Here is a 143,549-nt window from a genome sequence, read left to right on the forward strand (position 1 = left end):
CCTTTCTCCAGGAAAGGGAAGGGAAGGAAAGACAGTGACCTCACTCTTTGCCACTCCTCTTGATACCTAATAGTATGGGGCCCTCTATGCCTTTTTACAGAAGCAATCTCCTCCTAGCCTCTGGTGCAAAATGTTACTTGTCCTGTCCATAAATTGAGGTGCACGTGGTATGACCTTAATCAACTCCTAATCAGCACATAATTTCTGGGCTTCAACACCTATCTGGTGCTGGGGATTTGAAACCACCACACCATATGTAAAATTTTCTAAAAACCAACAATCTATGAGAGCCTGTAATGGTCAGCTAGCTTTTCTTCGTTCCATATTTCTAGAGAAAATACACCTTCTGACCTGATGAGCCGTCTCCCCATCGTGTAATGCTAGTCTTCAAGTGACTCTCAAGGGATGGGCACATCTGTGTTGACCCTCCCCCAAATAAAGAAAAATAAACTTGAAACCATAGATTTTAAGCCCTTTGCTTGGGTAAGAGGAACATTGAGTTTATTTTCACAAGTAGTTTTCATCATCTCGATTTTTCAAAGAAAGAAATGGAAGAGCAGAGAAGAGCACTCTTCCCAGATTGAACTCCAGAGCGGTGACCCACATCACATGCTCAGTTTGATGAGGAAAGGAGTGCGTTAACCCTTATCAAGTGTCTCATACGTACTACCCATAACACAGACCCTATCTCAGGTATTTGCATTCTCATTCCACTGTTGAAGAAACAAACTCAGTGGGGTTAAGTCCTTGCCTGGGATCTTCTACTAGGGTAGCAGGCAAAGCCAGGACTCAAATCCAGGTACCTCTTCTCCTATAACGTCTTATGAGGACTCTGTTGCTTATTATTATTTATTAGATTGTGTATACATTCCTAACTTTAGACTAAGTCTCATTTTCTTGGGTTCAGGATGACCTAATCTCACTAGGTTTAGTTTTGGAAAAGTGCTCTGCAAAAGGGTACCTATTGCTTCTAGAATCATTAAACCATGTGTGTTGCCTCATACACATCTGGGTATTGAAACAGAGCTGTGTTACCAAGCACATTTGGGCGAGTTTGAGACACAAGCCTGGTCCCAGTGGAGTCTGTGGAAGATGCTATGGCAGTAGGGGCATTTCAGAAGTCGCCTAGGCTGTTCCTCTGCCTTTAGGAGCATTTAAGTTCCACTGGTATTTACTCTTCTCCTTTAGGGTGCCAGCAACTTATTCAATACTCTATCTGAGCAGATCCAAACCAGCAAACAAAGCAAGGTCTCTGCTCTCAGGGAGCTTACGGTCCAGGACAGGAAAGCCATGGGCTAATGTTTGTGCTTGAGGGAATAACAAACTGCTATGGGAGGCCCAAAGAAGATTAAATCAGCCTAGCCTAGGTGGGAGGGAAAGCGTCATGGCAGACAGGCATTTGACATCAAAAGCAGGAAGGAGAGAAGGGGATTCTAGGTGAGGGGAAATGTCTCTATTCAAACATAGCTCAGAAAAGTGCACGTCTTCTGCAGAGAGCTTTGAGCAGCCTGTGTGGCTGAATTTTAGAGAGCCTGGAGCAGGCAGAGAGCAGTCAAAATGAGAATGGAAATGGTTTATGGTGATACGATTGCCTCTAAGTCAAGTTTGGACCGTATTTTGAGACCAATGTGGTTTTTGAGCAGGATGGTATAGTCAGCTCTGTGCGGTATCGAAAGTTCCCCGGCATTAGCGTGTTGGGATGCACTGCAGAAAGTCAAAAGGGGGATGGGGAAAGAATGACTGGGACACCAGTTAGGAGACCTGTGTGATTGTCCAGTGAGAGGTGCTGGGGGCCTGATATTGGGAAATGCATGCAGGTGGGAAGTCCCTACAATGGGCAGAATCAGCAAAACTTGGCAGTGGATTTCATGTGGATTTGGTTACCAAGGGAGAGAGATTTGTAAGATTTTAAAGCCTAAATAATTAATAGCTTGGTACTACTGTCAGCAGAAATACAGGGCCAGGACAAAGAGCAGCTATGGAGTGGAGGTTATGCACTTAATTTTGTTAGCATAGCTGTGCAAAGCTATCCACTTCTCCAGTGGAGAGGCAAATGCTAGAGAAAGTGGCAGCACTGCCTGCCTACTAATTCGTGAAGCATTGTCTGAGTTGCCAAATAATGTTGTCATGGGCTCACAGATGAGTTTTCCACTAAAATTATGAATATATAGAAACATATACATCCACTTGCTGACACATATATACGTTTTACACACGATTTGAGATTGCTAACTTTTTTCACAGAACAAAAAAATAAATATTTCGAGAATTCCAATTTGAGTCTTTAACTGTACTGACTATATTCAAAGACTATATTGATTTGATTTTAAAGTTCAATTTTAAACTCCTTGAAAATGAGAACATAACTATGCAATTCTTTTTGTACACTGTCTTTCATGAAAAAAACACCCCATAGACATTTTCTGGAAGTGAAAATGTTTTCTCTTCCACAGATCACTACTCAAAGGTACTACTTAATAGATGAGTACATATAGAAAGTTTCAATCTCCCCACTTTGTGTGTGGAGAACAGGTTTTGTCTTACCAAGAACTAATTTATGTTCCCCTGTAAGTCAATGCTTAAAAAAAAAATCAGTCCAAGTCCACTAAGGGTTTCTTTAGAATTGTCATGTTTTGGGATTCATGCCATATAAGCAAGTGGTTTTATTGGGCTTTACCAAGATCATGTTGACTGGAAGATCTCCCTTAAGCTCCTGAAGTATCAGTGTGGTACCAGCAATTGTGCATACTCAGAAAGCCTTTGCCAAATAAATAAAGGTATGGCTCTATATTGAAACCAGATATAAAGTTGAAAACTCAGATCATTATTCAAATGGATTATTTCCAAGTGTCCAGATATTTAGTGGCATTATCATTAGCATTTTTTCAGTATTCTCTGGATGGTAGGTATCATATGGATCTAGCCACAGGCACCATTAATAATAAACATAAATATTTATTGAGCACTTCCTTTATGTCATACACCTTTTATTCATTTATTATTTCTTTCAATATTCACAAATAATCCAAGAGGTTGGTGCCAGATGAAGATTAACTGATGAAGAGGTTAGTGGACTTGCCTTGGAAAGTCACCATTTGGAAAATGGTGGAGCCCCGGACTGGAACCAAAAGCTGTTTGACTCTAAAGTTTACCCTCCTGATCCCTGTCTAATATTGTTTCTGTGTTCAGATGATGTGCACACTTTCTGTTGCTCATAAAGAGTCTATGCTCCCTCCAAAATAAACTCTTGCATTTTGAAATGACTGTTTTGCCAGAAAAAACATGCAATCACCTTCTCACAGAACCTCTGTAGTGGTCCACTGATGGAGACTAGGACCAGCTCAAGAAACTGGACACATTTTTATCCACTTAAAAAGTCTTTGATGTCCATGACGTGGGCGGGGAGTGGGAAACCAATGATTTGCCCAGCCGAACTGAGTTCAAAATAGAACTATTTATCTCGTGAACGTATCTTACGGAACAATGCAGAGAAAAAGCTCTCTTGCTTTCTTTCTTTAGATAAAATGTTTAAAGTCTTGCTTCACAAGGAGATCTACCTTGCTGTCTCCTTCTTGTTTACTTAAATAACTATACAGGAAGCAGGCATTATTGTCTTTGTAAAAGCAATTGTAAAACTTGGCGAAGCTAATGATCCCAAGACAGTGCGTGGCCAAGGAACGAGAACACGATGTTCCATCAGCGCCCACTGAGGGGCATCAGGCCCACTTTGAACTTCAACTGGCTGCTTGCACCTGGTCACTAAATCTGCCATCAATAACTTTGGATGATTTTCAATTTGATGGGCTCAATAGTCTCAGGGGAACCTCTCTCCCCTGACTTATTTCTTGCTATTTATTTTCGAAGTTAAACTTAGTTTGGAAAACTCTCTTTACAGTGCTGATACAACTTGATCTTTTTTTTTTCCGGGATCACAGGGTAAGGTTTTGGATCGCTTCCACAACAAAATTAACATTTCTGATTCTCCACTCTGGTTGTGCAATGAAAACAGCCATGAACTGAAAGTCAGGAAACTTGGGTTTGAATCTTCTTTCCTCTGTGTGGCCTTGGGCACAAGCAATCCACCCTCTCAGAGACCCATCCATCAGATCTCAGGGGCCTGTCTGTAGGTCCTTTACTATTCTTTCCTTATATTCTATTTTTAAAAATCCTATTTGTGCTCATGGTGTCAGAAAACTTAGACAACTTGGGGAAATAGCTAACACTACTACCCAAGCTAGCGGGACAGCTGTAGGAAGACTCTTTTTTAAAAAAAATTATTCCCTGGTGCAGCATCTGTCAGTAAAGCCATTGACCTCTCACTGTGGACATTCATCTATTTCCCTGTGAAGGGAGTCACAGGTGTCTGGCTCAGAGACTGACTACACGCAAAGGTTTTCTTCAGTTCTCATCAGAAATTCTACGTTTGCAGTGTTTGCACAAGAATTTCCACCTTGCTGATCCAAAGCCAATGCAATAAGGAGTGTGGCTGTCGGAGGAGATCAATAATATAACATATAGTACGTTGAATTTGGAAGTCAAGCAGCAGGGGCCAGAATTCCCACTTGTGGAGCCTTACTCTGCTGTGACTGACATGACATGATGCAAGCTGGAGACCTCAGTTCACAGTTTTATGTGACAGGACACAGGAGCAGCCAACTTTAGGGCAGACTGATAGGAAAGCCCAAGGGTGAGTCTCTCTGGGAACAGGAAGCAGGTACCGCTGTACCAACAAGGCTTCTGGATAGAGAATTTTGACAGGTTTTGTAGAAGCAGTTGGGCTCCCCAGAGGCTGCCGAGAGGGTGTGCTCTTGTCACACGGAACGTGCATTTCCTTAGTGCTTCTCTGCTCCCAGGCCACAGAATAGAGAAAGGAGCAGCTATGCTGCTGTGTGACCTGCAGTAACACAATGGATTCCTTTATCAGCACCCGGTTCTGATTCTCACGTCATGGATTAGAGCAGAGAAGTGATTAAGAATATATATATTCCTCTCTGTCAAAAATTCCTTTTTACTTTTTCTTTGGTGGGATCACAATCTTCCCACTGTCAAACAGAGTCTGTGCACCAGTGAGGATTTGGACTACCTGCATCAGAATTGCACAGGGGGCTTGTAGACAACACAGGTTTCTGGGGTCCACTCCAGACCTACTGCATTACAGCATCAAGATTTTTGGTGTGTGAGTGTGTGCGTGTGTGCGTGTGTTGGAAGATCAGGAATCTGTGTTTTTCTAATCTGCATCCCAAATGAAGATTGCGATCTTCTGCTCAATACTAATATAGCAAGCTATCAAGTATGGAAGCCTAGCCATACCACTCTTCTGATTAAAACCCATCAGTGGTTCCCCTTTATTGAAGGTCTGGAACCTCAGCATGACACACAAGGCCCCCAAGAGTGGCCTCTCCCTTCCTCTCCAGCCTCAGCTCCAGCTTAGATCAAATTACAAGTTACAAATACAACATACTATTTCATGTTCCTCATGCCTTGTTGGTTCCTACTCTTGGATATCCAAGATGACGTCTATTCATCTTTCCTGACTACCTGGAGCATCGCTACTTCCCTGACAAGTCCTCCTCCATCTTCAGACCTTCAGGCTTGAGTTCCCTTCTGCTGAGCCCCATACTGCTCTGTGCCAGGGTTTCTTAACCTGGGTACTTTTGACATTAGGGGCTGGATGATTCTTTTTCTTTTATTGAGATATAATTGGCATACAATATTATATTAGTTTCAGGTGTACAACATAATGATTCGATATTTGTATATATTGTGAAAAGAACACCACAATAAGTTTAGTTAACATCCATCACCATACATAGTTACAAAATTCTTTTTCTTGGGATAAGAACTTTGAAGATCTACTGTCTTAGCAACTTTCAAATATACAACACAGTACTACTAACTATAGTCACCACGCTGTGCATTACATCCCCAGGATTTATTTATTTTACAACTAAAAGTTTGTACCTTTTGACTGCCTTCACCCATTTCGCCCACCTCCTACCCCCAGCCTCTGGCAACCACCAATCTGTTCATCTGTTCTCTGTATCTATGAATTCCTCTTCTTTTCTTTTTAGATTCCACATATAAGTAAGATCATGTGATATTTATTTGTCTCTTTGACTTATTTCACTTAGCCTAATGTCCTCAAGGACCATCCATGGTGTTGCAAGTGGCAGAACTGCCTTCCTTTTTATGGCTGAATAATATTCCACCAATATGAAATTTCTTTGCTGTGGGGAGCTGGCCCATTCATTGAAGGATGTTTAGCAGCATCCCTGACCTCGAGTCACTAGATGTCAGTAGCAACTCCCCAGTTATAAGGACCAAAAGTGTTTTCAGACATTGCCAAACGTCCCCTGGGGGCAGAATTATACCCAGTTGAGACCATTCCTCTATGCTCACATATATCATAGCCCTCACCAAGTAATGTAGAAATTAGCTGTTGCTTGTTTATCTCCTCTAAGATTCTGAGAGTTTCTCAAGACTAGGGGCATACAAAATTTATCCTCGTGTCCTCTGTGTCAAAGCATAGCAGCCAGTGCATAGTAGGCGTATAATTCACATTTCCTTAACAAAACTTTATTGAAGTCAGAAGACCTAAATTTTAGCTTATCTCAGTTGGCCCTGCTGCTTAAAATGTTGTGACTGTGGACAAATCAGGTAGCATCTCTGTGCCTCAGTTTCCCTTATTTGGAAGATGGGGATAATAACACCTGACTCCTTCAGGTTGTTTCATGGATGGAACGAGAGTGGGTATGTGAAAGCAAAAAGAGCAGAAAGAAGCCTGTTTAAGGCAACACATCCTAGGGGAAGCTGCTGTCATTGCTTGCCTTCTCTGGGCACAAAGTCTGAACAGCACTGAAAGGTTAGGTCTACTCAAAACGATATAATCCTCTATAACAACACTGAGAGGATTTCTTTAATGCAGAACATTATAAACACAAGAAACTTTGTTGAAATGATTGTACCTGCAACATGGAATGAGATCGACACGATTACTCACAGTTGTCTTAAGCATAATGCTGTCCAACACACTATGGATACCCTAAAGGAAAAAGGCTCTACTCCCCAATCTCAGTTATGCCTCCAGGGGCCTGATAAAGACTAGCCGGGCCTAAGGGAGTCTTCTCCGCTCTAGGCCTAATGTTCTGGGGCCCCGAGGGGCTGCCAATCCCATTCTTTGGACCCTACTCTGTTCTGGTTCATTTCTGCTCTGCGCTGGGCTGGCTGCTTTCTCATTTCCTGACCTTTAATATCAGTGGTAGGAAATAAGCAGGTTTTGTATCTGCAACTGCTCAGAATTCGTCATGAATCCACTCTTTGTAAAGAAGAATTTCTCCTCTAATACGCTCTATGGAATGCCTCCCCAGCTATTTATTACCTTCAAGAAGGATTTCTGTCTCTCTCTCTTCCTCTCTCTGTTTACCTACTTTATGACTTCCTTTGACACTCTGGGCATTCCAACACTGCTGCCTCTGCGTTCCCCCAGCACTGTGGTGGGCTGGGCTGTACGTCTCCCTCCCTCCTCTGAGCAGAATGAATTAGTTTCCAGATTGAGTTCAGCTGAGAAGGACCCCTGTTGCATGGAAATGTGGACTCTCACACTCCATGTGTGCCACCATCAGCTCCCCTCCAGCTGCAGCTGGCCAGAGCTTTCTCGTTAACCATTTCATGCCCGGAACATGTAGACGGCAAAAGCACTTACAAATTGTAAAATTCTATACAAAGGAGTGAAAAAGTCCTGGATACATATACTTTTAATGCTGCAGAAAGGTTTGCAAACCATTGATCTAGTCTTGCTCTTTCATTTTAAACTTGAGAATATTGAAGCCTGAACAGGCTGTCACTCACTCACTACCATTTTTGTTTTGCAGTTTCTGACCATCTCAAAAAGCCAGTCTGAATCATTCTTTACATTTTTAATGCATCACAGCTGAGCTCTATTCCCCAACTTGTCCTATACTTCGTGATCCTCTCTTGAAGCTTAAAATAATAATTTCCTTTCAATACGGTGTTTGGGAATGTCTCATCTGAAAGAGGTGACAGATGTTTTAAAATAGAGTTCTATGTATCTATTTTTTACTGTTGCATGTAGTTTACAGTGATCAACAGAGTTTTATGTTTTTTACCCCCGAGACAATTTTTTTCATGCAAATTGAAAATATTCTGTCCCATAATTTTTTTTTTTTTACAATTTCTTTTAAAAACTTCTCAGGCAGATTACCAGGGTTGGTTTGTAAAAAAAGACTGCTGTTTGAGAAAATTTACACCACTCATTAGCCACTAACACTTTTCTATTTGAGAATTTTGGAGAACCTGCAATATGGACGCACCTGTTGACTACACTAGTCTCCCTGAAGAGCTCATCGAGGGCTTTACTGCAAAGTGCTCGGCAGCCTGCTGTAGCCTGAGAGTCTTAGACTGCTCATTGCTCATCAAAAACAGTATTTCCTTGGGGCCTCAGATCAGTAAAAGAGTAAAATGGGTGGTGGGAGACTGACATAGGATTTCAAATCTTTGTTTTGCTAAACGATTATTTAAAAAAAAAAAAAGACCACCATCATCCACAGCCAGGACTGTTTCTTAGAAGAGAGAGTACTTTAGGATAAAAACAAAAAAACAGGATATAATCTCACCACATTGCTTTTTTTTAACATTTGAGCGCATGACTCCAAATTTTGGAAACCACCAAATCTAGATTAATTAATCCAGGAACTAGAGATGTGAATTACCATGTCAAATCCTGTAAAAAAATAAATAAATAAAATAAAAGGACGACCCAAATTCTTTGATTTGTATTGGTGTTAACCATTGCTCATATCGTGTGGCTTTTTAGTGTAGCCAACGTGTTATTTCTGTCTGGAGATTTCTAGATTATTAGAGAAACAAAGTTGTGAAATCAGTGTGCCCAGACCACCGGCCCAGAGGATAGAATCTCTCACTTCGCCACACTCTGTAAACCACTTAGCCTATTTCTTCATCTTTAAAAGAAGGATATAGTTCACAAGCTGTTGTATGAAATGAAATAATAAGTCTGAAAGCGTTTAATAAACTAGAAAGTGGTCTGTAGCTGTGAGATTGTGTCAGTATCTCTAAACTTTGTGGACTTTTCTTCAACCAAATCCTTATCAAGGCTGTGTTAATCTGTCTATAATGTCTGATGAAACGTAAGAGACTACAGTATATAAAGTGTATGTCAGTGCCTGGCATAAAATAGGCACTTGATTGTTTTTAATTCCCTTTACCCACTAAAAGTACGTTTTGACTCTCCAGATAACGTAAGGCCAAGCATTTTGCAACGTAAGTGATGGCCCACTACAATTATCATCTATGACCTTTTTGAAATTTTCTTGGATAAATGAGCGAAAAGGAAATCAAAATAACCCTTATGTTGTGAAACCGTTCAACCCAGCCACGCACGGACTTTTTCACCTCACCTCCTCCGAGTGCTCCCCTGCGCCCTCTGCCGACCACAAGTTTGTATTGAATTAGCAAAAGATCACAGTTTTCCCTAGCCTGTGACTGAAAGTTATAACCCACAAATTACTACCTTAAAGAATCATGGCATCTTCTTTTTTTCTTTTAAAAGACACCATGAAAACCTAGTCATAATATAAAAATGAGATATTATGGATAAATATAAGTAGGAATAAAAATCAAATGTTAACTCTACTTTCAATAGAGCTGTCAACATTTTGCTGTAGCTTCATTCTATTTTCGCTACATAACATATATGTTTTGTTCTTACAAAAATAGGATCATGCTGCATATAATTTTTGCAAACTTGCTTTTAGCACTATTCATATATGGCAAACAAGTTCCCATGTCAAGAAACCACTAGAAATAGCTACGTCGTGTTCCACTGCAAGGATGTCCCATAATACATTTATATATTTATACAGCGTACATTTGGTCTGCTTTCAGTTTTTCTCATTGCTGTTTTTTAAAAATTTTCGTCTTATGTCCCATATTCTCCCTGAAGATATGTCAGAAACTAGCACCAACATTGATGACACTCTGGAATTAATATTGGGGGCTAGAAATGATACACCAGTTGTTGAGATCTCAAAATACTGTGTTGTCAAATATTTCTGCTGCTCCTTTCCATTCCCTTTGCTACTAAATCGCATTAAAATATGTTTATCATAGGGAAAGAGAGAGCACTTTAAAAGCATTTGAAATCTTTTTCTAGGAAAGATTCAAGAAGGTATTTCACCTCCAAAATGAGAGTTGACAGTCATGAAGAAGGAAAAATCTGAGATCTCAAAAGACTGGGTGAAAATTAGAAATACACTTGCCATGTTCGACTCCCAATGAAGGAATGAATGTCCTATATTATACTGAAAAAATCCCATTAGTGAAGCTGAGGATAAACTTGAGAGTTTTCTCACGACTCGAGGGAATATAATAAATAATTGAAAATAATGAGAGAAAAAGATAAGAAATAAGGAGTCCGAAAGATGTAGTCTATGCAAAGTAGGAATTCCAGAGCAGGAAACAGAAGCAAGAGAAGACAAGCAAAAAACAGAAGCAACAGAAGGAGGCATTTTTGAGCTAAGGAATATTTGACCTTGAAACTTTAAAAACATTCACTGAAAATTAATGAAACACGTGTCTAGGTAGGTCCAGGCAAAATTCTTGAATATCAAAGAGAAATTAAACTTACTGTAAGAATTGCTGCTTTTAAAAGAAAACAAATATGTATTCTAAAGGGGAACACAAGTCGAGCTATTCTCCTTAAAGCGAAATGCCCATCCTCAACGTTTACGGAACTTTGAGGATGAATCAGAACCAAGAAAGCAAGGATAATGAAGACATCGTTTAAAATTACTAAAAATGTGCAATAAAATCATGCTTTCAAAACATTTTGCAAATGTAAAAATATAACTCTTTAAACAGAAGATGTATGCTGTAAATCACAATAATAGCAATCTAGGTTTCATTCTAAAATAATATAAGCAAAATCAGAAAATAGCAGAGGTTCATGAGAGGCAGATTAAAATCACTGTATTTTTTATTTTACACAGGGAAAGTCAGTAATAATTGTTTTGTTCTCGATACTAAGACATGTGATATGTGTATTCAAAAACGTAACCATTAGTAGCGTTTTCTTTTCCTTTTTTCATTTCTATTCTTCTTTTATAAGACAGGTCTAAAGGATGTCTTCCATTTTAGTTATTTATTGCTGTGTAACAAACCACCACAAATCTTAGTGGCTTAAAACAACCACCATTATTTATTTTGCTTGTGAATCTACAATTTAAGCAGGGCTCCGTGAGACAGCTCATCTCTGCTGCATGCAGTGCTATCTGGGGCAGCTAAATAGGGTGTGCAAAGGAGACGCTGGAGGACTGACTTTCAAGATAACTTACTTGTATGGCGGGCAAGTTAGCGCTAACTGCCCGCTGGGAGCTCAGCCAGGGCTGTGGGCCAGGGACTTTGAACCCCCTCCAAGGGAGCCTCTTCATAGGCTGCTTGGGCTTCCTCATGTCATGGTGCCTGGGTACTGAGAGAGAGTTCCAAGAGAAACAGGAGGCCATATTGTCTTCTATGACCTGGTCTTGGAAGTCACAGGACATCACTTCTGATACGGTCAGAAGCCCACCCTGATTCAGAGCAAGAGGACATAGACTTTACCTCTTGGTGGGATTAGTGTCAAAGTCACATCCTACGAGATTATGTGGGATGAGAGATATTATTGTGGCCATTTTTTGGAAAATACAATTTATCTAGATTCAAACTACTAAGGGAGAAGAAAGTATTTGAAAATCTCCAAATATATGGTCTTTTTTTACCTTAGCCATTATGAGAAATGGGTAGGATTAGAAAGATCTGGCTCTGAATCCTGTTTGTAATATTCCCTGTCTTCGCATCTATGGACATGTCATTTAGCTCTTTTTAAACTATTCGTGAAATGAAAATATTGATACACAACTCATAGAGTCTGTAGTGAGAAAACGTACTTTGAAGTACTGAGCATAGTCTCTGACTCATATTAGTCAATAAATGATAGTTTTAAAAAAGACAAGGCTAACTGTGATACCACTGTTTATATTGTTCCGGAAGTTCTAGCCCAGCGATTTTCAAGTTTATTTTTAGGAGTAGAACTCTTTTCCCCTCATAAATTCTTTCGCAGAGCCCCAATGTAGAAAACCAACAAAAGCTTAGCTCTGAACTGTGAAGCAAGGATGGGGCGCCTGAGCTCTACTTGCTGGTTTACCCTACCTCCCACGATGAGACAGAGGCTCACCTCAGATATTTTCAAAACCACTGGTGCAGTCCACATAATAACACGGAAAAGGAAAAGAATTGGAATAGCTATTGGAAAAGCTATGGTGAATTTATCTTCCCTATCTCTGACAGTATGATGTCTATGTAGAAAAGTGAGAACAACTTAAAAATGAATGGAACTGAGAAAAGAACTCAGTATGGTGGCCAGTATATATATATAAATATGCATACACACACACACGTATATATGCATGTATATATACACATATACCTATATGTATACATATATATATACATACAATTCATATATATATATACGAAGATCAACAAAATTCTTTTTTCTTTTTTTTGCGGGGAAAGATTTTCCCTTAGCTAACATCTGTTGCCAATCTCCTTTTTTTTCTCTCCCCAAAGCTCCCCAGTGCATGGTTGTATATCCTAGTTGTAAGTCCTTCTAGTTCATCAATGTGAGTCGCCACCACAGCATGGCAGCTGACAGATGGGTGGTGTGGTTCCAAGACCGAAAACAAACCTGGCTGCGGAAGCAGTGAGAGCACTGAACTTTAACCACTAGACCATCAGGGCTGGCTCAACAAAATTCTTATATTAATTCATTCAATAGATATTTATGTTTCATCTGTGTGCTAATAACTGGGGATCCAATGGTGAGAGGGATGGACAGATCCCCACTGTTGAACTTATGCTCTGAGGGAGGAAACAGATGCTTGACTAATTACCGATCAAAATCAGTGCTGGAAAGCAAATGGCATTTATTTGTTTACTTTTTATTGTTTTCCTCCTGCCCCCACTGTCTTGCAGGTCCAATCACAAGTGGCAATAAATTTTACACAAGAAATAAAGCATAAGGCTGAGATAGCAAATTAAAGAAGCTGGAGGAGGAAAGTCTATGGAAGAAAGATTCAGGCTGATGCTTGAAGGACAGAAATGGGTGAAGAGTGTGCAGAGACAGTTGAGGCAGAGAAAACATGGGCCACATTTATGAGGTGAGGAGACCCTTGGCATGACCAGAAACCAAGGAACAGAAGTCTGGAGACTAGGAAGTGAGGAGAGAGTGGACAAGATGGGGATGGAGATGCAGGAAGGGCCAGTCAGATCGTAGAGGATTCTGGAGGCTAGGGTGAAAAGTTTGAATGTTATTTAATGTGACGGGAAGCCAATGAACCAAGGAGGGAAGTGACAGGAGCAACTCAGCATTTTAATACAGCTCTCTCTGTCTCTCTGTGTGGAGTGGACTCCAGCAGGGGACCCACTAGAAGGTCACTAGGCCGTCAGGGGAACAGTGATGGTGGCTTTGGCTAGGGTGGGCAGTGCAGATAGAAAGCAGTGAATGAATCCAAGCTATGTGGGAAGGGGCAATAGCAAAAACTGTGGACAAATTGCATATGGGGTTTCAAGGAAAGTGCAGTATCATCGTAAGCTTTTTGGACGTCCAAACAAATCTGATGGACACACAGCCCTAGTGAGATAGGGAGTAAAGGAGAACGAGTGAGTCTTTTCTTCTGACCCAAACTTGAGACCTCCACTCTCAGGGAGGATTCCAGGTGTACAGAAAAAGGGCACTGATATTTACGTACAATAATATGAGAATGCAGCTCTGCACCTGGGGATCATAGTTCAAGCGAAACCCTAGACTCTTGGTCTGAAACAGCCTAGTGCTAAACTTGGATCCCCTGTGGTGTTCAGTCAGGGCAGCGGAAGGGACGTCGTAATACAATACAGCTTGACCTGGCATCCCCTTACTGGAAGGAAGATGGTTGATGGCTTTATTCTCTCATCCCTCCCAGGATCCAAAAAAACTTAGTTTCCTAAACTGTCAATTTCATTAATAAAATTCACATAAAGTACTTGTCTTAACAAGCAAAACTATAAACTCTTCTTTCCTAACACCTGATTTGCACGTTTTCTTGTATTTATATTAGCAGGTGAAATATAGTAGGGACCCTCAGTCTTTCCAGATCTGTGACAGTATGTTTTGACTAAATGAATAATCAAGTTATTATTCAAGGTTTTTGCCTCAATTCTCTCATCTATAAAAGTGATGGACTGGATAATATATAACGTATACATAAAATAATTTCTCTACTTCATTATGTTCATGTGGTTGGCAAGCTAAGGATGAGAATTTGCATCTTGCGTATCTTTGTACCCAACGAGAGCTGTGATGGTCATAAAAGCATAAAATCTTGTACTTGAGGAGAATTTAGTTACTGCCTTTAATTTATTCTTTATCTATTAATATAGTCATTTGTTTGATAGATATTGATCAAGGATCAATAAATATTTATCAAACAAATGAGTATATGAATAAATAAATAGGAGGATAAACTAAAGGTGATATCAAAATCATTTTTCAGCATTAAATTTTATAGTTTTATGGCTATAATGGTTCATAAAATCTTTTAGGAGTGGAAACCTTTACAGACATAATTGGGTTAGAAGCTGTGTTCATGCTTCACGTCCATAGATCTTACATCAGTCATAGTTGACCTAGACACGAGGAAGTAGGCTCTAGAATCTGACAGAACTGGCTCCAAGCCTCAGCTTCACCTTTGACCTATGCGTGTGACCTTGGACAAGTTACTTTATTTCTCTAAACTTCAGTTTCTTCATGTAAAACATGGAGATTATAATAGAATTGATTTCAGAGTGTTATTGTGGGGATTAAATGAAAACATAGCATAGTTTCTCGTTCATAATGAATATCTGGTGAGTTTAAAACATTATTAAATGACTTACAGGTTATTATTTTATAAGCTTTGGAGCCCAGTAACAGCATCATCACCTATGTCCCCATCCCTCTAGCAAAATAACAATGTTGAGCATTTAAATAGGAGCAGGCATTCAACAGTCCAAGTTGGCCAGAACAGAACTAAACTGGTTTGGATGGTCATTGAAACAGATTAAAATCAGCTTAGCCACAGAACTTAGAGATACCTATTGAGATGATACATTCTGTAAATGTTCACTTTCACTTTACAGAGTGCTTTTTCTTTTTTTAAATCATAGCAGAGAATTTCTCTCTCTCTCTCTTTTTTTTAAAGCTTTGCTTTTTTTTGGTGAGGAAGATTGGCCCTGAGCTAACATCTGTTGCCAATCTTATTCTTTTTTTTCCTCCCCAAAGCCCCAGCACGTAGTTGTATATCCTAGTTGTAAGTCCTACTGGTTCTTCCATGTGGGATGCCACCACAGCATGGCTTGATGAGCAGTATGTAGGCCCGCACCCAGGATCTGAACCTGCAAACCCTAGGCTGCCAAGGCAGAGTGCACGAATTTAACCACTAGGCAACTGGGCCAGCCTCTACAGAATGTTTTTCTTTGTGTTATCTGTGTAATTTGCTCAGCAAATTCTTGAGATAGGTATTAACATTTTTATATCACTGTTGAATAAGCAGTTTTTAAAAATTAAAGTGATTTGTCCAGTTTTTAAAGTAACTAGAACCCAGAACTTTTGAGGGCAAAGCTAGTTTTTGCGACCACAGCTCTATCTTGGGAATCCACAACCATATTAGTTCTGTGCTGTGAAACACATCCCTCAGGAAAGTGAGAAGTTCTGATCTTTACCCAGATGTTTTATCTAGGATACCATATATTCCATTCACTTCTCATTTGCTTGGTGCCTAAGACCTTTTACTAGTAAATAACAGAATATGTTTAGTCCCCCAATTTAAAAAAATAAAACACTGACCGATCACAACAGGTAATCCGTGTGTGTTCTCTGTGCAAAGTTAGGCACTTGAGAACATTCATTTATTCATTCACTCATGCATTTTTCATCGTATTCCAGAATGGTGTTTTTCTTTTTCTTCTGCTATTTCGCGTGGCAATTAGAGTATTATACTTTTTTAGAATTACTTTTTTCATTTGTTTAAATTACACAAATTAAAATATAAAGAAAAGTCAGAGAATAATATAACATTCATGAACCCACTACCCAGCATGATCATTAATATTGTGCCTTATATGTTTGATAATTTTTTAAAGAAATAAAATGTTACAGCTACTGTTGAAGTTAATGGGAATCCTTCCCATGCACATTTTTAAGTTTCCAGAGCATGTTTACTCCATAAACACTATAAAGTCTCTTACTCTGTGCATCCTTCTGCAACTTGCTTTCTTCATTCAACAGTGTTTTCAAGATTTACCCATGATATACAAATAGATTGTTTTGTAATTTCAAAAGATATGTAATGAATATACCACTATTTATTTGTTCATTCTCTGGTTGGTGGATATTTACATTGTTTCCAATTTTTTGCCACTAAAACAATCCTTAGGCAATAGCAGCCATTCTCTCAGGTATGCTCCGAGAAGTGGAATTCTGGGCCAGACAGTGTGTGTATCCTCAAATGCAATAGGTCTTTTCAAGTTGCATTTCAAACTATTGTTTGCACTTTAACCAGAACATTTTACATCAGAGGTTTCATTGCCCTGTCTATTCACCGACACCTAATTTTTTAGTTTTTGTCAATTTTATGTAAATCAAATGGCATAATTTATCCTGTATTTCCCCAATTACTAAGGAAGTTGAACAACTTTTTATGTGTTTATATGTCATTTGGGTTTTTGCACTGTTCATACGTTCAATTGCATTACTTGGGTCTTTCTTGTTGATTTCTAGGAGTTCTATGCATATCTTCAATATCGATCCTTTGTTGGCTTTGTGAGTAACAAATGTCTTCCACCATTTGTGTTGGGTTTTCACTTATTTGTAGTATGTAGTTGAACAGGAGTTCTTGCTTTTTAATGTAGACAACAATTAATCTTTTCTTATATGGTTTGTGCTGTTTTATTTCTACAAGAAATCTTTTTTTTAACTCTTAGGTCATAAAAGCTTACTCCTCTATTATTTTCTAAAAATTTCAACATTTTGCCTTATGCAATTAGTTCTTTTATGCATCTGGAATTTGTTTGTGTCTGATATGATATAGGAATCTTATTTTTGTAAAAGGATACTCAATCATTCCAACATCATTTTTAAATTGTCCATTCTCTCTCACATGCTAAGTTTCAATATACATGTTGATTTGGTTATGGTTAGGGTTAGAGGGATAGGGTTAGAGAGTTAGGGTTAGGGTTAGGGTTAGACTGTGAGGGTTAGGGTTAGGGTTAGAGGGATAGGGTTAGACAGTTAGGGTTAGGTTTAGTGTTAGGATTAGGGTTAGGGTTGTGGTTAGAAAGGATAGGGTTAGAAAGTTAGGGTTAGGATTAGATTGTTAGGGTTAGGCAAAAGTTCTTTCATTGTTTTACTATTTTTTTCCTTAGACTTGGGTCCATATCACACTATTTTCTTTATTATAAATTCTAATATCTGATAGAACAGGTTTCCTCTTTTTTTCTCCCTACTTTTATAAATTGCTTTCTACTTTTTCAGATTCCTTGTTTCTTACACTTTTCCTGTGAATTTTAGACTTGGTGTTTGAAGTTCCTCAAGCACTCTTACTGGACTTTGTTAAAATCTCATTGGATTTATTGTTTGAATTACCATCTTTAAAATATTAAATATTCCAGAATTTGAATATGGTATCAGTCAGATGTAAGTGCAGAAAATTACAACCCTGTAGGTATTTTAAGCAGAAAGGAATTTGATACAGAGCGTTAATCGATGGCTAGTTTCCTGGAGCAAGTGTGCATTTGTTTTATTTTGTTTTGTAGTTTTCCAATCTGTGGTGGCATGGGTATTGGCTATTTTTGTTTCTTTTTTATTTCTGTTTATTTTCTGCATTGTTATCAGAGAATGATATTGATTCTTTCGTGTTCATTGAAAACATCTTTGTTGCTTACAGGATCATCAATTTTAATGAATGCTTTATGAGAGTTTCCAAATAAGTGTGTCCTATTTATTGTGTATAGGGTCCTATGAATGCTCTTTCGATCAAGCATATGAATTATACCCTTAAGTGCTCCATATCTTTACCAATTTTTTGTCTGTTTGACCAATCCATTTCTTAGAAAAGAGCCTTAAAGTGTTCTAATATGATTGTGAATTTGCTGGTTTCTCCTTGTACGTACTGATGACAATTTTTGCCATACTATTTGAGATTATGTTGTGAAATGAATATAAATTTAAGCATTCAGAATTCCTGAAGAGTTCTGTTCTTTATCATTAACTCATGAACTTCTTTCTATTAATTTTTTTCTTGCCTAAAAGTCTCTTTTGTCTGATATTTTTAGAGCCACACCAGCTTCCTTTCGTTTAGGGTTTGCTTGTGTATATTTTCCATACCTTTACCTCTACATTTTCTGAGTAATTATACTTCAGTTATGTCTCCTATAAACATATATAACTGGGTTTTCTCAAAATTTCTATTTTGAATAATTTCAACTATGCAGAAAATTTGAAGCAATAGAATAAAAATATGCCTACCCTTCACTTAAATTCATCAATTGTTTATATTTTGTTACTTTTGCTTTTTCTATCCATATATCAATTACACAAATTTTTTTTACCAAACTATTTGAACATAAATTGCAAGTATCATGCTATTTCACTCCTAAATTGAATTATTTATGCTAACTTGCACACATTCCATAATGCAAATTATACAACATAATTATATATTATATAATACACACACTCATGTACACATTTTAATCATTTAAAATTTTATTGCTGAGTAGTACTTCATTGACAGATATGTCACAATTTCTTTTATCAATTCACCCATTGACAAACTGTTTGTACCATTTACATTCCTACCAGCAATGTATGAGAGTTCTGTTTCTTTCACATACTTGCCAACACCTGCTTTGATCAATCTTTTTAATTTTAGCCATTCTAATAAGTGCATAGCAGTACCTCACTGTGATTTTAATTTACATCATCCTAATAACAAACGATGTTGAGTATCTTTTCACATTCTTATTTGCCACCAGTATATCTTCTTTGGTGAAACGTCTGTTTAAATATTTTGCCCATTTTTACTGGTTTGTTTTCCTATTATTGCATTTTGAAAGTTCATTCCACTGAATTTTAACATGCACAGGAGACCAAAACAATCAGTGTCTCTTATCTACCTCCTAAACAAAACTCTAACCTTACCCTCCCCAGTTTTAGGATTTCGTTGTTTAGAATTTTAGTTCCACTTTGTTTTTATACGTCTATTTGTCTATTTCCTCCCCACCTATCCACTCCATCTCCTAATCTCTCCATTCTCTTCTTTTGGAAATCCAGTAGAAACATTTGACCTTTTCGATGTATATTTCATGTCCCTTAATTAAACTTTCATGTTTTCCACATTTTTATATCTGTCTGCTGCTTTCTGGGGAATTTCCTCATAAGCCACTTTCTTATTCTCTTATTTCTCTTGAACTGTGACAGGACAACTATTTACCTCTCTTTAAGTTTCTAATTTTAATGACGATGTTTTTCATTGGTAGAAGCTCTATTTGGCTCTTTTCAAATTCATTTATCTTTTTCTTAGTGTTTTGTTCTTTTATTATGGTTTCTAGATCCTCTTTTCTTTCTTTAATTATCATAAATACATATTAAATAAATGACTCATATTAGTCTGTTACCTGTAATTCTTTGGTTCTGATTGTCCTGTTTGCACATCTGCTAACTCTTTCACACAGAGAGTTGTTTCCTTAGGCCTCCATAACTCACTTTTGTACATGCATCTTCTGTGGGTGTTCTTGCTTGGGTAATTCCTCGTGTCCTAGTTGTGAAAGTGTCCCTGGTCTTGATTCTGGCAGAGTCCCAGGGGTTTCTATGGTCCCGAATCAGATTTTGCGTTAATTTATCTCCTTGTGGCTCCCATACAGTGCGGGTAACACAAATTTAGATCCCATCTCTGGCATTGGCTTGGGGTCTGGTTTCTTCCAGTTACATTTTTCTTGTTTCTACCTAGTGCTTCAGGAAAAGTATGAACCTCCTGGAGGGCTCCATGGTCTACAGATGGGATTTCCTGGTTTCCTTGGAATGGAAGGGATAACTTTTTGAGGATCCAGGCTTTATGAAGGAGTCCCCGCTTCAACTTCTCACCAGTTGTGGCCCAGTGCCATTCTTCAGTCCATGTGTGAGTATTAGAACCCCAGCCCTTATAGCATCTGTCTGTTGAGATTTTAGGAAGCCCCAAATATATTCCTCTCTTCCCTACCTGTGTTCTGAATCAATTTAGAGACTGATGCTAAAGGCAGACAAGGGAGATTAGCATGTCACCTTTATTACAATAATGCAGTTTCTAGAATAGAACTTGGGTCCTTGGCAACAACAGAACTACAGCACTCTGCCTATAACCAAACTTGCTCCTCAGGCACAGGCAGCATTGAAAAATCTCAATTCTGGTGGCAGAGCATGACCTCTTGAATTTACTATATAACCGAGGGCAGACGAGAATGCGTATTTTTGACAAGTAGACAGGTGCCAAAAAGGAGGAGCCAGATGGGATTAATCTAGACACACCTAGCAGTCCCTTCTCCCAAACTTACCAACCATTTAAATCACCCCTCCTCTCCTGAGAAAGAGTGAGTGAACGAGTGAGGCCAGAAGCATTACTCTAAAGGAAGGAAGTTCCTCCACACAGAAACATGGGGTGGAGGGGGTGGGGTGGGAAGTAGTCGTCCCTTCTAATGACATCTGGGGGCTTGTGTTCCCAGCTTTGATTCTCTCTTCCCCTTCTGAAATCTGGAGTGTACCTTTTCTTTATTTTCAGCTAAAGATTTAAGACTATCTTTGGTATATTTTCTCTAGCATTTCTATGTTTGAGGCCAGGAGCTTCAGCTGTCATGCTGCTGGAAGTTCCTCTAGAGAGTGTCTCTTACAAAGGAAACAGGCAGGCCTATTACAATAGGCAGGTGCTGAGGGAGAACACGCCTTTCTAGACCTCATTCCAAGCCTTTTCTAGACCTCTGAGATTGCACAAAATAACTATTTCCTAATATGATCCTTTCTTCATTAACTGTAATAAAGTAAACACAGGTATAAATCTCAACATACCTAAATATATATTTATTTACCTTCTGAATTTAGTAGGTAAACACTTTTAAACACATGTAATAAATACAATTTAAATTTCCCGCTTTATATCTTATATCTTGCATAACGTCATTTATACTCTTATCTTCATTAATCTATTGCCATATAGTGATAAAGGTGTAGCTTCATCAAAGCTCACCTTCATAATGGGATTCCTTGAAGATATTGGAAAATACTTCATAACTAATGGTATTTGATGAAATTGCTTTTTTTAAGCAATTGAATTTTAGTTTAAATATAACATAGTTGTTATAAAGAAGAGAGAACTTAAAGGGCATTATAAAAACATTAGGAAAGTATGTCTCTGATCTCTTGTGCATTTAGTCCAGGGAAAAACCACCTCCCTCCTCCCATCCTCACAAAACAAGACCGAACCAGCATTTGATTGGATAAAGACGTAACTTATCTATGCTGCCATGTCTGATCTTATTTCTCTTCTTGGAAATTGGTAGAAACATAGAGTTTGCCACCAACTTCAGGGCTTTCTTTCAAGTACAGAAGGAGAAACATTTCAACATAGTGATGTAAAACAAGTGGAAATTTTTAGTGAACATTTACTTTGATAGGCATTGTGCAAACATGTTCCACGTTCATTTTAGGTAGTCACCTCCTCCATTCTAACTGGTGGCACAATTCATACCCCATTTTACAGATCAGGAAACAGGGGTTTCCAGAGTTTATTGGCATCCATGTGCTGATACGTTGTTTTGAAGTTTACACTACCTACATTATTCAAAGCCAAGTACAGTCTGCTGGTAGGAAATACAGTAATACCCAAGGGGCCTGAGGGAACAGAAAGATGCTTGAGTTGTGCAAAGATCTGAATTATGCAAGCTGCAGAAATCCTGGGTGGAAACCATGATATCTTTTAGATCATGTTTCACCCTCTAGGGTGGTAACTTACCCTGTAGATCCATTATGCGTTAGGTTCCTTAACTGTGTTTGTGCCATGGACCCCCTTGGGCTTCTGGTGCATTCCACGGACCCCCTTCTCAGAATAATGTTTTTAATGCATAACAGAACGAATAGAAATTATAGCGAAATATGCCCCTGAGAGTTTCAAGCATTTCTGTCCATCTCACCTCCTAAGTCTGCCAAAGCGCTCAGAGAACTTCCTTACTTGCTTCAGAGAAGGGAAAAAAGACACCCAAGCAGGTTTGGAAGGTATGCGGGTGGGGAGGAGTATGAGATGGGCAACTGAGGTGTTTCTGAGAACACATTAGTGTTTTCTTTTTCCCGTCGGTCTAAAAGCCTTCCCACTTCCCTAGCTCCTCCATCTTCTCCCAGATCAAGTCCAATTTTTCACTAGTTTTACTTCTTTTCCATCCACCCCGTGTCTTGCTCAGCCCCGCCCACTTTTCTAGACCCGCCCCTCCCCGGCTCTGCCTCCCTCTAGGCTCCTCTTTCCCCATAAAGTCCCGCCACCTCTCCTATCACTCCTCCGTTCCCTGCCAATCACGCTGGCCCCTCTCGCCCGGGCCCCGGACCTGTACCGAGCCTGTCGGCGGCCTAGCCTGCTGGCCGAGGAGCTGCGGCTGCGGAAGGATGGCCGGGGCGGTCAGCGGGTTCTCGGAGGAGCAGTTCTGGGAGGCCTGCGCCGAGCTCAAGCAGCCCGTGCTGGCCGGCGCCGACTGGGAGCTGCTGATGGAGGCCTTGGGCCTTCGCTTCTACCGGCTGCGGGACCAGGTAGCGGCCTGCCCGGCTGAGGCCCACAGGGCTGCCGTCAGCCGGGCCAGCCTCCCCGCCGGGAGGGTGGAGCTGCAGCCGCGGAAGTCAGGCCCGGGGCGGGCCTTCTGCTGCGGGGAGGAGCGAGCGCAGGGGCGAAGCCTCCGTCTGACTTAGCCCTGGGCAGATCGCGGGGGGCTGAGAGGGCTTCAGAAATCAGCCTCAGGTCTGAGGCCCGACGGGGAAGTGGTTTTTCAGAAGTTAATGATAAAATTAGAAAGTGGGTCTGCTGATTCTTAGCCCCACGCGCTTGCCCGTGGGAGACATGGATCAGCCTCCCGGGTGGGTGCCAATGGTGTGTGTGTTGGGGGCGGGGGCAGTATCCTCGGGTTTGAACACAGGTGGGAAAGAGGCTGGACTTCTCAGAGACTGGATGAACAGGGTGGCAAGTGTGTGTGGACAGGCGTGTGGCGAGAGGGACCTACTATTATCTCTAGTCGTTTTGGTGACTGGCTGCTTTTGGCTGCTGCCCCTTCCTTGTAAGCTGCGCTTGATAACTTTAGTCCGAAGCTTCAGGGAGAAAGCAGAGGAGGAATGGAGTTGGTTATTAAGCAAGACCCGGGGTGTTCTCGGAGTCCTTTGGAACCGGATAGCCATCTAGGTGGAAGGATCGCATTGCACCTGAGCCCTGTCATCAGTTGCTCTGTGTGGTAGTAGTTGTATGGCAAATAGGTTAAAAGTGACCTTTAGGCGAGGTAAGTGCAGTTGAGGTTTCCTGGCAGAGGACCAGAGTATTACAGGGTTAGAGCAGGGAGGAGCTCTGAATGTCCAGGGCCATTGGGTATCACAAGATGAACAAGAGGCTCACGGTGTGGAGCAAGCAGAATTAATTTCCTCGTGTAATTGCAACGGTTACCTTGGTGCAAAAAATGCACTTGTTTTCAGACAAAATCGTTTTATCTTCTCTCCGTCCATTTCATTTTCCTTATCTGCCGCCTCCAGGCACTTGCCTAGTTTTGTCAGTTGGACCGCTCAGACATGTCTGCCATCTGGCTGCTTCCCTTCCCCTTCTTTCCTTTATGTTTGTCACTTTAGGTGTCACCTCTCACCAGAATTGCAGTGACCTCTTAACTAGTGTCCCGTCCCCCTCTCTGATCCCTTCCATCCTACACATTACAGATCAAGCACCTGAAAGAGAGGCTGTGATCTTACTGCTCTCCTTTCAGTGCACTGTTGATTGCAGAACTAATAATAATAACCTTTGTAACAGCGAACTCATTTTGTGCTTTCTTATGTTCCAGACACAGTGCTTTGCAGGTGCTGACTTACTCAACCCTCACATGAACCCTCACGTAAGGTACTACGATATGATTACTACCTTTGTACCTATGTGGAAAGGAATATATGGAAAGGTTACGTTGATAGCTCAAGATTCAAACTGGGATCGGGACTCAGCTGACCAGCGCCAGACCTGTGCCGTAAACACGCTCCTGCATTGTCTCTCTGAAAGAAGGCAAATGCTGCCAGGTGGGCTCCACAGAACTAGTTTGGTCCCAACTCACATTTCCAGCTTTAGCTCCCATGACTCATCCATACATCTCCTTACAACATCATCCATACAACCCAGACCACTCCACCTCCCTCCCTGCATTGGCCTGTGCTGTTTTGCTTTTGTGCCTTTTGTCCCACAACATCCACTGCCTGTGTGCCAACACAGAGTGACCTGCTTTGTATTGTGCGTTGTGTGTTGTTTCCATTGTGTATTGTTCTGTAGCAGGGCCCACCTCCCTCTTGTGGGGAGGATGTGAGTGGTATTCTGAATAGTTCTTCTCCCTGTGAACCCTACTGTAAGACAGGACTCATTTCGACCTGTTCTGGGAATGAAGGTAGGCATGGTACACTGATGTAAGTTACAAGTGCTCCCAGAGAACTTTGATAAATTTGGAGGGCCATAAGATTCCCGTAGGTGTGCCCTGGAGCCTCAGCAGCTGGGATGGAGTGTCATTGCCCCATAGTCACTTTGGTCTTCATTTTACTAAAATGTTAAGAGCCCTGTTGAATCCAAGTAAAAGCCCTTTCCTAGAACCCTCAGTGGGTTCTAGCATTATCCAGCATTTTGCTAAAACCTCATTTTCTGACCCACTTTGCTAAAACCTCATTTTCTTTCCAGGTTGACTCCCATCCTTTACTTTCTCCCTGGAAGAGAATTCCATCTAATCTCGTTAGTCAATCTTTTCTTCTGAACACTGCTCTACATCACAAGTGAATTCAGCTTGTTCCACACTATGCCTATTCCAGTCCACCAGGCTGGCTGCTCCCTGAGAAATAACCTACTATGTGTCTGGATCATGTGTAGTCATCTATGATTGGCTAAGAAGCCATAGTGAGCTGTGATCATGATCTAAATGATGATATAACAAAGTTACTATTACAGGTTTTGAAACCACTGAAATAAGTGTAGAGGCACTTGAAAGAGTTTTCATTGTAACAAGTAAATTATATTTTAAAATAAAAAAAATATTGTGGCTGCTTCTTAGTAAACACAATTCTGATCTTGTTCTTGGACAAATTGCTACTTTTGATATATAATGTTTTGATACTTTTTCATTTTCTCTCTTTTTATTAAATGATAGAAATTTAAACTTAGAAAGGTTCATCAAAACCATTCTGTCCAACACCATCATTTTTTCCTTTGTTTTCTTTATTCTACTTTCTTTGCCTACTCTGTTTCCTTCTCTTCTTCTCTTTTTCCCTCCCCAGGTTGTAACGGTAATAACTTAGCTTTACATGGTGTGTTAATTTACAAAATGCTGTCGCATACAAGTTTTCATTTATCCCTCTCAACAAATCTGGAAGATAGGCAGGTGCAGGATTATTTCCTATTTTACAGATGGAAATAAGACTCCGAGTTGTTAAGTGAGTCACATAAGATCTCATAACTAGTAACTAGACATCAACCAGTCTACTACTTTGATAAACTCAATACCAAATATACAGCTTGTTTCAAGGCAAGAACTGTATTCTCTCTTTTTTTTTTTTTTTTTTGAGGAAGATTAGCCCTGAGCTAACTACTGCCAATCCTCCTCTTTTTGCCAAGGAAGACTGGCCCTGAGCTAACATCCATTCCCATCTTCCTCCACTTTATATGTGGGACACCTACCACAGCATGGCTTTTGCCAAGCGGTGCCATGTCCGCACCCGGGATCCGAACCAGCAAACCCAGGGCCACCAAGAAGCAGAACATGCCCACTTAATCACTGCGCCACCAGGCCAGCCCCTGTTCTCTTTCTGGAAGCTAAGCAAAACTAGTCCAGAGCTGCCATGTGGTATTGTGGGAAGAGCATGGGTTTTTGAGGTGAATAGTCCTGGGTTAAAATCTAAGCTCAGCACTGCTATCATTCATTTATTCCTTCAGGAAATATTGATCAAGTGCCTCCCATGTGTTAATGCCCTCGCAGGCAATGGGATGAGCAGGGAACAGAGGATGGAGCTGCTGCCTCAGTGAGTGAGCTCCTTGAAGAATGAACCATATTCACTGATGAGAATAAACCCATAGTATATAAGAAAATGCCAGGTGAAAAATGCTGTGAAGAAAGTAAAGTGCAATAAAGTCACAGAGATGGTGTGGCAGGGGTAGCCAGGGGCGATGTGGTGTCTTTTAGATAAGGGAGTTTGGAAAGCCCCTCCATGGAGGTCACATGTAAGTGGAGATAGAAGTGAGGAGAGGTTGAGTCATGCGGGTATCTGGAGGAGAAATGCACCAGAGAGTGTTTCTCAAAGCTCAAGGACATGAGCATCACCAAGCCCTACCCCAAGTCTCAGATTTACGTGGTCTGTGGTGGGGATTAGATAGTCTTTCTGAAAAGCTCTCCTTTCATATAGAAGCTGACTATTCTGTTCTCTACATTTGTGTATGTTTGAAGTGCTTCAAAATAGAATGGATTTTGTTGTTGTCGGTTTGTTTGTTTGGCCTTGTAAGTAATTTATTTATTTATTTTTAAAAATTATTTAAGTATTTAAGTATTTTGAGATCATATTGGCTTGTAACATTGTATAATTTCAGGTGTACATTATTGTTTATCAATTTCTGCATATACTGTGTCATGCTCACCACCAGTAGTCTAGTTTTTATCTGTTGCCATACATATGTGCCCCTTTACCCCTTTTGCCCACCCCCCAAGCCTCTTCCCCTCTGGTAACCACTAATCTGTTCTCTTTGTCCATGAGTTTGTTTATCTTCCACATGTGAGTGAAATCACGTGGTCTTTGTCTTTCTCTGTCTGGCTTATTTCACTCAGCATAATACCTCAAGGTCCATTTGTGTTTTTGCAAATGTCACAATTTTGTCTTTTTTATGGCTGAGTAGTATTCCATTGTGTGTATATACCTCATCTTTTTTATCCATTCATTCAGTGATGGGTACTTAGGTTGCTTCCACATTTTGGTTATTGTGAACAATGCTGTGATGAACAGAGGGATGCAAAAATCTCTTTGAATTGTTGATTTCATGTCCTTTGGTTAAATACCCAGTGGTGGGATAGCTGAGTCATATGGTATTTCTATTTTTAATTTTTTGAGGAATCTCCATACTGTTTTCCATAGTGGCTACACTCATTTGCATTCCCACCAGCAAGATATGAGGATTCACTTTTCTCCATATCCTCTCCAACATTTGTTATTTTTTGTCTCGTTAATTATAGCCATTCTGATGGGTGTGAGGTGATATCTCATTGTGGTTTTGATTTGCATTTCCCTAATAATTAGTGATATTAAACATCTTTTCACATGTGATGGCCGTCTGTATATCTTCTTTGGAAAAATGTCTGTTCATATCCTCTGCCCATTTTTTAGTTGGGTTGTTTTTGTTGTTGAGTTATATGAGTTCTGTATATACTTTGGAAATTAATCCCTTCTTGGATACATGATTTGCAAATATTTTCTTCCACTTGGTGGGTTGTCTTTTCATTTTGTTCATGATTTCCTTTGCCTTGCAGAAGCTTTTTAGTCTGATATAGTCCCATTTGTTTATTTTCTCTTTTATTTCCCATTCCTGAGTAGACATGGCATGTGAAAAGATACTCCTAAGACTGCTGTCAAAGAGTGTACTGCCTATATTTTCTTCTAGGAGTTTTAGGGTTTCAGGTCTTACATTCAAGTCTTTAATCCATTTTGAGTTAATTTTTGTCTATGAGACAAGACAATGGTCTGCTTTCATTCCATGGCACATGCCTCTCCAGTTTCCCCAACACTGTTTATTGAAAAGACTTTCCTTTCTCCATTGTATATTCTTGGTGCGTTTGTCGAAGATTAGCTGTCCATAGATGTGTGGTCTTATTTCTGGGCTTTCAGTTCTGTTCCATTGATCTGTGTGTCCGTATTTGTGCCAGTAACATGCTTTTTTGATTACTATAGTTTTGTAATATGTTTTGAAGTCAGGGATTGTGATACCTCCAGCTTTGTTCGTTTTTCTCAGGGATGCTTTGGCTCTTCAGAGTCTTTTGTTGTTACATATAAATTTTAGGATTCTTTGTTCTCTTTCTGTGAAGAATCATTGGGATTCTGATTGGCATTGCACTGAATCTGTCAATTGCTTTAGGTAATATGGACATTTTAGCTCTTTTAATTCATCCAATCCATGAGCATAGAATATCTTTCCATTTCTTTGTGTTTTCTTGTATTTCTTTAATAATGTCTTATAGTTTTTTTTTTTAGGAAGATTAGCCCTGAGCTAACTGCTGCCAATCCTCCTCTTTTTGCTGAGGAAGATTGGCCCTGAGCTAACATCCATGCCCATCTTCCTCTACTTTATACGTGGGACGCCTGACACAGCATGGCATGCCAAGTGGTGCCATGTCCGCGCCCGGTATCCAAACCGGTGAACCCCAGGCCACCAAAGCGCAACGTGTGAACTTAACTGCTGCGCCACCAGGCCGGCCCCACAATGCCTTATAGTTTTCGATGTATAGGTTTTCACCTCCTTGGTTAAATTTATTCCTGGATATTTTATTCTTGTGATTGTAAATGGGACTGTATTCTTGACTTCTCTTTCTGCCAGTTCATTATTAATGTATAGAAATGCAACTGATTTTTATGTTGATTTGGTCCCTGAAACTTTGTTGTATTTGTTAATTATTTCTATAGTTTTCTGGTGTATTCCTTAGGGTTTTTTATGTATAGAATCATGTCATCTGCAAACGGTGAGAGTTTTACTCCTTCCTTTGCAATTTGGATCCCTTTTATTTCTTTTTTTGCCTAATTGCTCTGGTAAAACTTCCAGTACTGTTTTGAATAGGAGTGGCAAGAGTGGGCACCCTTGTCTTGTTCCTGTTCTCAGGGCTTTCAGATTTTCACCATTGAGTATGATGTTGGCTGTGGGTTTGTCATATATGGCCTTTATTAAGTTGAGGTGCTTTCCTTCTCTACCCATTTTATTGAGAGTTTTTGTCATAAATCGATGTTGGATCTTGCCAAATGCTTTCTCTGCATCTATTGAGATGATTGTGTGATATTTATTCCTCATTTTGTTAATGTGGTGTATCACATTGATTGATTTGCAGATGTTGAACCATCCCTGCATCCTTGGTATAAATCCCACTTAGTCATGGTGTATGATCCTTTTAATATATTGCTGTATTCGATTTGCCAACATTTTGTTGAGGATTTCTGTATCTATGTTCATCACCAATATTGCCCTGTAATTATCCTTCTTTGTGTTGTCCTTCTCTGGTTTTGGTATCAGGGTAATGTTGGCCTTATAGAGTGAGTTAGGAAGCATTCTGTCTTCTTTAATTTTTTTGGAATAGTTTGAGAAGGATAGGTATTAACTCTTCTTTGGATGATTGGTAGAATTCTCTAGAGAAGCCATTTGATCCTGGACTTTTGTTTTTGGGAGATTTTTGATTGCTGTTTCTATCTCTTTACTTGTGGTTGGTCTATTCAGATTCTCTATTTCTTCTTGATTCAGTTTTGGGAGGTTGTATGACACTAAGAATTTATCCATTTCTTCTAGTTTATGCAATTTGATGGCCTATAATTTTTCATAGTATTCTCCTAAAATCCTTTGTATTTCTGTCATATCTGTTGTAATTTCTCCTCTTTCATTTTTAATTTTATTTATTTGTGCCGTCTCTTTTTGTCTTAGTGAGTCTGGCCAAGGGTTTGTCAATTTTGTTTATCTTCTCAAAGAACCAGGTCTTAATTTCAATGATTTTTTTTGTCTCTATTTCATTTATTTCTGCTCTAATTTTTATTATTTTCCTCCTTCTGCTGACTTTGGGCTTTGTTTGTTCGTCTTTTTCTGGTTCTGTTGTGTGTAGTTTAAGATTACTTATTTGAGATTTTTCTTGTTTGTTGAGGTAGGCCTGTATTGCTGTAAATTTCCTTCTTAGTACTACTTTTGCTGCATCTCATAAGAGTTGGTATGTTGTGTTTTCATTTTCATTTGTCTCCAGGCATTTTTTGAGGTTTCCTTTTATTTCTTCATTGATCCAATTGTTGTTCAGTAGCACGTATTTTAGACTCCACATATTTGTGACTTTCCCAGCTTTTTTCTTGTAGTTGATTTCCAGTTTCATAGCATTGTGGTCAGAAAAGATGCTTGATATGATTTCAGTCTTCTTAAATTTATCAAGGCTTGCCTTGCTTCCCAACATATGGTCTATCTTTGAGAATGTTCCATGTGCACTTGAGAAGAATGTATATTCTGCTCTTTTTGGATGGAGTGTTATATATATCTATTAAGTCCATCTGGTCTAGTGTTATTTAAGGCCACTGTTTCCCTGTTGACTTTCTGTCTGGATGATCTATACATTGATGTAAGTGGGGTGTTGGTGTTCCCAACTATTTTTGTGTTGCTGTTAATTTCTCCTTTTAGATCTCTTAATACTTGGTTTATAAACTGGTGCTCCTGTGTTAGATGCATATATATTAATAAGTGTTATGTCCTCTTGCTGGAGTGTCCTTTTTACCATTGTATACTACCCCTCTTTGTCTCTCATTATATTTTTTTTTATCTTGCAGTATGCTTTGTCTGATATAAGTATGGCTACTCCTCCTTTCTTTTGCATGTCATTTGTTTGCAGTATCATCTTCCATCCCTTCACTCTTGAGCCCATGTTTGTCTTTAGAGCTGAGATGTGTTCCTGGAGGCAGCATATTGTTGAGTCTTGTTTTTTAATCCATCCAGCCATTCTGTGTCTTTTGATTGGTGAATTCAATCCATTTACATTTACAGTGATTATTGATATATGAGAGCTTATTACTGCCATTTTATCTCTTGTTTTCCAGTTGTTCTGTATTTCCATTGTTTCTTTTCCCCTTTCTTTATTTCTTTTTCTTTGAGGAAGATTAGCCCTGAGCTAACATCTGCCCCCAGTCCTCCTCTTTTTGCTGAGGAAGGCTGGCCCTGAGCTCACACCCGTGCCCATCTTCCTCTACTTTATATGTGGGATGCCTGCCACAGCATGGCTTGCCAAGCTGTGCCATGTCTGCACCAGGGATCTGAACCGGCAAACCCCGGGCTGCCAAAGCAGAACATGCGCACTTAACCACTACACCACTGGGCCGGCCCCTCCTCTTTATTTCTGATTGCCATTTCAGTTTGGTGGTTTTCTGTGATGATGTTCTCAGTTTTCTCTTTATTGATGATTTGTAACTCTGCTCAGGTTTTTTGCTTAATGGTTACCATGAGGTTTGTGTTAAATATTTCATATATGAGATAGTCTATTTTCTGATAGCCTCTTATCTCCATTATCCTAAGCAGGTTCCATCCCTTCCCTGTTCCCCTTCTGTGTAACTGTTGTCACAGATTATTCTTTTTTGTGTTGTGAGTTTGTGACTAAGTTCAAGTGTTTATAGTTATTTTTGATGCTTTCTTTCCCTTTATCTTTTATGTTATAATTGTTTGTTACCCTATTCTGTTAGAGAGCTGCAATTTTCTGACCTTGTCTATCTCCTTGCTCAAAGCTTTGTAAACCTTTGCCTTTGTGTTTCAGGTAGGAGGGCTTCCTTTATCATTTCCTGTAAGGCAAGTCTAGTGGTACTGAGCTCCCTCAGCTTTCGGTTATCTTGGAAAGCTTTTGTTTCTCTGTCATATCTGAAGGATAATTTCACTGGATAGGGTATTCTGGGTTGATAGTTTTGGTCTTTTAGTGATTTGAATTTATCATTCCATTCTCTTCTAGCCTGTAAGGTTTCTGCTGAGAAATCTGCTGAAAGTCTGATGGTAGTTCCCTTGTGGGTTATTTTCTTCTCTCTTGCTCTCCTTAATATTTTTTCCTTGTCATTGACTTTTGCTGGTTTTACTATTATATGCCTTGGAGAAGGTCTTTTTGCATTGATGTAATTAGGAGTTCTGTTGGCTTCATGTGCTTGTATGTCCAGTTCCTTTCCCAGGTTTGGGGATTTTGCAGCTATTATTTCTTTGAACCAGCTTTCTGCTCCTTTCTCCTTCTCTTCTTCCTCTGGGATACCTATAATCCTTAGGTTCCTTTTCCTAATTGAGAAGGATATTTCTCAAAGAATTTATTCATTTTAAAAAAAATCTTAGTTCTCTCTCCTTCTCCACCTGAAGCATTTCTAGATTTCTATCTGCGAGGTCACTAATTTCATAAAGTCTAGTCTATTTTTTATGCTTTCTACATTATTTTTTATCTCATTAATTGTGTCCCTCATATCCAGAATTTCTGTTTTAGTTTTTTTTTAGAGCTTCAATCTCTTTGGTGAAGTATTCCTTCTGCTCATTAATTTTATTCCTGATTTCATTGAACTGTCTATCTGAGTTTTCTTGCAACTTGTTGAATTTCTTTATGATAGCTATTTTGCATTCTCTATCAGTTAGATTGTAGTCTTCTGTGATTTGAGGTTTGGTTTCTGGAGAGTTGCCATTTTCCTTTTGTTCTGCAGTGTTACTGTAGTTCTTCATGGTGTTGGATGAATTGATGCTCTGCTGGTGCATTTGTGGTACTAATCACCTTTTCTTATTTGGGTACAGCTTTGGTTACTTCAGTTCTGGTCCCCTGGGTCTCATGTTCCTCCACGGTCTCTCCATGGACTCCGATGTGGCTGTCCCACGCACTACCTATGCTGCTGTTCCTGGGTTCTCTTGGAGTGCTGGTTGCACTGCTGTCAAGGGTTCTGTGTTCACAGGTGTCACTGTAGCTGGCAGGGTCCTGGGGATAGGACTTGTATTCAGCCCTACTGCTGGTAGGTTTTCTCTTCCCACCCTTTCTGCTTGTAGTTGTGCTAGTCGAACTGCTCTGCATTAACAAGGGTTGGCTGCAGCCACTCAGTGGGTCATGCTCACACAGGTGAGGCCACTGTGCTTGGTGGGTGGGTTGCGGCCAGGCAGCTGTGCTTGGTGGGTCTGTTGTGCTCATGCAAACAGGGCACAAGTGGGGTACCTTTCTGCAGGCCAGGCCACTGCATTAGGCGGACAGGTCTAGCCAGGCTGCTGTGCTAGGTGGGCAGGGCTCCTTCACAGGGGCTGGGCCACTGCCCTTGACATGTGGTGTGCCTTTGTGTGAGCTGAGCCACCGCCACTTGGTGGGGAGCATTCATGTGGGTGGGGCTGCCACAGTGGGTGGGTGCACCCATGGGCCACACTATTACTCCAAAAGCATTCATGTGTGGGCTGGGCTGCCCCCACCTCCACTCACAGTCACACCAGCAGCTGTGTAAGGATCCCTGACCTAGATTGCTGTCACTGGTGTGGGGGAGGGGTCCACTCCCTTAGTTCCACTGCTTCTCAGGGGTCCAGTGCACCCACCTTCAGAAGTATAGCTGTGTGGATGTCTCAGGCATACTGTTATGTTGTGCTGGGGATCCTCTATTGGTTAATGAATGTCCATTTGGTTGTAACTTAGAGGAGAGAGGCAGAGGGAACAACTCACTCTGCCATAATGCTGATGTCACTCTTGGCTTTGCTTTTAATGTCTAAGCTTCCCAGGAAATTCAAATGAGCATGCTGGGTTTTTCTTTTTTTTAAAAGATTTTCTTTTTTCCTTTTTCTCCCCAAACCCTCCACTACATAGTTGTATATTCTTCGTTGTGGGTCCTTCTAGTTATGGCATGTGGGATGCTGCCTCAGTGTGGTTTGATGAGCAGTGCCATGTCCGCGCCCAGGATTCGAACCAATGAAACACTGGGCCGCCTGCAGCGGAGCATGTGAACTTAACCACTCAGCCACGGTGCCAGCCCCTGAGCATGCTGGGTTTTAAACCACTGAAGTAGAGGGAACATTGAGTACAAAGTCTCTGAGCCAGGCTGACCTTACCTTGTTTTCCAGGAAGAACCAGAGGCCATAGGACTGGGGGAAACTGAGGCTGTAGAATGGTCAATGTCCAGACCCCACCTTCTACTGGGTGATGTTGGGCAGTTACTTTTTCATTTTGAAATCTCAGAATCCTCATTTGCAAAACAAAGATAATACTTACCTTTCACAATTCTTGACCTTTCAGCAATCCTTGAATGAAATGATATGTGGCAGAGTGGTTCTCAAACTTGAGCATGCATCGGAATCTCCTGCAGGCCATGTTAAAATTCAGAATCCAGGCTCTACTCCCAGTTTCTGATGCAGTGGTTCTGGTGTGGAGTGTGAGAGTTTGCCTTATATATTTTTTTCTTTTTTTTTTTGCATTTTATTTTATTTCTAATCAGTTGTCAAGTGATACTGATATTTCTAATCAGTTGTCAAGTGATACTGAAGCTACTAGTCCAGGGACCATACTTTGAGAACCACTGATGTATGGGGAGCCTCTAGCATGGTGCTCAGGGGGTTCTGAGATTGAGAGGCAAGAGGGTGCCCTAGAGAGGAGAAGCAATGGAAACTGAAAGGAATGAGTGAGAAAAAAAGAGTATCTTAAGACAAAAGCAATGCCCATTTTAAGACTCCCTTTCCCTCATTTTTAAATTAATGGCCACTTGGGAATGAATGCAGTGCCAAGAAGTTCCCCAATAGAGAAAGGCCACTTATAAATGCTTTCCCAGTGATCTGCAGTCAGGTCTTGCCTGAGCTTTGGGCTGCATTGCCATGCCAATAGTCACCGTGACATGCCAGTAGGCAATGTGAAACCAGCGTGCAGAAGTTCACATCTTCGATTTAGGCCAAGTAAATGTTGGACTGAAAAGACCTAGCCGATGTCTTGGCTTCTTATGTTTTTAAATCTAAATGTCTGTCACTGTGAGAGGGGACTGCCCATATTGTGTCTTTGTCTTTTCATAGATCTAATCAAAGAGTTTGGTGAGAGCAGACAGTTCTGTCCCAGGGACTGTTCTTTCTATGCTGTTGAACTACTGAAATACTTAGAGCCTGGCATCACTGGGGAACCTCTGTGTTTAGCCAGCTGGGCTGAGAGAAAGTTTGGCCTTTAGGAGGGAGGCACAGATTCCTTCCTATAAGGACAGATTTTCCTCAACAGGTGAGAAGCTTCCACAGCCCTTCCCACAAGTGGGATCATAATCCACTTTGCATGCTGAGCTTCTTTACTTCAGGATTACAAGACTATTCTGCCCCCTTCTTCCACCCTTTACCTCTCTGCTAAGGGAGGAGTAGTTACCAGTGTGATTGATAGGACAATTATTGAACCCAGGACACTTATTGAGCCATATTTTAGTAGTGGGCAGGGCCACCATGTCTTAGAGCTGAGACCCATGTGTGGCATTCCTCTACTTCCTGCCACAGACCAAGGCCAGCACTCTCTCCCTCTCTTCTTTTCCTCTCCCTGAGCATACAACTGGATAGATACGTTAGAGCCTCAGTTCTCCCTCTCCTTACTTCTCTCAGGATGAGCATGTGGTATGAGGCAGTATGAGAATGCTGGGCCCAAGATTGAGATTTGGGAGAATGAGGGAGAGGGGTGGGTAGGACCCTTCACTTCTGTCACCAGGTATAAAGCAAAGCTTCATGCTTTCACCCTGTTTTTCATCCCATCCCTGCATGGAGTTTACAGAAGGTAGCTATTCATAAAGCAAAACTCTGCTGTTCTTTGGGCCTTGGGAACCCTTTGAGAGAAGAGGTGACTTGTAAGGAAGCATTTGGACCTTCTGGATCCTTGGACATAATATCATTCCAATATCTGGGTGAACCAGGAACTGAATCAGGGGCAATTCCAAATGGAAGATGGTTCTTGCCTGGTCTTCCAACCTGCTGTTGACATCAGAGTTACCACCTATGGGTGGAAGGAGAAGTCTAGGAGACTCTCCCATAGGAATAGTTTGTAATTCCTCAAGCTCACCATTCCCTGACATTATTTTGGGAGGCTATTTTACCCTTCAGGGAAATTATGCAAATGAAGATGTTCTTATAAGAAAGGGAGAATTCATGTAAATATGAAACTTTGAATTTTAGCCTGGGACTTTTAATGTGTTTTGAAGACACAGAAAAGCTTATAGATATATAACACTACCTTATCTTGCCATTTAATTTAGGATAGATATGTTTCCATAGCTACCTTTGGGTTCTCTGAATGTACCCTAGTGAAAAGATCACTCCAGAACATTTGCTCATGTTTTCATTCAAGTGGTCTTTCAGGACCTGTTGTGTGCCTGGCATTGTGCTAAGCCCTGGGGATACCTGATGAATAAGACAAAGTTCATACTTTCAAGAAGCTTTAAGACAATGAAACAGGCCCTTTTTCTGTTATGTAGATATGAGTTTCTGACCTATATGACTTTTTTCTCCTTGAAAATCTTCTTTTAACATTTTTTCTGGAGTAAGACTGCTGCTGCTGAATTCCTTCAGTTTTTAAAAATTTTTTTTCACTTCAATAAATTTTATTTGCCAAAAACCACACTAAAAAGTTGAATTTTATATATTTCTTTTTTTTTAAATTTTTTTAAAATTTTTTTTATTGAGTTATTGATAGGTTACAATCTTGTGAAATTTCAATTGTACATTAATGTTTGTCAGTCATGTTGTAGGTGCACCACTTCACCCTTTGTGCCCACCCCCCACCCCACATTTCCCCTGGTATCCACTAAACTGTTCTTAGTCCATAATTTTAAATTCCTCATATGAGTGGAGTCATACACAGATTATCTTTCTCTCGCTGGCTTATTTCACTTAACATAATTCTCTCAAGGTCCGTCCATGTTATTGCAAATGGAATGATTTTGTTCTGTTTTGCAGCTGAGTAGTATTCCATTGTATATATGTACCACATCTTCTTTATCCATTCGTCTGTTGCTGAACACTTAGGTTGCTTCCACGTCTTGGCTATTGTAAACAGTGCTGCAATAAACATTGGGGTGCATAGGACTTTTGGGATTGCTGACTTCAAGTTCTTTGGATAAATACCCAGTAGTGGGATGGCTGGATCGTATGGTAGTTCTATTTTTAATTTTTTGAGGAATCTCCGTACTGTTTTCCATAGTGGCTGCACCAGTTTGCATTCCCACCAGCAGTGTATGAGGGTTCCTTTTTCTCCGCAACCTCTCCAACATTTGTTGCTATTATTTTTAGGTATTTTCGTCATTCTAATGGGTGTAAGGTGATATCTTAGTGTAGTTTTGATTTGCATTTCCCTGATGATCAGCGATGATGAGCATCTTTTCATGTGCCTATTGGCCATCCGTATATCTTCTTTGGAGAAATGTCTGTTCATGTCTCCAGCCCATTTTTTGATTGGGTTGTTTGATGTTTTGTTGTTGAGTTGCGAGAGTTCTTTATATATTATGGATATTAAGCCTTTGTCAGATATATGACTTGCAAATATTTTTTCCCAGTTAGTGGGTTGTTTTTTTGTTTCAATCCTGTTTTCATTTGCCTTGAAGAAGCTCTTTAATCTGATGAAGTCCCACTTGTTTATTCTTTCTATTGTTTCCCTTCTCTGAGAAGGCATGGTGTCCGAAAAGATCCTTTTAATACTGATGTCAAAGAGTGTACTGCCTACGTTTTCTTCCAGAAGCCTTATGGTTTCAGGTCTCACCTTTAGGTCTTTAATCCATTTTGAGTTTATTTTGGTGAATGGTGAAAAAGAATGGTCAATTTTCATTCTTTTACATGTGGCTTTCCAGTTTTCCCAGCACCGTTTGTTGAAAAGACTTTCTTTTCTCCATTGTATGCCCTCAGCTCCTTTGTCAAAGATAAGCTGTCCATAGATGTGTGGTTTTATTTCTGGGCTTTCAATTCTGTTCCATTGATCTGTGCACCTGTTTTTGTACCAGTACCATGCTGTTTTGATTACTGTAGCTTTGTAGTATGTTTTGAAGTCAGGGATTGTGATGCCTCCCATTTTGTTCTTTTTTCTCAGGATTGCTTTAGAAATTCGGGGTCTTTTGTTGCCCCATATGAATTTTAGGATTCTTTGTTCTAATTCTGTAAAGAATGTCATTGGGATTCTGATTGGGATGGCGTTGAATCTGTAGATTGCTTTAGGTAGAATGGACATTTTAACTATGTTTATTCTTCCAATCCATGTACATGGAATGTCTTTCCATCTCCTTATGTCATCATCCAATTCTCTCAGAAAGGCCTTGTAATTTTCATTATATAGGTCCTTCACTTCCTTAGTTAAATTTACCCCAAGGTATTTTATTCTTTTTGTTGCGATTGTGAATGGTATTGTATTCTTGAGTTCTTTTTCTGTTGGTTCATTACTGGAGTATAGAAATACTACTGATTTATGCAAATTGATTTTATACCCTGCAACTTTGCTGTAGTTGTTGATTACTTCTAACAGTTTTCCAATGGATTCCAATGGATTCTTGGGGTTTTCTATGTATAAGATCATGTCGTCTGCAAACAGCGAGAGTTTCACTTCTTCCCTCCCTATTTGGATTCCTTTTATTCCTTTTTCTTGCCTGATTGCTCTGGCCAGGACCTCCAGTACTATGTTAAATAAGAGTGGTGATAGAGGGCATCCTTGTCTCATTCCTGTTTTCAGGGGGATGGGGTTCAGTTTTTGCCCATTGAGTATGATGTTGGCTATGGGTTTGTCGTATATGGCCTTTATTATGTTGAGGTAGTTTCCTTCTATGCCCATTTTGTTCAGAGTTTTTATCATAAATGGCTGTTGGATCTTGTCAAATGCCTTCTCTGCCTCTATTGAGATGATCATGTGGTTTTTATTCCTCAGTTTGTTGATGTGGTGTATCACGTTGATTGATTTGCGGATGTTGAACCATCCCTGTGTCCCTGGTATGAATCCCACCTGATCCTGATGTATGATTCTTTTGATGAATTGCTGAATTCTGGTTGCCAAAATTTTGTTTAGAATTTTTGCATCTATGTTCATCAGTGATATTGGCCTGTAGTTCTCTTTTTCTGTGGTGTCCTTGTCAGGTTTTGGTATCAGCGTGATGTTGGCCTCATAGAATGTGTTAGGAAGTGTTCCATCTTCCCTAATTTTTTGGAATAGCTTGAAAAGGATAGGTATTAAATCCTCTCTGAAAGTTTGGTAGAATTCCCCAGGAAAGCCATCTGGTCCTGGGGTTTTATTCTTTGGGATGTTTTTGATTGCTGTTTCAATCTCTTTCCTTGTGATTGGTCTGTTCAAATTGTCTGCCTCTTCTTGAGTGAGCTTTGGGAGATTGTAGGAGTCCAAGAATTTATCCATTTCCTCTAGGTTATCCATTCTGTTGGCATATAGTTTTTTGTAGTATTCTCTTATAATCTGTTGTATTTCTGCAGAGTCTGTTGTTATTTCTCCTCGCTTATTTCTGATTTTGTTTATTTGAGCTTTCTCCCTTTTTTTCTTTGTAAGTCTGGCTAGTGGTTTGTCAATTTTATTTATCTTCTCAAAAAACCAGCTCTTTGTCTCATTGATCCTTTCTACTGCCTTTTTCGTTTCAATAGTATTTATTTCTGCTCTGATTTTTATTATTTCTCTCTTTCTGCTGACTTTGGGCTTCATTTGTTCTTTTCTCTAGTTCAGTTAGGTGTGCTTTAAGGTTGCTTATTTGGGATTTTTCTTGTTTGTTAAGATGTGCCTGTATTGCAATGAATTTTCCTCTTAATACAGCTTTTGCTGTATCCCATATGAGTTGGTATGGCATGCTATCATTTTCATTTGTTTCCAGGTATTTTTTTATTTCTTCTTTAATTTCTTCAATGATCCATTGCTTGTTCAGTGGTGTGTTGTTTAGTCTCCACATCTTTGTGCCTTTCTCAGCTTTTTTCTTGTAATTAATTTCTAGCCTTATAGCACTATGATCTGAGAAGATACTTGTTATTATCTCAATTTTTTTAAATTTGTAGAGGCTTGCCTTGTTTCCCAACATATGGTCTATCCTAGAGAATGTTCCATGTGCACTTGAGAAGAATGTGTATTCAGCTCTTTCAGGGTGGAGTGATCTATATATGTCTATTAAGTCCAATTGTTTTAGTTTTTCATTTAGCTCCACTATTTCCTTGTTGATTTTCTGTCTGGATGATCTGTCCATTGATGTGAGTGGGGTGTTGAGGTCCCCTACTATTATTGTGTTGTTTTTAACATCTTCCTTTAGGTCTGTTAATAGTTGCTTTATGAATCTTGGTGCTCCTGTGTTGGGTGCATAGATATTTATAAGCGTTATTTCTTCTTGATGAAGTGTGCCTTTGATCATTATATATTGTCCCTCTGTGTCTCTCTTTACCTGTCTTATTTTGAAATCCACTTGGTCTGATATGAGAATTGCAACACCTGCCTTTTTTTCCTTGCTATTTGCTTGAAGTATTGTCCTCCACCCCTTCACCCTGAGTCTGTGTTTGTCCTTGGGGCTGAGGTGTGTTTCCTGGAGGCAACAAATTGTTGGATCGTGTTCTTTAATCCATTTTGCCACTCTGTGTCTTTTTATTGGAGAGTTCAATCCATTTACATTGAGAGTGATTTTTGATGCATGTGGACTTAATGCTGTTAATCTGTCGCTCATTATCTTGTTTTCCTGTGTTTCTTTTCCTGTGTGCTTTAGACTACCCATTCAATACTGCAATTTCTTATGCTGGGTTTCTTAGATTTTTCCTTACTTATGATTTGTGACTCTGTTCTGTACTTTATTTTAGTGTCTACCTTGAAGTTTGTATTTAGAATCTCATGTATAATATAGTCTGTTCTCTGGTGGTCTCTTACCTCGTTGACCAATACTGATTTAGACCCTTTGCTCTTCCCCTCCTAAATAATTATTTTCATTTTTTATTCCAACTCGTCTTATTCATTTGTAGTTAGAGTGCTAAGATCATCCTTGTTTTGGTAGTTTCCTTACCTTTACCCTAATGCTATAATTGAATATTTGCTATCCTGTTCTGGTTCTATCTATCGGTCTCCCTAGTCTGTGGATTGTGTCCCCTTTCTCCCTTTTTTCTGTTTTCAAGTATGAGAGCCTTCTTGAGGATTTCTTGTAATGGAGGGCTTTTAGTTACAAATTCCCTTAACTTTTGTTTGTCTGGAAAAGATTTAATTTCTCCCTCATATCTGAAGGAAATTCTTGCTGGATAGAGTGTTCTTGGCTGAAGGTTTTTATCCTTTAAAGCTTTGAATATATCACTCCATTCTCTCCTAGCTTGTAGGGTTTCTGTAGAGAAATCTGCTGACAGTCTGATAGGGGCTCCTTTATAGGTTATTCTCTTTTTTTTCCTTACTTCCCTGAGTATTCTCTCCTTATCATTCCTATTTGCCAACTTTACTACTATGTGCCTTGCAGTAGGTCTTTTTACATTGACAAATCTAGGAGATCTAAAATCCTCCTCTACACACATTTCTCCATTGATCCCTAGATTTGGGAAGTTCTCTTCAATAATTTCGTTAAGCACACTTTCTGCTCCATTTTCCTTTTCCATATTCTCGGGAATTCCTATGATCCTTATGTTCTTACTCCTCATTGAATCCATTATCTCTCGGAGATTCTCCTCATTTTTTTTAATTCTTAGTTCTCTTTCTTCCTCTGTCTGGCGCCATTCAGCCTGTCTATCCTCGATTATGCTAATTTTCTCCTCTATGTTGTCTACATGGGCATTCAGGGAATCCGTATTCTGTTTTATCTGGTCCATTGTGTTTTTCATCTCAAGTAATTCTGTTTGATTCTTCTTTATGATTTCAATCTCTTTTGTGAAGTAACTCCAGAACTCGGCTTGTTTCTCTATCTTTCTCTCTACCTCATTGAGTTTTTTGATTATAGCTGCTCTGAATTCGTTATCACTTAGTTTACCTAATTCCAAGTCCTCAGGACTTAATTCTGGTTTTTATTGTTTTCCTTCTGGTCTGGGGCTTTTATAAATTGCTGGATGGTAGACTGGATGGTAGAGGAGTGGTTTTTTTTCTCATGGTGGTAGAATTCAGTTGCAGTTACAGCCTGTCACCACTAGATGGGGGTCGAGAGTGGCGTGTTAGCTCTCCGCCTTGGGGCAAGATGGCTGCGCCCACTGGCTTTGCCGGGGGGGGGGGGGGGGGGGGGGGGGGGGGGGCTGTTACTCACACACGCCGGTCTGGGTTCAGATCAGTTCTGTTCTCTGGTCTCCCAAGGCCCTTGATTCATGGGGTCCCCGCAGATGGAAGCTTTCCCCCCATCAGCAGGTGTCCAGTGAATCAGTGGCAGGAGTCCTGGATGATCCCCCGGTCCCGCGGCCCCTGCCCCACTCCTTCCCGACTGGCACCGCAGCGATCACAGACTCTAGGGGAGGGAGCGATGTTCTCTCCTATCGTTCCAGCGCCTTGGAAGGTGTAAGCAAGGTTTATGATCTCCACCTTCTTGGTATTGTAGGTCTCTAATGAGCTGGCATTATGTTTATTCTCTGAAATTCAGTTCTTCCAATCTTTTGTTGTATTTTGGAGGGGAGAGAATCCCGGGTCAGCTCACCCCGCCATTTTGCTCCGCCAACAAAAAATCGAATTTTATATATTTCTTGAGGAAGTAAGGATGGTTAGAAACACAACCCTAATTTTCTCCGGTTTATCATATCTGGAGCTAGAACTACGTGATAGTGGGGAAAAAGTCTGTATTTAGAGTTTAGATACATACATTTCCTTTGTGAGAGATTTTCTCACGTGTAGGTGTTAAATACAGCATTCTAGATTCTGCTCTATTCTTTGGTCTGAATTCCTTCAGTTTTTATTTGTCTGAAAAGTTTTTATTTCTCCTTCACTTTTGATAGACAGTTTTATTGGATATAGAATTCTAGGTCAGTGGCTTTTTTCTTTCAATATATTATGTATTTTACTCCACTTTCTTTTTGCATGAATTGTTTCTGACGAGATGTCTGCTGTAATTCTCATCCTTGTTCCTCTGTAAGTAAAGTGGTCCCCTCTTCCCCCACAGCTTCTTTCAAGATTTTCTCTTTTCCTTTGTTTTCCTGAGTTTGAGTGTGATATATTTAAAATGTTTTGGTATTTATCCTGTATGGTGTGCTCAGGGTTGGCAGGTTTGATTTGAAGAGTGGTCTGAGCTTAAATGGTAAACCCCAATGTAATTCAAATTAAAATATAAATATATTTGGGGCTTGTGCCACGAAGATTCTTCTCTTATGTGTATAATTGCAATATAACTCTATAGTAATTCAGAGTTTTCCTGGGTTGTGTGTTTTGGAAGTGGTGGTCACAATAGTCTCAAGCAAGGATCATCATACTTTTTCCATAAAGGGCCAAATAGTAAATATTTTAGGCTTTGTGGACCAAGAGGCAAAATGGAGGATATTATGTAGGTACTTATCTAACCATTTAAAAATGTAAAGACTCTTCTTAGCTTATGGACTGTTCAAAAATAGCCAGCATTACTGATTTGGCAACCCCTGGTCTAAAGTATAGTTTTTATGCTTAATTGCTTTGTCATTTTAGGATTTATGAGCCTATGACCCTAGCTGAGTCTCAGTTTCCTCATTTCTAAACCAGAGATAATTTCTGTTCTTCCAAATTTGTATGGGGATCCAATGAGAGGATACATTTTGAAGCACCTAGTAAGTTAAATGGTGTGTTGTTGTGAGCTATAGCTGGGTATAGATATCCCAATATACCCATCACAGGCCTGGTTTATACCTGTTGTCCAGGTGAAAATTTTCCCAACACCTCGTCCCCTCTCAGAAGTGTACCAGTTGGAATGATAAATTATATGGTCACTCTAGCTAGAGCCATATGCACTCCAGACAGTTTATGACTTGTCTAACGAGATGTTTGGAGAGGTCAGTGGCAATTTGGAGGCAGTACCCTAGACTGTGAACTCGACTGTCAGATCACTGCTTCAAGTCCAGGTTCTGCCATCATTATTTGTCTGACTTGGGATGAGTTTCATAACTCATTTTTTAATTTTAACAGCTTTACTGAGGTATCATTTATATACCATAAAATTCACTCATTTTAAGTGTAGAATTCAATGATTTTTAGTAAATTTGTGGAATTATGCAACCTTCACTACCATCTAATTTTGGGACATTGTGTTACCCCCAGAAGATACCTCTTGCCTGTTCACAGTCACTCCCTGTTCTCAGACAACAACTGATCTGCTTCCTGTCTCTGTAGATCTGCCTTTTCTGTATATTTCTCAGAACTTCTACAAACCTCAGTTTCCTTGTCTGAAGAATGGGTTTACTGATGGTGCAGACCTCGTATGATCATTGTGTGGATTAGGTGGAATAATACATGTAAAGTATTAGCCCAGTGACTGGTATGCAGTAGGCACTCAATAAGTATTAGCTATCCTTATTATTTTACCTAGCTGTCTGCAATCCTAAGGGATTGGACCTACCATGTTTTCATAGAGAGATCCAAAATAGTAAAGCATATTTAGTCAACATCTTTCTGCACCGTCTAGATACATACTTCCCAGTGGCAGTGCAGCAAAGAAAATTCAGTGCACACTCAAGGGTGCCTTTACAGGATTAGAGAAAAGTGATTCATCAAGGCTGTCTTATGGTTGGTGATGTAAATGCAGATAAAAACCATACATCGAAGAGAATGAGGAATGCCTTCCTCCGGTCAGGTGGGGCAGGTAGGAGGAATGGGGGTCCTGCCAGGGATTACTCCTCTGTGAGAATTACAAATGTCAAATGCAAACATTATGACATTTTGACATTTCTCATATGTAAACATGTTAGCTCTTGCAGAATTTATTCTGCTTAGGACAAATAAGTGCCCTATTGGCAGTGAAGTTTCTCAAAATCTTTTAACCCTATGAATGCAGTTGCAAAGAAATTGCAGTTTTCTTATGCATTTGAATCACCATTGCTAAGAAATATAATAGCTTGGTGTTTAGACAAGTTAGCCAGCATAACAGACCATCTCAAAAATTAATGATATTAGTAGCAAATTGCTGAACCACGCCTCCATCCCCGCCTACATTTCTTCATTTATAAAGTGGAGATGAAATGCTGACTTCACAGGATTTTTGTGGTCATTAATCGCCAAGCACAGTGCCCAGCTTCAAGCAAGTATTCCCTCGATGTTAATTTCCCTAAAAATATGCATTATGTTGGAGTTTTGAAAACTCAGTTCTTTAATCTGGAAAAAGATCATCATACCTATCTTATTAATGAAAATGATACCTAATAGTTACTAAGTACTTATTATGTACCAGGTACCACGGTAAGAACTTTAGATGGATTATCTAATATGATCTTCATAGATATTCCCTTAGGCAGAAACTCTGGTAGACCCACTTTGCAGCTGATGAAAGCAAGGCTAATGGGTTGAGGAGCTTAGACCCTACCTGGGCTATGACTGAGCCCATGCTGTAACCACCAGGCTGTATTTTCTGGCTACAGGCTCTTTGAAATGATTCTTTGGAATAACATATGGACAGACAGCATGGCACTGACTGTTGAAAGTGATGATGTTCAGAGCCAGCCCTGATGGCCAAGTGGTTAAAGTTTGTCATGCTCTGCTGCTTTCAGTTCTCAGGCAGGAAACCACACCACTCGTCTGTCAGTAGCCATGCTGTGGTAGTGGCTCCCATAGAAGGATTCACAACTGAAATATACATCTTTGGGGAGAAAAGAAAAGAAAGTGATAATATTCATTCTTTCTCCATTCCTGTCTTTCCCCCGGTCCTTGTCTGAACTCCCCAGAAGCAGCACCTAAAAAATACCTCTTTCAGCTACTTTGAGGCCTGTTGGACAAACACATCAAGCTTAGGGTCACAGGGGAGCATCTCAGTAGGAGGTCCGTCCTGGCTGGTCTGGGGCAGGAGCACTGGCTTGGGGATCAGAAGGAACAGGTTCCCATCCAGGCTTTGCCACCAGCAGCATCATTGGCTGACTCTTGGCAAGTCACTGTCATCTTTTGCATAAGGAGTCTAAGGCCCCTTCCAGTTCTAAGATCCTATGTGGTGGGTCTTCTTTACCACAATCATTAGGTTGTGCTTTGAAGAAGAGGTGCAGAGAAAGTAGAACTAAATAGGAGACATTCTGGGCAGTAGAAGGGTCCCTCTCTTTTTGGCTGTCTCCAGTGCTAGCTGTAGGACTCTGACAAGTAGTTCAACCTCTCTGAGCTTCCTTTCCTCATATGAAGAGGGAGATTAGACCATGTCCCTAGCTATATCACTGTCTATGTCACAGGGCTATGTTAAAGATTACATGAGATAATGAATATAAACTGGGAACTGGACTGTGCTTAGAGAAACAATTACTAGTATTAATGAAAGAGTTTATGGCAGGTCAAAGTGATTGGAAAACTTCAAGTCAGAATACGTGGTGGTTGCATTGACTACTGACTGATCACCAAGGAGAATCACATTCCAAGCTGAAAAGCCAAATATATGGCTCTGCCTGATTTCTTCCCAGGGCCAAGGATATAGTGGGTTCTAGAAAGTTTATAATATTTTTCTGAATTACTTAGTGGAAGGAGGTGGTACTTCTTATGACAGAGTATGTGGAGTTTGAGATATCTCTTTTGCAAAATTAACTACTATTTAATGTCCGTTAACAATGTCCATTGTCTCTTACTTCTCTTCCTTGACAATGCATTTTAGCAATGCTTATGTACTTCCGTACTGTCTTAATGAATTTACACACAATCATAGTTCCTTGTAAATGTTCCTAAGTCTTATGAGCATTATTCTGTCAGTCTGCTTTTCTACTTTAATGTCAAGTAAAAAACAAATCTGGACTTGGTAACGAGAGACTTCTGTTCAAAAAGATTATTGCAAAGTCGGGGGAGGAATTGTTGTAATAGGAAGAACACTTTGACCGTAAGATTTGTGAGTGTCTCAAGAATCAGGCAAAAGTAATTTTTCTTTTATAGAGGGGAATAACCAAGGCTAGAAATGTTGTGTGGGAAAGTTGGATGAAAGGTGGCTGGATTGGAGAGTAGATCGGAGAATATCCTACCTGAGGCCAGTCTGTTCCCAGGAGGGACTGCGCGCTGGCTCAGGCTGAGGGTGGTCAAAGTCTAGGGGCCTGGAAGAAGGAGAGAAGTTTAACCAGTTTGGTTCACAAGCATCTTGTTCTGATTGATCACTGGGAATAAGCAGTTCAGCTAATCATTTACGAAGCAACGAAAGGGAATTTAGAGGGTCTGCGTCTGGCCTTGTCGTCTGTAAACAAGGCGGGCATCTGTGAGACTTATCGAAGTCATGTGGGGAATGGGGGTTCTTTGCAATAAACTTTTCTGGAGCACAATGGGTAGGGGATTTCTAAACCTTCACTGTTTCCCTGGATTACGGAACTCAAGTAACATTATTGTCAGGAAGGATGACTAGTATGAATTAGGATTGCTTTTAGTGGCAATAGCAGAAAACTGGACTGACAGTGACTTAAACAAAGAGGGATTTATTTCTCTCACCTACCAAGTAGTTCCGAGATCAACAGTTGCTGGCATTGGTTTGGCTGCTCGATGATGCCAGTGAAAGTCTTTGAGTCTTTTTTTTCCTGCCTTCCCAGGCTTGTTCGCTCTTCATCACAAAATAGCTGCTGCAGCTCCGAACATCCGTGTTTAAAACTGGAAGGAGGGGTAATTTGGCTCCTTCTACCTGCATAGGAGACCAGGAAAGTTACTAGCTGTGACATTACATAGGGCTTCTCTTAGCAAGAAAGGAGTATATGCTATACCAAATCTTCGATTTCTTCCAGTAATTGTATTCTACACAAGGTATGGACTGATTCTCTACCATCAAATAATTCTTTTACTATCTGAAGTGTAGGAGATGAAATGTCCTATAAACGGAGCATTAGAAAAGTATGCAGCATGTTTTACTCTAGATAAAGAAATGGAGCTATTCTATTTCTGGAGGAGCTTCAGGAAAAGCCAAGAACCTCTTGAGTAAACTTATTTGGAGTCATTTATTGAAATGTGAATCAACTTAGAAACATATCTTCAACAAATGTTGCCGAGACTTAGTATCTTTGATTTTAAAGAGATCTTGCACGTCGCTAATAAAAACCTTGCCCAAATCAAGCTAAGATTTATGTTTTTTCCTATCAAATTGTTTATATAAACAATGGTGCCCAATCCTGGTGAGATGCTCTGTTGCAACTGGTTAGAGTATAAATTGGTACAAACTTTCTTAAAGGTTTATTAAAAGTATAGAGAACCTTAAAATGTTAATACTCTTTACCGGAAAATTTGTCTCTAAGGAAGCTATCCTAATGAAAAAATTAAAATTATGGACCAAGTTGGTCCATATGAAATGATAGATTATTCCAATAGTATTTATATTTGTAAAAAATATTTCGAAAAAGAAATAACTTATGAGAATAATTAAATTAGATGTCATTTCTCCATAGCCTCAGTATAATATTGGTAAAAATAAGGATATAAGCTGTTTGTACCATATTATTCCCATTTTGTAAAGTATAGAAGTATTTATTTCCTTAAAAGAAATATGTCCTATATTACCAATAGGTATTTGTGGATTATGGCGTTACATGCCATTTTTATTTTCTTTGTTCTTTTTGGCATTTTCCAATTTTCCTACAATGAATATGAATTATTTTTATAATTATAAAAATTCACTTTAGTTTTTTAAGGACAAATAAAAATGTGATTATGTTTGCTGAGATCCTTTTTTAAAAGAAATATTGGGTGAAAAACTGCTTTGATCCAAGAATTTGGGTGGGGCTGTTCAGTGCTTGAAAAGAACATGTTATTGATAGACTAGGAAAGGTGTTACCGAGCATTTTGTTCCTCTGGAGTCCTGGTGTTTCTCAGTTCTGCCACGAAGGGAGTATTTAAAGGAAGTTGTCACAATAGTTCATTCTTCTGTGTTCACGTAAATCATGTTATTCTATTTTTCTCTTCCTAGAGGGCTTTCTGTTTTTCTTTTCTGTGATATGTATAGGACTGAGGTCACAAAGGGCTGTGACTACATTCAGGAGGGGAAGGGAACCCGTTTAAGGAAACAGTTTGTCTTAATTTATCCAGATAACCAAAGCTAACTCATGTAAGGTTGGGGAGATAATCATCTCAATGCATAAATCTCTCTCTTGCTCAGTATGTGTAGAAAATGGGGTGACAATATTCCTGAACAGAGAGCTGATTTTATCTCTTTCAAAACTGATTAAAATGGTGGTTGTCCATGTGTGGGGTGTAGAACCCTCATGTCTTCCCTGTGTGAACATGAGGGGAGGGGACAGGCGGGAGAAGGAGGTGTTTTTTCCGAGGTCTGCCCTTCCATTGGGGCAGCCGTGGCACGGCACTTAAGAAGTTCAGACCTACTAGTTTGTCATTGGATGGTTGGACACCCTTGGCATAAAGTCACATACTTTTACAGCTGGAAAATCCTTATGAATTCAATTTCAACTTTACCTTCCGTTGCTTTCCAGGTACTTTCACATACATCTGAAATTCCTAGCCTGGGATGTATTTATCTTTGAGCTATGCCACCTGAGCCAGGAGACCTTGAAGTCTGAGAATCTCTAGAAAGATTCACCGTGTTTACTCCTGGACTTCACATAAGTCCCTGGCATGGTGTTTAAGAAGATGGCTCGATTCATGTTCGATTAGCCAATTACATTGCATTAGCACATGGAAGAATGAGTCCATCTAAAAGCTTCATTTTTGTTTGTTTGCCTTTGCATTGAAACTAATCTAAGAGCCATTGGTTTCATCCTAATAGTGAAGGTCAGGAATAGTTATTTACCAGTGAACAGAGAGTGAGATGTGTAGTGTGGCCAACTCTAGCCCAGAGCCCTTACAGACAAGGATGTGGCTTAACGTGAAAACCAGGGAATTCTCTTGTTGTATTTTGGAATCTAGAAATGGTCTTCTTATGCATAAAAGGGACTCATATGATTTGAAGCTAGTGTTTTTTCCCCTTCCCATTCCTTTATACATGAGTCCTTTACATAAAAAGAAGCAGTTTTGAAAAATTCTTTCTTGGAATTGACACAACAATGTGTTGGGTTTCATTATGCCCTGTGGATAACTAAAATAGTTACCCATCCCCTGAATGCTAGCTGCCTATATGACACCCCCACTTCAGTGTTCAGTAAGCATCTCAAACTCAACTTGCTCAAAGTAGAACTCTTGATTACTCCACACCCCACAAATCTCCTCTCCCCAAGTTTTCTCTATCTTAGAAAATGGAGCTCCCATCTACCTGGTTGTTAAGCAAAGGTTTTAACCGTTATCCTCATTCCTTTGCTTTCTCTTTCCCCACAGCCTATCTGTCAGCACTTCCTGTTGGCTTTACTTCCAAAGTATGTCCCTAAATCACTGACTTCTCTCCATCACTATTGTTACCTCCCTTCTTGAGTCACCATCATGTCTTATCTGGACTGGTCTTCTAAACCATCTCCTTGCTCCATTATGATCTATTTTTGACAAAACAGCAAGAGTCATCTTTTTAAAGTCATTCTCCTATTTAAAGCCATCCCCTGTTTAAAGTCATGTATTAGTTTTCCATAGCAGTTAGGACAAAATCTTTACCCCTTACCCTGGTTTGCAAAGCCCTTTGGGGCCTGGCCTCCCCTACCTCTCTGACCTCAGCTCCTACCACTCTCCCTCACCCACAGTCTCCAGACCCCTGACTTTCTATTCTTTGAGCATTCTAATCCACCAACCTGGGGGCCTTCCCCCTCCAGGAAGGGGCTTTGCTCATCTTCCCATGGCTGGCTCCTTGTAATATTTAGAACAACATATTCTGATAAATGCTATCCCTCATAGAGGCCTTTCCTGACCAACTGATTATGTAGGATGCCACCCCTCTGCCCCCTGCCCCAAAGCAGGCAGCATTTATGACACAACCCTTCTTATATCCTATTCAGCTTACCTGGATAGTGTTTATAGATATCACCACAAGCAATGCCTACAGCCAAATATAAGACCCAGGAGAGCTGGGGACTCATCTGTTTTTTCACCATTGTGTCACCAAGACCACAGAGGAGGCTCTCAATAAATGGTGTTGCACGAGCAGCTGTTTTTCATATGCGTGTAATCCAGCTATCTGTCAACTTGGGAATTAATAGGTTGTTTTTGCCTATTCTATTTTTACAGGAGACTGGACTCTATAAGTATAAAGTCTTTGGAACTCTGAAGGATTGCCCACCGGCTCTGCTCATAGATGTCTATATGGACCTAGACTACAGAAAACAGTGGGACCAAAATGTTGAAGGTAAGTGACACCTACTATTTTTAAAAACTCACTTAGAACGTAGAATCTATTGTTATTTATTTCAGCCAGTAGAAAGCGACAGGTTTAATCTTTACTATATTATGTTTCCCTTTTCATTTTGGCAGGAGAGTCTTAAGAGCTGGGCTGACATGTGCCTTTGCTCCTCCTAGGCCTTGCTCCTTGCATACTCTTAGAGCTACTCTCCAGTTTGCTCTGAGGGCTAATTTGTTCTCACTGTAAGTTTGTTATCGTCCCATACACCTAGCTCCTCGTGGAAGGCTTCTTGGAGGAGGTGGTGTCCAAGCTTTGTTTTATAAAAGTTTATAAAACATAATAGTTTAAACTACTCAATTATTTTAAAACATAAACGTTTATAAGAAAAGTTTATAAAGCAAATAAACAACAGGAATACATGTATGCGAGGAGGCGAGAGGGTGTGGGGATGAGTTGTGTAAAGGCGTTCGAGGCCCAGGGAACAGCATGAGTAAGGTGAGGAAGGCACGAAACAGCATGATATGTTCGAACACTGTGAGCAGGTTGTTGTTGCTGGTTTGTTGGGTCGCAGACTCTGGAGCTGGGGTGGGAGGAGTGTCCAGATCCCAGGGCCCAGCCTGGCCACCAGGCTACAGTTAGATTTCACCCTCTAAGTGATGGAGCGTTATGAAAGGCATAAAATAGGGAATCCTTCTGCCACTTAGAGCTGGAATGGCCTCTGCCCTCTCCATCACAGTGGAGTAGAACTATGGAGCCAGCCCAGGGGAACATGAACTGGAGACCCTGGCTATAGTCAGGACTCTTGGTTGCAAGTAGCAAAAAGCTAACAAATGCCCATGTAAGAAGAGGAAAAAGAATTTATTTGTTCATGACATTGAAAACTCCATGGGGCCAGAAGATCCAAGCTTATATTCTAATCATAAAGGAACAGGAACGAGAATTCCACTTTCGTATTAGTGACAGCCACAGTCCCAGGTTTGGCTCTCAGCGCCTCAGCATCATGTGCTCATTACCTGTGGACGTTTGTCACCGTTTTGGGTTGCTTAGTGTTTTCAAATACCCTTCCTATCTGGGGGAATTGTGATGCTTATCCATTCAAGGGAGAAGCCAGATGTTCTCTGTTGCAGGCTCCCTAGCAGTCATGGTTCAGTCTTGTGATATAGACCCTGACAAAAAGAGGTACATGTGGCTTCAGCTTGGGAGAAAGCAATGTGAGGAAGTGGGCAACATGCAAAAATCCATTTCTGGTCACGGTCACGGCGAAGGCATCTGACCTTGGGGGAAGCAGTGGCAGAGCCTCTGATGTTCAGTACGCAGCATCAGCAGTTCATGCTGTGGTGTCTGGTCCAGTGGCAGCAGCAGTTTGACTTCTCTGGAACAATCCTGAGGTTCTAAGCTTAACTCTGGGCCTCCTAGATATTCTGTGAGCTATCTGAGAGCCTTTACTAAGCCACTTTTTGGCTTCAACTTTTTAGAGTGGCAAGCTAAGACCCTGGCCAGATGTACCCTCCCTGAGCTAATCACCATCATGCTCGTTTGCCCAGCTCTGCAATTCGGGTCGAGTCAGTCTTGCTTAAACCACAAGAAGGATGGGAAGGGTGATGTCCTGAAGGAGAATTAAGATGCTGGTCCAGAAGGGGAAAGTCAATATTAGGCATGCAAAAGCAACAGATGTCCCCTCCTTTCCTTCCTTTCAAGGGCTGTCTTCAGCCTCTTGTGGCACCAATGGGCTGGCCAGCTCTTTAATCCATGGTCTGCTTCTGATAGATTTTCTTTGAAAAGCTGAATTAAGTAATACATTTCCCGCATCAACATCTCCTCAAGGGACTCTCTTGGTTTCTTTAGCAGCCTTGGCAGGGCTCCTTCTCTAAGTACTTAGAAGCTTACTGCACAGCTTGGGGTCAGAGGGTGCGCATGTCATTGAATTCCTTTGCTGTCTCCCTCCAAGAGCTGGCTGCTAACCCCTCCAAGGGTTAGCCACAGTTATGCCACTTTCTAGCTGTTTAGGAAGGACACTGCCCTCTCTGGGACCTTGATCTCCCTGCTGAACACACTAGACTGGGTGACTCGGTCCCAGGCTAGCTGTAATGTGTCAGGAAATCTAAAGAATGAAGAAAGTTCTCAAAAGCAAAACTATTGGTACTCTACTGACATCTGGTGGCTACTCTGAATTAAAACCCGAAAATTTGTTTTTGGGTGCCTGATTTTGTTTCTTGCATTCTATCTGAAAATCTTGTTTGAGATATACGATGGACACGTTTTGTTGCGTTCTTTTATTTTTACTGTATTTTTATATTTTCTAGACTCTGCCTTCAGGCAAGAAGCTCTCAGTAGTAATGAATCTGTCTGACTGTTCTAGAATTTTGTGTCTCATGAGTTAGTGGTTTTTTATACCCTATGGCGTCATCATATCTAGGCTTCTTTTTAACTGAAGCCAAAGAGGCTTCCAGATACATTACCTTCTTTTATTCTCCTTAGAACTCTATGAAAGAGAATGCAACGGACAGACCGTGGTCTACTGGCAAGTGAGGTACCCTACTCTCATGTCCAACAGAGATGTATCCTTTCCCAAGTTCACCGCTACTCGCCTTTCTAAGTGTTTCTGTGCCCTTGGCCCATCGCCCAATGATGGCATGTCCAGCAGGCATGGCAACATTGTCTTTGATTCTGCAGAAGCATCTGCTGAAGCTGTTGCATCGTGTGTGGCTTTCAGAGACCTCAGAGCCTGCTTTCTGGGCTTGACAACGTGGAACATCCTGCAATTGTGGTCACTGGAGGGCAGCTCCTACTTTCCTGAGAAGTTTTCTAGGGCTTGAAGTTGTTGGGCCACAGAATTGGGGACCTGGAAAGAACTTTTTATAAGGAATGTTTAATATGCTCCTTCAAGCTATAGAGGAGAAAGGGGGGGGTACCCAGAGAGGTAAAGTGACAGAAGCGTTCATACAGGTGGTTAGTGACTGACAGGGGAACTCAGGCTCCCACATTTCCAGCTCCCCCATCTCACTTCCTGTTTCATTGACCCCACAGTGGTCCCTCCTTGACTCTTGGCTCTGGATTCTGGGTGTATGTTTCTTCCCCTCAGTTTCCTCATTTATGAGACAAAGCAGTTGAATGGGATGTGGGGAGTTTTTGCTGGCGCTCCAAGGTTCCAGGAAGCCTGCTCAGGACCAGCCTGGGAGGGTGGGATGGGAATTTGCTGGGTGGGCAGATGGGGGTAGGATGACTGATAGGCAAGTTTTCGACTCCTTCAGCGTCCTCGTCAATGGCAGCAGCTAAGTATTTTACATCCTGAATGGAACAAAGGATCTGTGGACTTAAAGAAAGTTCGGAAACCACTGAAGTAAATGATTGTGGGGATCTTTCCTAGCTCTAACGTTCCACAAGTCTCTATGTTCCTCAGTAATCTTTCTCTAGAAAGAGAGGGAGCATGTGGGTGTGTTTTCTGTGTATGGTTTTTGTGTTTTTGTGTCTAAACATATGTGTGTACCCTGGCCCCATCTAGATTGTAAACTCCATAAGAGTTTATTCCTTGGCATAGTTCTCACATGCTACTAGATAGTTTGTATACACGTGCTATATATTTCAACAAATCATGTATTACTTAATCCCTTGGATTTTCTCTAATCCTGCCAATAACTGTGTAAGTTAGGCATCATCATCCCCATTTCACAGTTAAGGAAACTGAGGCAAAGAGATGTCCAGAACTTTGCTCAGGTTCATACAGCTAGTGGGTGACAGAAGCAGGTGCAGGACTCAGGTCCGGCTGTCCCAGAGATGGTGATCTTGACCGGGGCACAATCCACTGCTCTGACCTCACAGTGACACTGCTGGGTAGGTATTCCCAGGAGTGGACACCTGGGCCTCCTTGAAGTCCTATTTAATTGGCTCTCCAATGCCATGCAATCCCATAATGAGTTTCTTGGTCTTTGTATAGGCACATATGTCTCTCCAATAAGAGTTGTTAAATTTTTTATAACAGAGAATGGTGCCGTGGAAAAAAACATTAGTTTTGGAGCAAAAGATCCCAGGGTGAGTGTGAACACATTCCCTGGTTTGCTGTGTGACCTTGGAAAAGGCCCTTCATTTCTCTGGTCCTCAAGGAACTGGTGGTTCCTCAGTCACAGGCTTTATGACACACTGGACCTTCCAACCCACAAAGACCACTGACAAATTTTAATTGAGTTAAACTTTCCTCAATGGAGCATCAGGTGATGACTGTCGGATGAGCTGAGCAAGTTGTGGGAGAGAGTGGGACAATATTTGCTGTGAGGAAAAAGTAAAAGGCTTGGGAGAGAGGAAAGCCAGGGCCAAAGCAACATCGTTTCTTCCCTAAGACATTTAAGAACTTCACTCATCAGTATGTAGAGAGCAGCGCCAATGGCCGTCCTGCAGGGTGCCTGAGGGAGCGTGGGACAACTGTGGGTGCCGATGAGACGCTGAGGTGGGATGGGGTTGTCGTTGTGGCTGCTATAGTGGGAGTAATTGTCTTATACTTAGACTGATTTTTTGATGGATTTGGGCTTTTCATTCCTTCTAGTGTGGAAACCTAAAATTCTACCATTTGAGAGTATAATGAATACATTACAGAGTTGAGCCCTGTCCAGTTATGAAAGCCTGGCTAGGTTTTGGAGCCAGATCGGGGTTCAAATTCAGGTTCCATCACTTCAGCTGGGCTGTGGGATCTCTGGTGAGTCCCTTTACCTCTCTGAGCCTCAATTTTGTCACCTGGAAGATGGAGATACTTACACCAGACTCAGCAGGGACTTTCTCAGGATCAAGACTGATGCTATCTTAAAGCACATGATGCTTATGACATAGAAAGGGCTCGGTGAGTGGCGACTCTTACTGTTTCTTAGAATTTAATGATCTTCCTTGAATCGTGCCATAGATATAATGGTTGTTCTGTGTTCGTTGAGATGAAATGGCTTTGTTATTCTTGGTGAACCAGTGTTAACCCAGAGAGGACTTCTGCCTCTAGATATTCAGGTACTCATAGATTTCCTGTGATCACCAGGTGTGAGTAAGATTGCTCAACCATCCTCTGTGCATAGAGGTCTCTAATTAGAGCTCTGGGGAAGGGCAGGACGAGAAGAAATGACTCCATTGTTTATTAACTGCTTCTTCTGCTCCAATGTTTCCCTAATGCCCCCACAAGGCTGCCTGCTGGGCAGTGTTGCTCCCTGTTCCTACATAGGGAAACAGCCTCAGAAAGGTTGAGTAACTAAGCCAGGATCTCACAGCAGATTAGTGAGCAATCCTCTGAGATCTCATAGTGCCTTCCTGGAGACGGGAGTGGTTTCCCTGCCTAATGAAAAGCTTGAGAGCATGAGAGAATCCTGTACAGGAGGTGAAGCATGCTCTCAGATGAGAATACCGGGTGGCATGAGGCACAATCTTGCAGTGCATTTGGGGAGACAGGGCAGGTAAGTGAAGTAACAGCGCCAGGGAGCCAGAGCCAAGTGGGAGGAACTGAGTCACCTCCCTTGTCTTCAGCTTGTGGGGCTTTCCTTCTGCCTGTCTGAAATGCTGGCGTGGATGTCATGCCTTGATCAGCGGTACAGTATATCTACATCCGGGAGCGGCGAGATCTGCATGTGGAAGAGCGGAAGGTCTATGTGGTCCTGGCCCAGAGCATCTCCCATTCGCAGTTTCCCGAGCGGTCCGGTGTGGTCCGGGTGAAGCAGTACAAGCAGAGACTGGCGATCACAAGTGATGGCAGGAAGGGGAGCAAAGGTAAAGCCGGGACCATGTGGGTGGAGGGTCAGGGTCAGGGTCACGCAGGTGAAGGCCGTGCTGATTGCGAGGCACGTACAGTGCACGCAGCTTGCCCCCTGAGGTCAGAGAATGGGCATGGGTGCAAAACAGACGGGCTCCACAGCTGGGGAGAGACTCACTTCACCCCCAGACACTGGGCTACAGAGCGAGGTGGGTGTCTAACTCTGACTCAGTGCATTCTGCACTGACTCTTTGTTGTCCAGGTGCAATCAGCGCATCCAAGTAAACCAGAGGTTTGGAAATTCGCGTCAGGCTGGTCCTGTGGCTCATACGCCAGCCCTGGGGGTGGGCAAGAGGGCCGGCAGGACTGTCTGTGTGGCTGCAGCTCCCAATTGGCAGAAACCCAGACGCTCAGGCCCTGCCTGCCTTGAGTTCCAGTACAGGGAGAAAAGCTGTGGGCAGACAGCGGCCTGCAGCCAGCTGCTCCACTGGAATGAATGTGGCCTTGCGTCTGAGGCGACATCTGAACCGTAGTTCTGAGGCTCGTAGATCTAGCACTTTGGACATGTCACCTGGCTTTCCTGAGGCTCCACTTTATCATTTATAAACTGGGATTATAATTGGAATTTTACCAATTCTTTAGGATTGTTAGGATAAGTAGTAAGAGAAAAAATGAAATGAGAGACTGTCTCCTAGTGTCTAGCACTTGCCAGGTGTTTAATAAATCGCAGCAAGATGTGCCTGTGGCTGTGTTTTCAAAAATGTTTATATAGAAATATCCCGTAGGACAAGGCAGGGGAGAGGACTCGCCTGAATCACGTGTTCCCTCCGTCCTTACTTTCTGGGCCTGAATATGAAGGAGGAAGCTTCGCGGGGCTCATTGCTGTGTCCTTCTCTTTTTTCTTCCTTCTGAATTGTCCTTTCTTTTCCCCTCTAGTTTTCATGTATTACTTCGATAACCCGGGTGGCCAGATTCCAACCTGGCTCATTAACTGGGCTGCCAAGGTGAGATCCCCAGAGGTGGGAGGGGACGTGCGTGTGACAAATGTTGACTCAGCCCGTGGGGCTGTCAGGCTAGAGACTCGCTGTCTCAGGCCTAATGAGGCTCTTTTATGAGGTGGCTTGGTTGAGTGACTACGGTTAGAACTGGGGTTGCCAACTCCCAGGACAGAGGCTGGGACAAAAGACAAAGAATCATTAGCTGGAATGCCAGTCCCTGCCTGCTGGCGCCCGCCAGGGTCACTCAGTGGAACGTCAGGACAATAGCTTGCTCCTTGTAGGAACAACGGTACCCCTGGATCCTGTATCGGCTTTGAGGGGAGTAAGACAGGCCGACCTGGCTCAAGAGACCACCAGACGTGGCCAAGCCTGGGGCAGCCTCCAGTTTTGTTATTGTTGTTCCATTTTTCTGGAAGGAGAGAGAACCACAGTGGTCACCCAGATCACTAGAGACAGCCTAGGAGCCTGGCTTCATGGGGACCATTCAGCCTGCTTTGTAAGCGTCCTACTTACTGGCTGGAGGGCTCAACAGCTTCCCCGGGAGAGGAAAAGATCCTAAGGTTTGAGTCAAACAAATGTGATTTTGAATGTTGGCCCTGCCACTGACTGTCTGTGTAGGCTAGGGAAGCCATCGATCTTTTCCCTTTTAAAAATGGAGGTGGAGGGGCCGGCCCCGTGGTCAAGTGGTTAAAGTTCCATGTGCTCCACTTTGGCGGCCTGGGAAGTATGGAAGATGGGCACAAATGTTAGCTCAGGGCTAATCTTTCTCAAGCCAAAAAAGAAGAAGGTTGGCAAAGGATGTTTGCTCAGAGAGAATCTTCCTCACCAAAAAGAAAAAAAAATAAATGGTGGTTCTTATTACCTACCCCATGGAATAGGAGTAACTAAGACAATGTTTGGGGAGAGTCTTGCTCAATGCTCAACACTAGCTAAATAATAGTGTAGACTATCTCTTGTCCCCAAGTCCTTACCATGTTCTAATTCTGCAAAGCATGTCCTTTCTCCTATTTCTTGGAAGAGTCAAACAACCCAGCCCTACCCCATCTCCTGTGTTTTCTTTTTCTTTTCAAGAAACAGTGTCTCAGAAATGTCTTAGCTTTTCACTAGCAAAAGCCAAAATATAAGGCAGTGTCTTGTAACTGTGGCCCCTATCGGGTAGTCTCCCCCACACCCTGGGTCTTAGCTTTCGCCATTATCTGTGGCAATGTTCAGCTGGAATCTGGTCAGAGGCCCTACTGTCTGTTATTCCCAGAGCCATCTCTGTTTACCTTTTGCCACATGCCCCAGAATCAGGAGTGATTGCTGTGAGGACAGAGGAGTGACAGTGTCCTTTGCTTTGCAGAATGGAGTGCCTGAGTTCTTGAATGACCTGGCAAAAGCCTGTCAGACCTACCCTGGGAGATCCTAAGGAAGAGGATTGGGAACCTCGTGCCGTGGAATGACGTCTCCGAAGTGCCACAGCCCACGGATGCTCAGCCTTCCTTTCGCCTCTCTGCCTGCACACTCTCCTGCACGTCGTCTCTGAACGTGTTTGCCCGACGCCTGGCTCCCCCGCCTGCTTCCTTTCCTACTCTCCCCACCCCGGGCCCACGACCTTCTTCCACTATGGAATATGGGTCAGATTAGGGAAAGCTTTGTGTGTTTATTTTTAAAAAGGAAGGTCCTCAATAAGGAACACAGTCATTCCATTGTGTCATTTTAGGGGGATGGGTGGGTGGAGGAAGGACAACAAAACATAAGAATGACTGAGCCTGGCCAGCTGGCTCCTCCAAGACTGTGATTTCTTGCAGCCCAGGAGGGGCCGCTGGAAGTTGCATTCGCTTCAGTCGCCTCTCAGTGCACCCAGGCTGGAGGACACGTGCTGCTGCCCGTTTGCTTTGGGGACTTGATTGGCCGGGCTTGAGGTGATAATGCAGCGAGTCTCTCCCCCTCCTGCTCCTGGAGGCTCACTAGCTGTTTTGATACCAAACCATCTTGAAAACATTGCAGGCCTGACAGAGCACATAATGTGATCACCATTTTTTCTCATCATCCACTTCTGGGTTTTTCTCTTTCCCATATGACAGGGAAAGGCTGGGGAAGGGCTGTGCATACCCTACCAACTCTGCCTTTGACTGGAAACTGAGGCATCAAGATGGCTCAGGCAGTTATCCAAAGCCAGGATGCTTTGAGCACAGCATTGTGATGAAGTGTCTATATGCAGTAAGATGAGTTTGCCTTCTAGAATGTTTGGAGATGGGGAAGGGACAATAGTTCACAGCCAGGGAAATATTAATTCGTGGCTTGGTTGACTGCACCTTTTTCTCAGGAATTCTACCTAAGTTGTCTACCTCTTCTACCACCAAAAGAATTCTAGTTTCCTCTGTTTTCTCCTGGATTTTTGCAGGGCAAGATATTCTGTGGCCAAAGCCACAGCCTTGATGATCTCAGGGAACAATTTTAATCACCTGTGTGATGGTACCCAACCTTGATTAATGGGCATAGGAATTCAGGATATAAAGACAGAAGCAGGGGATTTGTTAATGGGATACCTCAGACTGTGTTTCTTCTCTCTGCAAAGGAAAGTGTGTTGAATAGCAAATAAATACAGAATGACTTATGCTTGTCTTGTGTGCTGCTTCCCTCCTACCTTGTTCCTTTTGTGAGAACGAATCAGTCTCTTTGGTTTACAAGTCACATCCAACCTAACTCATGGACTTGAATATAAAAAGAATTTGGGGCTCACTTCCATGCAAGGCCAGGTATAGAGTGGCCTCAGGTAGGGGTTGATATAGGTGCTCAAACTGACGTTAGAATTCAGCTCTCTTTTTCTTCAAGTTATCTTTGTTGTTGGGTTGTGTTGGTGGCAGGGTTGCTGCTAACAGCAAAAGGTAGGCCTGCGTCTTCCCCGGCTCATGCCAATCAAAAAGAAAGAAAGAAAAAGAAGACGGCATTCCTCTCCAGTAGATGCCGCACCATCCCATGATTCCCTCTAACCCATGTGCCCATCCCTGCCCCACTCTCGTGGTCACATCGATAGAATTATGCAAATAAGCAAACGCCTCATAAATTTATCCTTGAAATGTCATTATGTAGCTGGAATTTAATTTTAGATAAACTAAACCTAAATTCCCCATGTTACGGAGATCAATCTGAAATTTTACATAGAGGGTCATTGAAGAAAAGCACTAACATTAGAGTCTTTGAGCAGAGAATCAACATGAAATAGTGTCATGCAAACCAGATCTTTAGACAGTGTTTGATAATTTGCTAACAACTCTGAGAATACTAAGCACACTGAGTTTCTAGTAAGGCAGTTAGGAAAAAAAGTCCCATAGTTTGCTATGATTAGTAGAGTTATGACTCTGACATTTCCACTTGCTCATTTGGAGAAGACAGTTGGTCCTACATAGCATTGAAATAGGAGGCTCTGTGTGAAACCAAGAGCCACGGAGCCGACTTAGATGCCAGAGGTGCAAAAATAGAGAGCTCATGCTGTCGAGGCCGCGCTGATTCCTCAGTGCTGGCCCTTCTGCAGGGGCCGGAGGTAGCATTTGGAATTTGAAAGTTGTAGATATCTTGTCATTCCTCTAGTACTTTGTTTTGCTTCTTTTTGCCACGTCTGTCTCTCCGAATAGACACTAACATCTTTGTGGATAGAAACAGTGATTTCCCTTTGCTTACTGCCCATCAGGGTGGCAGGTAGTAGGCACTAAAATGAGTGACTGAGTGATTTACAGAAGATGGACCCGCTGACACGCCCAGAGGCTAAACCCATCTAGATATAGAGGGTTAATTTGAGTACCTTAAAGAATAATGTAATAATTATTGAATAATTGAATTCAAGCCAAATTATTTCCCAAGTCCTCATTTTTGGGGGTTCTGGACTCCTCCAGTTCCCACTGATCCTTCCTTGAAAGTATTAAGGTCCCTTCTTTGTTAAGGGGTGGCCTCGCTAGTGTGGCTGCGGGTTATATTTTAATGTTATGGAAATGGCACAGTCTGAACTGAGTCCAGCTGAGATTAGTCAGGATTTCAGGATTTTAATGACAAAAGTAGCAAGACTGTCAGTGCTCAATTTTTTCCACAGGCGAATTATTCACCCCGCATAACAATTCAAAGTTAATGACCACCTTGGAACTGAGGTGTTCCAGCCCAGGGTCACTTCCTTGAAAATGTTCCTATTTCACAGTGAGAGTCCTGGCCCGGCTCCCTGGCTGAGATTCCTCACCCAGAATCCCCATCTCTAATGCCTGCCCTTCACACCTCCTGCTTCCCAGCTGGATTTGGGAGAGACAAGCAGGAAGAGCCCATTCGGTTCTCGTGTTTCTGGTAGTACCACCCAGTCGGCTCAGAGAATTATCTTTAAAGGGCTTGAGACATGTATTCGCCTAGCAGACATTTCTCAAGAGTCTGGAGTCCATCCAGCAAGGGGATCAACATGGTGGTTCCTGGATGAAAGAGAAGGCTTGGTGCCTGCCCTCAAGGAGCTTATGTTCTGGTGAAGAAGATACAGTGGACAAGCTGTTGAAAGGGTGATGAGTTTTGAGAAAGGACAAGTAAAGGGTAGTAGAGGCTGTAGAACTGGGGCTCTAACGAAGTCTGAGGGGTCAAGGGAGCACATGTTGGAGTTGGCTGGGTGATGGCTGGGGAAGAAAACCGTTCCACACGGAAGGAAACATTTGCACAAAAGCCCTCAGGCAGGAGAGCCAGTCACAGTTGAAGAAAGTGTAAAACAGCAACTACCAAAGGCCAGTATGGCTGGAGCAATGCGAGTGAAGGAGGGGCATCTCAGACATGGCTGAAGAGGTAGCTAGTCAGGCCATGGGAGAGCCTGGGAGCCATGGCAAGGAGTTTGGGCTTTAAACCCAGAACACCAACAAGCTTAGTATTTTAGGCTGAGGAGTGAACTGATCAGATTTATTAATTCTGGATAGCTGCCCATTTTTCCCCATGGTCCTCCACCTCTCTCACAGTCCCTGCAACATTGTCCTGGGGGTCCTAGCCAAGGTGCTTTAAGCCTTGTCACTCTGAATCCTCGCCCCCATCGGGCAGCATGCCGAGTAACTATCACCCAAATCCAGTTTCCAAAGTGGAGCGTCAGCCTCTGAAGTTCAACAGGAGTAAAAGGGGGGCAGGGAACATCCAAGCACACCCCCTCCATCTGTCCCGGGCCTTGCTGGGGTACAACATACCTCCAATGTGATGGCGTCATGCCACCCATCAGAGCAGAACCATTTCAGGAGCCAGTTGTTGGAGAGAAAAAGGAAAGGCGCAAAACACGTAAGCAGGTCGACTTTCCCCAAAGTGTCTTTTCCTAGGATCCTCCCCAACTACAAGGAAGAAGATTGCTTTGCTTGAGAAGACAGAAACACATTGTTTGCTTAGGTTCTCAGAGTTTGGAGCCAAAAAATGGGAAGACTTAAGAAAAATTACTTATGTTGCTAATCCATTATATGTATTTTTTGTGTATGTCTGGTTGGATACACAGCAGGTGCTCCATTTCATAAGATACGATAACGGAACAACAAGTAGGCAGCTTGTTATGCAAGTGAGTGTTCAAGTCACTACGTGACACACCAGGACTGCGAGATGTGCTATGCAGAGTGGAAAGGTGGTTTTACTTTTTGAAGTTCAAATTTCACAAGTTTGAGCCCCTTGGTTTATGATTCAGATTCTCCACAATGGAAGGGAACAAGAAATTGTCCCAGCTGTTAATCTATTTGGGTAGAGAGGGGGTATAAATCTGCTACCCGAGAAGGCTTGTGTCTATAGGAGCTCATCCTAAAGATTCAATTAGTTATTCAAGAAACATCGGGCCAGGAAGTATCCTGAGAGCTGGGAGACAGGGTAGACCTAACCTTGGCCCTTACCTTGAAAACACTCATGCTTTATTGGTAATTGGTTTTGGGGGAGAGGGAGGAGAACATAAATGTGGTGAGTACTATGACACAGGTACGTATGGGATAAGATGGAGGAAAGCCCAGAGTGGGTCAGAAAGACTTCCCAGGGTAAGTGACTTCTGAATTGGGTCTTGAAGTAGGAGTAGGAGTTGGCCAGGCATCGAGAAGTTGGTAGTTGAGTAGCAGAGACAGTTTTCTGAGGCAGAGATACCAGCATATGTAAAAGCACAGCAACAGAGATAGCATGATGTGGTTCAACAAGTGCTGGGCGGGTGAGCATGTGTTTTTGGAGGATAGGGCTGGATTAGTTGGCAAAGCCCACAGCAACAGAAGCCTTGTGTGTGAAATGAGACGCGCTACTTTCCTAGCTCTTCCTGGCTCTAACAACATATCAACGGATGCCCTGAGTTCTGTCTTAGCAATTAGGATGGTATGCATGTCCCTCTCTTTTGTTCCAAACACACAGATCTGTAATCAAATTCTGGCTCTGCCACTTACTATGTATGTAATCTCAAAGAAATTAGCCACATGGAGCCTCTGTTTTCTCTTCTGTAAAATGGAACCAAACTTAGAACAACATCGTGGGGTTATTGTGAGTATTATCAGGATTGAACAAGCACAATGCCTGGCATTAAAAAGGCGTCAGTGGGGCCAGCCTGGTGGCATAGTGGTTAAGTTCATGCACTCTGCTTCAGCAGCCTGGGGTTCACCAGTTTGAATCCTGGGCATGGACCTACACACCACTCACCAAGCCATGATGTGGTCACATCCCACATAGAAGAACTAGAAAGGCTTACAACTAGGACATGCAACTATATACTGGGGCTTTGGGGAGAAAAAAAAAAGAAAGAGGAAGATTGGCAATAGATGTTATCTTAAGGCCAATCTTCTTCACCAAAAAAAAAAGCATGAAAAAACTCTCATGAATATTTGTGGACTCAAACTGGGTACAGGACTGAAAAGGAAACTCTACTGCGTGGAAAACAGCCTTTAGCTTTCCAAACACCAGTAGCTGCCAAGGCAGTCTAGGACACCTGGGAAGAGGTGGAAAAGGGGATGTGAACCCTAAAGAAGAGTGACAAGAAGCTGAGGACCCAGAACAAGGAGACAGTAGGCCAGCAAAACAGATCAAAGCGGGAGGGATGCCGCTTGTGCCAGAACAACAAGGGTACCACGAGGTCAGGAGTGCAGATAGGAGGGAGGAGGTGGCAGATGCCCAGAGGGCACTTCAGGGAATGGATGCACAGCAGCCCGTGGCTTCCTCTTTCCTGATGTCATCCTGGTGTCCTACCAGGCTCTGGAAAGAAATCAAAAAAGGGAAAGAAGAGAGGAAAAAAGGGAAAAAAAGAGAACAGCTGCATTTTTGTATAATAACAATAACACCCTTTCATGATAAAAACATTCAACAAATTAGGAATGGAAAGGAACTTCCTTGACCCAATAAAGAGCATCCACAAACAGCCCACAGCTAGCATCATTCTTGAAATGAAAGACTGAAAGCTTTCCCCGGAAGATCAAGAAGAAGACAAGTTGTCAGCTCTTGCCACTTCTATTCAAAAATTATACTGGAGGTTCTGGCCAGGGCAATCAGGCAAGAAAAAGAAATAAAAGGCATCCAGATTGGAAAGGAAGAAGGAAAACCATCTCTATTTGCAGATGACGTGATCTTGTATATAGAAAAACAATCTTGATGAAGAAGAAAAAATTTGGAAGATTCAGTTTATGATTCTAAAACTTACTACAAATCTACATTAATCAAGACAGTGTGATACTGGCATGAGGATAAACATACAGATCAATGGATTAGAAGTGAGAGTCAGAAATGAACCTTCTCATTTATGATCAACTGATTTTCCACAGGGGGTGCCAAAAAATTCAATGGGCAAAGTATAATCTTTTCAGCAAATTGTGCTGGGACAACTGAATATTCATGTGCAAAAGAATGAAGTTCGACTCCTACCTCACACCATATACAAAAATTAACGCAAAATGGATCACAGACCTAAATGTAAGAGTTAAAACTATAGATGCTTAGAAGAAAACATAGGGGAACATCTTCATGATATTGGATTTGACAATGATTTCTTAGATATGACATCAAAAGCATGAGCGACAAAAGAAAAAATAGATAAATTGGACTTCATCAAAATTAATAACTATTTTGCTTCAGAGGTCACCATCAGGACAGTGAAAAGACAACCCAAAGAATGGGAGAAAATGTTTTCAAATCATATCTTTGATAAGGGGCTTGTGTCTCAAATATATAAAGAATATCTACAACTCAATAATCAAAAGACAAAAACTCAATTAAAAAATGAAAAAGGATCTGAATAGACATTTCTCTAAAGAAGCTACTCAAGTGGCCAAGAAACACATATTAGATATTCAACATCAGTAGCCATCAGGGAAATTCAAATCAAAACCACAATGAGATATGACTTCATACCCACTAGAATGGCTATAATGAAAAAGATAGACAGTAACAAGTGTTGACGAGGATGTAGAGAAGTTGGAGTCCTCATACAGTGCTGAAGGGAATGTAAAATGGCTCAGTCACTTTGGAAAACATCTGGCAGTTCCTCAAAAGGTTTAACATAGAGTTAACATATGACCCAGAAATACTACCCCCAGGTATATACCCAAGAGATATGAAAACATAGGCCCACACACAAATTTGTACATGAATGTTCATAGCAGCAATATTCATAATAGCCAAAATTTCCCATAACTGCTGAATGAGTAAATAAAATATAGTATATCCATATAATGGAATATTATTCAACAATAAAAAGAAACGAAGTACCGATATATGCTACAACATAGATGAACCTTGAAAACAAGGAGTCAGGCACAAAAGACCATGTATTGTCATCATTCCATTTCTATGAAATGTCCATAATAGGGAAATCCATAGAGATAAAGAGTAGATTAGCAGTTGCCTAGGATTGAGGGGTAATGAGCAATGACTGCTAATGGGTATAGCGTTTCTTTTTGGAGTGATAAAATATTCTAAAATTGATTATGGTGATGGTTACACAACTCTGTGAATATATTAAAGCCATTGAGTAAATTACATGCTATGTGAATTTTCTCTCAATAAAGCTGTTACAAAAAATAACATTAACGGTCTGAATAACTGTCATTAATTGAGTGCTTTCCCAATGCTAGGCATCATGCTAAGCTTCATAATCTCTCCTAAGTCTCACAATGAATATACCAGGAAGGTTTTATTGTCTTTATTTACAATGGAAAAACATAAGTTCAGAGATTTCCCCAATTCACAACACTAGAAAGTACCATATAAGTTAGGAAGTAGGACTCTGACCCATTTTTGTCTCACTTTGAGATTTGGGGTCTTATTAAAAGGTCTTAGGTGGATCTTGTGAGCCATCTTGTGTTTCAAGTCCAGCGTTCACGATATGACCAACCACCAAACAGCAGTAGTTAGTGGAATCTCTGCCTCCATCTTTCTCACCGTGGAACTCTGGTGAGATGTTAGCCGCCAGTTGCTGTTGTACTGGGGTGGAGAGAAATCTCTCCTCAGTTAAGTGTGTTCTCTGGCCTCCTAAGGACACATTTGTCCTGGAGACTGCCCTAACTCCCTCCTCAGATGTATTGCAGTTGTAATTCTGGGAGTGAGACTCCCGACCCTCCACTCCAGCACCTGATCTTACAGATTGTGTCTTGTGTTTGAAACTGAGTCCTGTTACTCTTGGCTCTGTCTGCTTCCTGGTTCCAAGAAATAGAACGTGAGACGGAAGGTGTTAGGCCCGTGAAGACAAAGACGTCAAATAGCTCTCACCAAGGAAAATTTGGAAGCGTTTTGGGAAAATGACTCTGAAGCAAATGGATTGTATTTTCTGTTTGGGCTCAGCAATTAAGGGAGAAAGGGCGACCACAGCCAAATGTGCTTGGGATCTTGTCAAATTCCAAATGTTGGAAAACATTTCAGGATGTGTGACTGAGTCTGGCAGAATCAGCACCTTGACTGTGCCCCTTCCTTCTTGGACAAAGGTGACTGAACAATGTACCCTGATCCAAGTGTGAAAGAAGCCACAGGCATGATTATTCTTTTGTGGGAAGGGGCACAACGGCATCCTTTGTCAATGGAAACATTTCAATAGGGGTATTAACAAGGAACATGGGTATGATAGGGTTTTTGAGAAAGAGAGTGAAAAGGAACTGAAGTAACAGAATTCAAGTCCCAAAGGAAAGCAATGTATCCTTCCATTCTGCTCTTTGTGATCAAGAGCAGAGGCTGTGAGGGGAATTGTGTTCTTCCACGACTGTCCCCAAGCCCTCATTCTGTGCATTCTGAAATATTCTCAGGAGTTTTTGTGGCCTCGCTCTCATCTTTGTGTTTTCCCATTGGATTCTTTAAGAATCAGAGCAGAACTAAATCAGAATCAGACAGCTTTCTTTTCAGTAAACCCAGACTCTCCGTGATTGATCGTATGGAAGGAAAGGAAGTTGATGATGACGTCATGGGAACAGCTGAGCGCTTGTTGAAACACTGAAACGGGTGTAAAGCTGTAGACAAGCAGATGTAACGCTTTCAAACTGGTTTCTCTCATAAGCCCTGAATTCATTAATTTATTCAAAATATTTATTGAGTGTGAACACTATGTTCTTTGCATTAGAAGGACAGCAGCATATAAAACAGACAAAATTCCCTGCCCTCCTGGAGTTCACATTCTAATGGATAAAATATCCTTGTCATTTGGGAGATAGAATGTTCAGTTACTGAAGTTTTTAAAAGTCAGTTGCTGAGTTGGTCCAAAAGAGGTAGAATTTAATTTTTATCCTATAAGTAGCTACGATCCTCTGTCTGAGTTTTTACTTTAGAACTATAAATATTTATTCTACTTTGCTGATAAATTTTAACATTGACCTCCACTGTCACTCCACATGGACTATATTGTCCTTATCATTAACGTGATGTCTTATGCCCAAAGTTAAATTTTCTAAGAAGAGGCAACTAGATTCATCCTTTAAAACGTTTTTTTCCCAAATGACTAATGAATAGAGATTGAGAAGTGCTTACATCAACGTGGACCTAAAGCTTCCTCCATGGATATTTCTTTCCTTCTCTTTGTCTTCTCATCATCAGATATTTTTTATTCCCTGAGGAAGCAAAACTTGTAGGTAAAGATATAAGTTAGAAACTTAAGAAAGAAGTGACCGGAGGCCTTTTGCTACAGGCAAGAGGACAGCTCCCGGTCTCCCCTGCCTTCCGTTTCTGCATGTCAATATCTGTATTACTTCTCGGTGGTAGAAAGCGTTATCCTTAGTGGATTCCAGTCCAGGCATTATCAAGAGAGCTCCTCTATGGTAACTGCTGTGGACATGTTAAGAGAGACACTCTTTCAATGCTGCATTAGCCCTAGCCTCACTTTCAAGCTTCTGAGTCCCGAGCTGGTCACAGCTGCTTCTGCTGATGCTCTCCAGCTGCAGGCTCAGCTCCCTGAGCTATTCCTGATGGAGATGGGTGATGCAGCATGACTCGCATTCCAGGCTGGGATTTTGGGATGCTCAGACCCAAGACTCAATGACCTCTGATAACTGTGTGGCTTCCACACTGCTCACTACTAACTAGGTCTAAGATCCAGTGGCAGTATTAATTACCATGAAGGATTGAGCAAGTTTGGGTAGCAGCTCCCTTGTGCTATCTTCTTTCCCTACACTCACTCAGCCAACAGAATAGAGCCACAGACTTGATGCCCTCTCCTTAGTGCAACCAGTTTCCTTGTTTAGTTCACTAGTCCAGATTTTGCAGTGTCTAGCTTCAGGGACACACTTACTTACCTGGGTCTTCTTGTTTAGAATAAGACTTTGGAGAGCGTGCCCATCTGGCCTGTTAGACTGGTCAGTGTCCACCAGTCTAACTCTAGGCTCCACCTACTGAATGCAACTTGTTGGTACAGCCATTTCCATAAAGAAGATGGAGACAAGTACAGTCCCAAGGACACTGAGCATGACCTGACCTCCAGCATCTCTGGAGCTCTCTCTTCTCTCACCTCAGTTTGCATGCGTCAAGTTAACTCCTGCTCCATTCACAGTTCACCTGACCATACTGTAAGGCATCACTGCAAACTTTCTAAGGTCCAAGTCTCACGCAGTGAAAATCTGTAATTGGAGTTACTTCATGGAAGAGAGGGAAGCCTTTGGTGTCTCCATTTATCAGCTGTTAGACCTTCTTGAGGTCTCGTGGTCCCCGATAACAGAGATAGGCATATCTGGGTTTCATATTTATTCTAGTTCCCTGAAGGAAGTCAAGGCTTTGGAGTCAAGAGTGGCCTAGAAGTTCTCTGGGACTAACTCAAGTCCCCATTAATTCCCTCTTGGGAGATCCTGGGACCCAAATCCCCTGGTTCCTTTGTGCACCCAAAGAACATAGATTTCTACGCCATAGAAATCATGCATAGATTTCATATTATTGCCAGTCCCTTTTGTTTTTAAAGATTTTTTATTTTTCCCTTTTTCTCCCCAAAGCCCCCTGGTACATAGTTGTGTATTCTTCGTTGTGGGTTCTTCTAGTTGTGGCATGTGGGACGCTACCTCAGCGTGGTCTGATGAGCAGTGCCATGTCCACGCCCAGGATTCGAACTAACAAAACACTGGGCCACCTGCAGCGGAGCGCGCGAACTTAACCACTCGGCCACGGGGCCAGACCCCAGTCCCTTTTGTTTTTAACACTTCACTGGAACAATGAAACTGGGCTTCTTTCTAAATCCTGCTCTACCTTCTCTAACACATGCTCACACATTCTGAGACCAAGTCCTATAGTACCTCGCCCCGTGTCTGTCCGCAAGCCTCGTCTCTTCACAGAAGCACCACTCACGAAGCTCTGTCTAGTTCCAGGCACGTTCCTCCTCTCCCTATTGCACTCATAAGGTACCTGGGGATGGGGCGAGGAAGGAAGAAGAGAAATACTATGGCCGACTGCCTGCCTTGTACTTTGCGCTGTACAGTCCTGGTAGCCCTCACGATAATCCCATAAGGTGGGACCATCCCACGGCAAAAGATGAGGAAATTGAAGTTGAGAAAGGTTAGGCAACTGGCTAGAGGTCACACAGTTAACTGCAAGTGGCAGAGGTGGAGTTTAAACCCAGTGTGTCTGGTCTCACAGTCTGGGGAGCTGTTAGTGGCTTGGTAAGCACAGCAATAGAGTGTCTGGAAAGATCACTGAGTGTGGAATAGGCGGAAGGTGCTCCCTCTGCTCAAGAAGGAGCTGAGTCCAAGTACAGCCTCACGTGGCTCCTCTGGCACATGTTCAAGTGCAAGGAAGATGTAGATTACATGAGTGTGAAGGGCTGGCAGTTTCCAAGGCACAAACAAGCCCACACCTAGAGCAGGTCTGCCAGAAACAAATAGTGACTCTGGACACTTATTTTATCCCCTTCCGCTCCCCCGTGTGAAGAAACTGAATGTCTCATGAAGGTAACCGTCTCTGAAGGACAAAAAAAGACAAGAAAAGGGAGGGAAAAAGACGATTTAAGCACAGCATCACCAGTCCTTTTGGACTATAGAGGAAGAACACTGAATTTGGTGGATCCGGGATGGGACTTCTGTGGCCTTTGTATCAGGCTTTTTGCAATTTGGCTTTGCATTTTCTCTCACTGAAGAGACAACATCTATTTCTCTGCCCTTGAATCTGAGCTAAGCTGTGACTTCTTTTGGCAAGAAGAATGCAAATAGTAACAGTGCACATTGTGAAGTCTAGGCCTCCAGAGGTTTTGCATGCTTCTGTCACTCTTTCAAAATCTTGCTCAGCCACCATGACAACAAACCTCAGCCTGCTGAATGATGAGAGAGGTGAGGTCCAGCCACCCAGCCATCACCAGATATGTGAATGAGGTCATCTTACTTTGGCATTCAGCCAGCCCCCTGCGCACCCACCAGCTGACCACAGAAGCATGAGTAAGCTCAGTTGAGTTAAGCTAAGCCTGGCTCAGAGCAGCAAAAATGCCCAGATGGTGGCATTGTGTGCATTAATAAATACTATTTTAAGGTCCTGAATTTTAGGGTGGCTTGTTTCATGGCATTAGCTCACTGATACATGTATGTTTTAAAGAGATCTGCTAGACGTAGCCCAGCAGGACTTACTAAGGAGGTGGCAGAACCAGCTCTGCTTCAAAATCAGGAGGTTTTGCATTAGAAGAGACATCACCGGGATCAGGAGTTAATGGTTCAGAGGGAGCATGCAGTGTTCTAGATAAGAATTTACTCCATTATGGCCCCCTCAGAGAAGATTAGTGGTTTTTCCAGTAACAGCCCAGGCCAATTAAGGAGAATCTCTGAGAAAAATCACTATGTGGGAATTGGTGGAGACGGGAGAGAGGACCTGCAGAAAGTGGGGCTTAACAGCTCGCTCCCTGGTTAGATGCTTGTTAAACTGCAGATCTTATATATATAGTCCATACATAAGACATAGTCTCTTACTCTGTGCATCCTTCTGCAACTTGCTTTCTTCATTCAGTAGTGTTTTTAAGAGGTATCCGTGATATACATGTAGATTCTTTTCTAAGTTCAAAAGATATGTAATGAATATACCACTATTAATTTCTTTTTTCTCTGGTTGGTGGATATTTATGTTGTTTCCAATTTTTTGCCACGAAAACAATCCTTAGGCAATAGTAGCCATTCTCTCAGGTATGCTCAGAGAAGTGGAACTCTGGGCCAGACAGCGTGTGTATCCTCAAATGCAATAGGTCTTTTCAAGTTGTGTTTCAAACTATTATTCACACTTTAACCAGAACATTTTATGTCAGAGCTTTCATTGCCTTGTATATTCACCGACACCTAATTTTTGTTTTTGCCAATTTTATGTAAATAAAATGGCATAATTTATTTTGCATTTCCCCAGTTACTAAGGAGGTTGAACAATGTTTTATGTGTTTACATGCCATTTGAGTTTGTCTGCTGTTCATATGTTCAATTGCTTTATGTGGGTTTTGCTCATTGATTTCTAGGTGTTTGATGCGTATCGTTAATATTGATCCTTTGTCGGCCTTGGAAGGAACAAATGTCTTCTACCAATCTATGTGTGAGGTTTTAGTTTATTTGTAGTATGTAGTTGAACAGGAGTTCTTGCTTTTTAATGTAGACAACTGTTAATCTTTTCTTTTATGGTTTGTGCTGTTTTATTTCTACAAGAAATCTTTTCTTAACTCTTAGGCCATAAAAGTTCACTCCTATATTGTCTTCTAAAGATTTCAAAATTTTGCCTTATACTATTAGTTCTTTTATATATCTAGAATTTGTGTTTGTGTCTGATATAACATAGGAATCTCATTTTTGTATAAGGATAGTCAATCCTTCCAACACTATTTGTTAAATTGTGCATTCTCTCTCACATGCTAAGTTTCAATATGCATGTGGATTTGTTTCTAGATGGAAAGCTGTTTCATTGTTTTAGTATTTTTTTCCTAGACCTGGGTCAAATTCACACTCTTATCTCTATTATAAATCCTAATATCTGATAGGGCAGGTTTCCTCTTTTTTCCCCCTATTTTTTAAAATTGCTTTCCTACTTTTTCAAATTGCTTGATCCTTACAACTTTCCTATGAATTTTAGAATGGTATGTGAAGTTCCTTGAACACCGTTAATGGATTTTTGTTACAATATCGAGCCAGCCCTGATGGCCTAGTGGTTAAAGTTTGGCATGCTCCATGTCAGCAGCCCTGGCTCGGTTCCCAGTCACAGAACCACACCACTCCTCTGTCAGTTGCCATGCTGTGGTGGTGGCTCACACAGAAGAACTAGAAGGCCCTACATCTAGAATATACAACTATGTTCTGGGCCTTTGGGGAGGCAAAAAAAAAAGAGGAAGAATGCCAACAGATGTTAGCTCAGGGTGAATCTTTCCCAGCAACAACAACAAAATCTCATTGGATTTATAGTTTGAATCGTTAGGAATGGTCATCTTTAAGATATTAAATATCCTAGTATATGAATATGCTATCAGTCAGGAGTAAGTGCAGAAAACAAGAACTCTTTAGGTATTTTAAGCAGAAAGGAATTTTGTGCAGAGAATTAATTGCTAGCTAGGTTCCTGGAATAAGCGTGTATTTCTTTTGTTTTGTTTTTTAGTTTTCAAATCCATTGGGAGCAAATGTTGGCTATCTTTGTTTCCTTTTTGGTTGTTTTGCATTGCGTATCCTTTCTTTATTTTCAGCTACACTATAGATTTAAGACTATCTTTGGTATATTTTCTCCAGCATTTCTATGTTTGAGGCCAGGAGCTTCAGCTGCCATGCTGCTGGAAGTTCCTCTAGAGAGTGTTTCTCACAAAGGAAACAGGCAGGCCTATTACAATAGGCAGGTGCTGAGGGAGAACACGCCTTTCTAGACCTCATTCCAAGCCTTTTCTAGACCTCCGAGATGGCACAAAATAACGATTTCCTAATATGAGCCTTTCTTCATTAACTGTAATAAAGTAAACATGGGTGTAAATCTCAACATACCCAAATATATGTATTTACCTTCTGAATTTAGTAAACCCACTTTTAAACACATGTAATAAAGACAATTTAAATTTCCCGCTTTATATCTATCTCGCATACAGCCATTTATACTCTTATCTTCATTAATCTATTGCCATATAGTGATAAAGGTGCAGCTTCATCAAAGCACACCTTCATAATGGGATTCCTTGAAGATATTGGAAAATACTTCATAACTAATGGTATTTGATGAAATTGCTTTTTTAAGCAATTGAATTTTAGTTTAAATCTAATATAGTTGTTATACAGAAGAGAGAACTTAAGAGGTATTATAAAAGCAGTAGGAAAGCGTGTCTCTAATCTCTTGTGCATGTAGTCCAGGAAAAAACCACCTCCCTGCTCCCATCCTCATAAAACAAGACAGAACCAGCTTTCGATTGGATAAAGACGTAACTTATCTATGCTGCCATGTCTGATCTTATTTCTCTTCTTGGAAATTGGCAGAAACATAGAGTTTGCCATCAACTTCAGGGCTTTCTTTCAAGTACAGAAGGAGAAACATTTCAATATAGTGATGTAAAACAAGTGGAAATTTTTAGTGAACGTTTACTTTGATAGGCATTGCGCAAACATGTTCCATGTTCATTTTAGGTAGTCACCTCCTCCATTCTAACTGGTGGCACGATTGCTATCTATTTTACAGATCAGGAAACAGGGGTTTCCAGAGTTTATTGGCATCCATGTGCTGATACATTGTTTTGAAGTTTATACTACCTACATTATTCAAAGCCAAGAACAGTCTGCTACTAGGAAATACAGTAATACCCAAGGGGCCTGAGGGAACAAAGAGATGCTTGAGTTGCACAAAGATCTAAATTAGGCAAGCTGCAGAAATCCTGGGTGGAAACCGTGATATCTTTTAGATCATGTTTCACCCTCCAGGGTGGCAAATTACCTTGTAGATCCATTATGGGTCAGTTTCCTTAGCCATGTTTGTGCCAAGGACCCCCTTGGCCTTCTGGTGCATTCCACGGACCTCCTCCGCAGAATAATGTTTGTAATGCATGCAGAACGAAGAGAAATTATATTGAAATATGCCCCTGAGGATTTCAAGCATTTCTGTCCATCTCACCTCCCAGGTCTACCAAAGCACTCAGAGACCATCCTTACTTTCTTCAGAGAAGGGAAAAAAGACACCCAGTACGCGGGTGGGGAGGAGCAGGAGATGGGCAACTGAGGTGTTTCTGAGAACACATTAGCGTCTTCCTTTTCCCTTCCGTCTGAAAGCCTCCCCACTTCTCTAGCCTCTCCATCTTCTCCCAGATGGAGTCCAATTTTTCCCTAGTTTTCTTTGTTTTCCATCCACCCTCTGTCTTGCTCAGCCCGCCCACTTTTCTAGACCCGCCCCTCCCTGGCTCCGCCTCCCTCTAGGCTCCTCTTTCCCTATAAGTCATGCCATCTCCCCTATCACTCCTCTGTTCCCTGCCAGTCACGCTGGCCCCTCTGACCTGGGACAGGAACCGGTACTGAGACTGTTGGCAGCCTTGCCTGCTGGCCGAGGAGCCGGGGCTGCAGAAGGATGGCCAGGGCGGCCGGCGGGTTCTGGGAGGAACAGTTCTGGGAGGCCTGCGCCGAGCTCAAGCAGCCCAAGCTCGCCGGCGCCAACTGGGAGTTGCTGACGGAGGCATCGGGCCTTCGCTTCTACCGGCTGTGGGACCAGGTAGCGGCCTGCCCACTGGAGGCGCGCCAGCCTCCAGCCTGGAGTGTCAGGCCTGGGGCGGGGCTTCTGGAGCTGGGAGGAGTGAGCACAGGGGCGATGCCTCCCGCTGACTTAGCCCTGGACAGATTGTGGGAGTGGGAGGTCATCAGAATTCAGCCAGTGGTTTCTTAGAAGTTAATGATGTAGTTAAAAAGTGGGTCTGCTGATTCTTCTCCCCAGGCACTTGCCTGTGGGAGACCTGGATCCCCCTCTCGGGTGGGTGCCAACGGTGAGTGAGTGAGTGCGGGGGGAGTATCCTCCGGTGTGAATATAGCTGGGAAAGAGGCTGGACTTCTCAGAGACTGGAAGAACAGGGTGGCTAGTGTGTGTGGGCAGGCGTGTTGCGAGAGGGACTTGCTATCATCTCTAGTCATTTTGGTGACTGGCTGCTTTGGGCTGCTGCCCCTTCCTTGTAAGCTGCGCTTGATAGCTTTAGTCTGAAGCTTCAGGGAGAAAGCAGAGGAGGAATGGAGTTGGTTATTAAGCAAGACCCGGGGTGTTCTCGGAGGCCTTTGGAACCGGGTAGCCATCTAGGTGGAAGGGTCGCATTGCACCTGAGCCCTGTCATCAGTTGCTCTGTGTGGTAGTAGTTGTATGGCAAATAGGTTAAAAGTCACCTTTAGGAGAGGTAAGTGCAGTTGAGGTTTCCTTGCAGAGGACCAGAGTATTACAGGGTTAGAGCAGGGAGGAGCTCTGAGTGTCCAGGGCCATTGGGTATAGTAAGATGAACAGAGGCTCCCAGAGCAGAGCAGGCAGAATTAATTTCCTGGTGTAATTGCAACAGTTACCTTGGTGCAAAAATGCACTTGTTTTCAGACAAAATCCTTTTATCTTCTCTCTGACCATTTCATTTTCCTTATCTGCCGCCTCCAGGCACTTGCCCAGACCTCATAACTAATAACTGGACATGAACCAGTCTACTACACTGATAAACTCAATACCGAATATACAGCTTGCTTCAGGACAGAACTATATTCTCCTTCTGGAGGCTCAGCAAAACTAGTCCAGAGCTGCCATGTGGTATTGTGGGAAGAGCATGGGTTTTGGAGGCGAATAGTCCTGGGTTAAAATCTCAGCTCAGCACTGCTATCATTCATTTATTCCTTCAGGAAGTAGTCATCAAGTGCCTCCCATGTGTTAATGCCCTCGCAGGCAATGGGATGAGCAGGGAACAGAGGATGGAGCTGCTGCCTCAGTGAGTGAGCTCCTTGAAGAAGGAACCATATTCACTGATGAGAACAAACCCATAGTGTACAAGAAAATGCCAGGTGAACAATGCTGTGAAGAAAGTGAAGTGTGATAAAGGGACAGAGATGGTGTGGCAGGGGTAGCCAGGGGCGATGTGGTGTCTTTCAGATAAGGGAGTTTGGAAAGACCCTCCATGGAGGTCACATGTGAGTGGAGACAGAAGTGAGGAGAGGTTGAGTCATGCAGGTATCTGGAGGAGAAATGCACCAGAGAGTGTTTCTCAAAGCTCAAGGACGTGAGCATCACCAAGCCCTACCCTGAGTCTCAGATTTAAGTGGTTTGTGGTGGGGATTAGATAGTCTTTTTTGTTTTGGAGGAAGATTAGCCCTGAACTCACATCTGCTGCCAATCCTCCTCTTTCTGTTGAGGAAGACTGGCCGTGAGCTAACATCTGTGCCCATCTTCCTCTACTTTATATGTGGGATGGCATGGCTTGATAAGCGGTGCCATATTCACACCCGGGATCAAAACCAGCGAAGCCTGACTGCCGAAGCGGAACATGTGAACTTAATCGCTGTGCCACCGGGTCGTCTCCTGGATAGTCTTTTTGAAAAGCTCTCTTTTTATATAGAAGTTGACTGTTCTGTTCTCTACATTTGTGTATGTTTGAAGTGCTTCAACATAAAATGAGTTTTGTTGTTTGTTTGTTTGGCCTTGTAAGTCATTTATTTAGTTGTTTTAAAAAGTTTATTTGCTTATTTTATTGAGGTCATATTGGCTTATAACATTGTGTAATTTCAGGTGTACATTATTGTTTGTCTGTTTCTCTACAGACTGTGTCGTGCTCACCACCAATAGTCTAATTTTCATCCATTGCAGTATACGTATGCCCATTTACCTGTTTTGCCCAACCCTCGACCCCTTCCCTTCTGATAACCACTAATTTGTTCTCTTTGTCCATGTGTTTATCTTCCACATATGAGTGATTTCATAGGGTGTTTGTCTTTCTCTGTCTGGCTTATTTCACTCAGCATAATACCCTCAAGGTCCATTCATGTTGTTGCAAATGGCACAATTTTGTCTTTTTTATGGCTGAATAGTATCCCATTGTATATCTATCTATCTATCTATCTATCTATCTATCTATCTATCCATTCCACATCTTCTTTATCCAATCATCAGTCAATGGGCACTTGGGTTGCTTCCACATCTTGGTTATTGTGAATAATGCTGTGATGAACATAGGAATGCATAAATCTCTTTCAGTTATTGATTTCATGTTCTTTGGATAAATACCCAGTAGTGAGATAGGTGGATCATTTGGTATTTCTATTTTTAATTTTTTGAGAAATCTCCATACTGTTTTCCATAGTGGCAGCACCAGTTTGCATTCCCACTAGTGGTTTATGAGAGTTCCCTTTCTTCCACATCTTCTGCAACATTTGGTACTTTTTGTCTTGTTAATTATGGATGTTCTGATAGGCGTGAGGTGATATCTCATTGTAGTTTTGATTTGCATTTCCCTAATAATTAGTGATGTTGAACATCTTTTCATGCGCCTATTGGCCATCTGTATATCTTCTTTGGAAAAATGTCTGTTCATATCCTCTGGCCATTTTTGGTCTGTTGTTTGTTTTTTTGCTGTTGTTGAGTTATATGAGCTCTTTATATGTTTCAGAAATTAACCCCTTGTCCGATAAATGATTTGTGAATATTTTCTCCCAGTTGGTAGGTTCTCTTTTCATTTTGTTCATGATTTCCTTTGCCTTGCAGATGTAATCCCATTTGTTTATATTTTCTTTTGTTTCCCTTGCCCAAGTAGACATGGCATTCGAAAAGATCCTGCTAAGACTGCTGTCAAAGAGTGTACTGCCTCTATTTTCTTCTAGGAGTTTTAGGGTTTCAGGTCTTACATTCGAGTCTTTAATCCATTTTGAGTTAATTTTTGTGTAAGGTGTAAGATAATGGCCTGCTTTCATTCCATTGCACCTGCCTGTCCAGTTTTCCCAACGCCATTTGTTGAAGAGACTCCTTTCTTCATTGTATGTTGACTCCTTTGTCGAAGATTAGCTGTCCATAGTTGTGTGGGTTTATTTCTGGGCTTTCAGTTCTGTTCCATTGATCTGTGTGTCTGTATGTCTGCCAGTACCATGCTGTTTTGATTACTGTAGCTTTGTAGTATATTTTGAAGTCAGGGATTGTGATGCCTCCGGCTGTGTTCTTTTTTCTCAGGAATGCTTTGGCTATTCGGAGTCTTCTGTTGTTCCATATAAATTTTAGGATTCTTTGTGCTAGAAAACTTCTGTGAAAACTGTCATGGGGATTCTGATTGAGGTTGCATTGAATCTGTCGATTGCTTTAGGTAATATGGACATTATAGCTATATTTATTCTTCCAATCCATGAGCATGGAATATCTTTCCATTTCTTTATGTTTTCTTCTATTTCTTTCAATAACGTCTTATAGTTTTTGACGTATAGGTTTTCACCACCTTGGTTAAATTCATTCCTAGATATTTTACTCCTGTTGTTGAGATTGTAAATGGGGCTGTATTCTTGACTTCTTTTCCTGCTGGTTCACTATTAGTTCATAGAAATACAACTGATTTTTGTATGTTGATTTTGTACCTTGCAACTTTGCTGTAGTTGTTGATTATTTCTAATAGTTTCCTGATGGATTCTTTAGGGTTTTCTACGTACGGAATCATGTCATCTGCAAACAGTGAGAATTTTACTTCTTCATTTCCAGTTTGGATCCCTTTTATTTCTTTTTCTTGCCTAATTGTTTTGGTAAAACTTCCAGTACTACATTGAATAAGAGTGGCGAGAGTGGGAACAAGAGTTGTCTTGTTTCTGTCCTCAGAGGAATGGCTTTCAGTTTTTCACCATTGAATATGACTTGGCTGTGGGTTTGTCATATATGGCCTTTATTATGTCGAGGTACTTTCCTTCTATCCACGTTTTATTGAGAGTATTTTTTTTTTTTATCATAAATGGAGGTTGGATCTTTTCAAATGCTTTCTCTGCATCTACTGAGATGATCAGGTGGTTTTTATTCCTCATTTTGTTAATGTGGTATATCACATTGATTGATTTGTGGATGTCGAACCTTCCCTGTGTCCCTGGTATGAATCCCACTTCACTATGGTGTATGATCCTTTTAATGTATTGCTGTATTTTATTTGCCAATATTTTTGCATCTATGTTCATCAGCAATATTGGCCTGTAATTTTCCTTCTTTGGGTTGTCCTTCTCTGGTTTTGGTATCAGGGTAATTTGGGCCTCATAGATTGAGTTAGGAAGCATTCTGTCTTCTTCAACTTTTGGAAGAATTTGAGAAGGATACGTATTAACTCTTCTTTGAATGATTGGTTGAATTCTCTAGAGAAGCCATCTGCTCCTGGAATTTGGTCTTTTTGGGGGGTTTTGATTGCTATTTCTCTCTCTTTACTTGTGATAGGTCCATTCAGATTCTCTATTAGTTCTTGATTCAGTTTTGGGAGGTCGTGTGAGTCTAAGAATTTCTGTATTTCTTCGAGGTTATCCAATTTGTTGGCATATAATTTTTCATAGTATTCTCTTGTAATCATTTGTGTTTCTGTGATGTCTATTGTAATTTCTTCTCTTCCATTTTCAATTTTATTTATTTGAATTTTCTCTCTTTTTTTCTTAGTGAGGTTGGCTAAAGGTTTGTTAATTTTGTTTATCTTCTAAAAGAACCAGGACTTAGTCTCATTGATCCTTTCTATTTTTTTGTCTCTATTTTATTTATTTCTGCTCTAATTTTTATTATGTCCCTCCTTCTGCTGATTTTGGTCTTTGTTCTTTTTCTAGTTCTGTTAGTAGTTTAAAATTAAGTTTAAGATGATAGCATTGTGGTTGGAAAAGATGCTTGACATGATTTCAGTCTTCTTAGATTTATTGAGGCTTGCCTTGTTTCCCAACATATGGTCTGTCTTTGAGAATGTTCCATGTACACATGAGGAGAATGTTCCATGTACACATTAGAAGAATGTGTATTCTGCTCTTGTGGGATGGAAGGTTCTATGTATATCTAGTAAGTCCATCTGGTCTACTGTTTCATTTAAGGTCACCATTTCCTTGTTGATGTTCTGTCTGGATGATCTGTCCACTGATGTAAGTGGGGTATTGGGGTCCCCTACTATTTTTGTGTTGCTATTAACTTCTCCCTTTAGGTCTGTTAATAGTTGTTTTACACACTTTGGTACTCCTGTGTTGGGCACATATATATTAATAAGTGTTATGTTGTCTTCGTGGCGTGTCCTTTTTTATCATGTTATACTGCCCCCTTTGTCTCTCATTATATTTTTTTATCTTGAAATCTGCTTTGTCTGATATAAGTAAGGCAACACCTACTTTCTTTTGCTTGCCATTTGCTTGGAGTATCATTTCCCTCCCTTCACTCTGAGCCTATGTTTGTCTTTAGAGCTGAGATGTGTTCCTGGAGGCCGCATATTATTGGATCTTGTTTTTTAATCTATCCAGCCATTCTGTGTCTTCCAATTGGTGAATTCAATCCATTTACATTTAGAATGATTATTGATACATGAGGGCTTGTTACTGCCATTTTATCTCTTGTTTTCCAGTTGTTCTATATTTCCATTGTTTCTTTTCCCTTGTATTTCAGACTCCCATTTCAGCTTAAGCTGCTCTGCAGCTCGAACTGCTCTGCATTAGCAAGCGCTGGCATCACCCACACAGCAGGTCTTGCTCACATAGGCAGGGCTGCTGTGCTTGGTGGCCAGGTTGTGGCTGGGCTGCTGCACTTGGCGAATGGGTTGTGATCATGAGAGTAGGGCACAAGCAGGTGCCTTTGTGAGGGCCAGGCCACTGAATTCAGTGGGCAGGTCTAGCCAGGCTGCTATGGTAGGTGAGTGGGGCTCCTTCGCAGGGGTTGGGCCACTGCCCTTGGCACATGGGGTGCTTTTGTGCAAGCTGAGCCACTGCCACTTGGTGGGGAGCATTCACGTGGGTAGGGCTGTCGCAGTAGATGGGTGCACTCATGGGCAATGCTACCACTCGGAAAGCATTCTTGAGTAGGCTGGGCTGCCCCTGCCTCCACTCACAGTTGCGCCAGCTGCTATGTGAGGATCTACGACCTGGCTTGCTGCCACTGGGAAGGGAGGAGATTCCCCTTCCCAGGAGATTCAAATGAACAAGCTGGCTTTTAAAACACTGCAATAGAGGAAACACTCAGTGCTAAGTCACTGAACCAAGCTGAGCCTGCCTTGTTTCCAGGAAAAAACAGAGGCCATAGGACTGGGGTGAAACTGAGGTTGGAGAATGGCCAGGGTCTGGACCTCACTTTCTACCCGCGTGATGTTGATCAGTTACTTTTTCATTTTGTAATCTCAGCTTGCTCATTTGCAAAATAGGGACAATACTTACGTTTCAGGATTGACCTCTCAGCAATCCTTGAATGAAACGACATGTGGCAGAGTGGTTCTCAAACTCGAACATGCAACAGACTCACCTGCAGGACCTGTTAAAATACAGAATCCAGACTCCACTCCCAGTTTCTGAGTCATTGGTGTGGGGCATGAGAGTTTGCCTTATATATTTTTTCTTCTTTTTTTGCATTTTATTCCTAACCAGTTGCAAAGTGAGGCTGATGCTACTGGTCCATGGACTATACTTTGAGAACCACTGATGTATGGGGAGCCTCTAGCATGGTGCTCAGAGGGTTCTGAGATTGAGAGGCAAGAGGGTGCCCTAGAGAGGAGAAGCAATGGAAACTGAAAGGAATGAGTGAGAAAAAAAGACTATCTGAAGACAAAAGCAATGCCCATTTTAAGACTCCCTCTCCCTGATTTTTAAATTAGTGGCCACTTGGGAGTGAATGCAGTGCCGAGAAGTTCCCCAATAGAGAAAGGTCACGGGTGACTTATAAGAGCTTTCCCAGTGATCTGCAGTCAGGTCTCGCCTGAGCTTTGGGCTGTGTTACCATGCCAATAGTGACCGTGACATGCCAGTAGGCAGTGTGAAACCAGCATGAAGAAGTTCACATATGTTAGAGCCTCAGTTCTCCCTCTCCTTGCTTATCTCAGGATGAGCATGTAGTATGAGGCAGTATGAGAATGCTGGGCCCAAGATTTAGGTTTGGGAGAATGGTTGAGAGGGGTGTGTAGGACATCCGACTTTTGTCTTTAGGTATAAACAAAGCTTCATGCTCTCACCCTGTTTTTCATCCCATCCCTGCATGGAGATTACAGCAGGTAGCTATTCATAAAGCAAAACTCTGCTTTTCTGTGGGCCCTGGGAACCCTTTGAGAGAAGAGGTGACTTGTCGGGAAGGGTTTGGACATTCTGGATCCTTGGACATGATACCATACCAATACCCGGGTGAGCCAGGGCTGAATTTGGGGCAATTTCCTATGGAGGATGGTTCTTGCCTAGTCTTCCAACCTGCTGTTGACGCCAGAGTCACCACCTATGGGTGGAAGGAGAATTCTAGCAGACTCTCCAATGGGAATAGTTTGTAACTCCTCAAGCTCACGGTTCCGTGACATGGAAAAACTTAGAGATACACAATACTACCTTAACTTGCCATTTAATTTAGAATAGACACCTTTCCGTAGCTATCTTTGGGTTCTCTGAATGTGCACTAGTGAAAGGAACACTCCAAAACATTTGCTCATGTTTTCATTCATGTGGTCTTTCAGGACCTGTTGTTTGCCTTGCATTATGCTAAGCCCTGGGGATACCTGATGAATAAGCCAAAGTTCATACTTTCAAGAAGCTTTAAGGCAATGAAACAGGCACTTTTTATGTTATGTAAATCTGAGTTTCTGACCTATATTGCTTTTTTCTCCTTGAAAATCTTTTAACATTTCTTCTGGAGTAAGTCTGCTGCTGCTGAATTCTTTCAGTTTTTATTTGTCTGAAAAAGTTTTTATTTCTCCTTCACTTTTGATAGACAGTTTTATTGGATATAGAATTCTAGGTCAGTGGATTTTTTCTTTCAATCTGTTATGTATTTTACTCCACTTCCGTCTTGCATGAATTGTTTCTGACGAGATGTCTGCTGTAATTCTCATCCTTGTTCCTCTGTAAGCAAAGTGGTCCCCTCTTCCCCCCAAGCTTCTTTCAAGATTTTCTCTTTTTGTTTGTTTTTCTGAGTTTGAGTGTGATATGTTTAAAATGTTTTGGTATTCATCCTGTATGGTGTGCTGAAGGTTGGCAGGTTTGCTTTGAAGAGTGGTCTGGGCTTAAATGGTAAACCCCCATGTGATTCAAATTAATGTATAATTATATTGGTGGCTTATGACACAAAGATCCTTCTCTTCTATGTGTCATGGCAATATGACTCTATAATAATTCAGGTTTCCTGGGTTGTATGTTTTGGAAGTGGTGGTTGCAATGGTCCCAAGCAGGGTTCATCATACTCTTTCCATAAAAGGCCAAACAGTAAATATGTTAGGCTTCGTAGACCAAGAGGCAAAATGGAGGATACTATGTAGATACTTATCTAACCATTTAAAAATTTAGAGACTCTTCTTAGCTTATGGACTGTTCAAAAATAGCTGGCAGGACTGATTTGGCAAGCCCTGCTCTAAAGTATACTCTTGTTGCTTAATTGCTTTGTCATTTTAGGATTTATGAGCCTAAGACCCTAGCTGAGACTCAGTTTCCTCATCTCTAAACCAGAGATAATTCCTCTTCTGCCAAATTGGTACAGGGATCCAATGAGAGGATACATTTTGAAGCACCTGGTAAATTAAATGGTATTTGGTTGTGAGCTGTAGCTGGGTATAGATATCCCAATATACCCATCACAGGCCTGGTTTATACCTGTTGTCCAGCTGAAAATTTTCCCAACACCTCTTTCCCTCTCAGAAGTGTACCAGTTGGAATGATAAATTATATGGTCACTCTAGCTAGAGACATATGCACTCCAGACAGTTTATGACTTGTCTAACGAGATGTTTGGAGAGGTCAGTGGCAATTTGGAGACAGTACCCTAGACTGTGAACTTGACTGTCAGATCACTGCTTCAAGTCCAGGTTCTGCCATCATTAGTTGTCTGACTTGGGATGAGTTTCATAACCTCTTTTCTTATTTTAACAGTTTTATTGAGGTATCGTTTATACACCATAAAATACACTGATTTTAAGTGTAGAATTCAATGATTTTTAATAAATTTATGGAGGTATGCAACCTTCTCCACAATCTAATTTTAGGACATTTGTGTTACCCCCAAAAGACACCTCTTGCCTGTTCACAGTCACTCCCCGTTCTCAGACAACAACCGATCTGCTTCCTGTCTCTGTAGATCCGCCTTTTCCAGATATTTCTCAGAACATCTTCAAACCTCAGTTTCCTTGTCTGAAGAATGGGTTTACTGATGGTGCAGACCTCGTATTATCATTGTGTGGATTAGGTGGAATAATACATGTACAGTATTCGCCCAGTGCCTGGTATTCAGCAAGCACTCAATAAGTATTAGCTATCCTTATTATTTTACCTAGCTGTCTGCAATCCTAAGGGATCAGACCTACCGTGTTTTCACAGAGAGATCCAAAATAGTAAAGCAGATTTAGTCACCGTTGTTCTTCACCTTCTTGATACACACTTCCCAGTGGCAGTGCAGCTTGGACTCCTGCCATTAGAAGTGACTCTCTTTGGTGAAAAATGCTCACTTTTCAGACAATCTGAGTCTGTTACTTGCCCCAGATAGGCTGTAGTTGGACAGCTTCCACAGTTGTAGATTACGGAGGCTACTGTGCCCTGAGGAATGGAAATGAACTCTTCAGTGAGAGGCAAAGAAAATTCAACACACACTCAAGGGGGCGTTTACAGGATTAGAGAAATGGGATTCATCAAGGCCGTCTTGTGGTGGCAGATAAACACCATACATTGAAGAGAATGAGGATGCCTTCCTCCAGTCCAGTGGGGTGGGTAGGAGGAATGGGGGTCCTGCCAGGGATTACTGCTCTGTGGGAACTACAAATGTCGAATGCAAACATTATCACATTTTGACATTTCTCATATGTAAACATGTTAGCTCTTGCAGAATTTATTCTCCTTAGGACAAATAAGTGCACTATTGGCAGTAAAGTTTCTCAAAATCTTTTAATCCCATGAATGCAATTGCAAAGAAAGTGCACAATTTTTAAACTACATTTGAATCACTATTGCTAAAAAATATAACAGCTTGACGTTTAGACAAGTCAACTGGAATAACAGACCTTCTCTGTTCCCCTGGATCACAGGACTCAGGTAATGTTGTCAGGAAGCGTGACTAGTATCAATTAGGATTGCTTTTAGCTGCAATAACAGAAAACTGGACTGACAGTGACTTAAACAACCAGGGATTTATTTCTCTCACCTAACAAGTAGTTCAGAGATCAACAGTTGCTGGCATTGGTTTTGCTGCTCGATGATGCCAGTGAAACTCTTTGAGTATTTTTTTTCTGCCTTCCCATGTTTGTTACCTCTTCACCACAAAGTAGCTGCTGCAACTCCAAACATCCATATTCAAAACTGGAAGGAGGTGTTATATGGCTCCCTCTACCTGCATAGGAGACCAGGAAAGTTACTAACCGTGCACATTGCATAGGGCTTCTGTTAGCAAGAAAGAAGGGAACATGTGCTATACCTAATCTTCTGTTTCTTCTGGTAATTGTATTCTACACAAGATACGGACTGACTCTCTACAATCAAACAATACTTTTACTATGTGAAGTGTACGAAATGAAATGTCCTATAAGTGGACTTTTATCAATTTTTATCATTTATCAATTTGTCATTTGATGGTTGGACACCCTTGGCATAAAGTCACATACTTGTACAGCTGGAAAATCCTTATGAATTCAATTTCAACTTTACCTTCCATTGCTTGCCAGGTACTTTCACATACATCTGAAATTCCTAACCTGGGATATATTTATCCTTGGGTTATGCCAGCTGAGCCAGGAGACCTTGAAGTCTGAGAATCTCTAGAAAGATTCACCATGCTTACTCCTTGACTTCACATAAGTCCCTGGCATGGTGTTTAAGAAGATGGCTCGATTCATGTTCGATTAGCCAATTACATTGCATTAGCACATGGAAGAATGAGTCCATCTAAAAGCTTCATTTTTGTTTGTTTGCCTTTGCATTGAAAGTAATCTAAGAGCCATTGGTTTCATCCTAATAACAAAGCCTTGAGGCAAGGTGAAGGTCAGGAATAGTTATTTGCCTTTGAACAGAGAGTGAGATGTGTAGTGTGGCCAACTCTAGCCCAGAGCCCTTACAGACAGGGATGGGGCTTAACATGAAAATGAGGGAATTCTCTTGTTGTATTTTGGAATCTAGAAATGGTCTTCTTATGCATAAAAGGGTCTAAAATGATTTGAAGCTGGTGTTCTTTTCCCCTTTTCATTCCTTTATACACGAGTCCTTTTTGTAAAAAAGAAGCAGTTATTGAAAAATTCTGTCTTGGAATTGACACAACAATGTGTTGGGTTTCATTATGCCCTGTGGATAACTAAAATAGTTACCCATCCCCTGAATGCTAGCTGCCTATATGACACCCCCACTTCAGTGTTCAGTAAGCATCTCAAACTCAACTTGCTCAAAGTAGAACTCTTGATTACTCCACACCCCCCAAATCTCCTCTCCCCAAGTTTTCTCTATCTTAGAAAATGGAGCTCTCATCTACCTGGTTGTTAAGCAAAGGTTTTAACCGTTATCCTCATTCCTTTGCTTTCTCTTTCCCCACAGCCTATCTGTCAGCACTTCCTGTTGGCTTTACTTCCAAAGTATGTCCCTAAATAACTGACTTCTCTCCATCACTATCGTTACCTCCCTTCTTGAGTCACCATCATGTCTTATCTGGGCTGGTCTTCTAAACCATCTCCTTGCTCCATTATGATCTATTTTCTACCAAACAGCAAGAATCATCTTTTTAAAATCATTCTCCTATTTAAAGCCATCCCCTGTTTAAAGTCATGCATTAGTTTTCCATAGCAGTTAGGACAAAATCTTTACCCCTTACCCTGGTTTGCAAAGCCCTTTGGGGCCTGGCCTCCCCTACCTCTCTGACCTCAGCTCCTACCACTCTCCCTCATCCACAGTCTCCAGACCCCTGACTTTCTATTGTTTGAGCATTCTAATCCACCAACCTGGGGGCCTTCCCCCCGCAGGAAGGGGCTTTGCTATCTTCCCATGGCTGGCTCCTTCTAATATTTAGAACAACATGTTCTGATAAATATTATCCCTCATAGAGGCCTTTCCTGACCACCTGATTATGTAGGATGCCACCCCTCTGCCCCCTGCCCCAAAGCAGGCAGCATTTATGACACAACCCTTCTTATATCCTATTCAGCTTACCTGGATAGTGTTTATAGATATCACCACCATCAATTCCTACAGTCAAATGTAAAGCCCAGGAGAGCTGGGGACTCATCTGTTTTTTCACCATTGTGTTACCAAGACCATAGAGGAGGCGCTCAATAAATGGTGTTGCATGAGCAGCTGTTTTCGTATGCGTGTAATCCAGCTGTCTCTCAACTTGGGAATCAATAGATTGTTTCTACCTGTTCTGATTTTACAGGGCACTAGAGTTTATAAGTATAAAGTCTTTGGAACTCTGAAGAATTGCCCACCGGCTTTACTGACAGATGTCTTTATGGACCTAGACTACAGAAAACAGTGGGACCAAAATGTTGCAGGTGAGTCACTCCTACTATTTTCAAAAAATCAATTAGAGGGGCCAGCCCAGTAGCACAGCAGTTAAGTTTGCATGTTCCACTTTGGTGGCCCGGTGTTTGCCTGTTCGGATCCAGGATGCGGACATGGCACTGTTTGTCAAGCCATGCTGTGGCAGGCGTCCCACATATAAAATAGAGGAAGATGGACACAGATGTTAGCTCAGGGCCAGTCTTCCTCAGCAAAAAAAAAAAAAAAAAAAAGAGGAGGATTAGCAGCAGATGTTAGCTCAGGGCTAATCTCCCTCAAAAAAAAAAAAAAATCGGTTAGAAAGTAGAGTCTATTGTTACTTATTCTAGCCAGTAGAAAGCAGCAGGTTTAATTTCTACTATATTATGTTTCATTTTTCATTTGGAAGAAAGTCTTAAGTGCTGGGCTGACATGTTCTTTTGCTCCTCCCAGGACTTGCTCCTTGCATACTCTTAGAGCTACTCTCCAGTTTGCTCTGAGGGCTAATTTGTTCTCACTGTAAGTTTGTTATCGTCCTATACACCCAGCTCCTCGTGGAAGGCTTCTTGGAGGAGCTGGTGTCCAAGCTTTGTTTTATAAAAGTTTATGAAACATAACACTTTAAACTATTAATCTATTGTAAAACATAAAAGTTTATAAGAAAAGTTTATACAACAAAGTTTTATAAACAACAGGAATACATGTATGCGAGGAGGGGAGAGGGTGTGGGGATGAATGGTATAAAGGCGTTTGAGGCCCAGGGAACAGCATGAGTAAGGTGAGGAAGGCACGAAACAGCATGATATGTTCGAACACTGTGAGCAGGTTGTTGTTGCTGGTCTGCTGGGTAGCAGACTCTGGAGCTGGAGTGTCCAGATCCCAGGGCCCAGCCTGGCCACCAGGCTACAGTTCTTAGATTTCACCCTCTAAGTGATGGAGCGGTATGAAAGGCATAAAATAGGGGATCCCTCTGCCACTTAGAGCTGGAGTGGCCTCTGCCCTCTCCATCACAGTGGAATAGAACTATGGAGCCAGCCCAGGGGAACGTGAACTGGAGACCCTGGCTATAGTCAGGACTCTAGGTTGCAAGTCGCAAAAAGCTAACAAATGCCAAAGAAGAGGAAAAAGAATTTATTGGTTCATGACATTGAAAACTCCATGTTTCTGGCTCCCAGGACAGCTGCATCTAATAGCTAAATAACTTCTCCATCTCGAGCCTGTTTTCTCCTGTGTTGACCTAATTTTCAGGCAGATTCTTAGGTCATGGCAAAGGTGGCCACCAGAAGACCCAAGCTTATATTCTAGCCATAAAGGAACAGGAACGAGAATTCCACTTTCACGTTAGTGGCAGCCACAGTCCCAGGTTTGGCTCTCAGCGCCTCAGCATGGATCATGTGCTCATTACCTGTGGACGTATGTCATGGTTTTGGGTCGCTTAATGTGTTCCAGTATCTTTCCTATCTGGGGGAATTGTGATGCTTATCCATGCAAGGGAGAAGCCAGACGTTCACTGCCCCAGGCTCCCTAGCAGCCATGGTTCAGTCTTGGGATATAGACTTTGAGGGTAAGGCACTCAAGTGGCTTTAGTTTGGGAGAAAGCAACGTGAGGAAGTGGGCAACATGCAAAATCCATTTTCCGGTGACGGTCACGGCGAAGGCATCTGACCTTGGGGGAAACAGTGGCAGAGCCTCTGGTGTTCAGTACGCAGCATCAGCAGTTCACGCTGTGGTGTCTGGTCCAGTGGCAGCAGCAGTTTGGCTTCTCTGGAACAATGCTGAGGTTCTAAGCTTAACTCTGGTCCTCCTAGATATTCTGTGAGCTATCTGAGAGCCTTTACTAAGCCACTTTTTGGCCTCAACTTTTTAGAGTGGCAAGCTAAGACCCTGGCCAGATGTACCCTCCCTGAGCTAATCACCATGGGCATGTCATGTTCGTTTGCCCAGCTCTGCAATTCAGGTCGAGTCAGTCTTGCTTAAACCACAAGAAGGACGGGAAGGGTGATGTCCTGAAGGAGAATTAGGATGCTGGTCCAAGAAGGGGAGAGTCAATATTAGGCATGCAAAAGCAACAGATGTCCCCTCCTTTCCTTCCTTTCAAGGGCTGTCTTCAGCCTCGTGTGGCACCAATGGGCCGACCAGCTCTTTAATCCATGGTCCGCTTCTGATAGATTTTCTTTGAAAAGCTGGGTTAAGTGATACATTTCCGGCATCAGCATCTCCTCAAGGGACTCTCTTGGTTACTTTAGCAGCCTTGGCTGGGCTCCTTCTCTAAGTACTTAGAAGCTTACTGCACAGCTTGGGGTCAGAGGGTGCGCATGTCATTGAATTCCTTTGCAGTCTCCCTCCAAGAGCTGGCTGCTAACCCCTCCAAGGGTTAGCCACAGTTATGCCACTTTCTAGCTGTTTAGGAAGGATACTGCCCTCTCTGGGACCTTGATCTCCCCGCTGAACACACTAGACTGGGTGACTCGGTCCCAGGCTAGCTGTAATGTGTCAGGAAATCTAAAGAAGGAAGAAAGTTCTCAAAAGCAAAACTATTTGTACCCTAGTGACATCTGGTGGTTACTCTGATTAAAAACCCCAGAATTTGTTTTTGGATGCCTGATTTTGTTTCATTACATTCTTTCTGAAAATCTTTTTTGTGATATACAATGGACACATTTGGGTTCTTTTATTTTTGCTATAGTTTTATATTTTCTAGACTCTGCCTTCGGGCAAGACGCTTTCAGTGGTAATTAATCCGTCTGACTTCTAGAATTTTGTGTCTCATGACTTAGTGGTTTTTTATACCCTACGGTGTCATCATATCTAGGCTTCTGTTTAACTGAAGCCAAAGAGGCTTCCAGATACATTAACTTCTTTTATTCTCCTTAGAACTCTATGAAAGAGAATGCAACGGACAGACCGTAGTCTACTGGCAAGTGAAGTGCCCTATGCTCAAGCCCAACAGAGATGTATCCTTTCCCAAGTTCACAGTTACTCGCCTTTCTAAGTGTTTCTGTGCCCTTGGCCCATCGCCCAATGGTGGCATGTCCAGCAGATGTGGACAAAATTGTCTTTGATTCTGCAGAAGCATCTGCTGAAGCTGTTGCATCTTGCGTGGCTTTCAGAGACCTCAGAGCCTGCTTTCTGGGCCTGACAACGTGGAGCATCCTGCAGTTGTGGTCACTGGAGGGCAGCTCCTACTTTCCTGAGAAGTTTTCTAGGGCTTGAAGTTGTTGGGCCACAGAATTGGGGACCTGGAAAGACCTTTTTATAAGGAATGTTTAATATGCTCCTTCAAGCTATAGAGGAGAAAGGGGGAACCCAGAGAGGTAAAGTGACAGAAGCGGTCATACAGGTGGTTAGTGACTGACAGGGGAACTCAGGCTCCCACATTTCCAGCTCCCCCATCCCACTTCCTGTTTTATTGACCCCACAGTGATCCCTCCTTGACTCTTGGCTCTGGATTCTGGGTGTATGTTTCTTCCCCTCAATTTCCTCATTTATGAGACAAAGCAGTTGAATGGGATGTGGGGAGATTTTGCTGGCGCTCCAAGGTTCTAGGAAGCCTGCTCAGGACCAGCCTGGGAGGGTGGGATGGGAATTTGCTGGGTGGGCAGATGGGGGTAGCATGACCGATAGGCAAGCTTTCGACTCCTTCAGCGTCCTCGTCAATCGCAGCAGCTGAGTGGTTTACGTCCTGAATTGAACAAAGGATCTTATGGATTAAAAATAAATTCGGAAACCACTGAAGTAAATGATTGTGGGGATCTTTTCTAGCTCTAACATTCCACAAGTCTCTATGTTCCTCAGTAATCTTTCTCTAGAAAGAGAGGGAGCATGTAGGTGTGTTTTCTGTGTATGGTTTTTGTGTTTTTGTGTCTAAATATATGTGTGTACCCTGGCCCCATCTAGGTTGTAGACTCCATAAGAGGTTATTTCTTGGCACAGTTCCCACATACTACTAAATATTTTGTATACACATGGTATAGATTTCAACAAATCATGTATTACTTAATCCCTTGGATTTTATGTGATTTTCTCTAATCCTGCCAACAACTGTGCAAAGTAGGCATCATTTCACAGTTAAGGAAACTGAGGCAAGGGGACCTTCAGAACTTTGCTCAGGTTCATACAGCTAATGGGGACAGAGGCAGGTTCAGGACGCAGGTCCGGCTGTCCCAGAGATGGTGATCTTGACCGGGGCACAATCCACTGCTCTGACCTCACAGTGACACTGCTGGGTAGGTATTCCCAGGAGTGGACACCTGGGGCTCCTTGAAGTCCTATTTTATTGGCTCTCCAATGCCATGCAATCCCATAATGAGTTTATTGGTCTTTACATATGCACATATGTCTCTCCAATAAGGGTTGATAAATTTTTGATGACAGAGAAGGAGGCCCTGGAAAAAACCATTAGTTTTGGAGCAAAAGATCTCAAAAAAGGTTGAGTGTGGACTCATTCCCTGGTTTGCTGTGTGACCTTGGAAAAGGCCCTTCACTTCTCTGGGCCTCAGTAAACTGGTTGTTCTCCAGTCATAGGCTTTATGGCACACTAGACCTTACAACCACAAAGACCACCACCAATTTTAACTGACATATCAAGTTAAATTTTCCTCAATGGAGCGTCACGTGATGACTGACACATGAGCTGAGCAAGTTGTGGGAGAGAGTGGGACAGTATTTGCTGTAAGGAAAAAGTAAAAGGCTTGGGAGAGAGGAAAGCCAGGGCCAAAGCAACATCGTTTCTTCCCTAAGACATTTAAGAACTTCACTCCTCAGTATGTAGAGAGCAGCGCCAATGGCCGTCCTACAGGGTGCCTGAGGGAGGGTGGGACAACTGTGGGTGCTGTAGAGACGCTGAGGTGGGACGGGGCTGTGGTTGTGGCTGCTATAGTGGGAGTAATTTTCTTATACTTAGACTGATTTTTTGATAGATGTGGGCTTTTCATTCCTTCTAGTGTGAAACCTAAAATTCTACCATTTGAGAGTGTAATGAACACATTACAGAGTTGAGCCCTGTCCAGTTATGAAAGCCTGGCTAGGTTTTGGAGCCAGATCGGGGTTCAAATTCAGGTTGCATCACTTCAGCTGGGCTGTGGGATCTCTGGTGAGTCCCTTTACCTCTCGGAGCCTCAATTTTGTCACCTGGAAGATGGAGATACTTACACCAGACTCAGCAGGGACCTTCTCAGGATCAAGATTGATGCTATCTTAAATCACATGATGCTTATGACATAGAAAGGGCTTGGTGAGTGGCGAGTCTTACTGTTTCTTAGAATTTAATGATCTTCCTTGAATCGTGCCATAGATATAGTGGTTGTTCTGTGTTCGTTGAGATGAAATGGCTTTGTTATTCTTGGTGAACCAGGGTTAACCCAGAGAGGACTTCTGCCTCTAGATATTCAGGTACTCATAGATTTCCTGTGATCACCAGGTGTGAGTAAGATTGCTCAACCATCCTCTGTGCATAGAGGTCTCTAATTAGAGCTCTGGGGGAAGGCAGGACGAGAAGAAATGACTCCATTGTTTATTAACTGCTTCTTCTGCTCCAATGTTTCCCTAATGCCCACACCAAGCCTGCCTGCTGGGCAGTGTTGCCCCCTGTTCCTACCTAGGGAAACAGCCTCAGAAAGGTTGAGTAACTAAGCCAGGATCTCACAGCAGATTAGTGAGCAATCCTCTGAGATCTCATAGTGCCTTCCTGGAGACAGGAGTGGTTTCCCTGCCTAATGAAAAGCTTGAAAGCATGAGAGAATCCTGCACACGAGGTAAAGTGTGCTCTCAGATGAGAATACCAGGTGGCATGAGGTACAATCTTGCAGGGCATGTCGGGAGACAGGGCAGGTAAGTGAAGTAACAGCGCCAGGGAGCCAGAGCCAAGTGGGAGGAACTGAGTCACCTCCCTTGTCTTCAGCCTGTGGGGCTTTCCTTCTGCCTGTCTGAAATGCTGGCGTGGATGTCATGCCTTGACCAGCGGTACAGTATGTCTACGTCCGGGAGCGGCGAGATCTGGATGTGGAAGGGCAGAAGGTCTATGTGGTCCTGGCCCAGAGCACCTCCCATTCGCAGTTTCCCAAGCGGTCTGGTGTGGTCCGGGTGACGCAGTGCGAGCATAGATTGGCGATCACAAGTGATGGCAGGAATGGGAGCAAAGGTAAAAACGGGATCATGTGGGTGGAGGGTCAGGGTCAGGGTCACGCAGGTGAAGGCGGTGCTCATTGCGAGGCACGTACAGTGCACGCAGCTTGCCCCTGAGGTCAGAGAATGGGCATGGGTGCAAAACAGACGGGCTCCACAGCTGGGGAGAGACTCAGTTCACCCCCAGACACTGGGCTACAGAGCGAGGTGGGTGTCTAACTCCGACTCAGTGCATTCTGTACTGACTCTTTGTTGTCCAGGTGCAATCAGCGCATCCAAGTAAACCAGAGGTTGGGAAATTCATGTCAGGCTGGTCCTGTGGCTCTTACGCCAGGCCTGGGGGTGGGCGAGAGGGCCGGCAGGACTGTCTGTGTGGCTGCAGCTCCCAATTGGCAAAAACCCAGATGCTCAGGCCCTGCCTGCCTTGAGTTCCAGTACAGGGAGAAAAGCTGTGGGCAGACAGCGGCCTGCAGCCAGCTGCTCCGCTGGAATGAGTGTAGCCTTGCATCTGAGGGGACATCTGAACTGTAGTTCTAAGACTCGTAGATCTAGCACCTTGGACATGTCACCTGGCTTTTCTGAGGCTCCACTTTATCATTTATAAACTGGGATTATAATTGGAATTTTACCAATTCTTTAGGATTGTTAGGATAAGTAAGGAGAGAAAAGATAAAATGAGAGGCTGTCTCCTAGTGTCTAGCACTTGGCAGGTGTTTAATAAATCACAGCAAGATGTGCCTGTGGCTGTGTGTTCAAAAATGTTTATATAGAAATATCCCGTAGGACGAGGCAGAGGAGAGGACTCGCCTGAATCACGTGTTCCCTCCGTCCTTACTTTCTGGGCCTGAATATGAAGGAGGAACGTCCGCGGGGCTCATTGCTGTGTCTTTCTCCTTTTTCCTCCTTCTGAATTGTCCCCTTTTTTCCCCTCTAGTTTTTATGTATTACTTCGATAACCTGAGTGGCCGGATTCCGACCTGGATCCTTAACTGGGCTGTCAAGGTGAGATCCCAGAGGTGGGAGGGGACGCGTCTATGACAAATGTTGACTCAGCCCGTGGGGCTGTCAGGCTAGAGACTCACTGTCTCAGGCCTAGTGAGGCTCTTTTATGAGGTGGCGTGGTTGAGTGACTACGGTTAGGACTGGGGTTGCCAACTCCCAGGACAGAGGCTGGGACAAAAGACAAAGAATCATTAGCTGGAATGCCAGCCCCTGCCTGCTGGTGCCCGGAGACCCCACCAGGATCACTCACTGGAACCTCCGGAGAATAGCTTGCTCCTTGTAGGAACAACGGTACCCCTGGATCCTGTATCGGCTTTGAGGGGAGTGAGACAGGCCGACCTGGCTCAAGAGACCACCAGACGTGGCCAAGCCTGGGGCAGCCTCCAGTTTTGTTATTGTTGTTTTGTTTTTCTGGAAGGAGAGGGAACCGCAGTGGTCGCCCAGATCGCTAGAGACAGCCTGGGAGCCTGGCTTCATGGGGACCATTCAGCCTGCTTTTACGCGTCCTACTTAGGGGCTAGAGGGCTCAACAGCTTCCCCGGGAGAGGAAAAGGTCCTAAAGTTTGAGTCAAACAAATGTGATTTTGAATGTTGGCCCTGCCACTGACTGTGTGTAGCCTAGGGAAGCCTTTGATATTTTCATTTTTTAAAATAGAGGTGGAGGGGCCGGCCCTGTGGCCGAATGCTTATGGCTCCACTTCGATGGCCTGGGCTTGCAGGTTCGGGTCCCGGGCCCTGACGTACTCTACTCATCAGCCATGCTGTGGCAGCATCCCACATACGACGTATGGAAGATGGGAACAGATGTTAGCTCAGGGCTAATGTTGCTCCAGCAAAAAACAAAAAATGTGGCGGCGGATATTACCTACCCCATGGAATGGGAGTAAATAAGACGATGTTTCGGGAGATTCTAGCTCAATGCTCAACACTAGCTAAATAATAGTGTAGCCTATCTCTTGGCCCTGAGTCCTTACCATTTCCTAATTCTGTAAAGCAGGTCCGCTCTCCTATTTCTCGGAAGAGTCAAACAACCCAGCCCTACCCCATCTCCTGTGTTTTCTTTTTCTTTTCAAGAAACAGTGTCTCAGAAATGTCTTAGCTTTTCACTAGCAAAAGCCAAAATATAAGGCAGTGTCTTGTAACCGTGGCCCCTGCCGGGTAGTCTCCCCCACGTCCTGGGTCTTAGCTTTCGTCATTATCTGTGGCAACGTTCAGCTGGAATCCGGTCAGAGGCCCTACTGTCTGTTATTCCCAGAGCCATCTCTGTTTACCTTTTGCCACATGGCCCAGAATCAGGAGTGATTGCTGTGAGGACAGACGAGTGACAGTGTCCTTTGCTTTGCAGAGTGGAGTGCCTGAGTTCTTGAACAACCTAGAGAGAGCCTGTAGGAACTACCCCAGGAGATCCTAAGGAAGAGGATTGGGAACGTTGTGCCGTGGAATGATGTCTCTGAAGTGCCACAACCCATGGATGCTTAGCGTTCTTTTTGGCTTTCTGCCTGCATACCCTCAATCACATCATCCCTGAGCGTGTTTGCCTGACACCCGGCTCCCCCGCCTGCTTCCTTTCCCAGTCTCCCCACCCCGGGCCCACGACCTTCTTCCACTATGGAACATGGGTCAGATTAGGGAAACCTTTGCTTGCTTATTTTTTAAAAGGAAGGTCCTCAATAAGGAACACAGTCATTCCATTGTGTCATTTTAGGGGGATGGGTGGGTGGAGGAAGGACAACAAAACATAAGAATGACTGAGCCTGGCCAGCTGGCTCCTCCCAGACTGTGATTTCTTGCAGCCCAGGAGGGGCCGCTGGAAGTTGCATTCACTTCAGTCGCCTCTGAGTGCACCCAGGCTGGAGGACACGTGCTGCTGCCCGTTTGCTTTGGGGACTTGATTGGCCGGGCTTGAGGTGATAATGCAGCCAGTCTCTCCCCATCCTGCTCCTGGAGGCTCACTAGCTGTTTTGATACCAAACCATCTTGAAAACATTGCAGGCCTGACAGAGCACATAATGTGATCACCGTTTTTTCTCATCATCCACTTCTGGGCTTTTCTCTTTCCCATATGACACTGGGGAAGGGCTGTCCATACCCCACCAGCTCTGCCTTTGACTGGAAACTGAGGCATCAAGATGACTCAGGCAGGGGGCCAGCCCCGTGGCTGAGTGGTTAAGTTCATTCAGTCTGCTGCGGCGGCCCAGGGTTTCACAGGTTCAGATCCTGGTCATGGACGTGGCACCACTCACTGGGACACGTTGAGGCGGCGTCCCACATGCCACAACTGGAAGGACCTGCAACTAAGATAGACAAATAGTACCGGGGGGATCTGGGGAGATATAGCAGAAAAAAAAATAAAGACTCTGCTTACAAACAAAAAAAGAAGACTCTGCTTATTGAAAAAAAAAAAAAAGAGAGATGGCTCAGGCAGTTATCCAAAGCCAGGCTGCTTTAAGCACAGCATTGTGATGAAGTGTCTTTATATGCAATAAGATGAGTTTGCTTTCTAGAATGTTTGGAGATGGGGAAAGGACAATAGTTCACAGCCAGGGAAATATTAATTCTTGGCTTGGTTGACTGCACCTTTTTCTCAGGAATTCTACCTAAGCGGTCTACCTCTTCTACCACCAAAAGAATTCTAGTTTCCTCTGTTTTGTCCTGGATTTTGGGAGGGCAAGATATTCTGTGGCCAAAGCCACAGCCTTGATGATCTCTGGAACAATTTTAATCACCTTTTATGAAGGTACCCAACCTTGATTAGTGGGCACAGAAATTCAGGATGTAAAGACAGAAGTAGGGGATTTGTTAATGGGATACCTCAGACCGTGTGTTTTCTCTCTGCGAAGGAAAGTGTGTTGAATAGCAAATAAATACAGAACGACTTATGCTTGTCTTGTGTGCTGCTTCCTTCCTACCTTGTTCCTTTTGTGAGAACGAATCCGGTCTCTTTGGTTTATAGGTCATATCCAACCTAACTCATGGACTTGAACGTAAAAAGAATTTTGGGCTCACTTCCACGCAAGGCCAGGTAGAGAGAGGCCTCAGGTAGGGGTTCATGTAGGTGCTCAAACTGACGTTAGAATTCAGCTCTCTTTTTCTTCAAGTTATCTTAGTTGTTGGGCTGTGTTGGTGGCAGGGTTGCTGCTAACAGCAAAAGGTAGGCCTGCATCTTCCCTGGCTCACGCCAATTAAAAAAAAGAAAAAAACCAGACGGCATTCATCTCCAGTAGATGCTGCACCATCCCATGATTCCCTCTAACCCATGTGCCCATCCCTGCCCCACTCTTGTGGTCACATCGATAGAATTATGCAAATAAGCAAACGCCTCATAAATTTATCCTTGAAATGTCATTATGTAGCTGGAATTTAATTTTAGATAAACTAAAGCTAAATTCCCCATGTTATGGAGATCAATCTGAAATTTTACATAGAGGGTCATTGAAGAAAAGCACTAACATTAGAGTCTTTGAGCAGAGAATCAACACGGATGGTGTCATGCCAACCAGATCTTTAAACAGTGTTTGATAATTTGCTAAGAACTCTGAGAATAAGAAGCACACTGAGTTTCTGGTAAGGCAGTTAGAAAAAAAAGTCCCATAGTTTCTATGATTAGTAGAGTTATGACTCTGACATTTCCGCTTGCTCATTTGGAGAAGACAGTCGGTCCTACATAGCATTGAAATAGAAGGCTCTGTGGGAAACCGAGAGCCATGGAGCCGACTTAGATGCCAGAGGTGCAAAAATAGAGAGCTCATGCTGTCGAGGCCGCGCTGATTCCTCAGTGCCCGCCCTTCTGCAGGGGCCGGCGGTAGCATTTGGAATTTGAAAGTTGTAGATATCTTGTCATTCCTCTAGCACTTTGTTTTGCATCTTTTTCCCATGTCTGTCTCTCCGAATAGACACTAACATCTTTGTGGATAGAAACAGTGATTTCCCTTTGCTTACTGCCCATCAGGGTGGCAGGTAGTAGGCACTCAAATGAGAGACTGAGTGATTTACAGAAGATGGACCCGCTGACACACCCAGAGGCTATACCCATCTAGATATAGAGGGTTAATTTGAGTACCTTAAAGAATAATGTAATAATTATTGAATAATTGAATTCAAGCCAAATTATTTCCCAAGTCCTCATTTTTGGGGGTTCTGGATTCCTCCAGTTCCCACTGATCCTTCCTTGAAAGTATTAAGGTCCCTTCTTTGTTAAGGGGTGGCCTCGCTAGTGTGGCTGCGGGTGATATTTTAATGTTACGGAAATGGCGCAGTCTTAACTGAGTCCAGCTGAGACTAGTCAGGATTTCAGGATTTTAATGACAAAAGTAGCACGACTGTCAGTGCTCAATTTTTTCCACAGGCGAATTATTCACCCCGCATAACAATTCAAAGTTAATGACCACCTTGGAACTGAGGTGTTCCAGCCCAGGGTCACTTCCTTGAAAATGTTCCTATTTCACAGTGAGTGTCGTGGCCCGGCTCCCTGGCTGAGATTCCTCACCCAGAATCCCCATCTCTAATGCCTGCCCTTCACACCTCCTGCTTCCCAGCTGGATTTGGGAGAGACAAGCAGGAAGAGCCCATTCGGTTCTCGTGTTTCTGGTAGTACCACCCAGTCGGCTCAGAGAATTATCTTTAAAGGGCTTGAGACATGTATTCGCCTAGCAGACATTTCTCAAGAGTCTGGAGTCCATCCAGCAAGGGGATCAACATGGTGGTTCCTGGATGAAAGAGAAGGCTTGGTGCCTGCCCTCAAGGAGCTTATGTTCTGGTGAAGAAGATACAGTGGACAAGCTGTTGAAAGGGTGATGAGTTTTGAGAAAGGACAAGTAAAGGGTAGTAGAGGCTGTAGAACTGGGGCTCTAACGAAGTCTGAGGGGTCAAGGGAGCACATGTTGGAGTTGGCTGGGTGATGGCTGGGGAAGAAAACCGTTCCACACGGAAGGAAACATTTGCACAAAAGCCCTCAGGCAGGAGAGCCAGTCACAGTTGAAGAAAGTGTAAAACAGCAACTACCAAAGGCCAGTATGGCTGGAGCAATGCGAGTGAAGGAGGGGCATCTCAGACATGGCTGAAGAGGTAGCTAGTCAGGCCATGGGAGAGCCTGGGAGCCATGGCAAGGAGTTTGGGCTTTAAACCCAGAACACCAACAAGCTTAGTATTTTAGGCTGAGGAGTGAACTGATCAGATTTATTCATTCTGGATAGCTGCCCATTTTTCCCCATGGTCCTCCACCTCTCTCACAGTCCCTGCAACATTGTCCTGGGGGTCCTAGCCAAGGTGCTTTAAGCCTTGTCACTCTGAATCCTCGCCCCCATCGGGCAGCATGCCGAGTAACTATCACCCAAATCCAGTTTCCAAAGTGGAGCGTCAGCCTCTGAAGTTCAACAGGAGTAAAAGGGGGGCAGGGAACATCCAAGCACACCCCCTCCATCTGTCCCGGGCCTTGCTGGGGTACAACATACCTCCAATGTGATGGCGTCATGCCACCCATCAGAGCAGAACCATTTCAGGAGCCAGTTGTTGGAGAGAAAAAGGAAAGGCGCAAAACACGTAAGCAGGTCGACTTTCCCCAAAGTGTCTTTTCCTAGGATCCTCCCCAACTACAAGGAAGAAGATTGCTTTGCTTGAGAAGACAGAAACACATTGTTTGCTTAGGTTCTCAGAGTTTGGAGCCAAAAAATGGGAAGACTTAAGAAAAATTACTTATGTTGCTAATCCATTATATGTATTTTTTGTGTATGTCTGGTTGGATACACAGCAGGTGCTCCATTTCATAAGATACGATAACGGAACAACAAGTAGGCAGCTTGTTATGCAAGTGAGTGTTCAAGTCACTACGTGACACACCAGGACTGCGAGATGTGCTATGCAGAGTGGAAAGGTGGTTTTACTTTTTGAAGTTCAAATTTCACAAGTTTGAGCCCCTTGGTTTATGATTCAGATTCTCCACAATGGAAGGGAACAAGAAATTGTCCCAGCTGTTAATCTATTTGGGTAGAGAGGGGGTATAAATCTGCTACCCGAGAAGGCTTGTGTCTATAGGAGCTCATCCTAAAGATTCAATTAGTTATTCAAGAAACATCGGGCCAGGAAGTATCCTGAGAGCTGGGAGACAGGGTAGACCTAACCTTGGCCCTTACCTTGAAAACACTCATGCTTTATTGGTAATTGGTTTTGGGGGAGAGGGAGGAGAACATAAATGTGGTGAGTACTATGACACAGGTACGTATGGGATAAGATGGAGGAAAGCCCAGAGTGGGTCAGAAAGACTTCCCAGGGTAAGTGACTTCTGAATTGGGTCTTGAAGTAGGAGTAGGAGTTGGCCAGGCATCGAGAAGTTGGTAGTTGAGTAGCAGAGACAGTTTTCTGAGGCAGAGATACCAGCATATGTAAAAGCACAGCAACAGAGATAGCATGATGTGGTTCAACAAGTGCTGGGCGGGTGAGCATGTGTTTTTGGAGGATAGGGCTGGATTAGTTGGCAAAGCCCACAGCAACAGAAGCCTTGTGTGTGAAATGAGACGCGCTACTTTCCTAGCTCTTCCTGGCTCTAACAACATATCAACGGATGCCCTGAGTTCTGTCTTAGCAATTAGGATGGTATGCATGTCCCTCTCTTTTGTTCCAAACACACAGATCTGTAATCAAATTCTGGCTCTGCCACTTACTATGTATGTAATCTCAAAGAAATTAGCCACATGGAGCCTCTGTTTTCTCTTCTGTAAAATGGAACCAAACTTAGAACAACATCGTGGGGTTATTGTGAGTATTATCAGGATTGAACAAGCACAATGCCTGGCATTAAAAAGGCGTCAGTGGGGCCAGCCTGGTGGCATAGTGGTTAAGTTCATGCACTCTGCTTCAGCAGCCTGGGGTTCACCAGTTTGAATCCTGGGCATGGACCTACACACCACTCACCAAGCCATGATGTGGTCACATCCCACATAGAAGAACTAGAAAGGCTTACAACTAGGACATGCAACTATATACTGGGGCTTTGGGGAGAAAAAAAAAAGAAAGAGGAAGATTGGCAATAGATGTTATCTTAAGGCCAATCTTCTTCACCAAAAAAAAAAGCATGAAAAAACTCTCATGAATATTTGTGGACTCAAACTGGGTACAGGACTGAAAAGGAAACTCTACTGCGTGGAAAACAGCCTTTAGCTTTCCAAACACCAGTAGCTGCCAAGGCAGTCTAGGACACCTGGGAAGAGGTGGAAAAGGGGATGTGAACCCTAAAGAAGAGTGACAAGAAGCTGAGGACCCAGAACAAGGAGACAGTAGGCCAGCAAAACAGATCAAAGCGGGAGGGATGCCGCTTGTGCCAGAACAACAAGGGTACCACGAGGTCAGGAGTGCAGATAGGAGGGAGGAGGTGGCAGATGCCCAGAGGGCACTTCAGGGAATGGATGCACAGCAGCCCGTGGCTTCCTCTTTCCTGATGTCATCCTGGTGTCCTACCAGGCTCTGGAAAGAAATCAAAAAAGGGAAAGAAGAGAGGAAAAAAGGGAAAAAAAGAGAACAGCTGCATTTTTGTATAATAACAATAACACCCTTTCATGATAAAAACATTCAACAAATTAGGAATGGAAAGGAACTTCCTTGACCCAATAAAGAGCATCCACAAACAGCCCACAGCTAGCATCATTCTTGAAATGAAAGACTGAAAGCTTTCCCCGGAAGATCAAGAAGAAGACAAGTTGTCAGCTCTTGCCACTTCTATTCAAAAATTATACTGGAGGTTCTGGCCAGGGCAATCAGGCAAGAAAAAGAAATAAAAGCTATCCAGATTGGAAAGGAAGAAGGAAAACCATCTCTATTTGCAGATGACATGATCTTGTATATAGAAAAACAATCTTGATGCAGAAGAAAAAATTTGGAAGATTCAGTTTATGATTCTAAAACTTACTACAAATCTACATTAATCAAGACAGTGTGATACTGGCATGAGGATAAACATACAGATCAATGGATTAGAAGTGAGAGTCAGAAATGAACCTTCTCATTTATGATCAACTGATTTTCCACAGGGGGTGCCAAAAAATTCAATGGGCAAAGTATAATCTTTTCAGCAAATTGTGCTGGGACAACTGAATATTCATGTGCAAAAGAATGAAGTTCGACTCCTACCTCACACCATATACAAAAATTAACGCAAAATGGATCACAGACCTAAATGTAAGAGTTAAAACTATAGATGCTTAGAAGAAAACATAGGGGAACATCTTCATGATATTGGATTTGACAATGATTTCTTAGATATGACATCAAAAGCATGAGCGACAAAAGAAAAAATAGATAAATTGGACTTCATCAAAATTAATAACTATTTTGCTTCAGAGGTCACCATCAGGACAGTGAAAAGACAACCCAAAGAATGGGAGAAAATGTTTTCAAATCATATCTTTGATAAGGGGCTTGTGTCTCAAATATATAAAGAATATCTACAACTCAATAATCAAAAGACAAAAACTCAATTAAAAAATGAAAAAGGATCTGAATAGACATTTCTCTAAAGAAGCTACTCAAGTGGCCAAGAAACACATATTAGATATTCAACATCAGTAGCCATCAGGGAAATTCAAATCAAAACCACAATGAGATATGACTTCATACCCACTAGAATGGCTATAATGAAAAAGATAGACAGTAACAAGTGTTGACGAGGATGTAGAGAAGTTGGAGTCCTCATACAGTGCTGAAGGGAATGTAAAATGGCTCAGTCACTTTGGAAAACATCTGGCAGTTCCTCAAAAGGTTTAACATAGAGTTAACATATGACCCAGAAATACTACCCCCAGGTATATACCCAAGAGATATGAAAACATAGGCCCACACACAAATTTGTACATGAATGTTCATAGCAGCAATATTCATAATAGCCAAAATTTCCCATCACTGCTGAATGAGTAAATAAAATATAGTATATCCATATAATGGAATATTATTCAACAATAAAAAGAAACGAAGTACCGATATATGCTACAACATAGATGAACCTTGAAAACAAGGAGTCAGGCACAAAAGACCATGTATTGTCATCATTCCATTTCTATGAAATGTCCATAATAGGGAAATCCATAGAGATAAAGAGTAGATTAGCAGTTGCCTAGGATTGAGGGGTAATGAGCAATGACTGCTAATGGGTATAGCGTTTCTTTTTGGAGTGATAAAATATTCTAAAATTGATTATGGTGATGGTTACACAACTCTGTGAATATATTAAAGCCATTGAGTAAATTACATGCTATGTGAATTTTCTCTCAATAAAGCTGTTACAAAAAATAACATTAACGGTCTGAATAACTGTCATTAATTGAGTGCTTTCCCAATGCTAGGCATCATGCTAAGCTTCATAATCTCTCCTAAGTCTCACAATGAATATACCAGGAAGGTTTTATTGTCTTTATTTACAATGGAAAAACATAAGTTCAGAGATTTCCCCAATTCACAACACTAGAAAGTACCATATAAGTCAGGAAGTAGGACTTTGACCCATTTTTGTCTCACTTTGAGATTTGGGGTCTTATTAAAAGGTCTTAGGTGGATCTTGTGAGCCATCTTGTGTTTCAAGTCCAGCGTTCACGATATGACCAACCACCAAACAGCAGTAGTTAGTGGAATCTCTGCCTCCATCTTTCTCACCGTGGAACTCTGGTGAGATGTTAGCCGCCAGTTGCTGTTGTACTGGGGTGGAGAGAAATCTCTCCTCAGTTAAGTGTGTTCTCTGGCCTCCTAAGGACACATTTGTCCTGGAGACTGCCCTAACTCCCTCCTCAGATGTATTGCAGTTGTAATTCTGGGAGTGAGACTCCCGACCCTCCACTCCAGCACCTGATCTTACAGATTGTGTCTTGTGTTTGAAACTGAGTCCTGTTACTCTTGGCTCTGTCTGCTTCCTGGTTCCAAGAAATAGAACGTGAGACGGAAGGTGTTAGGCCCGTGAAGACAAAGACGTCAAATAGCTCTCACCAAGGAAAATTTGGAAGCGTTTTGGGAAAATGACTCTGAAGCAAATGGATTGTATTTTCTGTTTGGGCTCAGCAATTAAGGGAGAAAGGGCGACCACAGCCAAATGTGCTTGGGATCTTGTCAAATTCCAAATGTTGGAAAACATTTCAGGATGTGTGACTGAGTCTGGCAGAATCAGTACCTTGACTGTGCCCCTTCCTTCTTGGACAAAGGTGACTGAACAATGTACCCTGATCCAAGTGTGAAAGAAGCCACAGGCATGATTATTCTTTTGTGGGAAGGGGCACAACGGCATCCTTTGTCAATGGAAACATTTCAATAGGGGTATTAACAAGGAACATGGGTATGATAGGGTTTTTGAGAAAGGGAGTGAAAACGAACTGAAGTAACAGAATTCAAGTCCCAAAGGAAAGCAATGTATCCTTCCATTCTGCTCTTTGTGATCAAGAGCAGAGGCTGTGAGGGGAATTGTGTTCTTCCACGACTGTCCCCAAGCCCTCATTCTGTGCATTCTGAAATATTCTCATGAATTTTCGTGGCCTCACTCTCATCTTTGTGTTTTTCCATTGGATTCTTTAAGAATCAGAGCAGAACTAAATCAGAATCAGACAGCTTTCTTTTCAGTAAACCCAGACTCTCCGTGATTGATCGTATGGAAGGAAAGGAAGTTGATGATGACGTCACGGGAACAGCTGAGCCCTTGTTGAAACACTGAAACGGGTGTAAGGCTGTAGATAAGCAGATATAATGCTTTCAAACTGGTTTCTCTCATAAGCCCTGAATTCATTAATTTATTCAAAATGTTTATTGAGTGTTCACTATGTTCTTTGCATTAGAAGGACAGCAGCATATAAAACAGACAAAATTCCCTGCCCTCCTCGAGTTCACATTCTAATGGATAAAATATCCTTGTCATTTGGGAGATAGAATGTTCAGTTACTGAAGTTTTTAAAAGTCAGTTGCTGAGTTGGTCCAAAAGAGGTAGAATTTAATTTTTATCCTATAAGTAGCTACGATCCTCTGTCTGAGTTTTTACTTTAGAACTATAAATATTTATTCTACTTTGCTGATAAATTTTAACATTGACCTCCAATGTCACTCCACATGGACTATATTGTCCTTATCATTAACGTGATGTCTTATGCCCAAAGTTAAATTTTCTAAGAAGAAGCAACTAAATTCATCCTTTAAAATGTTTTTTTCCCAAATGACTAATGAATAGAGATTGAGAAGTGCTTACATCAACGTGGACCTAAAGTTTCCTCCATGGATATTTCTTTCCTTCTCTTTGTCTTCTCATCATCAGATATTTTTTATTCCCTGAGGAAGCAAAACTTGTAGGTAAAGATATAAGTTAGAAACTTAAGAAAGAAGTGACCGGAGGCCTTTTGCTACAGGCAAGAGGACAGCTCCTGGTCTCCCCTGCCTTCCGTTTCTGCATGTCAATATCTTTATTAATTCTCGGTGGTAGAAAGCTTTATCCTTAGTGGATTCCAGTCCAGGCATTATCAAGAGAGCTCCTGTACGGTAACTGCTGTGGACATGTTAAGAGAGACACTTTTTCAATGCTGCATTAGCCCTAGTCTCACTTTCAAGCTTCTGAGTCCCCAGCTGGTCACAGCTGCTTCTGCTGATGCTTTCCAGCTGCAGGCTCAGCTCCCTGAGCTGTTCCTGATGGAGATGGGTAATGCAGCATGACTCGCATTCCAGGCTGGGATTTTGGGATGCTCAGACCCAAGACTCAATGACCTCTGATAACTGAGTGGCTTCCACACTGCTCACTACTAATTAGGTCTAAGATCCAGTGGCAGTATTAATTACTATGAAGGATTGAGCAAGTTTGGGTAGCAGCTCCCTTCTGCTATCTTCTTTCCCTACCCTCACTCAGCCAACAGAATAGAGCCACAGCCTTGATGCCCTCTCCTTAGTGCAACCAGTTTCCTTGTTTAGTTCACTAGTCCAGATTTTGCAGTTTCTAGCTTCAGGGACGCACTTAGTTACCTGGGTCTTCTTGTTTAGAATAAGACTTTGGAGAGTGTGCCCATCTGGCCTGTTAGACTGGTCAGTGTCCACCAGTCTAACTCTAGGCTTCACCTACTGAATGCAACTTGTTGGTACAGCCATTTCCATAAAGAAGATGGAGACAAGTACAGTCCCAAGGACACTGAGCATGACCTGACCTCCAGCATCTCTGGAGCTCTCTCTTCTCTCACCTCAGTTTGCATGCGTCAAGTTAACTCCTGCTCCATTCACAGTTCACCTGACCATACTGTAAGGCATGACTGCAAGCTTTCTAAGGTCCAAGTCTCACGCAGTGAAAATCTGTAATTGGAGTTACTTCATGGAAGAGAGGGAAGCCTTTGGTGTCTCCATTTATGAGCTGTTAGACCTTCTTGAGGTCTCGTGGTCCCCGATAACAGAGATAGGCATATCTGGGTTTCATATTTATTCTAGTTCCCTGAAGGAAGTCAAGGCTTTGGAGTCAAGAGTGCCCCAGAAGTTCTCTGGGACTAACTCAAGTCCCCATTAATTCCCTCTTGGGAGATCCTGGGACCCAAATCCCCTGGTTCATTTGTGTACCCAAAGAACATAGATTTCTACGCCATAGAAATCATGCATAGATTTCATATTATTGCCAGTCCCTTTTGTTTTTAACACTTCACTGGAACAATGAAACTGGGCTTCTTTCTAAATCCTGCTCTACCTTCTCTAACACATGTTCACACATTCGGAGACCAAGTCCTATAGTACCTCGCCACGTGTCTGTCCACAAGCCTCGTCTCTTCACAGAAGCATCACTCACGAAGCTCTGTCTAGTTCCAGGCACGTTCCTCTTCTCCTTATTGCACTCATAAGGTACCTGGGGATGGGGCGAGGAAGGAAGAAGAGAAATACTATGGCCGACTGCCTGCCTTGTACTTTGTGCTGTACAGTCATGGTAGCCCTCACGATAATCCCATAAGGTGGGACCATCCCACGGCAAAAGATGAGGAAATTGAAGTTGAGAAAGGTTAGGCAACTGGCCAGAGGTCACACAGTTAACTGCAAGTGGCAGAGGTGGAGTTTAAACCCAGTGTGTCTGGTCTCACAGTCTGGAGAGCTGTTAGTGACTTGGTAAGCACAGCAATAGAGTGTCTGGAAAGATCACTGAGTGTGGAATAGGTGGAAGGTGCTCCCTTTGCTCAAGAAGGAGCTGAGTCCAAGTACAGCCTCACGTGGCTCCTCTGGCACATGTTCAAGTGCAAGGAAGGTGTAGATTACGTGAGTGTGAAGGGCTGGCAGTTTCCGAGGCACAAACAAGCCCGCACCTAGAGCAGGTCTGCCAGAAACAGATAGTGACTCTGGACACTTATTTTATCCCCTTCCGCTCCCCCGTGTGAAGAAACTGAATGTCTCATGAAGGTAACCGTCTCTGAAGGACAAAAAAAGACAAGAAAAGGGAGGGAAAAAGACGATTTAAGCACAGCATCACCAGTCCTTTTGGACTATAGAGGAAGAACACTGAATTTGGTGGATCCGGGATGGGACTTCTGTGGCCTTTGTATCAGGCTTTTTGCAATTTGGCTTTGCATTTTCTCTCACTGAAGAGACAACATCTATTTCTCTGCCCTTGAATCTGAGCTAAGCTGTGACTTCTTTTGGCAAGAAGAATGCAAATAGTAACAGTGCACATTGTGAAGTCTAGGCCTCCAGAGGTTTTGTATGCTCTGTCACTCTTTTAAAATCTTGCTCAGCCACCATGACAACAAACCTCAGCCTGCTGAATGATGAGAGAGGTGAGGTCCAGCCACCCAGCCATCACCAGATATGTGAATGAGGTCATCTTACTTTGGCATTCAGCCAGCCCCCTGCGCACCCACCAGCTGACCACAGAAGCATGAGTAAGCTCAGTTGAGTTAAGCTAAGCCTGGCTCAGAGCAGCAAAAATGCCCAGATGGTGGCATTGTGTGCATTAATAAATACTATTTTAAGGTCCTGAATTTTAGGGTGGCTTGTTTCATGGCATTAGCTCACTGATACATGTATGTTTTAAAGAGATCTGCTAGACGTAGCCCAGCAGGACTTACTAAGGAGGTGGCAGAACCAGCTCTCCTTCAAAATCAGGAGGTTTTGCATTAGAAGGGACATCACCGGGATCAGGAGTTAATGGTTCAGAGGGAGCATGCAGTGTTCTAGACAAGAATTTACTCCATCTGGCCTCCCCAGAAAAGATTAGTGGTTTTTCCAGTAACAGCCCAGGCCAATTAAGGAGAATCTCTGAGAAAAATCACTATGTGGGAATTGGTGGAGACGGGAGAGAGGACCTGCAGAAAGTGGGGCTTAACAGCTCGCTCCCTGGTTAGATGCTTGTTAAACTGCAGATCTTATATGTATAGTCCATACATAAGACATAGTCTCTTACTCTGTGCATCCTTCTGCAACTTGCTTTCTTCATTCAGTAGTGTTTTCAAGATGTATCCGTGATATACATGTAGATTCTTTTTTAATTTCAAAAGATATGTAATGAATATACCACTATTAATTTCTTTTTTCTCTGGTTGGTGGATATTTATGTTGTTTCCAATTTTTTGCCATTAAAACAATCCTTAGGCAATAGCAGCCATTCTCTCAGGTATGCTCAGAGAAGTGGAACTCTGGGCCAGACGGTGTGTATCCTCAAACGCAATAGGTCTTTTCAAGTTGTGTTTCAAACTATTGTTCACACTTCAACCAGAACATTTTATGTCAGAGCTTTCATTGCCTTGTATATTCACCAACACCTAGTTTTCGTTTTTGCCAATTTTATGTAAATAAAATGGCATAATTTATTTTGCATTTCCCCAATTACTATGGAGGTTGAACAATGTTTTATGTGTTTACATGCCATTTGGGTTTTTCTACTGTTCATATGTTCAATTGCTTTATTTGGGTTTTTCTCATTGATTTCTAGGTGTTTGATGTGTATGGTTAATATTGATCCTTTGTCGGCTTTGGAAGGAACAAATGTCTTCTACCAATCTATGTGTGAGGTTTTAGTTTATTTGTAGTATGTAGTTGAACAGGAGTTCTTGCTTTTTAATGTAGACAACTATTAATCTTTTCTTTTATGGTTTGTGCTGTTTTATTTCTACAAGAAATCTTTTCTTAACTCTTAGGCCATAAAAGTTCACTCCTATACTGTCTTCTAAAGATTTCAAAATTTTCCCTTATACTATTAGTTCTTTTATATATCTAGAATTTGTGTTTGTGTCTGATATAATATAGAATCTCATTTTTGTATAAGGATAGTCAATCCTTCCAACACTATTTTTTAAATTGTGCATTCTCTCTCACATGTTAAGTTTCAATATGCATGTGGATTTGTTTCTAGATGGAAAGCTGTTTCATTGTTTTAGTATTTTTTTCCTAGACCTGGGTCAAATTCACACTCTTATCTCTATTATAAATCCTAATATCTGATAGGGCAGTTTCCCTCTTTTTTTCCCCTATTTAAAAAAATTGCTTTCCTACTTTTTCAAATTGCTTGATCCTTACAACTTTCCTATGAATTTTAGAATGGTATGTGAAGTTCCTTGAACACCGTTAATGGATTTTTATTACAATATCGAGCCAGCCCTGATGGCCTAGTGGTTAAAGTTTGGCATGCTCCATGTCAGCAGCCCTGGCTCGGTTCCCAGTCACAGAACCACACCACTCCTCTGTCAGTTGCCATGCTGTGGTGGTGGGTCACACAGAAGAACTAGAAGGCCCTACATCTAGAATATACAACTATGTTCTGGGTCTTTGGGGAGAAAACAAAAAGAGGAAGAATGCCAACAGATGTTAGCTCAGGGTGAATCTTTCCCAGCAACAACAACAAAATCTCCTTGGATTTATAGTTTGAATTGTTAGGAATGGTCATCTTTAAGATATTAAATATCCTAGTCTATGAATATGCTATCAGTCAGGAGTAAGTGCAGAAAACAAGAACTCTTTAGGTATTTTAAGCAGAAAGGAATTTGTGCAGAGAATTAATTGCTAGCTAGGTTCCTGGAATAAGCGTGTATTTCTTTTGTTTTGTTTTTTAGTTTTCAAATCTATTGGGAGCAAATGTTGGCTATCTTTGTTTCCTTTTTGGTTGTTTTGCATTGCGTATCTTTTCTTTATTTTCAGCTACGCTATAGATTTAAGACTATCTTTGGTATATTTTCTCCAGCATTTCTATGTTTGAGGCCAGAGCTTCAGCTGTCATGCTGCTGGAAGTTCCTCTAGAGAGTGTTTCTCACAAAGGAAACAGGCAGGCCTATTACAATAGGCAGGTGCTGAGGGAGAACACGCCTTTCTAGACCTCATTCCAAGCCTTTTCTAGACCTCTGAGATTGCACAAAATAACTATTTCCTAATATGATCCTTTCTTCATTAACTGTAATAAAGTAAACATGGGTGTAAATCTCAACATACCCAAATATATGTATTTACCTTCTGAATTTAGTAGGTAAACACTTTTAAACACATGTAATAAATATAATTTAAATTTCCCGCTTCATATCTTATATCTTGCATAGCGCCATTTATACTCTTATCTTCATTAATCTATTGCCATATAGTGATAAAGGTGTAGCTTCATCAAAGCACACTTTCATAATGGGATTCCTTGAAGATATTGGAAAATACTTCATAACTAATGGTATTTGATGAAATTGCTTTTTTAAGCAATTGAATTTTAGTTTAAATATAATATAGTTGTTATAAAGAAGAGAGAACTTAAAGGGCATTATAAAAACATTAGGAAAGTATGTCTCTGATCTCTTGTGCATTTAGTCCAGGGAAAAACCACCTCCCTCCTCCCATCCTCACAAAACAAGACCGAACCAGCATTCGATTGGATAAAGATGTAACTTCTCTATGCTGCCATGTCTGATCTTATTTCTCTTCTTGGAAATTGGCAGAAACATAGAGTTTGCCATCAATGTCAGGGCTTTCTTTCAAGTACAGAAGGAGAAACATTTCAACATAGTGATGTAAAACAAGTGGAAATTTTTAGTGAACGTTTACTTTGATAGGCATTGCGCAAACATGTTCCATGTTCATTTTAGGTAGTCACCTCCTCCATTCTAACTGGTGGCACAATTCTTAACCATTTTACAGATCAGGAAACAGGGGTTTCTAGAGTTTATTGGCATCCATGTGCTGATACATTGTTTTGAAGTTTACACTACCTACATTATTCAAAGCCAAGTACAGTCTGCTGGTAGGAAATACAGTAATACCCAAGGGGCCTGAGGGAACAAAAAGATGCTTGACTTGCGCAAAGATCTAAATTATGCAAGCTGCAGAAATCCTGGGTGGAAACCGTGATATCTTTTAGATCATGTTTCACCCTCCAGGGTGGCAAATTACCTTGTAGATCCATTATGGGTCAGTTTCCTTAGCCATGTTTGTGCCAAGGACCCCCTTGGCCTTCTGGTGGATTCCACGGACCTCCTTCGCAGAATAATGTTTATAATGCATGAAGAACGAATAGAAATTATATTGAAATATGCCCCTGAGGATTTCAAGCATTTCTGTCCATCTCACCTCCCAGGTCTACCAAAGCACTCAGAGACCATCTTTACTTTCTTCAGAGAAGGGAATAAAGACACCCAGTACACGGGTGGGGAGGAGCAGGAGATGGGCAACTGAGGTGTTTCTGAGAACACATTAGCGTCTTCCTTTTCCCTTCCGTCTGAAAGCCTCCCCACTTCTCTAGCCTCTCCATCTTCTCCCAGATGGAGTCCAATTTTTCACTAGTTTTATTTCTTTTCCATCCACCCTCCGTCTTGCTCAGCCCCGCCCACTTTTCTAGACCCGCCCCTCCCTGGCTCCGCCTCCCTCTAGGCTCCTCCTTCCCTATAAGTCATGCCATCTCCCCTATCACTCCTCTGTTCCCTGCCAGTCACGCTGGCCCCTCTGGCCTGGGACAGGAACCGGTACTGAGACTGTTGGCAGACTTGCCTGCTGGCCGAGGAGCCGGGGCTGCAGGAGGATGGCCAGGGCGGCCGGCGGATTCCGGGAGGAACAGTTCTGGGAGGCCTGCGCCGAGCTCAAGCAGCCCAAGCTCGCCGGCGCCAACTGGGAGCTGCTGATGGAGGCAATGGGCATTTGTGTCTACCGGCTGTGGGACCAGGTAGCGGCCTGCCCACTGGAGGAGCGCCAGCCTCCAGCTGGGAGTGTCAGGCCTGGGGCGGGGCTTCTGGAGCTGGGAGGAGTGAGCACAGGGGCGATGCCTCCCGCTGACTTAGCCCTGGACAGATTGTGGGGGTGGGAGGTCATCAGAATTCAGCCAGTGGTTTCTCAGAAGTTAATGATGTAGTTAAAAAGTGGGTCTGCTGATTCTTCTCCCCAGGCACTTGCCTGTGGGAGACCTGGATCCCCCTCCCGGGGGGGTGCCAATGGTGTGTGAGTGAGTGCGGGGGGAGTATCCTTGGGTGTGAATATAGGTGGGAAAGAGGCTGGACTTCTCAGAGACTGGATGAACAGGGTGGCTAGTGTGTGTGGGCAGGTGTGTTGCGAGAGGGACTTGCTATCATCTCTAGTCATCTTAGTGACTGGCTGCTTTGGGCTGCTGCCCCTTCATTGTAAGTTGCGCTTGATAACTTGAGTCCGAAGCTTTAGGGAGAAAGCAGAGGAGGAATGGAGTTGGTTATTAAGCAAGACCCGGGGTGTTCTTGGAGACCTTTGGAACCGGGTAGCCATCTAGGTGGAAGGGTTGCATTGCCCCTGAACCCTGTCATCAGTTGCTCTGTGTGGTAGTAGTTGTATGGCAAATAGGTTAAAAGTGACCTTTAGGCGAGGTAAGTGCAGTTGAGGTTTCCTGGCAGAGGACCAGAGTATTACAGGGTTAGAGCAGGGAGGAGCTCTGAATGTCCAGGGCCATTGGGTATCACAAGATGAACAAGAGGCTCACGGTGTGGAGCAGGCAGAATTAATTTCCTGGTGTAATTGCAACAGTTACCTTGGTGCAAAAATGCACTTGTTTTCAGACAAAATCCTTTTATCTTCTCTCTGACCATTTCATTTTCCTTATCTGCCGCCTCCAGGCGCTTGCCCAGACCTCATAGCTAATAACTAGACATGAACCAGTCTACTACATTGATAAACTCAATACTGAATATACAGCTTGGTTCAGGGCAGAACTACATGCTTTTTCTGGAGGCTCAGCAAAACTAGTCCAGAGTTGCCATGTGGTATTGTGGGAAGAGCATGGGTTTTGGAGGCAACTAGTCTTGGGTTAAAATCTCAGCTCAGCACTGCTATCATTCATTTATTCCTTTAGGAAATATTGTTCAAGTGCCTCCCATGTGCTAATGCCCTCGCAGGAAATGGGATGAGCAGGGAACAGAGGATGGAGCTGCTGCCTCAGTGAGTGAGCTTCTTGAAGAAGGAACCATATTCACTGATGAGAATAAACCCATAGTGTACAAGAAAATGCCAGGTGAAAAAAAGAAAGTAAAGTGCAATAAAGGGACAGAGATGGTGTGGCAGGGATAGCCAGGGGCGATATGGTGTCTTTTAGATCAGGGAGTTTGGAAAGTCCCTCCATGGAGGTCACATGTGAGTGGAGATAGAAGTGAGGAGAGGTTGAGTCATGCGGGTATCTGGAGGAGAAATGCACCAGAGAGTGTTTCTCAAAGCTCAAGGATGTAAGCATCACCAAGCCCTACCCGAAGTCTCAGATTTAAGTGGTCTGTGGTGGAGATTAGATAGTCTTTTTTTTTTTTTCTTTTTTTTTTTTGAGGAAGATTAGCCCTGAACTAACATCTGCTGCCAATCCTCCTCTTTTTGTTGAGGAAGACTGGCCCTGAGCTAACATCCGTGCCCATCTTCCTCTACTTTATATGTGGGATGGCATGGCTTGATAAGCGGTGCCATATCCACACCCGGGATCAAAACCGGGAACCCCTGACCGCCGAAGCGGAACATGTGAACTTAATCGCTGTGCCACCGGGTCGTCCCCTGGATAGTCCTTTTGAAAAGCTCTCTTTTTATATAGAAGTTGACTGTTCTGTTCTCTACATTTGTGTATGTTTGAAGTGCTTCAACACAAAATGAGTTTTGTTGTTTGTTTGGCCTTGTAAGTCATTTATTTAGTTGTTTCAAAAAGTTTATTTGCTTATTTTATTGAGGTCATATTGGCTTATAACATTGTGTAATTTCAGGTGTACATTAATGTTTATCTGTTTCTCTACAGACTGTGTCATGCTCACCACCAATAGTCTAATTTTCATCCATTGCAGTATACATATGCCCAGTTACCTGTTTTGCCCAACCCTCGACCCCTTCCCTTCTGATAACCACTAATTTGTTCTCTTTGTCCATGTGTTTATCTTCCACATATGAGTGATTTCATAGGGTGTTTGTCTTTCTCTGTCTGGTTTTTTTCACTCAGCATAATACCCTCAAGATCCATTCATGTTGTTGCAAATGGCACAATTTTGTCTTTTTTATGGCTGAATAGTATCCCATTGTATATCTATCTACCTATCTATCTATCTATCTATCCATCCCACATCTTCTTTATCCAATCATCAGTCAATGGGCACTTGGGTTGCTTCCACATCTTGGTTATTGTGAGTAATGCTGTGATGAACATAGGAATGCATAAATCTCTTTCAGTTATTGATTTCATGTTCTTTGGATAAATACCCAGTAGTGAGATAGGTGGATCATTTGGTATTTCTATTTTTAATTTTTTGAGAAATCTCCATACTGTTTTCCATAGTGGCAGCACCAGTTTGCATTCCCACTAGTGGTTTACGGGAGTTCCCTTTTCTCCACATCTTCTGCAACATTTGGTACTTTTTGTCTTGTTAATTATGGACATTCTGATAGGCGTGAGGTGATATCTCATTGTAGGTTTGATTTGCATTTCCCTAATAATTAGTGATGTTGAACATCTTTTCATGTGCCTGATGGCCATCTGTATATCTTCTTTGGAAAAATGTCTGTTCATATCCTCTGGCCATTTTTTGGTCTGTTGTTTGTTTTTTTGATGTTGTTGAGTTATATGAGTTCTTTATATGTTTTGGAAATTAACCCCTTGTCCGATAAATGATTTGTGAATATTTTCTCCCAGTTGGTAGGTTCTCTTTTCATTTTGTTCATGATTTCCTTTGCCTTGCAGATATAATCCCTGATGTAATCCCATTTGTTTATTTTTTCTTTTGTTTCCCTTGCCCAAGTAGACATGGCATTCGAAAAGATCCTGCTAAGACTGCTGTCAAAGAGTGTACTGCCTATAATTTCTTCTAGGAGTTTTAGGGTTTCAGGTCTTACATTCAAGTCTTTAATCCATTTTGAGTAAATTTTTGTGTAAGGTGTAAGGTAATGGCCTACTTTCATTCCATGGCACATGCCTGTCCAGTTTCCCCAACACCATTTCTTGAAGAGACTTTCCTTTCTTCATTGTATGTTGACTCCTTTGTCGAAGATTAGCTGTCCATAGTTGTGTGGTTTTATTTCTGGGCTTTCAGTTCTGTTCCATTGATCTGTGTGTCTATACTTCTGCCAGTACCATGCTGTTTTGATTATGGTAGCTTTGTAGTATATTTTGAAGTCAGGGACTGTGATGCCTCCGGCTGTGTTCTTTTTTCTCGGGAATGCTTTGGCTATTCGGAGTCTTCTGTTGTTCCATATAAATTTTAGGATTCTTTGTGCTAGAAAACTTCTGTGAAAACTGTCATGGGGATTCTAATTGAGGTTGCATTGAATCTGTCGATTGCTTTAGGCAATATGGACATTTTAACTATATTTATTCTTCCAATCCGTGAGCATGGAATATCTTTCCATTTCTTTATGTTTTCTTATATTTCTTTCAATAATGTCTTATAGTTTTTGATGTATAGGTTTTCACCACCTTGGTTAAATTTATTCCTAGATATTTTACTCTTATTGTTGAGAATATGTTGTTGTTGTAAATGGGATTGTATTCTTGACTTCTTTTTCTGCTGGTTCATTATTAGTTCATAGAAATACAACTGATTTTTGTATGTTGATTTTGTACCTTGCAACTTTGCTGTAGTTGTCGATTATTTCTAATAGTTTCCTGGTGGATTCTTTAGGGTTTTCTACATATGGAATCATGTCATCTGCAAACAGTGAGAATTTTACTTCTTCGTTTCCAGTTTGGATCCCTTTTATTTCTTATTCTTGACTAATTGTTTTGGTAAAACTTCCAGTACTACATTGAATAAAAGTGGCGAGAGTGGGAACAAGAGTTGTCTTCTTTCTGTCCTCAGAGGAATGGCTTTCAGTTTTTCACCATTGAATATGACATGGCTGTGGGTTTGTCATATATGGCCTTTATTATGTCGAGGTACTTTCCTTCTATCCACGTTTTATCGAGAGTTTTTTTTTTATATCATAAATGGAGGTTGGATCTTGTCAAATGCTTTCTCTGCATCTGCTGAGATGATTATGTGGTTTTTATTCCTCATTTTGTTAATGTGGTGCATCACATTGATTGATTTGTGGATGTTGAACCTTCCCTGCATCCCTGGTATGAATCCCACTTCATCATGGTGTATGATCCTTTTAATGTATTGCTGTATTTTATTTGCCAATGTTTTTGCATCTATGTTCATCAGCGATATTGGCCTGTAATTTTCCTTCTTTGGGTTGTCCTTCTCTGGTTTTGGTATTAGGGTAATTTTGGCCTCATAGAATGAGTTAGGAAGCATTCTGTCTTCTTCAACTTTTGGTAGAATTTGAGAAGGATATGTATTAACTCTTCTTTGAATGATTGGTTGAATTCTCTAGAGAAGCCATCTGGTCCTGGAATTTGGTCTTTTTGGGGGATTTTGATTGCTATTTCTCTCTCTTTACTTGTGATAGGTCTATTCACGTTCTCTATTAGTCTTGATTCAGTTTTGGGAGGTTGTATGAGTCTAAGAATTTCTGTATTTCTTCGAGGTTATCCAATTTGTTGGCATATAATTTTTCATAGTATTCTCTTGTAATCATTTGTGTTTCTGTGAATCTATTGTAATTTCTTCTCTTCCATTTTTAAATTTATTTATTTGAATTTTCTCTCTTTTTTTCTTAGTGAGGTTGGCTAAAGGTTTGTTAATTTTGTTTATCTTCTAAAAGAATCAGGTCTTAGTCTCATTGATCCTTTCTATTTTTTTGTCTCTATTTTATTTATTTCTGCTCTAATTTTTATTATGTCCCTCCTTCTGCTGATTTTGGTCTTTGTTTGTTCTTTTTCTAGTCCTGTTAGTAGTTTAAAATTAAGTTTAAGATGATAGCATTGTGGTTGGAAAAGATGCTTGACATGATTTCAGTCTTCTTAGATTTATTGAGGCTTGCCTTGTTTCCCAACATATGGTCTATCTTTGAGAATGTTCCATGTACACGTGAGAAGAATGTGCATTCTGCTCTTGTGGGATGGAAGGTTCTATGTATATCTATTAAGTCCATCTGGTCTACTGTTTCATTTAAGGTCACCATTTCCTTGTTGACATTCTGTCTGGGTGATCTATCCACTGATGTAAGTGGGGTGTTGGGGTCCCCTACTATTTTTGTGCTGCTATTAATTTCTCCCTTTAGGTCTGTTAATAGTTGTTTTATATACTTTGGTACTCCTGTGTTGGGCACATATATATTAATAAGTGTTATGTTGTCTTCGTGGATTGTCCTTTTTTATCATGTTATACTGCCCCTCTTTGTCTCTCATTATATTTTTTTATCTTGAAATCTGCTTTGTCTGATATAAGTAAGGCAACACCTACTTTCTTTTGCTTGCCATTTCCTCGGAGTATCATTTCCCTCCCTTCACTCTGAGCCTATGTTTGTCTTTAGAACTGAGATGTGTTCCTCAAGGCAGCATATTATTGGGTCTTGTTTTTTAATCTATCCAGCCATTCTGTGTCTTCCAATTGGTGAATTCAATCCATTTACATTTAGAATGATTATTGATATATGAGGGCTTATTACTGCCATTTTATGTCTTGTTTTCCAGTTGTTCTATATTTCCATTGTTTCTTTTCCCTTGTATTTCAGACTCCCATTTCAGCTTAAGCTGCTCTGCAGCTCGAATTGCTCTGCATTAGCAAGCGCTGGCATCACCCACACAGCAGGTCTTGCTCACACAGGAAGGGCTGCTGTGCTTGGTGGCCAGGTTGTGGCTGGGCTGCTGCTCTTGGCAAATGGGTTGTGATCATGAGAGTAGGGCACAAGCAGGGTGCCTTTGTGAGGGCCAGGCCACTGAATTCAGTGGACAGGTCTAGCCAGGCTGCTATGGTAGGTGAGTGGGGCTCCTTCGCAGGGGTTGGGCCACTGCCCTTGGCACATGGGGTGCTTTTGTGCAAGCTGAGCCACTGCCACTTGGTGGGGAGCATTCACGTGGGTAGGGCTGTCGCAGTAGATGGGTGCACTCATGGGCAATGCTACCACTCGGAAAGCATTCTTGAGTAGGCTGGGCTGCCCCTGCCTCCACTCACAGTTGCACCAGCTGCTATGTGAGGATGTACGACCTGGCTTGCTGACACTGGGGAGGGAGGAGATTCCCCTTCCCAGGAGATTCAAATGAACAAGCTGGCTTTTAAAACACTGCAGTAGAGGAAACACTCAGTGGTAAGTCACTGAACCAGGCTGACCCTGCCTTGTTTTCCAGGAAAAAACAGAGGCCATAGGACTGGGGTGAAACTGAGGTTGGAGAATGGCCAGGGTCTGGACCTCACTTTCTACCTGCGTGATGTTGATCGGTTACTTTTTCATTTTGTAATCTCAGCTTGCTCACTTGCAAAATAGGGACAATACTTACGTTTCAGGATTGACGTCTCAGCAATCCTTGAATGAAATGACATGTGGCAGAGTGGTTCTCAAACTCGAGCATGCAACAGACTTGCCTGCAGGACCTGTTAAAATTCAGAATCCAGACTCCACTCGCAGTTTCTGAGTCACTGGTGTGGGGCATGAGAGCTTGCCTTATATATTTTTTCTTCTTTTTTTGCATTTTAGTCCTAACCAGTTGCAAAGTGATGCTGAAGATACTGGTCCAGGGACTATACTTTGAGAACCACTGATGTATGGGGAGCATCTAGCATGGTGCTCAGGGGGTTCTGAGATTGAGAGGCAAGAGGGTGCCCTAGAGAGGAGAAGCAATGGAAACTGAAAGGAATGAGTGTGAAAAAAAGAATATCTGAAGACAAAAGCAATGCCCATTTTAAGACTCCCTCTCCCTGATTTTTAAATTAGTGGCCACTTGGGAGTGAATGCAGTGCTGAGAAGTTCCCCAATAGAGAAAGGTCATGGGTGACTTATAAGAGCTTTCCCAGTGATCTGCAGTCAGCTCTCTCCTGAGCTTTGGGCTGTGTTACCATGCCAATAGTGACCGTGACATGCCAGTAGGCAGTGTGAAACCAGCATGAAGAAGTTCACATATGTTAGAGCCTCAGTTCTCCCTCTCCTTGCTTATCTCAGGATGAGCATGTAGTATGAGGCAGTATGAGAATGCTGGGCCCAAGATTTAGGTTTGGGAGAATGGTTGAGAGGGGTGTGTAGGACATCCCACTTTTGTCTTTATACACAAAGCTTCATGCTCTCACCCTGTTTTTCATCACATCCCTGCATGGAGATTACAGAAGGTAGCTATTCATAAAGCAAAACTCTACTTTTCTTTGGGCCTTGGGAACCTTTAGAGAGAAGAGGTGACTTGTTGGGAAGGGTTTGGACATTCTGGATCCTTGGACATGATACCACACCAATACCTGGGTGAGCCAGGGCTGAATCTGTGGCAATTTCCTGTAGAGGATGGTTCTTGCCTAGTCTTCCAACCTGCTGTTGATGCCAGAGTCACCACCTATGGGTGGAAGGAGAATTCTAGCAGACTCTCCAATGGGAATAGTTTGTAACTCCTCAAGCTCACCATTCCCTGACATTGAAAAACTTAGAGATACACAATACTACCTTAACTTGCCATTTAATTTAGGATAGACACCTTTCCATAACTATCTTTGGGTTCTCTGAATGTACCCTAGTGAAAGGAACACTCCAAAACATTTGCTCATGTTTTCATTCAAGTGGTCTTTCAGGACCTGTTGTTTGCCTTGCATTATGCTAAGCCCTGGGGATACCTGATGAATAAGACAAAGTTCATACTTTCAAGAAGCTTTAAGGCAATGAAACAGGCACTTTTTATGTTATGTAAATCTGAGTTTCAGACCTATATGACTTTTTTCTCCTTGAAAATCTTCTTTTAACATTTCTTCTGGAGTAAGTCTGCTGCTGCTGAATTCTTTCAGTTTTTATTTGTCTGAAAAATTTTTTATTTCTCCTTCGCTTTTGATGGACAGTTTTATTGGATATAGAATTCTAGGTCAGTGGCTTCTTTCTTTCAATATATTATGCGTTTTACTCCACTTCCATTTTGCATGAATTGTTTCTGACGAGATGTCTGCTGTAATTCTCATCCTTGTTCCTCTGTAAGTTAAAGTGGTCCCCTCTTCCCCCACAGTTTCTTTCAAGATTTTCTCTTTTTCTTTGTTTTTCCGAGTTTGAGTGTGATATGTTTAAAATGTTTTGGTATTCATCCTGTATGGTGTGCTCAAGGTTGGCAGGTTTCCTTTGAAGAGTGGTCTGAGCTTAAATGGTAAACCCCCATGTGATTCAAATTAATGTATAATTATATTGGTGGCTTATGACACAAAGATCCTTCTCTTCTATGTGTCATGGCAATATGACTCTATAATAATTCAGGTTTCCTGGGTTGTATGTTTTGGAAGTAGTGGTTGCAATGGTCTCAAGCAGGGTTCATCATACTCTTTCCATAAAAGGCCAAACTGTAAATATGTTAGGCTTTGCAGGCCAAGAGGCAAAATGGAGGATATTATGTAGGTACTTATCTAACTGTTTAAAAATGTAAAGACTCTTCTTAGCTTATGGACTGTTCAAAAATAGCTGGCATGACTGATTTGGCAAGCCCTGGTCTAAAATATACTTTTGTTGCTTAATTGCTTTGTCATTTTAGGATTTATGAGCCTAAGACCCTAGCTGAGACTCAGTTTCCTCGTCTCTAAACCAGAGATAATTCCTCTTCTGCCAAATTGGTACAGGGATCCAATGAGAGGATACATTTTGAAGCACCTGGCAAATTAAATGGTGTTTGGTTGTGAGCTGTAGCTGGGTATAGATATCCCATATACCCATCACAGGCCTGGTTTATATCTGTTGTCCAGGTTAAAATTTTCCCAACACCTTTTTCCCTCTCAGAAGTGTGCCAGTTGGAATGATAAGTTATATGGTCACTCTAGCTAGAGCCATATGCACTCCAGACAGTTTATGACTTGTCTAACTAGATGTTTGGAGAGGTCAGTGGCAATTTGGAGGCAGTACCCTAGACTGTGAATTCGATTGTCAGATCACTGCTTCAAGTCCAGGTTCTGCCATCATTAGTTGTGTGACTTGGGGTGAGTTTCATAACCTCTTTTCTTATTTTAACAGTTTTATTGAGGTATCGTTTATACACCATAAAATACACTGATTTTAAGTGTAGAATTCAATGATTTTTAATAAATTTATGGAGGTATGCAACCTTCTCCACAATCTAATTTTAGGACATTTGTGTTACCCCCAAAAGACACCTCTTGCCTGTTCACAGTCACTCCCTGTTCTCAGACAACAACTGATCTGCTTCCTGTCTCTGTAGATCCGCCTTTTCCAGATATTTCTCAGAACGTCTTCAAACCTCAGTTTCCTCGTCTGAAGAATGGGTTTACTGATGGTGCAGACCTCGTATTATCATTGTGTGTATTAGGTGGAATAACACATGTACAGTATTAGCCCAGTGCCTGGTATTCATTAAGCACTCAATAAGTATTAGCTATCCTTATTATTTTACCTAGCCGTCTGCAATCCTAAGGGATCAGACCTACCATGTTTTCATAGAGAGATCCAAAATAGTAAAGCAGATTTAGTCAATGTCGTTCTTCACCTTCTTGATACACACTTCCCAGTGGCAGTGCAGCTTGGACTCCTGCCGTTAGAAGTGACTCTCTTTGGTGAAAAATGCTCACTTTTCAGACAATCTGAGTCTGTTACTTGCCCCAGATAGGCTGTAGTTGGACAGCTTCCACAGTTGTAGATTACGGAGGCTACTGTCCCCTGAGGAATGGAAATGAACTCTTCAGTGAGAGGCAAAGAAAATTCAACACACTCAAGGGTGCGTTTACAGGATTAGAGAAATGGGATTCATCAAGGCTGTCTTGTGGTTGGTGACATAAATGCAGAAAAACACCATACATCGAAGAGAATGAGGATGCCTTCCTCCAGTCAGGTGGGGTGGGTAGGAGGAATGGGGGTCCTGCCAGGGATTACTGCTCTGTGGGAACTACAAATGTCGAATGCAAACATTATCACATTTTGACATTTCTCATACGTAAACATGTTAGCTCTTGCAGAATTTATTCTCCTTAGGACAAATAAGTGCACTATTGGCAGTAAAGTTTCTCAAAATCTTTTAACCCCATGAATGCAATTGCAAAGACAGTGCACAATTTTTAAACTACATTTGAATCACTATTGATAAAAAATATGACAGCTTGATGTTTAGACAAGTCAACTGGAATAACAGACCTTCTCTGTTCCCCTGGATCACAGGACTCAAGTAACATTGTCAGGAAGCGTGACTAGTATCAATTAGGAATGCTTTTAGCTGCAATAACAGAAAACTGGACTGACAGTGACTTAAACAACCAGGGATTTATTTCTCTCACCTAACAAGTAGTTCAGAGATCAACAGTTGCTGGCATTGGTTTTGCTGCTCGATGATGCCAGTGAAACTCTTTGAGTATTTTTTTTTTCTGCCTTCCCATGTTTGTTACCTCTTCAGCACAAAGTAGCTGCTGCAACTCCAAACATCCATGTTCAAAACTGGAAGGAGGTGTTATATGGCTCCCTCTACCTGCATAGGAGACCAGGAAAGTTACTAACCGTGCACATTGCATAGGGCTTCTCTTAGCAAGAAAGAATGGAACATGTGCTATACCAAATCTTCTGTTTCTTCTGGTAATTGTATTCTACACAAGATACGGACTGACTCTCTACAATCAAACAATACTTTTACTATCTGAAGTGTACGAAATGAAATGTCCCATAAATGGACTTTTATCAGTTTTTATGATTTATCAATTTGTCATTTGATGGTTGGACACCCTTAGCATAAAGTCACATACTTGTACAGCTGGAAAATCCTTATGAATTCAGTTTCAACTTTACCTTCCATTGTTTGCCAGGTACTTTCACATACATCTGAAATTCCTAACCTGGGATATATTTATCCTTGGGTTATGCCACCTGAGCCAGGAGACCTTGAAGTCTGAGAATCTCTAGAAAGATTCACCATGTTTACTCCTTGACTTCACATAAGTCCCTGGCATGGTGTTTAAGAAGATGGCTCGATTCATGTTCGATTAGCCAATTACATTGCATTAGCACGTGGAAGAATGAGTCCTTCTAAAAGCTTCATTTTTGTTTGTTTGCCTTTGCATTGAAACAAATCTAAGAGCCATTGGTTTCATCCTAATAATAAAGCCTTTGGGCAAGGTGAAGTTCAGGAATAGTTATTTGCCTTTGAACAGAGAGTGAGATGTGTAGTGTAGCCAATTCTAGCCTAGAGCCCTCACAGACAGGGATGGGGCTTAACATGAAAAGGAGGGAATTCTCTTGTTGTATTTTGGAATCTAGAAATGGTCTTCTTATGCATAAAATGGACTCATATGATTTGAAGCTGGTGTTCTTTCCCCCTTTTCATTCCTTTATACACGAGTCCTTTTTATCACAAAGAAGCAGTTATTGAAGAATTCTGTCTTGGAATTGACACAACAATGTGTTGGGTTTCATTATGCCCTGTGGATAACTAAAATAGTTACCCATCCCCTGAATGCTAGTTGCCTATATGACACCCCCACTTCAGTGTTCAGTAAGCATCTCAAACTCAACTTGTCCAAAGTAGAACTCTTGATTACTCCACACCCCACAAATCTCCTCTCCCCAAGTTTTCTCTCTCTTAGAAAATGGAGCTCTCATCTACCTGGTTGTTAAGCAAAGGTTTTAACTGTTATCCTCATTCCTTTGCTTTCTCTTTCCCCACAGCCAATCTGTCAGCACTTCCTGTTGGCTTTACTTCCAAGGTATGTCCCTAAATCACTGACTTCTCTCCATCACTATCGTTACCTCCCTTCTTGAGTCACCATCATGTCTTATCTGGACTGGTCTTCTAAACCATCTCCTTGCTCCATTATGATCTATTTTCAGAAGAATCATCCTTTTAAAATCATTCTCCTATTTAAAGTCATCCCGTTTAAAGTCATGTATTAGTTTTCCATAGCAGTTAGGACAAAATCTTTACCCCTTACCCTGGTTTGCAAAGCCCTTTGGGGCCCGGCCTCCCCTGCCTCTCTGACCTCAGCTCCTACCACTCTCCCTCGTCCACAGTCTCCAGACCCCTGACTTTCTATTCTTTGAGCATTCTAATCCACCAACCTGAGGGCCTTCCCCCCGCAGGAAGGGGCTTTGCTATCTTCCCATGGCTGGCTCCTTCTAATATTTAGAACAACATGTTCTGATAAATGTTATCCCTCATAGAGGCCTTTCCTGACCACCTGATTATGTAGGATGTCACCCCTCTGCCCCCTGCCCCAAAGCAGGCAGCATTTATGACACAACCCTTCTTATATCCTATTCAGCTTACCTGGATAGTGTTTATAGCTGTCACCACCATCAATTCCTACAGTCAAATGTAAAGCCCAGGAGAGCTGGGGACTCATCTGTTTTTTCACCATTGTGTTACCAAGACCATAGAGGAGGTGCTCAATAAATGGTGTTGCATGAGCAGCTGTTTTCGTATGCGTGTAATCCAGCTGTCTCTCAACTTGGGAATCAATAGATTGTTTCTACCTGTTCTGATTTTACAGGACACTAGAGTTTATAAGTATAAAGTCTTTGGAACTCTGAAGAATTGCCCACCGGCTTTACTGACAGATGTCTATATGGACCTAGACTACAGAAAACAGTGGGACCAACATGTTGAGGGTGAGTCACTCCTACTATTTTCAAAAAATCAATTAGAGGGGCCAGCCCAGTCGCACAGCAGTTAAGTTTGCATGTTCCACTTTGGTGGCCTGGTGTTTGCCTGTTCTGATCCAGGATGCGGACATGGCACTGTTTGTCAAGCCATGCTGTGGCAGGCGTCCCGCATATAAAATAGGGGAAGATGGACACAGATGTTAGCTCATGGCCAGTCTTCCTCAGCAAAAAAAAAAAGGAGGAGGATTAGCAGCAGTTGTTATCTCAGGGCTAATCTCCCTCAAAAAAAAAATCAGTTGGAAAGTAGAGTCTATTGTTACTTATTCCACCCAGTAGAAAGCAGCAGGTTTAATTTCTACTATATTATGTTTCATTTTTCATTTGGCAAGAAAGTCTTAAGTGCTGGCCTGACATGTTCTTTTGCTCCTCCTAGGACTTGCTCCTTGCATACTCTTAGAGCTACTCTCCAGTTTGCTCTGAGGGATAATTTGTTCTCACTGTAAGTTTTTTATCGTCACATACACCCAGCTCCTCGTGGAAGGCTTCTTGGAGGAGGTGGTGTCCAAGCTTTGTTTTATAAAAGTTTATGAAACGTAATACTTTAAACTATTAATCTATTGTAAAACATAAAAGTTTATAAGAAAAGTTTATAAAACAAAGTTTTATAACCAACAGGAATACATTTATGTGAGGAGGGGAGAGGGGGTGGGGATGAATGGTATAAAGGCGTTCGAGGCCCAGGAAACAGCATGAGTAAGGTGAGGAAGGCACGAAACAGCATGATATGTTCAAACACTGTGAGCAGGTTGTTGCTGGTTTGTGGGGTAGCAGACTCTGGAGCTGGGGTGGGAGGAGTGTCCAGATCCCAGGGCCCAGCCTGGCCACCAGGCTACAGTTAGATTTCACCCTCTAAGTGATGGAGCGGTATGAAAGGCATAAAATAGGGGATCCCTCTGCCACTTAGAGCTGGAGTGGCCTCTGCCCTCTCCATCACAGTGGAATAGAACTATGGAGCCAGCCCAGGGGAACGTGAACTGGAGACCCTGGCTATAGTCAGGACTCTAGGTTGCAAGTCGCAAAAAGCTAACAAATGCCAGTGTAAGAAGAGGAAAAAGAATTTATTGGTTCATGACATTGAAAACTCCATGTTTCTGGCTTCCAGGACAGCTGCATCTAATAGCTAAATAACTTCTCCATCTTGACTCTGTTTTCTCCTGTGTTGACCTAATTTTCAGGCAGATTCTTAGGTCATGGCAAAGGTGGCCACCAGAAGATCCAAGCTTATATTCTAGCCATAAAGGAACAGGAACGAGGATTCCACTTTCATATTAGTGGCAGCCACAGTCCCAGCTTTGGCTCTCAGCGCCTCAGCATGGATCACGTGCTCATTACCTGTGGACGTATGTCATGGTTTTGGGTCACTTAGTGTTTTCCAATATCTTTCCTATCTGGGAGAATTGTGATGCTTATCCATGCAAGGGAGAAGCCAGACGTTCACTGTCCCAGGCTCCCTAGCAGCCATGGTTCAGTCTTGGGATATAGACGTTGAGAATAAGGCACTCAAGTGGCTTTAGTTTGGGAGAAAGCAACGTGAGGAAGAGGGCAACATGCAAAATCCATTTTCCGGTGACGGTCACAGTGAAGGCATCTGACCTTGGGGGAAACAGTGGCAGAGCCTCTGATGTTCAGTACGCAGCATCAGCAGTTCACGCTGTGGTGTCTGGTCCAGTGGCAGCAGCAGTTTGGCTTCTCTGGAACAATCCTGAGGTTCTAAGCTTAACTCTGGTCCTCCTAGATATTCTGTGAGCTATCTGAGAGCCTTTACTAAGCCACTTTTTGGCTTCAACTTTTTAGAGTGGCAAGCTAAGACCCTGGCCAGATGTACCCTCCCTGAGCTAATCACCATGGGCATGTCATGCTCGTTTGCCCAGCTCTGCAATTCGGGTCGAGTCAGTCTTGCTTAAACCACAAGAAGGATGGGATGGGTGATGTCCTGAAGGAAAATTAAGATGCTGGTCCAGAAGGGGAGAGTCAATATTAGGCATGCAAAAGCAACAGATGTCCCCTCCTTTCCTTCCTTTCAAGGGCTGTCTTCAGCCTCATGTGGCACCAATGGGCTGGCCAGCTCTTTAATCCATGGTCTGCTTCTGATGGATTTTCTTTCAAAAGCTGAATTAAGTAATACATTTCCCGCATCAACATCTCCTCAAGGGACTCTCTTGGTTTCTTTAGCAGCCTTGGCAGGGCTCCTTCTCTAAGTACTTAGAAGCTTACTGCACAGCTTGGGGTCAGAGGGTGCGCATGTCATTGAATTCCTTTGCTGTCTCCCTCCAAGAGCTGGCTGCTAACCCCTCCAAGGGTTAGCCACAGTTATGCCACTTTCTAGCTGTTTAGGAAGGACACTGCCCTCTCTGGGACCTTGATCTCCCCGCTGAACACACTAGACTGGGTGACTCGGTCCCAGGCTAGCTGTAATGCGTCAGGAAATCTAAAGAAGGAAGAAAGTTCTCAAAAGCAAAACTATTTGTACCCTAGTGACATCTGGTGGTTACTTTGATTAAAAACCCCAGAATTTGTTTTTGGATGCCTGATTTTGTTTCATTACGTTCTCTCTGAAAATCTTTTTCGTGATACACAATGGACACATTTGGGTTCTTTTATTTTTGCTATATTTTTATATTTTCTACATTCTGCCTTCGGGCAAGAAGCTTTCAGTGGTAATTAATCTGTCTGACTTCTAGAATTTTGTGCCTCGTGACTTAGTGGTTTTTTATATCCTACGGTGTCATCATATCTAGGCTTCTTTTTAACTGAAGCCAAAGAGGCTTCCAGATACATTACCTTCTTTTATTCTCCTTAGAACTCTATGAAAGAGAATGCAACGGACAGACCGTAGTCTACTGGCAAGTGAAGTGCCCTATGCTCAAGCCCAACAGAGATGTATCCTTTCCCAAGTTCACCGCTACTCGCCTTTCTAAGTGTTTCTGTGCCCTTGGCCCATCGCCCAATGATGGCATGTCCAGCAGGCATGGCAACATTGTCTTTGATTCTGCAGAAGCATCTGCTGAAGCTGTTGCATCGTGTGTGGCTTTCAGAGACCTCAGAGCCTGCTTTTTGGGCCTGACAACGTGGAACATCCTGCAATTGTGGTCACTGGAGAGCAGCTCCTACTTTCCTGAGAAGTTTTCTAGGGCTTGAAGTTGTTGGGCCACAGAATTGGGGACCTGGAAAGAACTTTTTATAAGGAATGTTTAATATGCTCCTTCAAGCTATAGAGGAGAAAGGGGGGGACCCAGAGAGGTAAAGTGACAGAAGCGTTCCTACAGGTGGTTAGTGACTGAGAGGGGAACTCAGGCCCCCACATTTCCAGCTCCCCCATCTCACTTCCTGTTTCATTGACCCCCACAGTGGTCCCTCCTTGACTCTTGGCTCTGGATTCTGGGTGTATGTTTCTTCCCCTCAGTTTCCTCATTTATGAGACAAAGCAGTTGAATGGGATGTGGGGAGTTTTTGCTGGCGCTCCAAGGTTCCAGGAAGCCTGCTCAGGACCAGCCTGGGAGGGTGGGATGGGAATTTGCTGGGTGGGCAGATGGGGGTAGGATGACTGATAGGCAAGTTTTCGACTCCTTCAGCGTCCTCGTCAATGGCAGCAGCTAAGTATTTTACATCCTGAATGGAACAAACGATCTGTGGACTTAAAGAAAGTTCGGAAACCACTGAAGTAAATGATTGTGGGGATCTTCCCTAGCTCTAACGTTCCACAAGTCTCTATGTTCCTCAGTAATCTTTCTCTAGAAAGAGAGGGAGCGTGTGAGTGTGTTTTCTGTGTATGGTTTTTGTGTTTTTGTGTCTAAATATATGTGTGTACCCTGGCCCCATCTAGATTGTAAACTCCATAAGAGTTTATTCCTTGGCACAGTTCCCACATACTACTAAATATTTTGTATACACATGGTATGTATTTCAACAAATCATGTATTACTTAATCCCTTGGATTTTATGTGATTTTCTCTAATCCTGCCAACAACTGTGCAAAGTAGGCATCATTTCACAGTTAAGGAAACTGAGGCAAAGGGACATTCAGAACTATGCTCAGGTTCATACAGCTAGTGGGTGACAGAGGCAGGTTTGGGATGCAGGTCTGGCTGTCCCAGAGATGGTGATCTTGACCGGGGCACAATCCACTGCTCTGACCTCACAGTGACACTGCTGGGTAGGTATTCCCAGGAGTGGACACCTGGGGCTCCTTGAAGTCCTATTTTATTGGCTCTCCAATGGCATGCAATCCCATAATGAGTTTCTTGGTCTTTGTATAGGCACATATGTCTCTCCAATAAGGGTTGATAAATTTTTGATGACAGAGAATAATCCGTGGAAAAAACCATTAGTTTTGGAGCAAAAGATCCCAGGGTGAGTGTGAACACATTCCCTGGTTTGCTGTGTGACCTTGGCTTCTTCACTTCTCTGGCCTTCACTTCTCTGGGCCTCAGTAAACTGGTGGTTCTCCAGTCATAGGCTTTATGGCATGCTTGACCTTACCACCACAAAGAACACTGCCAACTTTTAGTTGACATATCAAGTTAAATTTTCCTCAATGGAGCATCGCATGATCACTGACACATGAGCTGAGCAAGTTGTGGGAGAGAGTGGGACAATATTTGCTGTGAGGAAAAAGTAAAAGGCTTGGGAGCGAGGAAAGCCAGGGCCAAAGCAACATCGTTTCTTCCCTAAGACATTTAAGAACTTCACTCATCAGTATGCAGAGAGCAGCACCAATGGCCATCCTGCAGGGTACCTGAGGGAGGGTGGGACAACTGTGGGTGCCGATGAGACGCTGAGGTGGGATGGGGTTGTCGTTGTGGCTGCTATAGTGGGAGTAATTGTCTTATACTTAGACTGATTTTTTGATGGATTTGGGCTTTTCATTCCTTCTAGTGTGGAAACCTAAAATTCTACCATTTGAGAGTATAATGTATACATTTCAGAGTTGAGCCCTGTCCAGTTATGAAAGCCTGGCTAGGTTTTGGAGCCAGATCGGGGTTCAGATTCAGGTTCCATCACTTCAGCTGCGCTGTGGGATCTCTGGTGAGTCCCTTTACCTCTCTGAGCCTCAATTTTGTCACCTGGAAGATGGAGATACTTACACCAGACTCAGCAGGGACTTTCTCAGGATCAAGACTGATGCTATCTTAAAGCACATGATGCTTATGACATAGAAAGGGCTCGGTGAGTGGCGACTCTTACTGTTTCTTAGAATTTAATGATCTTCCTTGAATCGTGCCATAGATATAATGGTTGTTCTGTGTTCGTTGAGATGAAATGGCTTTGTTATTCTTGGTGAACCAGGGTTAACCCAGAGAGGACTTCTGCCTCTAGATATTCAGGTACTCATAGATTTCCTGTGATCACCAGGTGTGAGTAAGATTGCTCAACCATCCTCTGTGCATAGAGGTCTCTAATTAGAGCTCTGGGGGAGGGCAGGACGAGAAGAAATGACTCCATTGTTTATTAACTGCTTCTTCTGCTCCAATGTTTCCCTAATGCCCCCACAAGGCTGCCTGCTGGGCAGTGTTGCTCCCTGTTCCTACATAGGGAAACAGCCTCAGAAAGGTTGAGTAACTAAGCCAGGATCTCACAGCAGATTAGTGAGCAATCCTCTGAGATCTCATAGTGCCTTCCTGGAGACGGGAGTGGTTTCCCTGCCTAATGAAAAGCTTGAAAGCATGAGAGAATCCTGCACAGGAGGTGAAGCGTGCTCTCAGATGAGAATACCGGGTGGCATGAGGCACAATCTTGCAGTGCATTTGGGGAGACAGGGCAGGTAAGTGTAGTAACAGCGCCAGGGAGCCAGAGCCAAGTGGGAGGAACTGAGTCACCTCCCTTGTCTTCAGCTTGTGGGGCTTTCCTTCTGCCTGTCTGAAATGCTGGCGTGGATGTCATGCCTTGACCAGTGGTACAGTATGTCTACGTCCGGGAGCGGCGAGATCTGGATGTGGAAGGGCGGAAGGTCTTCGTGGTCCTGGCCCAGAGCATCTCCCATTCGCAGTTTCCCGAGCGGTCTGGTGTGGTCCGGGTGACGCAGTGCGAGCATAGATTGGCGATCACAAGTGATGGCAGGAATGGGAGCAAAGGTAAAAACCAGACCATGTGGGTGGAGGGTCAGGGTCAGGGTCACGCAGGTGAAGGCCGTGCTGATTGCGAGGCACGTACAGTGCACGCAGCTTGCCCCCTGAGGTCAGAGAATGGGCATGGGTGCAAAACAGACGGGCTCCACAGCTGGGGAGAGACTCACTTCACCCCCAGACACTGGGCTACAGAGCGAGGTGGGTGTCTAACTCTGACTCAGTGCATTCTGCACTGACTCTTTGTTGTCCAGGTGCAATCAGCACATCCAAGTAAACCAGAGGTTTGGAAATTCGCGTCAGGCTGGTCCTGTGGCTCATACGCCAGCCCTGGGGGTGGGCAAGAGGGCCGGCAGGACTGTCTGTGTGGCTGCAGCTCCCAATTGGCAGAAACCCAGACGCTCAGGCCCTGCCTGCCTTGAGTTCCAGTACAGGGAGAAAAGCTGTGGGCAGACAGCGGCCTGCAGCCAGCTGCTCCACTGGAATGAATGTGGCCTTGCGTCTGAGGCGACATGTGAACCGTAGTTCTGAGGCTCGTAGATCTAGCACCTTGGACATGTCACCTGGCTTTTCCGAGGCTCCACTTTATCATTTATAAACTGGGATTATAATTGGAATTTTACCAATTCTTTAGGATTGTTAGGATAAGTAGTAGAGAAAAAATGAAATGAGAGACTATCTCCTAGTGTCTAGCACTTGCCAGGTGTTTAATAAATCGCAGCAAGATGTGCCTGTGGCTGTTTTCAAAAATGTTTATATAGAAATATCCCATAGGACAAGGCAGGGGAGAGGACTCACCTGAATCATGTGTTCCCTCCGTCCTTACTTTCTGGGCCTGAATATGAAGGAGGAAGCTTCGCGGGGCTCATTGCTGTGTCCTTCTCTTTTTTCTTCCTTCTGAATTGTCCTTTCTTTTCCCCTCTAGTTTTCATGTATTACTTTGATAACCTGCGTGTCCAGATTCCGACCTGGCTCCTTAAGAGGGCTCTCAAGGTGAGATCTCAGAGGCGGGAGGGGACGTGCGTGTGACAAATGTTGACTCAGCCCGTGGGGCTGTCAGGCTAGAGACTTGCTGTCTCAGGCCTAATGAGGCTCTTTTATGAGGTGGATTGGTTGAGTGACTACGGTTAGAACTGGGGTTGCCAACTCCCAGGACAGAGGCTGGGACAAAAGACAAAGAATCATTAGCTGGAATGCCAGTCCCTGCCTGCTGGCGCCCGCCAGGGTCACTCAGTGGAACGTCAGGACAATAGCTTGCTCCTTGTAGGAACAACGGTACCCCTGGATCCTGTATCGGCTTTGGGGGGAGTAAGACAGGCCGACCTGGCTCAAGAGACCACCAGACGTGGCCAAGCCTGGGGCAGCCTCCAGTTTTGTTATTGTTGTTTTGTTTTTCTGTAAGGAGAGGGAACCGCCTAGATCACTAGAGACAGCCTGGGAGCCTGGCTTCATGGGGACCATTCAGCCTGCTTTTACGTGTCCTACTTACTGGCTGGAGGGCTCAACAGCTTCCCCAGGAGAGGAAAAGTTCCTAAACTTTGAGTCAAACAAATGTGATTTTGAATGTTGGCCCTGCCACTGACTGTGTGTAGCCTAGGGAAGCCTTTGATCTTTTCCCTTTTTAAAATGGAGGTAGAGGGGCCGGCCCTGTGGCCGAATGCTTATGGCTCCACTTTGATGGCCTTGGTTTGCAGGTTCGGGTCCCAGGCCCTGAAGTACTCTACTCATCAGCCATGCTGTGGCAGCATCCCACATACGAAGTATGGAAGATGGGTACAGATGTTAGCTCAGGGCTAATGTTCCTCAAGCAAAAAAAAAACATATGGAGGTGGATATTACCTACCCCATGGAATAGGAGTAAATAAGACGATGTTTGGGGAGATTCTAGCTCAATGCTCAACACTAGCTAAATAATAGTATAGCCTATCTCTTGTCCCTGAGTCCTTACCATTTACTAATTCTGTAAAGCAGGACTTTTCTCCTGTTTCTTGGAAGAGTCAAACAACCCAGACCTACCCAATCTCCTGTGTTTTCTTTTTCTTTTCAAGAAACAGTGTCTCAGAAATGTCTTAGCTTTTCACTAGCAAAAGCCAAAATATAAGGCAGTGTCTTGTAACCATAGCACCTGCCGGGTAGTCTCCCCGACGCCCTGGGTCTTAGCTTTCGCCATTATCTGTGGCAACGTTCAGCTGGAATCCGGTCAGAGGCCCTACTGTCTGTTATTCCCAGAGCCATCTCTGTTTACCTTTTGCCACATGCCCCAGAATCAAGAGTGATTGCTGTGAGGACAGAGGAGTGACGGTGTCCTTTGCTTTGCAGAATGGAGTGCCTGAGTTCTTGAACAACCTAGAGAAAGCCTGTAGGAACTACCCCAGGAGATACTAAGGAAGAGGATTGGGAACCTCGTGCCATGGAATGATGTCTCTGAAGTGCCACAACCCATGGATGCTTAGCATTCTTTTTGGCTTTCTGCCTGCACACTCTCCGGCACATCGTCTCTGAGCGTGTTTGCCCCACGCCCGGCTCCCCTGTCTGCTTCCCTTCCCAGTGTCCCCACTCCGGGCCCACGACCTTCTTCCACTATGGAATATGGGTCAGATTAGGGAAAGCTTTGTGTGTTTATTTTTAAAAAGGAAGGTCCTCATTAAGGAACACAGTCATTCCATTGTGTCATTTTAGGGGGATGGGTGGGTGGAGAAAGGACAACAAAACATAAGAATGACTGAGCCTGGCCAGCTGGCTCCTCCAAGACTGTGATTTCTTACAGCCCAGGAGGGGCCGCTGGAAGTTGCATTCGCTTCAGTCGCCTCTGAGTGCACCCAGGCTGGAGGACACGTGCTGCTGCCCATTTGCTTTGGGGACTTGATTGGCCGGGCTTGAGGTGATAATGCAGCCAGTCTCTCCCCCTCCTGCTCCTGGAGGCTCACTAGCTGTTTTGATACCAAACCATCTTGAAAACATTGCAGGCCTGACAGAGCACATAATGTGATCACCGTTTTTTCTCATCATCCACTTCTGGGTTTTTCTCTTTCCCATATGACACTGGGGAAGGGCTGTGCATACCCCACCAGCTCTGCCTTTGACTGGAAACTGAGGCATCAAGATGGCTCAGGCAGTTATCCAAAGCCAGGATGCTTTGAGCACAGCATTGTGATGAAGTGTCTATATGCAGTAAGATGAGTTTGCCTTCTAGAATGTTTGGAGATGGGGAAGGGACAATAGTTCACAGCCAGGGAAATATTAATTCGTGGCTTGGTTGACTGCACCTTTTTCTCAGGAATTCTACCTAAGTTGTCTACCTCTTCTACCACCAAAAGAATTCTAGTTTCCTCTGTTTTCTCCTGGATTTTTGCAGGGCAAGATATTCTGTGGCCAAAGCCACAGCCTTGATGATCTCAAGGAACAATTTTAATCACCTTGTGTGAAGGTACCCAACCTTGATTAGTGGGCACAGAAATTCAGGATGTAATGATAGAAGCAGGGTATTTGTTAATGGGATAACTCAGACTATGTGTTTTCTCTCTGCGAAGGAAAGTGTGTTGAATAGCAAATAAATACAGAATGACTTATGCTTGTCTTGTGTGCTGCTTCCCTCCTACCTTGTTCCTTTTGTGAGAATGAATCAGTCTCTTTGGTTTACAAGTCACATCCAACCTAACTCATGGACTTGAACATAAAAAGAATTTGGGGCTCACTTCCATGCAAGGCCAGGTATAGAGTGGCCTCAGGTAGGGGTTGATATAGGTGCTCAAACTGACGTTAGAATTCAGCTCTCTTTTTCTTCAAGTTATCTTTGTTGTTGGGTTGTGTTGGTGGCAGGGTTGCTGCTAACAGCAAAAGGTAGGCCTGCATCTTCCCTGGTTCACGCCAATAAAAGAAAAAGAGAAAAAAAAAAGAAGACGGCATTCCTCTCCAGTAGATGCCGCACCATCCCATGATTCCCTCTAACCCATGTGTCCATCCCTGCCCCACTCTTGTGGTTACATCGATAGAATTATGCAAATAAGCAAACGCCTCATAAATTTATCCTTGAAATGTCATTATGTAGCTGGAATTTAATTTTAGATAAACTAAACCTAAATTTCCCATGTTACGGAGATCAATCTGAAATTTTACATAGAGGGTCATTGAACAAAAGCACTAACATTAGAGTCTTTGAGCAGAGAATCAACACGAATGGTGTCATGCAAACTAGATCTTTAAACAGTGTTTGATAATTTGCTAAGAACTCTGAGAATACGAAGCACACTGAGTTTTTAGTTAGGCAGTTAGAAAAAAAGTCCCATAGTTTGCTATGATTAGTAGAGTTATGACTCTGACATTTCCACTTGCTCATTTGGAGAAGACAGTTGGTCCTACATAGTGCTGAAACAGGAGGCTCTGCGGGAAACCGAGAGCCACGGAGGAGCTGACGTAGATGCCAGAGGTGCAAAAATAGAGAGCTCGTGCTGTCGAGGCCGCGCTGATTTCTCAGGGCCAGCCCTTCTGCAGGGGCTGGATGTAGCATTTGGAATTTGAAAGTTGTAGATATCTTGTCATTCCTCTAGCACTTTGTTTTGCTTCTTTTTCCCATGTCTGTCTCTCCGGATAGACACTAACATCTTTGTGGATAGAAACAGTGATTTCCCTTTGCTTACTGCCCATCAGGGTGGCAGGTAGTAGGCACTAAAATGAGTGACTGAGTGATTTACAGAAGATGGACCCGCTGACACGCCCAGAGGCTAAACCCATCTAGATATAGAGGGTTAATCTGAGTACCTTAAAGAATAATGTAATAATTATTGAATAATTGAATTCAAGCCAAATTATTTCCCAAGTCCTCATTTTTGGGGGTTCTGGATTCCTCCAGTTCCCACTGATCCTTCCTTGAAAGTATTAAGGTCCCTTCTTTGTTAAGGGATGGCCTCGCTAGTGTGGCTGCGGGTGATATTTTAATGTTACGGAAATGGCGCAGTCTGAACTGAGTCCAGCTGAGATTAGTCAGGATTTCAGGATTTTAATGACAAAAGTAGCACGACTGTCAGTGCTCAATTTTTTCCACAGGCGAATTATTCACCCCGCATAACAATTCAAAGTTAATGACCACCTTGGAACTGAGGTGTTCCAGCCCAGGGTCACTTCCTTGAAAATGTTCCTATTTCACAGTGAGAGTCCTGGCCCGGCTCCCTGGCTGAGATTCCTCACCCAGAATCCCCATCTCTAATGCCTGCCCTTCACACCTCCTGCTTCCCAGCTGGATTTGGGAGAGACAAGCAGGAAGAGCCCATTCGGTTCTCGTGTTTCTGGTAGTACCACCCAGTCGGCTCAGAGAATTATCTTTAAAGGGCTTGAGACATGTATTCGCCTAGCAGACATTTCTCAAGAGTCTGGAGTCCATCCAGCAAGGGGATCAACATGGTGGTTCCTGGATGAAAGAGAAGGCTTGGTGCCTGCCCTCAAGGAGCTTATGTTCTGGTGAAGAAGATACAGTGGACAAGCTGTTGAAAGGGTGATGAGTTTTGAGAAAGGACAAGTAAAGGGTAGTAGAGGCTGTAGAACGGGGGCACTAACAAAGTCTGAGGGGTCAAGGGAGAACATGTTGGAATTGGCTGGGTGACGGCTGGGGAAGAAAACCGTTACACAGGGAAGGAAATATTTGCACAAAACCCCTCAGGCAGGAGAGCCAGTCATGGCTGAGGAAACTGTAAAACAGAAACTACCAAAGGCCAGTATGGCTGGAGCAATGTGAGTGAAGGAGGGGCATCTCAGACATGGCTGAAGAGGTAGCTAGTCAGGCCATGGGAGAGCCTGGGAGCCATGGCAAGGAGTTTGGGCTTTAAACCCAGAGCACCAATAGCTTGGAAGGATTTTAGGCCAACACGTGACCTGATCAGATTTATTCATTCTGGATAGCTGCCCATTTTTCCCTGTGGTCCTCCGCCATCTCCAGCAGTCCCTGCAACATTGTCCTGGGGGTCCTAGCCAAGGTGCTTTAAGCCTTGTCACTCTGAATCCTCACCCCCATCGGGCAGCATGCCGAGTAACTATCACCCAAATCCAGTTTCCAAAGTGGAGCGTCAGCCTCTGAAGTTCAACAGGAGTAGAAGAGGGGCAGGGAACATCCATGCACACCCCTCCATCTGTCCCGGGCCCTGCTGGGGTACAACACACCTCCAATGTGATGGCGTCATGCCACCCATCAGAGCAGAACCATTTCAGGAGCCAGAAGTGGGAAAGAAAAAGGAAAGGCACAAAACATGTAAGCAGGTCAGCTTTCCCCAAGAGTCTTTTCCTAGGATCCTCCCCAACTACAAGGAAGAAGATTGTTTTGCTTGAGAAGACAGAAACACATTATTTGCTTAGGTTCTCACAGTTTAGAACCAAAAAATGGGAGGGCTTCGGAAAAATTATTTATATTGCTAATCCATTATATGTATCTTTGTGTGTGTCTGATTGGATATACAAGATGTGCTCCATTTCATAAGATACAATTTCATAAGGAACAACAACTAAGCAGCCTGTTATGTGAGTGACTGTTGAAGTTCTCTACTTGACACACCAGGTTCTGTGCTAGGCAGTGGAGTTCATAAAGCTGGGATGGATTCTTCCATTAGGGAATTGCCAATCTATAGGGGACATGGAATACGTACACAGTTTATGATGATCAGAGAATGTCATTATCACCATATGAAAGGAAAACATGTAATATTTTAGCACTTTGTGGCTAACTGCTGTTAAGAACAAAGACTATAGGCCCAAAATGGAGTCACTTGTGCTAAGCCCCATGTCACCAAACCAAGACTTATCTTAATTACAGTTTCAGCTTTCCCCAAAATGAAATCTTAAAACAGTCAATTGAGAATTGCCTGATCAGCACTAGTTAGGTCATCTGCCTGACAGACCCCTGCCATCCCTAAAGGAAAGTAAACTTGCAATAACCACCCCTCTTTTTTGTCTAGTATAATTTCCTTATTCCTGCTCCCTCTTGCCTATAAAGGTCTTTTGTACGACGTCTCAGAGCTCCTTTGTATCTGCTAAGTTGGATGCTGTCCAAAGCGAATGGATTTTTGCTCAAACTTTTAAGATTTTTAATATGCCTCAGTTTATCTTTTAACAGTTTTGGTGTCAGAAGAGGGAACCAAAGGAGACCCCTGAAGACCCCCAGGAGCAATGAGCCCCCAGGCATAGGCACCTGTGAGCCCCTTGAGCTCGCTGCTTTCTTGCTGTCTCTGGAAATGGTGAGTTAGTCCCTCTTAGAGTCTAGCTCCTCAGCTTTTGCATCATGAGCTTTCAGACTCTGAGTAGTTCTTTTTCAAGACCGGGTCCAGAAACTGGCCACAGTTGGACTGGGTCTGACTTCAAAACCAGACTGGTTCTGGGGCCAGCCTGGTGGTGCAGCACTTAAGTGCACACGTTTTGCTTCTCAGTGGCCCAGGGTTCGCCGGTTCAGATCCTGGGTGCAGACACGGCACTGCTTGGCAAGCCATGCTGTGGTAGGTGTCCCACATATAAAGTAGGGGAAGATGGGCAAATATGTTAGCTCAGGGCCAGTCTTCCTCAGCAAAAAGAGAGGAGGATTGGCAGATGTTAGCTCAGGGCCGACCTTCCTCAAAAAAAAAAAACCAAAAAACCGGACTGGTTCCAGGGTCAGACTGAGTCTGACTTAGCTAGACTGTGTCTGGTGTGAGGCCTCAGGTGAATAAAATTTTGTTTTAAGGCTGAACAAGCAGGTTGACTTAACAAACATAATCTCGAATGACAGTAACCGCAGTGGAGAACTTTTAACCTAGATAAGCTTCTCCATTTATGAGGTGCCCTAGAGGAAAAGGGGGCTCAGCCATGCACTCATGCGAAAGGGTCCAGAAAATGATATTTCCTCCTCTATAGTTTCTGGTGCTGGGGTGAGACCTGCTGGGACACCCACTCACTCCAGAGCCTGCGGATGGGATCTGGGAAAACTGGCAGAAGCTGGTGAAGGGTAAGAATTCTTACCAAAGTCACCTCTCCCAGATCTCTATCTGTGCCCTCTGGTCGAGAAAGGAAGGTAAAATTTCATGTTGTCCCTTCCTTTCCAAATTCAGATTGGCAGCAACAAAATCTTTGTAAGAATTAGATCTTCGAATTGTGACTCACGAATTTGCTTTTGGGTACTCATTGATTGTCCATCCTTTCTCTCCCAGGGACAGATATTGCCAGCTGGTTTATCTCGCTTTGTGTTCTGAGAACTTGCTTTGGCAACCGTTAGATTGGGGGCCCCCAAAATATGGCTGGACAGAAATGTGGATTATACTCCATTTGTGGCTGGGGTCCTACCGACTGTTGCCAGCCCTCAGGGGAATTGTCTAAGTCTTTCTTTCTTTTGGTTACCTTTGCAAATGGCTCTGGCTCTTGGGCGGGGAGTATCTCTTGCATCCTCTTTGGGGATGTCTCTTGTGTTCATGGGATTGTTCTGTATTGCTGGGAATGTTTACTGTTTGTCCCAGCTGAAATCTGACAAGATATTCAAAAGGATTTTTTTTTTTAAGTAGCTCTGTGTCCAGAAGTTGGCCAAATTGGAAACTGATAGCCAGAGCCTGATAGGAAATTTTTTTTCCTAAGCTAAAATGAACCTATGTGCCTGGAGGGAGAGGAAAACATTCTGAAGCCTTTGTGGAAGGATTTACTAAAACATTCCAAAGACACACGGCCCTAAATCCAGAACATAGGAATCTTTTGATTTCCATCTTAATTGAAGATCTTCTCCCTGATAGAAAGAAGCAAACTGAGGATAATGTAGTTGGATGGGTGGGCAGCCTCCATGTCCTTCAGGTCACCACCCAATTCTTTGAGGAGTTAAAAAAAAATTCTACTTGTCTTACAAATCAAGTCCTTGTAAGAACAGAAATGCGACTGAGAAACCATTCAAAGCCCACCTGTCCTTTTTACCAACCCCCAAACTTCTCCTATTTATCCCAGAAAGCTTACAGATATTGTAAAAGATCTGGACTTACGGAACAAAAGTCCTGCTTGGTGGAACTTGCATTTTTTTCTCTGTGCCTCTTGAGATGTAAGTATTCTACCTGGTCTTTTCTAGGAACCAGGGTAATTCTTATTAGAACTGGGGGTCATAGATAACATTCATTGACCACTTATTAAATGCCAGGCACAGACTAAGCACTTCACACAATTAGACCATTTCATCCTCACCCTTGTTCATGTACAAAAACTTCCAGAGAGTGTGGAACTTTGTCTTGTTCCCAACTAAATATTCGATGTATAGAACACAAAAAATATTCAAAACTATCTGCCAGATGAATGAATGAATCAACAATGGAGCAACATTCCTAAAGCCCTGTGATCTCCAGTTGACCACTCTGCTGGAAAGATGGGTACAAAAAACTTCACACTCAATTTTGTGTCTACCTAATTCTCCACCAAAGATGAACTTTGAGAACAAATGAATTTTTAGAATTTTTACAACTAGAATTGTTTTGTCTTTCTGATGAGAGCTCAGTGAGTCAAGGAGTCAAAAGAAAGATTTCTTGGACTCTCAAGTTCTGGCAGTAGTGCTGTTATATTCAGAGAACAGCATGGAGTAGCATGGGGACAGGACCCATGGGCAGTGAAGAGCTGCAAACATGGGTTGAGGGTAAGGCTAAATTTAAGGCATAGGTATGTGAGTTATCTCTTTACAAGACAAAGGAAAGAATATGTAAAAAAGTTGTTAAAATGGTATCAGTGCAGGTGGGGTCTGGTTGTGGGGTGGTCCTATAACTTTAGATAAGAATCAGAGCGGATTAAGTCAGGATGTCCTATGCTTCCCAGATAGGTATGTAGGGCAGGTCACCTTGGGCTTCTCTCCCTGGGGCAGCCTTGATCCTCATCAAAGCCACCACCTTAAATATCATCTTCAGCTAAAGACAAAGGAGGATGTTGGTGGTGGGGGGAGTCAGTTACAGGAGGTTACCAGACAAGTACAGTAAACAAGAGTAAGATTATTATGCAGATTTAAGTCCTTGCCTTTGGCATTGATAAGAGTTTCTAGAGATAAGGTCATCTCCCCTTCCTGGTGCAGAGAGGAAGACACCTTCACAGATGGAGATCTCCTTCACAAATGTAAATGTCTCTTAACAAAGGGTAAGTAAATTCTACTTTTCAGAGTTTTTTCCTATCTGCAGTTTTTAAAAGTAACCAGCCAAAATAATCCTCATCATTTCAGTTATTTTTTTGCCTTATTTTGTGACTTAAAAATTTTTTAAAAATCTTTTTGCTTTTCCATTCAATTCAACTCCTTTGGAGGACTTAAACCCACCATCTAGAAGTCCAGTCACTAGAAAGGTATTATTGATTTAACTAAGGGAGGGGAGAGAGGCCGGAGGCCAAGCA

The 143,549-nt window shown here is 42.5% G+C and overlaps 3 protein-coding genes across 15 annotated transcripts; all 3 read left to right on the forward strand.

Moving 5' to 3' along the window:
- Nucleotides 1-19,710: 19,710 nt before the first annotated feature.
- PCTP (phosphatidylcholine transfer protein) lies at nucleotides 19,711-60,641 on the forward strand. 7 transcript variants are annotated; one of them, XM_023652824.2, is made up of 7 exons: nucleotides 22,618-22,909; nucleotides 24,190-24,415; nucleotides 51,217-51,334; nucleotides 53,807-53,886; nucleotides 56,890-57,061; nucleotides 57,981-58,048; nucleotides 59,385-60,641. In XM_023652824.2, the coding sequence occupies exons 3-7, from the start codon at nucleotides 51,292-51,294 to the stop codon at nucleotides 59,448-59,450; spliced, it is 429 nt and encodes a 142-aa protein (XP_023508592.1). In that variant the 5' UTR covers nucleotides 22,618-22,909; nucleotides 24,190-24,415; nucleotides 51,217-51,291; the 3' UTR covers nucleotides 59,451-60,641. The 7 variants fall into 7 exon arrangements, with proteins under 7 accessions (XP_001500299.3, XP_023508591.1, XP_023508592.1 ...); XM_070226358.1 differs by having other exon boundaries at nucleotides 22,781-22,909; nucleotides 24,190-24,245; XM_070226360.1 differs by lacking the exon at nucleotides 22,618-22,909 and adding an exon at nucleotides 23,022-23,230 and having other exon boundaries at nucleotides 24,190-24,245.
- Nucleotides 60,642-75,791: 15,150 nt separating this feature from the next.
- On the forward strand, nucleotides 75,792-98,981 carry LOC100072739 (phosphatidylcholine transfer protein). Of its 2 annotated transcripts, none has more exons than XM_001502771.6 (6): nucleotides 75,792-76,090; nucleotides 88,874-88,991; nucleotides 91,852-91,931; nucleotides 94,945-95,116; nucleotides 96,035-96,102; nucleotides 97,448-98,981. In XM_001502771.6, the coding sequence occupies exons 1-6, from the start codon at nucleotides 75,950-75,952 to the stop codon at nucleotides 97,511-97,513; spliced, it is 645 nt and encodes a 214-aa protein (XP_001502821.3). In that variant the 5' UTR covers nucleotides 75,792-75,949; the 3' UTR covers nucleotides 97,514-98,981. The 2 variants fall into 2 exon arrangements, with proteins under 2 accessions (XP_001502821.3, XP_070082462.1); XM_070226361.1 differs by lacking the exon at nucleotides 75,792-76,090 and adding an exon at nucleotides 76,231-76,358.
- Nucleotides 98,982-113,918: 14,937 nt separating this feature from the next.
- LOC100070604 (phosphatidylcholine transfer protein) lies at nucleotides 113,919-136,774 on the forward strand. Of its 6 annotated transcripts, XM_070226367.1 has the most exons (7): nucleotides 114,008-114,187; nucleotides 126,151-126,188; nucleotides 126,972-127,089; nucleotides 129,944-130,023; nucleotides 133,043-133,214; nucleotides 134,131-134,198; nucleotides 135,525-136,774. In XM_070226367.1, the coding sequence occupies exons 3-7, from the start codon at nucleotides 127,047-127,049 to the stop codon at nucleotides 135,588-135,590; spliced, it is 429 nt and encodes a 142-aa protein (XP_070082468.1). In that variant the 5' UTR covers nucleotides 114,008-114,187; nucleotides 126,151-126,188; nucleotides 126,972-127,046; the 3' UTR covers nucleotides 135,591-136,774. The 6 variants fall into 6 exon arrangements, with proteins under 6 accessions (XP_001500318.3, XP_070082466.1, XP_070082467.1 ...); XM_001500268.6 differs by lacking the exon at nucleotides 126,151-126,188 and having other exon boundaries at nucleotides 113,919-114,187; XM_070226364.1 differs by lacking the exon at nucleotides 126,151-126,188 and having other exon boundaries at nucleotides 113,920-114,151.
- Nucleotides 136,775-143,549: the final 6,775 nt, after the last annotated feature.

The sequence above is a fragment of the Equus caballus genome, chromosome 11, assembly GCF_041296265.1.
Source record: "Equus caballus isolate H_3958 breed thoroughbred chromosome 11, TB-T2T, whole genome shotgun sequence".
NCBI lineage: Eukaryota > Metazoa > Chordata > Mammalia > Perissodactyla > Equidae > Equus > Equus caballus.

Bases quoted from the DNA above. Each gene is read 5' to 3' on its own strand.
- PCTP (XM_001500249.6), top strand. From the start codon at position 22,769: ATGGCCGGGGCGGTCAGCGGGTTCTCGGAGGAGCAGTTCTGGGAGGCC. The intron at 22,910-51,216 runs GTAGCGGCCTGC...CTATTTTTACAG, and splicing joins TCTACCGGCTGCGGGACCAG to GAGACTGGACTCTATAAGTA. The intron at 57,062-57,980 runs GTAAAGCCGGGA...TTTCCCCTCTAG, and splicing joins TGGCAGGAAGGGGAGCAAAG to TTTTCATGTATTACTTCGAT.
- LOC100072739 (XM_001502771.6), top strand. From the start codon at position 75,950: ATGGCCAGGGCGGCCGGCGGGTTCTGGGAGGAACAGTTCTGGGAGGCC. The intron at 76,091-88,873 runs GTAGCGGCCTGC...CTGATTTTACAG, and splicing joins TCTACCGGCTGTGGGACCAG to GGCACTAGAGTTTATAAGTA. The intron at 96,103-97,447 runs GTGAGATCCCAG...TTTGCTTTGCAG, and splicing joins TCCTTAACTGGGCTGTCAAG to AGTGGAGTGCCTGAGTTCTT.
- LOC100070604 (XM_001500268.6), top strand. From the start codon at position 114,047: ATGGCCAGGGCGGCCGGCGGATTCCGGGAGGAACAGTTCTGGGAGGCC. The intron at 130,024-133,042 runs GTATCCTTTCCC...CCAGTGGTACAG, and splicing joins TGCTCAAGCCCAACAGAGAT to TATGTCTACGTCCGGGAGCG. The intron at 134,199-135,524 runs GTGAGATCTCAG...TTTGCTTTGCAG, and splicing joins TCCTTAAGAGGGCTCTCAAG to AATGGAGTGCCTGAGTTCTT.